This window comes from Vicugna pacos, chromosome 11 (genome assembly GCF_048564905.1).
Source record: "Vicugna pacos chromosome 11, VicPac4, whole genome shotgun sequence".
NCBI classification, from domain to species: Eukaryota; Metazoa; Chordata; class Mammalia; order Artiodactyla; family Camelidae; genus Vicugna; species Vicugna pacos.
This window is the reverse complement of record NC_132997.1, coordinates 33,062,271-33,198,048: the sequence shown is the minus strand read 5'-3', so window position 1 is coordinate 33,198,048 and position 135,778 is coordinate 33,062,271. Positions and strand designations below refer to the sequence as shown.

At 40.0% G+C, this 135,778-nt stretch overlaps 2 long non-coding RNA genes across 2 annotated transcripts; one reads left to right on the top strand and one right to left on the bottom strand.

Moving 5' to 3' along the window:
- Positions 1-26,097: 26,097 nt before the first annotated feature.
- On the bottom strand, positions 26,098-88,461 carry LOC140699740 (uncharacterized). Its single transcript, XR_012077989.1, has 3 exons — positions 88,331-88,461; positions 87,581-87,670; positions 26,098-26,742 (listed from the first exon to the last, which is right to left on the bottom strand). It is a non-coding gene; the product is annotated as an uncharacterized lncRNA (long non-coding RNA).
- A 28,391-nt stretch (positions 88,462-116,852) lies between these two features.
- Positions 116,853-135,115, top strand: LOC140699741 (uncharacterized). Its single transcript, XR_012077990.1, has 3 exons — positions 116,853-116,998; positions 132,711-132,766; positions 133,935-135,115. It is a non-coding gene; the product is annotated as an uncharacterized lncRNA (long non-coding RNA).
- The last annotated feature ends 663 nt before the right edge of the window (positions 135,116-135,778 follow it).

Below are 135,778 nucleotides of genomic sequence, written 5' to 3'. Positions count from 1 at the left end.
AAAAGTTGCTCAGCATCACTCACATCAGGGAAATGGAAATCCAAATCACCATGAGATATCATCACACACCTATCAGAATGGCCATTCCCCAAAAGAACACCAAAAACAAATGCTGGAAAGTATGTGGAGAAAAGGGAACCCTCATACACTGTGTGTGGGAAAGCAAATTGGTGCAGCTGCTTTGGAAACCAATATGGAGGTTTCTCAAAAACCTAAGCATTCAACCACCAGATGGCCCAGCAATTCCACTCCTGGGCATGTACTGAAGGAAAAGAAAAACATGAATTCAAAAAGATACATACACCCTACTGTTAACAGCAGCATTCTTTCTCATTCATTTTAATCTAAGATTCCTAATGTCAGCATTTGTTAAAAGATGAGACAGATTTGGGGAATGATATCCAAGCACACGTTTGGCTTGTTTTGTTTGATTTATGAAGGGGTGGTAATTGGGTTTAGTCCTTTGTTTCTATTTGGAGTAGGTGCTGGGGATTGAATCTGGCACCTCATGCGTGTCAAGCATGCACTCTTACCACTCGAGCTGTACCCTCTCCCCACTGCACATCTTGCTTCTCAACTATCTAAACCAGCCCTCTCCAGTACTAGCCATTAAAAAAATAATAAAATCCATTTGCCCAGGGTGCTCTTGGTGGCGCGAGTCATCAGGTCAACGAGGCACAGGCTCCCCGAACCGTTCTGATGCTACGAGCATTTCCTGGGCTCCCAGGAGACCCAGGCACCCAGGACAGCTGCTGGGGCAGAGGTGGCTGAAGCTGCAGCGGCATCTGTGTCCCCTCACTCAGCGGGCCTGTCACAAGGACCGGTCTAGGCCAGGGGCTCCGCTGTCCGGGATCTGGCAGCCAGGCCGAGTCCTCGACAAGGAAGCCAGACCCCGGTGGGCCCACCCCTCTGCCGCCACCATGGATGGTCCAAGCCAATGGCCAGGGTTGACCTGGCCCCACTGCTGCCGTCCTTCCCGAATTCTTCATCCTCTTCTTTAAGCATCATGTAGTTCCCGGCCCCCATATCTTTGAAGTCATCCTCAACTTTCCTCTTTCTCTAAAATGGTCCATAACCAAACTGTCAGGACATCTTTTTGACTTTACCTTCAAAATACATAATCATAATCAAAATACAAAATCCATAATCAATTCACTCTTCATTACTTCCACTGCTACCACTTTGGTCCAAGCCATCATATACCTACTCAACGATTACAAAGCCTCTGGGCTCCCTATTTCTGGCCTCATCCTCTTCATTCCATTTTCAATGTAACAATCATATTGACTGTTCAAATATGTCAGATAATTACACTTTTGTGCTCAGAGCACTCCAATGGCTTCCCATTTCATTGTGATAAAAATCCAAAAACATAACCAAATGGAAGTCTCCAATGTTCTTCCCATCCCCACCTCCTGCATCCCCTCTCACTCACCCCATCCTGAACGCTCCTTATCCCGCCAGCCATCGTCAGGTTTTAGGGCATCTACCATGGCTTTTCTCTTGCCCAAGACACCCATATAGTTTGTGCCTATGTCATCTTTAGCTCTTTAAATAAATATTTTACCTAAAATTATAGAACCATCTACCTTCCACCACTCTTCCTATTCCTTTCTGTGCTTTATTCTTCTCCTTCACTGGCTAACATAACGCATTCTGTGTACTTACCTAATCGATTTTCTCTTTTCTAACTACAAATAAGCTGCAGGAGGGGAGGGCTTTTCTTTGTCGTATTCACTAATCAGAGACTCGAAATTTCCTGATAAATGAATGCATACATCAGTTATCCAATGGTCATTTGCAATGATGAATCTCTGAAGTGTCTATTTTGAGCATTAAACCCAAATAATGGTATAACTAAGAGCAATAGAAGAATAGTAGGTAACCACCAGGAGAATGAGGGCCATGGTTAGAAAGATGTTAATTATGCATGAGAGAGAGTTTTCATCTATCCCATAATTTTTTGTTGTTTGGTGGGAGTGGATTTACTGCACTACTCAGTTACTTAGAGCAAGGGTCTCCAGAACTGATTTTACAGTTTTATCAATAAAAATGCTTTCTTAGGGTACATATACACATATATTATGAGAATACATATACACATACATATGGACATGTATACATGTATCTGTACACTCTCTTTTTTATATTTACTTACATACTGCATAATATGCTATGACACTCATTGTTGTAAATTTATTTAAAAGCAAAGACAAAGATTTTAAAGTATGAAAAATAAACACTATTTTTAAATGTTTAATTATTGATATAAAACTCCTCTTCACTCAAAAATACAATGCTCTTATTTTAGAAAGAACAATGTAATTAAATATTTTCCTGTTCTTAAAAATCTTGGAAAATGTGATTAGATGTGAACTATTTCCATCTTGGATCAGCTACAGTGGGGACTTGCTCTCCACCATCGATTCCTGAGCAACATGATGGCGATCTTCCGGGGGACGTACCACAGCCCCACCCCTGGGAATGTGCAGGTGGGCACCCATGAGGGTGGTCCTCCACCCCAGTCTTAGACTGAGCCCTGACCCTATTCTCACTCTGACCCCTGATTCTGGTGCCTTATTCTCGGCCCACTAGCCTTTCCTCTTCTTTTCTGAACTTTGTCCAGATCATCAGTGGCCTGCTGCCGGAGGAGAACCGGGACAAGTGGAAGAAGGCCCAGCTGGTCTGGACCCCATTCTGAGGCCCTTGTCATCAGAGTAGCAGGAAGAGCACAGGCCTCTCCAGTGTTTCCCTGAGCCCCAGGCCGGACCAGGGTGGGATCTTGGGTTCAAATCCCAGCACGGCCTCTGCCAGTCGTGTGACTTTGAAAAAGTTGCTTGTCCTTCTGAGCCCCAATGTCCCCATCAGTCTGAGGACAGTGGCTCCCTGCGTGGGGCTCAGGGCGGGGTACGAGCAAACATGTTGGCTGGGCGGCGCTAATTGGGGTGACTGGGACATGGCGGTTCTTTCTCCTCTGGAGAGAGCTGCCCACCTCCTTTCCTCCCAGACTGACCGGGAAGTGGACACTACGCCGGTGCCCAGGGCAGCATCCAGCGCGGGGGCGTGGGGCCCAAGGCCCTCCACTCTCCTCCCCTCTGCGCTCTGTGTTCTCCTCTGCAAAATGCCTATGGAGTCCCAGAGGTCCCGACTCTGCTCCCTGAGTCAGGTCCAAAGCCCCACGGTGCTAGGGAAGGAGGGACAGGAACCTGACAGAGGGACCAGATGAGGGGAGGAGGCGGGAGGAGGCCGAGGAACAAGAGCATGTGTCCCCGCTGGGATGCGGGCATCTCTGGTGACACTCAACTCTGGTGGCTGGCACTCTCGGCTGGGCTCCCCACTGTCTCCGAGGCTCCCTGAGCCCCTCCCCTCCCCAGATGGGCCCCAACACTGAGGAGCTGTTCTGGCTGGTGAAGGACTTCATGGACGTCATCGATTTCCGCATGAAGGACTTGCGGGACATGTACCAGGTGACAACCTGGGTAAGCCCACCCCTTGCTCTGCCAACACCCACGCCCCTGCTCCGCAGCCCTGGGCAGGGCCCTTGGGCCTCAATTTCTTCATCTTTAAACAAGCAGCAGCCAGACACCCTCTGTGGGGCCCCCAGACCCAGTTCTAAGATGATCTCTATGTTCTTAGGTGCACAGACCTGAGTCTCCTCACAGTGGTCCCATGTGACCCTGGGAGGGGGTCAGCATGGGGGCTCTTCGACCCAGACAAGGTCCTGGAGACCTCAAATCATGGCGCACACCAGGACCCCCAGGCCACACCAGCCCCTTGCCTGCACCTCCTGGGGCTGCACCCCACTTCCACGTGTCACCCCCAGTGCCCTCTCTGTGCTGGGCTGGCCTTGGAGATTTGAAGGCAGGACTGTGTAGCCCTCCAGGCCCAGGGTGCCTTGTCAGAGAGGCTGGTCTCTACCCAGCTCTGGGGCACTGACCGTGTCTCTCAGACAGGAAGGCGGCAGTGTGGGCCTCGTGGAGGGTAGAGAGCAGGGCACGGGCCTGGGACCTGGGAGGGGACCGGGGCGCGCAAGCACTGCAAAAACTGTATTTCATGGTGACCACCAGTGTCCCCTCCAGCAGCTCTCTTGGGCCACATTGGTCAAATCCTCCCTGTGTCAGGCACCTCCCCAGACTCTGTCCCTTGTCAGGGACCCTCCTCATAGTGGGGAAGCCAGGAGTGGGCCCTGGACCCGGCTGTGGTCCAAATAGCACTCAAGAGGGAGATGGTCACCTCCCTTGTAGAGAGACTTGGACCTTTAGTGACACGCCCTGGGTCAGCTGTGCTGCACTAACACACACTTGGGGATGGGCCTTGGGCTGTCATGGATGTTTGCTAAGCTGGAGGTTCCCAGAGCACCAGCACTGCCTTTCTGCCTTAGAGCTCAGGACCAAAGAGCTGGGTGAGAGCTGGGGAGACCTCTGAGGCCAGGGGAGCGGGGACTGCCATCACCTCACAGGTGGGGAGACTCGGGGCTGGGGGTCCAGTGCTGTTGGAGGTCACCTGGCAAGTGGGGTCAGTGGTGGCTCCAGGCTGGCTGGGTGGGACCTGCCGTTCCTTCCCTTCCTGGCTGGGCTGCCCGGGCCCTTTTTCCAGGTGAGGTGGGAGTAGCCCAGAGAGGGGACAGCTTTTGTGCGGCTGCACGGGAGTGGCTACTGCAGGCTCCCACTGTGGAGGTCAGCTCCCAAGGTGCCTGGCAGTGCCCATGGCCCCTGGGGGTGCCGCTCAGGCCTGGGCTGCTGTCCCCCGACCTCCTACCTCCAGGGGGCCTGTCCACAACCGGTAGACATTCCGGGCCGTCTCTTTGTCACCAAAGGAAGCCCTGGACTCCACCCCATCACCCCTCATGACCCATCCCTGTGCACCCCACACACCCCATAGACCCCAAACACCCACATGTTCCCTATGTCCTGCTGCTGGAACACTTACCCCAGGAATCAAAGCAGCCTGACCTCCTCCAGGTCTTCATCCAGAGGCCACCTCCTCAGGGAGGACTTCCTGACCACCTATTTGGGAGAACACCTCCCCAGGGTCCATAACTGCCCTGCAGACCACAGATCTCCTATTTTCTTCTCTGCTCAGCTCGCTGTCTGTCTTCCCTGCTGCACGTCAGCTCCGGGAGAGGGTCTGTCTCCCTCTCCTGTGTCCGCAGCATGAGAACCATCCTGGGCATGCAGTCAGTGCTCAGAGACATGGGGCATGATGGATTTGCCCACCTGTTCTGTCATTGGTGAGGCACTCAGCGCCAGAGGGCCAGCCTCGTGCTGGGCTGGGCACCCGGAGAGGGAGTCCATCCCTGTTCCCAGGGCCTCTTGCAGGGAAGACACCCTGGGCCCCAAGCTGAGCACACAGGTACAGGGAGGCTGTGGCCTGTGGGGGAGGGAGGGCATGGCCGGGATGCCAGGCCTGGAGGGGGAAGAGTGTGCAGGCCAGGCACTGCCTGAGCAAAGGCATGAGGTGGGAATGGGCTGAGGGGTGGGGTTTTGTTGGGGGAAGGCCTCAGCGATGGAGGAAGGCCAGGTGACAGCCGAGCAGGTGGGGCTGTTGTTTCCCGTGGTCCTCCCCCTTCACCGCACACCTGAGGCCCCCCACCCTGTGCAGACCTGGACCCAGGCTGCGGGTGCTGGGTGAAGCGAGCAGCGTCTGCCTGGAGTGGGTGGGCCTGGAATGAAGGGGCTCAGAGACGTTGGGACCCTGTCCGGTCCTCCCAGGCCAGTCTGCCACTCGGGACTCCTCGGTCAGGGCCAGACATAGCCCACTGGGGTTTTCAGGAGCAGCTTGGCTGGGGCCTAGCGGGGCTGAGGGTCTTCAGGAGGTTGGCCGGGCCCCTCCCTGCAATGGGAGGGTGGGAGGAAGGACTGCAGATGCCACCAGCTGTCTCTGCTCTGGCTTCTCCCCAAACGCGCTGTGTCCCCATCTGCCCCTTCCCCGCACTCAGCACTTTCCTTCCCGAGTCCCCTTCATGCCTCTGTCCATCTGTTGTCCCCTTATAGCCCCCAGCGCTGTGAGGGGGATCTGTATCTGTCCCTTTTACAGAACAGAGATGGGGGAAGGGCTTGGGCTCCATCGTCCCGGGCAGGGGCACCAAGGTGGGCACCACTCCCCTTGGCCACAGCCCTGATTGCAGAACCCACCTCTGGCACCTTTTAGGGCTGGGTCTAGGCCTGGAGTCTCACAGGGGCTGGGGGACTCCTGCTGGGGTGGCAGGTGTCATTTGAGGGCTTGGAAGGAACCAGGAAGTTGTCCAGGCCCTGGGCCTCATGGGCAGGTTGGCGTCGGGGAGCCAAATGACCTGGTGGCCCCAGATGTCCTGTACCTGCTCCAAGACACAAGCACCCCCATGCTTTTGGGCCCAATCTCAGGCTCCTTGTCACAAAAGCTCTCTCTGTCTGTGTCTCCCTCTCTCTGTCTCTGTTATCTGTCATCCACCACCACCCTCCCCAGTCCTCGGCATCCATAAGCTCTTGGTCAACAGAGCCACAGACATAAGCTTCTCCGTGAGGGCTGGTGGACCACAGGCGACTGGGCCAATGTGCCAGAGGACAGGGTCACTGTGTCCAAGAGCATCTTCTCCAGGAGGCTGGCAGGTGAGGGGCTGGCCTGCTGCTTTAAGGGCTAGGGCAGCATCCATTTCTTCTCAGTGTTCCTGAGGTTGCCGCCTCCTCCAAGGAGCCTCCCCAGCTCTCCCTGTGTTGAGAGGCTCCCAGCCAACCTTGGCTGAATGGACCAGTGGACCGCCTTATTGCAGGGAGGGCAAGGGTCTAGCCTGGAGTCACACAACATGTGACTCTGGTTCCCAGGAAGAGAAACTATCCCCTCAAGGGTCACTCAGGGCAACCCCCCCAGGTCCAATGCAGACTGCATCCATGGTGGGGGTGGATGTGACCACAGAGCTGGGGCCTCCTTCAGGGGACACGTGCTGCCCTCCCTGGAGCAGGGTCCTGGCCTGGGGGTGGGCCAGGAGGAGGGCGACCGGCAGTGCTCTCTTCTAGAGGCTGACGACTCATCTGTGCTTGCGGTGGGCACCAAGCCCTACAGAAACCTGGGCAGCTCCCCGGCCCTGCAGAGGTGGACGCAGCGGGCACGTGGGGTGGGGGAAGGTCAGGCCATGGGAGGTGGGGGTCTCGTGCAGGAGGGCTCCAGACCTTGACACAGCCCACTGGCTCTGCCCAGGAACACGACGCCTTGAACTCCAAGGTCATCTCCATGACTGTGAAGCCCCCGCTGCACTCCTGTTCACGCCCTCGGAGATTGAGTTCACTCACACGGACAGCATGAGTGCCCTCCGGACGCATGCACGTGTGCATGTGTCCCCTCCACCTGACCCCACGTGTGGTGAGCGTGCTCGGCCATCTCGGCCTCACGTCAGCCTCCAGACAGGGCTGCTTTTACCCTTGGGTGATGGGTGGGGGGCCACTGAGGCTGGCAGAGGACTTGCTCAGGGTCACATAGCAGGGCCGTGTTGGGGCCAACACACAATCCACATCTGACGCCACAGCACCCCGGCCCCGTCGGCCTGGCCGTTCCCTTGGGGAAGAGAGAACATCCTCTGCTGAGAAATGAGTCAGCCCCCATTCCAGGCCCTCTATGCCCTGCTCCTCGGGGCAGCGGGCGCCAGGATGCCCTTTGGACCAGCTGAAGACAGGAGCTGCCCACTTACCCAGCTGGGACAGGGCAGCGGCAGGCCTCGATCCACAGGACAGGTTGTGGGAAGAACCGGGCCTGCCGTCTCCCTGTGTGTGGCCTTGGGCCTTGCTCAGCCTCCCTGTGCCTTGGCTCCCTCCCTTAGCAAGTGGGAACCCCTGCTGTTGTCACACCACGGCCTGCAGGACAAAGGCATTTGCTGAGGCCCTCCCCACAGATGCTTTCCAGAGGCTGAACCTCTCTGTCCCCACTTACTGCCTGCCTGAAACGCTGCAATGAGGCCTTGGATAAACACCTCAGAGGCCCCTCCAAGGCTTGGGCCAGGGGATACCCATGTCAGCCCCAGGCCACAAAGCTGTGGCGGAGGTTGACAAGTCGAGTGCATCCCAGGCCTGGGCGATCAGAGCTAGGATGGGGTGAGGGCGTGCGAGGGGGCCCTTGCTCCCACCTGACCCCTTGGGCAGGACTCTAGGATGAGGGGTCAGGACCTGGTCTTCACTGAGGGGATCCCTCTGACTCAGGGGAGGCAGGTGCAATCAGGGGGAGCTGGGAGGAGGCCTGTGTGATGTCTGGGCCAAGATGGGGTCAGAGGAGAGACAGGGTCATGGAGATCCCTGGGCCTCCAGCTTGGGCAAGTAGGTGATGGGTGGCGAGGACACTTGCTGAGCAGTGGGGACCAGATGTGTGCACGTATGTGTGTGCAAGCACATGTCTGTAGGTGCATGTGTCTCTGTGTATGCACGTGCTATGTCTGCACATGTGCACACGTGCACCACGCCTGCACAAGTCTCAGGGCAGGAGGAGACCTGGGCTCAGCGTGTGCTCCCTGGGACATACGGGGCAGTGGGACAGGGACAGGGACCAGGAGAGGAGGGCTTGCCTGCCGAGGACCATTTAGGGAGAGGCCAATGGCCAGGACAGAGCCCCACGGAGCCTAAGGCAGGGCCTCAGGGAAGGAGGGCCAGGCCAGCGGATGGCTGGGTCCGCACCTGGCACGGGGGACCTCTGGCAGCTCCCACAGCATCTGAATTGCGGCTTCCTCTGTGCTGGGCTCCCTCGAGCTGGCTCGCCCTCTCCCCTCAGCCACACCAAGCACCCTGGGGTCGTACACTGCTGAGACCGTACTCTGCCAGCCTGCTGACCAAAGGTGAGGGCTGGAAGAGGTTCGCGGGCTCTGACTCTGGGGCCGGGGCTCAGCGTGGTCACTGGGCTCTCCTCTCCAGAGGTGCTCCCTGGGTGACTGTCTCCCCCAAGCCGCAGGGCCCCTGACTGGCCCTTGGTTTCCCATACACCAGCCTGGGTCACTGCAGGGCCCATCACCCACTGCCCCCCTTGGGTTCCCAAGGACAGTGATCAATGAACACCCAAGCCCTCCCACTCAGGTCCCTGCCTCTCCCATCACATCCTCAGGATCAAAATGCCCTGCTGCCAGGAGGCTCTCCAGGGGTCCAGCCCCCATCGCTTTGGTCAAATTCTTCCCCAAACCGGCCACACAGCCTCCCAGAGCCTGCAGGTTTTCCTCGGGATGAGGGGTGGGGGACCTCAGAGAGATGGCCACGCCAGGCAGGGACAAGGAGCTGGAGCCACAGCGACGAGGGAGGGAGATGATGACTAGTTTATTTACTGCACACCAGGACCGGTCTCTGATCTCACGTGACTCCCATGGGGTAGGAACCATATAGGCCCCACATTGCAGCTGGCAGGGTCCCCATCAGAAGAGGGACCCCACACCCACCTCCCACCATCCTGGATGTAGCCATGAACGTGTGAACCATCCATGTCCCCTGCCTGTGATCAGAAGCCCCAGTGCCTTGGTTTCCCCGCTGGACAACAAGGGCATGGGCTGGACACTGGTACCTCAGGCTTCAGGATTTTCCAGCCTCACCTCAGCCTTCTGCACCCTCCCAGGCCTAGCCCATCACACAGATAGGACCAGGCCCTGCCTCCGTACCCTCCCCACCCACCCCAGGCCACCAATGGCATCCCCAGACACCAGTACAAAAGGCACTCTGCTGTCCTGCCGGCCCTTAGAACAGTGCCCACCTGTGTGTCAGGAGAAGGCTGCACTGGAGAGAGAGGGGCAGGTGGGCACCCGCGGCACTGAGGGATGCCCCAGGGGGCTGGCAGTGTGCAGGGCTGGGAGAGCCAGCAGGAGGGGGCCCCTGACCACCCTGCCCACTGAAGCCTGCCCTCCCTGCTTGGGGGGCCCCATGGGCCCCCACATATGCCCCCTGGGGCATAGCAGGTGAGTCAGCTCATCACTCGGAGGCGGAGGCAGCCCTGGCAGGAGACCCCCATCATAGAGCCAGGACAACCTGTCTGCACCATCTAAGGGGCTTGGGGTGGCGAGGAGGGACTGAGGAGCCCAGGCAGGCTTCCCTTTATGAGCACAGAGCAGGGTGGGGTGCTAGACTAGCCTTCCCCGCAGACCCACGGCCACCATCTGCCCCCACTTCCAGCCTGTGCAAGCCAACCAGGTCCCTAGTCCCCTGGCTGACTGTGGGGCATCCCAGGCCTGCCGTAAGGAGGACCCTGGCCATATTCCACTCACAGCATAGAAGTTGGGGCAGACCAGTGAGGTATCCCCACTGGGCAGTAGGGGCCTGGTCCCCGGTACTAAGAGGCACCAAGGCTCCCGGATCTGGGCCTCCCCAACACCTGTGGGGCACCATCTCCCCTCTCCCTGGGACAGCTAGGGTGATGGAGGTTGACAGAGAGTGTGGACCGGGCAGAGCTGAGGGCCACCATCAGCTGCATCCCAAGTGCCAGGCTGGGCTGGGTGGAGATAGGACAAGCCAGACCTGCAGCCCAGGCTGAGATCCGCTGACTCAGCAACCAGGAACAGGGCTGTGGGGCCCTTGGCTGGGACAGGCCGGGACTGAAGGACAGGCCTTCGTGACTTGGGGTACGTCTATATATGTGTGTGTGTGTGTGTGTGTGTGTGTGTGTGTGTGTGTGTGTGTGTGTGTGTGTAGGCATGGGAGTGAGGGTGTGCACAGGCAGCAAAGTGAGTTGGGGTATGTGTGTGTGTGTGTGTGCGCATGCACATGTGCACGTGCTGCTGTTGAGAGGAAACCTTTCTAAAGTTGCCCCAGGTGAGGGGGGACCAGAAAATCAGGGCTCGGGTGGGGAGCAGGGGCAGCAGGTGGTGGAGGGTGCTCTCATGTCCTGAAATCACTGGCACTACTCCAGGAGAACTGGGCCTCACCGACACCCGCCCTGGGTGGCCCCTGACAGCTCCCAGTGCTGCACTCAGGTGGGGCTGCACACAAGGCAGGGCTGCAAGGCTTCCTACCCGGTGTGCGTCTCTGGGCAGTGAGAAGCGCTGTCCGAAGTCCCCAAGCCAAACAAGAGGGGGGCACCTGCTCCGGGGGGTGGGCCCCCTCCACCCATAGCCAGGTCTGGGTCAGTGACACAGCCAGAGCACCGATGACCCCGTTCACCAGCACATCAGGTGCTCTGACTGCAGCTCTTCCTCAGCCCAGTCTCAGCTCAGTCGGCAGGCCCAGAACTGGCCACAGCTGGGAGGGGATGGGGACAGCTGGGGTCTCATCGCATTGTCCACCTCAGCCTCTGAGCCTCTGGAAACCACCAGCCCTGGAGGCTTCTCTGGGACCCACAGTCACCCGGCAGGCCCTGAGGATGAGCCCTCGAGGATGCCCACAAACCCCATGGGCAGGAGGTAGGATCAGCAGGAGAGCCAAAGGGGGGTGGGGGCCCCTCGGGAGATGGGGGGTGAGGGAGCCCCACCTCTGGGCTCCTGCAGGCCACAGTCTTCTACCTCCAGGGCCCATTCTCTGAGCCAATCAGGGTCTCTTTCCTCCTGTATTCCCACCAGCCTTCACTCTGGGTGGGGTCTCGCCCTCTGCCTCTCCCAGGCTGCATCTCAGGCAGTGTATGCACGGGCACCCGCAGGCTCAGTCTGTGTGTGCACGCTGGCTGTGCACAAGGGTATTGGGCTGTGTGTTTACCCAGAAAACACAGCTGTCTGATGGCGCAGCTGCAGCCATGGAGGCTGGAGGCCAGAGGGTTCCGGAGGACAATGGCAAAGAGGGATCTGCTGACAGCTGGGGTTAACAAAACCCTCCAGGCTTAGGGTCTTGCTGGGGGAAGGTTAGAGTTTTGCTCCTAGGTCTTCACCTCTTGCACATAGCCAGAAACCGACCTGCCACAGGTAAAACGTGGTTGGACTAAATACTGTCTTCAAGGGCGCACATTCACACAAACCCTGCTCCACGCCATGCAGACACATGTGGCAGTTTGCATGCCTGCCCACACATGCTGGCAGCCTGCTGGCCGGACACGTACGTACATGTGGGGCACACCTGTACACAAACGCGCTAGCTCTGGCCTGTGCGTGGGGCCCAGAAGCCAGGGAGTTGGCGAGTGGGGGGAGACACGGGTGACAGTGCTCCGGTCCTGGCGGGGGAAGTGCAGGGACCTGCGAGAGGGTGGGGGCCCGGGGCCTGGCGCCCAGGCCGCGGAGGAGACAGAAGGGGCGGGCAGGCGGCCGGGCGCGGAAGCCCCCTCTCTCCGCGGAACGAGGGGACGCCACCCACCGCTGCCGCCACCGCAGCCCCGGGCCGCAGCAGGCGCAGGAGCTGGGGGCGTCCCTAGGAGGCGGGCTCGGGCCCCAGGACCTGCTCCGGAGTCGGAGCCCGGCCAGCCCACTGGCCAGGGGCGAGGACACCATGGAAGGCCGCCCACCCCGCGCCGTTCTTCTGGCCCTGCCACCGCCGCCTGGTGCCGGGCCCAGCTGCCTCCGGGCCGGCTGGCCGGGACGCTGCAGACCAAGCACGCTGAGGGCCCAGCACGTTGGATGTCTGGTTGAGGAAAACCACCGCAGCCTACAACCCATCATTAGCTGAGAGCCCACATGGGCCCCTCTTGCTCCAGCACTCCTCCTCTCTGGGGCCAGGGTACCAGTGTTAGGAGAGGGGAGAGCACACACTTGAAGGGAACAGAGCCAGCCTAGAACCAACCATGAGGGCTTCTGCTCCATCAGCTTGAGATCCAGCCGCACCTCCAGTAGGGCATACTGAGCAGAGGGGGAAGTCCTGCCTTACCCCTGGCTCTGGCCCAAGCCCCTCCATCTCCAGCTCCACTTCCTACCCAGGTGGTAGCTGCCAGCACACCCTGAGGAAACACGAGACTTCTGTTTAATTTAAATCTAGCTCTCCGAAGGGCAATGGGCACACACAAACTGTATGGGGACACTCCCACACAAGGGCACCCCTTTAAGACTGCAGTAGGGTAGCCGGGTCACTTACATTTATAGAGACAGAGAAAGTTGAGCCAAATGAAAATAGAAGAGAACTGGTCTCAATTGAAAGAGCAAGAGAAAATCCCTGAAAAATTAATGAAACAGAAATAAACAATTATCCAGAAAAATAATTCAAAGCATTAGTAATAATGCTAAATGAATTAGGAAAAAGAATAGATGAACACAGTGAGAATTTTATCAAGGAACTAGAAAATATAAATAGAACCAATCAGAACTGAAGAATATAATAACTGAAATGAAAAATACACTAGAAACAATGAATAGCAGACTGATACAGAAAAATGCATAAATGATGTAGAAGATAGAATAATGGAAATTACTCAATGAGGAAAGCAAAGTGAAAAATAAATTTTAAAAATGAGAGCAGTTCAGGAGATCTTTGGGGTAATATAAAGTGTACCAAAATTTGCATTATAAGCATTGCAGAAGGCGGAGAGAGAGAGAAGGGGGTTGAAAATGTATTTGATGAAATTATGGCTGAAAACTTCCCAAACCTGAAGAAGGAAACAGATATACAGGTACAGAAAGTACAGAGGTCCCAAACAAGATGAATCTAAACAGACCCACACCAAGAAATATCATAATTAAAATGGAAAAAGTGAAAGATAGGAGAGAATTATAAAGGCAACAAGAGAAAAACAAAAGAGTATACAACAGAATCCCTATAAGGCTATCAGCTGATATTTCTGCAGAAACTTTTCAGGCCAGAAGGAAGCATGTGGCATGTTATATTCGAAGTACTGAAGTGAAAAAACTGCAGCCTCGGATGCTCTACCCAGCAAGATTATCATTTAGAATTGAAGGAGAGAGAAATAATTTCTCGGACAAGCAAAAATTAAAAGAGTTCCTCAGTATTAAACCAATCGTAAAAGAAATGTTAAAAGGTGTTCTCTAAGTGGAAAAGAAATGGCTCTAACAAGAAGTAATGTGAGGAAGGGGAATAAAAAAGGTAAATCTTTCAGAATGCATTTGAACTTAAATGACTACCAGTTTAAAACAAATAGATATAGGTATAAGTCAACATATATGAACCTCATGGTAACCACAAATCAAAAACCTACAATAGATACACAAAGACTAGAAAGAAAAGAACACAAACATACCACTAAAGAAAATCATCAAATTACAAGGGAAGACACAAAAGGAGGAAAAACAGAAGAACTACAAAAACAACTGGAAAACAAGTAATAAAATGGCAGTAAGGATATACCTTTCAATAAGTATTTTAAGTATCAATGAACTAAATGTTCCAACTAAAAGACACAAGGTGGCTGACTGGACAAAAAAGAAAAGATCCATCTGTATGTTGCTTATAAAAGGCTCATTTCAAATACTGACACACACAGAAAACTATAAAACTGATATTTGCAAGTGATATGATGAATAACGGGTTAATATCCAAAGTACATAAACAGCTTATACAACTTAATAGCAAAACAAAACCAAAACCAAAAACAAAAGACCTGAATAGCCATTTTTCAAAAGAAAACATACAGATGGCTATCAGGCACATGAAAAAATGCTCAGCATTGCTAATTATTAGAGAAATGCAAATCAAAACCACGATGAGGTATCACTTGACATCTGTCAGAATGGCTAACATCAAAATGTCTACAAGCAACAAACGTTGGTGAGAATGTGAAGAGTATCCTTGTAAACTGTTGATCGGAATTTAAATTGGTTCAGCCACTATGGAAAACAGCATGGGGGTTACTCAAAAACTAAAAATAGAGGTACCATACGATCCATCAATTCCACCACTGGGTATTTATCACATAGTAGTTTGTATCTCTTAATCCTATACCTCTATCTTGCCCCCCTCAACCCTCTTGCTACTGGCATCTACTTGTTTTTTTCTATATTTGTGAATCTGTTTCTGTTTTGTATATATGTTCATTTGGTTATTTTTTTAGATTCCACAGGTAAGTGATAACATACAGTATTTGTCTTTCTCTGTCTAACTTATTTAACTAAGTATATTACTCTCTAGATCCATCACATGGTTGCAAATGGCAGAATTTCATTATTTTTATGGCCGAGTAATATTCCATTATATATATACATACATACATACATATACATATACATGTGTATATGTATATTATGTTTGGAGATGCATTGTATTTGGAGATGGGGCCTTTGAGGAAGTAATTAAGGTTAAGTGGGGTCATAAGGGTGGGATCATGGTCCAATGGGAAGATGTCCTTACAAGAAGATACACAAGGGAGATTTTTCTTGTTTTCTCCACCGTGTGAAAGGACAGCCAGGAAGAGAGTCCTCACCAGAAAATAACCATGCTGGAGCTTGATCTGGGACATCCAGCAACCACATTGTGAGAACACAGAACAAACAAACAAACAAAAAACTTCTGTTGTCTAAGCTTTCAGTATTTTATAGTATTTTGTTCTATGGTATTTGGTATCTGGTTTATGGTATTTTGTATGGCAACCTAAGCAGACTAACACACATATTTACTTTATAATTCATAAAAACCTAGTTAAAGCCCTAGAATTTTACTTCAAATATATACATATACATATATATATATATGTAATTGAAGACTTAAATGCAAAAATAGGCTTTTTAAAAAAATTAAATTTCAACTGTATAAACTAATGAGACATTATACTAAACTTACATATTGGTTCAACACTAATATTAGGAAACTAGATTAACTGATTACTTTCCTCAATGCCCCCTACACACCAAGAGCAAGACCATATTAGCTTGAAGAGTCTGGATATATTTTCCAGAATCAGTACTTGTTCTTTAGCAGAGACACAGTAGCAGACAATTGCGTAATGAAGCTGTCTGTCTTTTTTTACGCAATGTATTTTTGTATTCACTAGGCCAGAAAGAATAGTTCTGTGTAGCAGCTGTCATTGTATTTTTTGCTTATCTCAGTCCTGTCCGCCAGTGTTATAGTTCACCAGCTGACACCCGCCTTGGCAGAAACGGAGGGCAGTGATTTCATGCCAAAGTAACAACGGAGCTCTGAACTCTGACACAATTCATCTTAGTTCTAGTTAGTAAAGGTGGACTCTTTGAGTTTCCTCTCCCTTCTGTTGAAGTATTTCCCCATTGGAAGGGGAGAGGGAGAGGGAGGGGTGGAGGCAGGGGTGGTGGCACTATGGAAATGAACACCGAGGAACAGTTCTGGCTCTGTCTGGTGCAGTGGAATAGGGTCACAGGAAGACAGGGCCAGTTGTGAGGGATAAAGGCTGAACACCCAGATAATGAAATTCCTGCTTGTTTGATTTTGCAGAGTTGGAAGGATATGAGAGCACATTTGATATCCAAAAATACACTTCTGTTCCACTCACACTATTTGGAGGTTCAAAGTGTAATTTCTGGCACTTTCTGATTTAGGAAGTTTACACTTGGGCATGAAGGCAATTGATCATAGTCATCAAAAATAGCCCTGTTTTGGTTGTGAATGTTAAATCAAATAGAAAATATACTTGCTCAAGTTGATTTTTACATATTAATGTTCACAGTGTATATAAGTCTTATTCTGCAGGCAGAATAATGAAGGCAGTGTCAAACCTGAGGAAAAGTATTGCACAGATAATCATAATTTTTTAAAAGTCTTTCTTTGTATAGTTAAAAAAGTGCATGTACCCAACCTAAGAATCCCCTAGACTTCCTACCATATGCCTAGAACAAGAACAGTACTTTCTGTCCTATTTCCTGATACAGACTGTATCATAATGGTCAAACTAAAATGCAGAAATGAGAAAATAAACTAGAAAATGGAGGCCTTTGAATATCACCGTGGCATCAAGTATCTTAATATTACCAGCCAAAAACAAGTTTAAAGCTAAAAATATTAAGTTAGGTGCCTCAGTTTTCCCCTTTCCTTTCTATATGCAGATATGTTCTGATTAAGGAAGTTAGTAGCAAGAGGATTGCCTTCAAAGTAACCTGATTTCCTGTTGTATAAAAGGCTGACGCTTCTTAGCAAGCTAGAGGCCAGTTCTGATAAGCCCCTGTATTAGCAGAGAATATGTTTGAATTGTTTCTAGTTGTGATCTTGGTATTGTGTTATTGGCACAACTCCAAATGTGGAGAGAAACCTTATGTCCCAATATTGCAACTTACTAGGAATAACAAAAACACAGAGAATAATTCATCAAAATCTTTTAAATAAAATTACAACATTGGGTCATGTAGCAACAGACCAATAATGGGTCAACACTCACTGAACACAAAAAAGAATATTGGTTCCACATGTTCTGCCAACTGCGCCATCAACTTCTCAGCCTCAGACATTTCTGATGAGGAACAATTTACAGGAAATGTTTTGGCTATGTGTTCTCTTGGAAAGATAATCCTCATTTGAGGGAAGATATTTGCAGACATTAGATTTTACTTGAAAGCTTATAAAATGAGTTCACAGTATCACTGACAGACCACACCTAGTCCAAAGGAGAATCACCTCACTCCCATCAGATTGTTAAGGAAAATAAGGCAGAGAAGAGAGTCTAATAAGATGTTGGCAAGACTATTTAGGATTTGACTTACAAACTGACAGACATGTTTGAGCAGAGATGGCAAAATGTGAAGAAGAGTGACTGGGACACCCAAGGTAACCAAACAGCAGCACAGGGAGTAGGCCAAGCATCGGTGCTGACTCAACAGTAGCATCTCTGGATCCCTGTCAGAAACTGGGCTCTGGACACAGCTGGAGGCTCTGGGGGTCATCTGAGCAGTGAGAGGTCAGGAAGATGAATGGATCGACTCTCTCCCCAAGCCTCACAGTAGGCCCTCATAGCAAACTTGGAAAATGGTCAACCTGAGCTATTCCTGGCCCTCCAACCAAATCCAGTCTCTGGACATGTGCAGTTGGCCCACAAAAAGTAGGGAAACAAAAACTGAATAGTTTGTCCACATTTAAAAATCAAGAGATTATACTTAGAAATATTGATTTAGGATTCTTCTTTAAAAAATTGGCCAGTGTGACAAAACTAAGTGTGTATTCTCACAAGTTCACAATGACATGTTTATTATGCATACCCTCCTGTTTGCCATGGTCCCTACACTCTCTGATCCCCCCCACCTGCTTTATTTTATCCACCTGCTAGCTTGCAAACATTTGAATTGTTCACTATGGGCTACTAAGTAGCTCTGCGTGTATGTTTAGTAAGGAGACTGAAGTGGCTTTTTTAAAATGCTGTCCCAGTCTAGAGTGCATGTTAAGGCTACTTAAGATTAATTTGACAGCATTTTCTCTTTTTCTTGGAAGCAAATTTTATAGCAAAGGAATTGTCTGCTCCTTTTAAGTCTGATAAAATGTCTTTAAAATGATTTACCACTAGTTTATTGTGGAATCAATAATTTTTGACTAATGAAATAATTTTTCTTTATTCAGTATTACTTCTTTATATTTTCTAAAATTGTTTATTTAATATTAATTTACTAACTTATTGGTGCAATTATCTTGATTTTTAAAATGTATCTTACAATGTTTTAAAATGTCCACTCTATAGTTGTCCCTCTTTAATCTTTTTCATGTTAATCTTACTATAGCTTTGTCTGTTTTGTTCATCTTTTCAAAGACAGAGGTTTTTCCTTTAAATGTTTTCATTGGTTCTGTTACTGTTGAGATTTGTTTCTAGTTCAGTCATTTATATTTTTGTTTGTATTATTTTTTGTGTTCTAATTCTTGAGTTGATTCTAGTTCTCGAATGTTTAAATACATTATTTTCTTATTTTCTTAATTTTTAAAAATAATATAGTTAAAGTTATAATCTTTTTCTAAGATCTGGAGTTAGGGCACAAATAAAATCTCTGGTCTACAAGTGTATTGCACAATATTTTATAGAATATTTTAAGTTCCTTTTAGTTCTTGGTACTTCCTAACTTCCAGTCAAATATTTTAATCCATAAATTATTTATTTTCTTCTTTTTTTATAAGCATTGGGTAAAGAAACTGGCCATTTGGTTTGCTAATTTCTGGTTCAATTAAATTGTGGTCAGAGAAAATAATCGGTATGTCATGTGTTCTTTGAAAATTTTTGAGTTTGTGGCCTTATAGAGGGTCAATGTTTAAGTCCATCTCAGCTTGAAAAATATTATATATAACTTTTATATATATATATATCCCATTTACTAATTTTATTGTTCAAATCTTCTATAGATTTACTAAATTTTTGTCAGTTAAACTTATTGGTTTCTAAATCATGTGTTAAAATCCATACTGTAATTATTGTATGTCAGTTTACCCTTGAAATACCCATTTTACAGTCGATAATTTAAAGTCATGTTGTTATATGCAAAAAGTAAATGATTTCTCTATTTTGCAAGAAGTTTAAGTATTTATTAGCCCTAGCTATGTCTATTAGTATTTTTTCTCTAAGTCAGATATTAATAATGCTCTATCCACTCAACTTGGGTTAAAATTTTATGCTATATCTTTTTGCATCTCCTATTTTCAGCAATTCTGAGTCATTTGGCTTAGGTGTATATCTTGCCAGTAATATGTGATAGTCTTTTCATTTATTTGCTTCGATATTTCAATAGATTTTTCTTTAGTAGCAAGTGTAGTTGATTTATATTTATTGAAATTATTTATACATTTAGATTTATTTCTACAGCTTTTTTTTTCTATTTTATCATCCCCTTCACCTAAAGTCTGGCTACTGTTTCTACTATATATTAAAAGAAAGAGCTACCCAAGGCTACCAATGACCACCTTGATGCTAAATCTTGATAATTCCTCTTAATTTTTCTGTTGCCTAATTCCTCTGTAAATCTGAAGCCAGTGACTAATTTCTCTCTCTTATATCTGAAATCAGCTGATCTCTTGGTTTTTAGAGCTCGAATATTCTGGATTTGTATCTAACTTTTTATCTGCAGTCTCCACTGACACTGCCTACTCTTTAAATGTTAATGTTTCCCAGATATATAATTTTTACCTCATCTTCTATATATTTTTCTGGTTTATCTCATCCACCTTTATAGTTTCAACTAAGAGCTGGTCAATCTCAGATCTTCCTCTTTTACCCACTTCTGAACCAAGCCCTCACTCAACTACCCAAGATACATCTGATCATAGATAAACCACAGATATTTGCAATAGATATGTCCAAAATTAAACTCATCATCTTCCATGTAAAATCTCATCCTCTTCCTGAATTTTCTATGTGGTTTTTGGCACCATTATCCGTCCAGCTATCAAAGCCAGAAAAATGGACTCTCCTCCCCTACTCTTCACATCCAAAATTCACTGAGTTATGTCCACCATTTTTATCTTTAAATAGTCCTCGAATCTGCCCCTTCCATCTCTGTTGCCATTGTCTTGTTCAGGCCTCTTCTCGTATTACAACAAACCCTCATAGTTGGCCTCCCCATTTGCACTCTTGCCTGTTTCCAGTGCAATCTCTAAACTGTAGCTAGAGAGTGTTTTCCACTATGATAATCTGGACAAATATTCCACTGGTTAAACTCCTCCTAAGGTTCCACACTGCAGTAACATCTAAAAGCCTTACCATAAACTATGAGGTCTTTCACACCTGGCCTCCCTGTCAACCTTCTCCTGCACTATTCTCCATATTGCACCTTAAGTCTTGGTCATACTGATATTCTTCTAAGTACATAGCTCTTCTAATTTAGCATGTATTGCTCTTCACCTCCACTTGCTCTGGCTGATGATCACCTATTCATGGGGGCTGAACAAAAGGCTCATCTCTCCTCAGGAGCCTTGTCTCGCTTTTTCTTATGATCTGTCGGGTAACCTGCTTACATCTATTACATATAACAGTGTATTATAACCATAGTTATACATCCTGATTCCCCAGTCTACTGTGACCTCTCTTATTTATCTCTTTATTATGTCAAATAACTTAGCATATAGTGTCTGCCATAAGAGATGCTTATTAATTTGAGTAATTGAATAAGTATACATATTTTATTGCAATGTAGCCTGTGAAAGTTCTTGATACCTATCAGGTATACGCATAATTTATTATCATATGAAACAAGTAACTGTAAGATGAGTAGTGTGGAAGCTAAAGGGGTGATAATGTTGAATGTTAGCAGGGAATCTATAAGTGGTGAGAATAACCAAAGGCAGGATCACTTAAAACTAAGATATTTTATCTTCTTAGCCATCATGCAAAGTTTCCTGAAGGCATCAGCACTTTCCTCAAGTTTCATTTATTCATTTTTTAAAAACTCCTTGTGCATTAAGGCAAAAACACCTAAGATGGTTTTTCTTGCAGGTAGAAGAAATCTGTGCGATGACTTTGATACAGCAACTGAGGTGAGAATTTAATTGAATTCTTTTCTGAAACTGACAAGAATTTATAAACAGTAGAATCAAATAAACCTATGTTTTTCTTCTTTATCATGTAGGGAGATTTCTAGTGAGCTGTCTGAAAAATAATAGGTTTAAAAGTTCCCTCTTTTGGAAAAAAAATGTGGCTTCTTCTCTATGAGATCTCAGCCCTGATATGGTAGTAAAATCACCCAGACTTCATTAATCATTGGTTTAAGCACTTGATAGCTTGTAATACTCTTAATAGTAGATTATGCTTAAAGTTAGGCAATATGCTTCCAATACATTTTCAAATGTATCTGTCCTGTCTTCTACCTTAGGAGCAGAAAGAAGGGCACACAACTGAAGACTGTCTACAGTCCCCACATCCTATGAAGGAGCTCAAAGGGAAACGTATAGAGAAAACGCATCTGTTTAAGTAAATTTCTATTTCTATTTTGAATATGTGATTTTCTTTTATAGGCCAAAAAGATTGCTATGCCAGATTTGTAAATTAATACAAATAAAAATAAATATACAAGTAAAAAGCTATTCTGCTTTAAACACACATATGTGGAAGGATAACATTTTTTGAAACGTTAACTTATTTTTTATCTTGATGTTTAGAATTCTTCCTCTTCTCCATTTAAGCAGCCTATTCAGTATGTTCACTGCTTCAGAAATGAATGTGACAGAATGAAAAGTTGAGAAAAGGAGAATCTTCTGGAATTTATTTCCAAAATCCTAAGGCCTTAGGGATATGGAGAAGACTTAGGTTGTGGACAAATTTGGGATAGAAACATCTGGTGTGAGAGAACGATGTCTCTTCTCACCAGAAAGGACTATGGTGAGAGCAGAGATGTTGAGAGGTGGTGTGGAGGGAGAGGTCTGAAGGAAGACAGGGATAGGGATGCAGAGGTGAGGACTGTTTCCACGAAGGGCCTTACTTTCAGCTTTTTGGCAATGTGGGAGCTGAATCTGCATCAGCAGAATAGGCAGTGTTTATGGTCACAGGTGCTCTGGGGCTGCCTAGGAGCTGAGTGGTCCTCTGTAAACTGTCCAGTCCTCGCTTGTCCCCTCTGCATTGAGGCCAGCCAGGCTGAGAACCATTCTTTTCAATTTCCTGCTATTGTCTAGTGGAGAGTTCTCCCCTCTGCCATCACTTCCCTCAGTATGTGCCCAGCATGAATGATGACGTCCATAATCTGAAAATGTCCTCTTGTCACCTTTTAGATTCTCCTAACACTCCAGGACATCCACAAACCAAAAAGGATATTTCCCTGGACAGCAAGCAAAAAGATGGGCATTGAGGAAATGGAAAGCCACTGCACCCACATTGGTTGGAGTCAGGGTGAGGAAACGGGTGGGACTGAATGGAACTGGTCCCTGGAACCAGCAGACCCTTCCGTGGCAGGAGTAGGGAGAAGGTCTTCTTTTACACAAGGTATGTCCCCCAAACGTGGTACCTAGGTGTGCATTTTACATTTACATTCCTTTTACAGACATTTTCTGTTGCTGTTAATGAAGTCAGTAAGTCTTATGGTATAGTATTTTCTTTCTAGATATGATACAACCCCTGTTTTACAGAAGAATTTGCGTATTAGGCACTCCCAGATTTATTTGCATGGTTCGCATAGTGTATGAATTAGAATCAGTTACTAGAATTTACATACTTGGAGATTTCAAATGAAAATCCAGGTTTCTGACTACTCTTGGAAACCTGGCTGATTCCACAACACTGGGACTGTTCTTGCACAGCAGCCATCAGCTACAGCTGAGCAGACGCTGGTGCCTTAAGGAAAGGCAAGGGCTCTTCAGCCACTGTGCCCACAACCATTTCATTCATTTCCTTTCTTCTCTGGGACCTCGAAGCATTTGAGTCTAAGAATGCTTGCGTGAGTAAGTTTAATATCCCTTCTAAGAATTATCTAGCCTTTCAACCTCAAGATGAAATATTGTACACTAATAAATGCTTGCTACACACACATACATGCTTAAATAAAAATGCAAACGACACATAAAGGCATAAGTCAAGTCATCCTTGAGTCTGAATTATTAAAAGTGAGACATGTTTCCTGTAATGAAAGAAAGCCCTCTAGGATTTAAAACACAAGGAATACAGAGGGATTGTGGACGGCATATGTGCAGCTGGAATATAACGGGTCAATTAAAGAAGAAATTTTGCACAGAGATTCTAGAAGAACAGCCAGCTTTCCCTTTAGAAAAACTAGGGTTTCTTATGTAGAACATAAAGAAAGTTCTGAGATACAGAATAAGGACAAGAGTCCGTCTTTAGATTAGCAGAAGTGGGATAACTTGTTAACACTTCACTTAAAAATTCAGCTCTCAACTTTCCAAGAGAAGAGAAAAAAAAGATTCTTTCCTGAGAAGAACCTCTCCTTGCTAATTAATAAGATTTCTAGTCATTTGAGCAATAATGATTTATAGGCACCACTTCCCATCATTCCTTAAATAAACATAAAAGAATTCAGGACATTTCTTTGGCCCTGATAAATCAGAATTTAGGGAATTACATAAATACACTCAGAAATCAATGGTACGCCTTTATCTTATCTCCTGTCTTCATCATACATTTGCAATATACTGTAAAAACTTATAGCTGGCACATAGCAAGGAAAATGTGCTGGAATAGGGAATTTTAATTGATATAACTTTAAAATACTGCAAATACTTGATGAATGGCAAATTGTCAGACTTCTTTCTTTACTGTTTTGCTAAAACCCTTTGCCTTTAAAGAGAACGTGAAACGTTAAGGCATCAAAAAGTTTTTCTGTATCTTATTTCTGTTAAAGGCTTTTAAAATTTATTTATTTATTTTTGCTCTGAGTCAATATGCTCAACAAAAAGCTCTCATCACTCTAACTTTAAAAAAATTTTTTTGAGAAGATGAGCTATTGAGGTATTGTGTTAAGATTCTTCTATTTTATTTCTTATTGACAGCTGTTTATATTGAATGTTACTAAGATTTTCAAAGTGCTTCGTAAGTATTGACTAAATCTGAAGATTAAGATGGTTTATACGTTTGAACATATGCGATGTGACCTTAATCTGCTCAAATCTAAAAAAACATATTTTATAAATACCCATTAGCTACTTGGACATGATCCCTTATTTTCTGGAATACCTATTTGGCTTATGGATCAGAAATTTAAAATGCAGCAGCAAAAAAAAAAAAGCCTTGAAAAAAAAGCATTTGTAGCATGATGGAAATGTTCTATAGTGCTTTGAGGGAAGTCCATTCAATTTCACTGACATTCATAAATGATGACTAATGCATTCAAATAGAATGAGTAATTTACCAAATTACAGACATTTGGATGGGCTCAGAATGAAGATCTTGTTTGTTTGGGTATGTCCTGAAGTGAATCTCAATGAGGTTTACTTCATTATGCCTGACTGTACAAACAGGCTTCAGCCACAGTCTGAACAAAAGCCCTGATATGTAAATAAATGTGCAAATGATGGTCAGCTACATTACTCTTTTCGTCCCTAGCTCACTCAGGAATAGTCAATGCCATCAAAAATATCAGTCACAAATAGATGGCACCATTGTACTTATCACATAGGTGCCATGAAGGCTTCTCTTGGCATGGTGTTGCTGTCAAATCCACCCTCCTCTTGACCACAAGGGCTAGGCACATGAACCACAGGTTTCCTCTTCTAGCATCTGCGCTTCCTCCACATTTGCAGGCTAGTGAGTCCCACCTGATTAGCAGCTCCCACAGTACACTACAAGAAAAAGCTCTGAAACTCAAAGTGCTTCTTTTAAAGGGTTTCCACCCTCTGGTACAAACCAGAAATGAAGAGCAGCAGCAAACCCAATTTCCAGTGACAGTCACATGTGCGTCACTATGTGCCCTATGATGGTGGCCACATTTTGAACACATTTTCACTGTTTCTGTAAAAATAAGAAATTCCAGGTGAAAAATAAGAATCTGGTCCTTCACAGAACTGTTTCCATTATATCCCAAAATAAATAAGACCTGTGCATGTCCAGTCCAACAAATTCTGGACATTCGATAAGTTTGAGAAAATAAAAAATCACTTTGGCCTCTGATATGCTGAATTGAATTAGTAACGCACATTTTTCTACAGGCAATTACATCGCTATTTCAACTTTGGTAACTAATACCTACCTAACTGAATTTTGATAATAACAAAATCTTATTAATGCCATGTCCAAAGCAATACTCCATTGCCTATATTTCTGCCAGAAGTTCTGATCCTGTCTGTTTTTAGCCTGTTTGTTCTGCTATTTCATTCAAATACAGATAGAGTACAGACACATGGCACACAGGTTGCAGACAGAGCAGTGAGCAAGGAAGAAATGATTCCTGTCCCTGGAGGTGACAGCCTTTTGGAGAAGACATATTCTGACAAAATGATTGCGAGTGACAGGAGCTATAGAGTAGAAGTAACTACTTCTATGGAAGATTACCACAGAGGGACCTAACCTAGTCTTAGGGAACCAGGATGGTTTCTCTAAGGAGTGATACTTAAGTTGGGACTTAAAGATGAGGGTGCTGACTAGGTGAATGAGTGGCGTGAGCAAGTAGGAACGTTCCAAGTACTCGAAATGGTACATCCACAAGTTTCGGAAAAAAAGGAAGATAACAGCAGATTCAATGAACTGCTCAAAAGCTGATGTGGCTGGAGTGCAGAGAGGGGCAGAGAGTGGGCAAGGAGGAGGTGGGAGAGGTAAGCATGAGCCAGACCATCCTGGGTCTTAGAAACTCCTTGAGAGCATGTGGACTTTCTCCTAGAGATGACTGAGATTCGCTGGGAGGTGATGGGTTTGCTAAGGCTGCCATCATGAAGGGCCACGGAGACTGGGGGGCTTAACCAAGGGATTTATTTTCTTCCAGTTCTGGAGGCTTGAAGTCCAAGGTCGGAGTGTTGGCAGACTTGGTTCCCGCTGAGGCCTCGCTCCTTGGCTTGTAGTTGGCTGTCTTCTTCTTGTGTAATCATGAGGTCTTTATGTGAGTCTGTGTCCTACTCTGCTCTTCATTTGAGGACACCAATCCTATTGGATTGGAGGCCACCCTAATGACCTCATTTTAACTTAAGTATCTCTTCAAAAACTCCATCTCCAAATACAGTCACATTCTGAGGCACTAGGCTTCAGAGCTTCAACATACGAATTTTGCGGGGGTGGGACACAATTCAGACCATAGCAGAAAGCTTAGCACAAGGCAAGGACATGACCCTGGCTGTGAGGTACATGTTCACTCTGGTTACAATGTGGACGGAGTGGGTGGGCTAGAGGAGACAGGAGCGCGGTGGATGAAGCCCGGCTCTAACCCAGGAAAGAGGCCGGCTGGGTGTGGCCCAGCTTTCTGTTCTGAGAAGGACTGTGGCCTTGAGGAGTCCATCAAGAGGAGAGGTAACTTGGAGAAGGCATACTTTTGACTTTGTGACAGGAGGGGAGGGGAAAAGGAAAGGGGGCAAACTGAGGTGGATTGGTAGATATGACGGCAGGAAGTTGAAGTGGTTCTCCTTCGTGTTTCCTATTTTAATTTTCTGTCAAGTAAGACGTCTGCTAGGAACAAGAAGAAAGCAAATTGCAGATGTGAGTTGAGTGGAAAATGTTTCAAATTGCCATTCCAGAGAGTAGGGAAGCAAGCAAACAAAAAAATCTCATAAGCATCTCCATGGAGTGCTAAGGGCCCCGTGAGGATGGGTAACCACGGATGTCAAATGGCACAGATCTTGCCAGTTTTGTGTGTTTTCTATCCGTGCTCCCAAAGTGGAGGGCAGAGCTGGATTCTTCCAGGACTGAGCTTTCTCAGGCCAGAGAGCAAGCTCCCTGGGATTATTCTGGAGGAATTCTGGGTCCTAACTGTCCCAGCTGAACTCCTGGGAGTTTCCAGGTGCTTGGAGCGTGAAATTAGAATTTAGCAAAGGCTGGGGTAGTAGGTGTTTGCTTACAGTACTGCTGAAATGAAAACCTCCTGGAAGCGTTTTACTTTGTGGTGCAGCCCTGGGAACCGTCACCTTGTTCATCTTGAAGCACACACACTATATATAAAGCCGTAACTCCACATGTATCTGGCCAAGATAGATACACTTAATCTTCTTATATTTTTATACTTCAGCAATTTAAAAATGTCTGCTTGGCTGCACATTTCTCTGAATGGGAAACATGCTTAGATTTTAATAAAACAAGTATTATGTTCAGGCCACGTAGCATATAACAAAACACAAGATATGATGAAGGGCTTCTGACTAGACGCCCTCTTCCTGCTCTACCGGCTCAAGTTCCACTGGGCTTTTGCATCATTCTGGCTATGGTGGAAATTGAAAAAAAATTTTTTTTCCTCTGAAAAATTCTGGTAATCTGCAGGAGTTTGCAGGCAGAGGGAAGGTGTCTCAGAGTGCCCGGAAATTTAATGCTTCACCTCCATTAGCCCATGTGTCATGAGAATCCTTCCATTCCAAACTATTCCACTGCCTTCCTGGCACCCTCCTCCCTAGTGTACATGCACACACGTGCACACACACACACACAGGCACAAATAATCTGTCACAGTACTGAGCTCCTCGGAACCACAGGAGCTCAGGTTTCACGTATCTCAAAGGGAAGGAATTTTAGGATATAAATTTCACAACACAAATTGTTTTCACATACACTCCTACTTACCGTGTTTTGTAGCAGGATATGGGCTCTTGGTGTGAAATAATAACAATGACAAGGGATTTGCCAATAAACAGAAGCTGGATACCAAAAACTATTGTCCAAAGTCTCACCCTAAGATAATGCCTAGACATTCTGGAGCATAGTAGGATTTGCTGAAACTTACAGTTGAAACAGGCATTGCATTTTCTGAGTAACTGCATGATTTCTGTGTCAAAATTCATGATTCAAGCTACAACATCATAAATGGGAACTTTAGAGAGTATCTCCTGTGTTTTCATCAAAGAATATAAAAACGTGGTATCATCTTTCTTTTAAAATAGAAGCTATAAAGATATCTTAAAAATCACGTTGAAAGGATGCACCGGCTATTTGCTATAATATTATGTCAATTCCGTGGACTTGTCCAGTCTTTAGCTGTGATACCATGAAATTATTTTTAGATTTCCGAATATAATCTTCATCATTTAATTTGTGATTGCAAACAGGAAAAAGTAGATGCTACCAGCTTCAAGTATACTCTTGAACTTAGTTTCTGTTAATAATTAGAGACCTGAATTGGTAAGGAAGGAAGAGGCAGAAATAACAGAACTTGTCTGGATGGTATTCTTACTAAGTGGTATCCTGGGAGAACCACGTATTATGTGGCATTCCAAAGAAAATGAACAGGACCCCCCAAATTAAAGACCCTACTGAGCTAGAACTATGACAGCTGGCGCCCCTGCAGTGATGGTAACTAAACTTCTATTTCCAAGGCCCTTCATTAATTTAGACATTTGTTTCCACAATCTATTGCATTTCTAGTTTCAGGCCATTAAAATATGTGTGTATAGAGAAAGTGATGTTCTATAATTTTTTTCACTCTGTGTAGAATTCTTGAAAGAGAAAAAGGTGAGAAATGTAATCCATGTAACAGCTAGGAATATCCACCCCAGACTCACATGGTCTATGAGAGCCAGTCCTCCTTCACATATCTCGCCATCAGATATTTCACAGCCTCCTAAAGACTAGAGAGAAATTCTTTATATTTTGTAGAAAAGAAGCAGATTTACCTATAGAAATAAAATAGTAATAATCCTTTTAAATTTGGGAAAAAGCCTTCCTTGGCTCTTTCATTGCTTTCTTTCTTTTTCACTATAGAAACAATTTAGATGTTTGAAAGATGTCCTACTGACATACCAAGATCTTATTTTATTTGTGAAAATTAGTGGTTTAAAAGAAGCAAAAAAAGAAAAACACAAAAGAAAGATAGCTCCACAAAACTATTTCACCAAAATTAAATGACTATTAAAAAAAAAAACATGGCAAAAAGACCTAAGAGTTTGTTCGAAATTGGAAACGTTACACCTTCCAACCCTCAGTTGGAGACTAGAATCACTTCCTTCTGCCTGAGGTCTAAAGAAAATCACGTTGAAAGGGTGCACTGCCTGTTTGTTATAATATTATTTCAGTTCCAAGCAGACCCCTTTAGAGACCCCTAAATAAATACAATCTTCAGCTGTGATAGTGTGAAATTAGGTTTAGATTTTCCAATATATTTTCCTTTCTTTCCTATTCCCTTCCTCCTACACAGGAGCTTAGAGCTATGCATATCTAAAAACCAATGAACATCTTATCCATCCCACAGGACCACATCTTTGCCTCCCAGGCCAGTTTTGATGAATACAGTATTGGCTATTGCTCAAAATATCAGGAACTGAGTATCCTTGGGATACTACTAGCCCAGACAGTGTGCTCTTCCCAGGCAATTTCTTCCACATGCATAGCCACTTGTACCCTGGAGCCAGCATTCAGCTTGCAGGAGCAGGGGTAACACTTTCTCCAAGACCTAAGATTCTCTGTATTGCTCTAGACTGCTCTGATTGAAATTATCAGTATGATAGGCTATAGGTAAACTCTCAGAATGGACAATTTCTTTCTACAATTGTTCATGATTTTCTGGTGCTGTCTTCTTCTCACATTCCTACTTCTCTCCTAATACCCTCCTCTCAAAACCTACTCTCTGGAGAGAGTATGCAGAACCTTCACACAGATATGCAAACACTTTAATATGATGGAGTGATTCCAGTCCTAGGGGAATTAAACTTTAACAGCAAACACAGATGCTTCAAGCAAGGAATTATATCTCCATTTGCAGAATTTCAGGCTTGAGCAAGTATGCAGAAACACTCATCTAAAGTGGTACCACAGAGATTATCTCAGGCAGTCAATCACCTCTCTGCCTTCATTTTTTCCTTCTATAAGCACTGAATGCCTACAAGTTATCAGAAAGCATTTATAGTCTGGTGGAGAAAGAGAGACCCCTAAATAAAGAAGTTCATTTAAGTATTAAAGGGGGAGACAGAGAAAAGGGAGTAAATTACCCTTAGGGTTCAGAGAAGAGATGATGCTCTGGGTCTGAAAGGGGTGCAGATATTTTCTAGGTAAACAAAGCAATGAAAGGTTTTCTGGCACCTAAGAAGTGGTGTGAGCTAGGCCTCTAAAATAGGTTGAATTGGGGAAATATGAATTATTCAAGAAAGCTAAGCAATGGGATGTGAAGTATGATTCAGAAAGAGATGAAGCCAGAGAGAAATCAGGGCCAGATCACTGAGCCTTTGTGTGCCTTGTTCACGTGGACCTTCTTCTGTGTGTCCACACTCCCTGAAATGTGAGATGTGGACCTTCAGTGGAACATGAACTAACCCAAATATTTTGAGAATGTACCTAAACAGAGGTTCTTCAGTGTAGGCCATGAGATACTGGTTTTACATCTGCAGAAATAAATGTACACAAAATGTAATATTACTATTGCTAATAAAGGTATTAAATATTTGATGACATAAATAAAAGGACAGATTAAATGACAAGTGATACAAGTGGTACACAGACATGGCACAAATCCTAACAGTGGCAACACAAATAACTTGAGATGGAGAAGCATTGAGGCAGCTGATAGGAGGCGGCCGGGAAGGGCCACCGGGGAAGAAGACCACCAGCATGCACACCCACGCAGGTCCCTGCATGCTCGCCACTGGTGCGCAGTCAGCCCCTTTCTGAGTTCCTACCCAAGTGGCACTTTCCTTAGGCTACATTTTGCCTCAGGGAAACCCCAAGTGTTAGTTCATCAGGTGTGTGAAGTGAAGGAAGAGATTTGAGGGGTTTTGGTGAATGACATTGGAATTCATTTAAATTCAATAACAAGTTAAGCATTGGAGTTGAGCACAAATCAGTGATCTTACTTCCCCTTTGTGCCTTGTATATGTGTGTATATGTGTGTGTACATGCATGCGTGTACACACATGCACAGAACAAGGTAGGGACATCTATTTCTGGAATTCAGTCAAAAATGACTCCTTTCCACTCCAGTGGAGATCACATTCCAAAAATCATCCAAGGAGACAAAAGTTAGAGAAATTATGTGTCTATGCATTTAAAAATAATTTGCAGGGTCAGTGACCTGAGCTATCGTGTGTTTATTAATTACATGGGCATTTTAGTTTCTACTCATTTTCTGTCCCTTCCAATAAAAGCAAATAATGAAATGCTCTTGATTAATCTATTGAGAAGACTATTTCTAAACTCCCTAAAGTAAAAGGGACATTGTGGGCGACTTCACATGAGGTCATTATTTAACCACTCAGGGCTTATTCAACATATTGACTTACATTGCTCAGTAATTATTTTATTAGTAATAGTCTTGTCAATCCAATAGCATTGTAGCTTCTGGAAGGAGAAAGTCATTTATTTCATCTATGTATCAGAGCCCCTTGCCCAGGATTAGAAATATAGTATGTGCTACATAAATATGTGTCCATTCATGATACAACATGTAGTCTATTTCTTACTAGGGTCTGGAGAAATACAGGATAGGGATGGGGGAAATTGTGAGGATGTCTAAGGGACTTCGAAAATTTGAATTAAACAAAACTAAATTATCCTTGCACATAGGCTGCACCTAGCAGGAGAGAGACAGACTGAGAGAGAAAGTAACAATCCCTTAACAGTTACTATGTGCCAGAAACTATTATACCTGTTAACACACTGAAGCTTCACAACAAAGTAGGGGGACAATTGTTAAACTTTTCCCCATTTTACAAATAGGAAACTGAGATTGACAAGGCATTTTAAAAAAATATTTTATCTTTCATCCAAGTTTTCCTTCATTTCTACTTACTTTGTTAAAATTATTTTAAGAGGCTTACCAAAAATTTATATAGTAACTATTTTAAACTGAGTAAGAATACACAATAAAGACCCTTAAATATAAAACATATGTAAGGAAACAAATCAAATGAAGCTGCAAACAGATCAGCCTCAAAGTCAAACTTTACATGGTTATCAGAGTAGAGTTTTATGGCGATAGAAAGTAGGAGACCACTAATTCATCATCAGAAAGCAGCAGCACTCTCATTTCCTCTGTTTTCCTACTATACTAGAACGGATCCAAATCACCTACCTAGTAATTGTGGGACCTCAGAAAGAGTCCCAAGTCTGTCTGACTACCATCGTTTCTCATGGTGTGCACTCATATGGAAGTTCTTTGGCACAAAATGACTGATTTCATCTCAGAGACAATTTGTCCAAAGGTTTCTTTTAGCAGGGTACGTTTTTCTGAGGTAGAAATTAAAATTAAAAATAAAAATTATAGGGAGAAGGTATAGCACAGTGGTAGAAGTGCATGCCTAGCATGCATGAGGGCCTGGGTTCAATCCCCAGTCCCTCCATTAAAATACATACATACATACACATATACGTACATAAATACATAAACAAACCTAATTATCCTACAAAAATTTTTTTAAATAAAAATAAAAGTTACAATACAGCAACAAAAATTTCTGATAGAGTACTTTCGGACTCTGAGAATACCCAAGAGTTTGCACTCTCACATTTGAGATAACCTGGATTAATCAGTGATGACATTCTCTCATGATACCTACTGCAATCTGCTTAACTAACAAGTTGGAATCTGGACAACTATGTTTAGAAGAACATAGCATGGTGATGTCCATAGTGAGACCAAAGAATCAGGAGTATATGCTGAATTGTAATTTTAATATTTTTAAAAATCCATATTCTAACTTAAAAAATATCTTACATTCAATGAAAATGAAAACATAACTTATCAAAGTTTGTTAATGCAGTGAAAGCAGTGTTTTGAAGATTTATAACATTAAATGCACACATTAAAAAGAAGAAAGATATAAAATCCATAACCTACATTCTACCTTAGACAACTAAAGAAAGAAGAGTAATTTCAGCCTAAAACAGGTAGAAGGAAAGAAATAATTAAAATTATAGCAGAAACTAATGAAATTGAACACTGAGAAATAGTAGATAAAAACAAAAATAAAAGCTAGTTCTTTCAAATGGCCAAGAAGAGGGATAAATGCCAGCAAGATGAACACAGTAAAAGGGGAGAAGTCATGGATTACTAGTATAGGAAAGAAAACAGGAAGATATTCACTTAGACCCTGTAAACATCAAAAGAATAATAAACAAAAACTGCAAACAGCTCTATGAACATAAATATGATAATTTAGAGGAAAGGGAGCAATTCCTAAAAACAAACTACTACAATGCCTACAAAGAAAACAGCCTGAAAAGCTCTGGTCTGACTAACCAAGTCAAAAAGAGAGAAAACACAGATTACCAACATTAGAAATGAAAGCTGTGTCATCATGCACAGGCATTAAAAGGATCAGAAAGGAAACTGTACTGTAGGCCCACAAATTTCATAACTTAGGTGAAATGGACCAATTCCTTGAACAATACAAACTGCCAAAACTCACACAAGGAGAAACAGATAATATAGCCTAAACAAACTGAATCAATAACTAATAAGCTTCCACATAGTTTTAACCACATACAATCAAATGTAACTGAAAATATGCTAAGTGATTACATTCAGCAAAGAGTAAAACACGGAACATCTAGTCTTTCTCATATGAGGAAGGTGCTTACTCTCACTGCTCTAGGTCAGAGCAGTTCTCCACTGCTCTACTGTGGAGAATTTGAATTCTCTACAATCTTTTCCAAAAAGTAAAAATAGAGAGACTATTTCCTAAGTTGCAACTCATTTTCTGAGAACCAGCATTACACCAATACCAAAGTCAGATAAAGACATTACAAGAAAGGAAACCTACAGACCAATATCTCTCATGAATATAATCACAAATCTCCTTCAGAGAATGTTACAAGTTCAATACAACAATGTATAAGAAGATTTATACACCATAACCAAGTAGGATTTATTCTAGGTATGCAAGGCTGGTTCAACATTTGAAATTCAATCAATATAATCTACATATTAACCAACTAAAGAATAAAAATGATATGCTTATATCAACTGATGTATAAAAACAACTGACAAAATCTAATACCAAGTCATGATAAAAACTCTCAGCAAATTAGGAATAAGGGGGCTCTTACTCATCTTGATCAATTATATCTACAAAAAATAAATATACAAGTAACAATGTAATTAATGGTGATAGACTGGGTACTTTTCTGCTAGGATATGGAATGTGGGACCACTCCTACTCAAAATAGTATTGAAAGTCCTAGTTAGTGTAATAAGAAAATAAAAAGAAATAAAAACTATGCAAATTTGGAAAAAAACTACATATATATATATATACACACACACACATAATATGTATATATATATACACACACTTTTTTTTTTGAGAATGGTACTAAAAACTACAATCTGGGGAAAGTCAAAGTCTGGTCAAGAAGGAGGCTCAGAGGATCCTGACTAAAATTTGGTAAAGTTTGGCCAATATGCAGGAAAATGAACCTAGGCACAAACCTTCCAAAATAATTAACTCAAAATGGATCATATGCCAAATGTAAAAATCAGAATTATAGGATTTCTAGAAGAAAACACAGGAGACAATCTACATGATTTTAAATTTGTTTATGAGTTATAGCTACAACACCAAAAGCACAATTCATGAAAGAAAAAGTTTATTAAAATTATTCTACAAAAGATATTGTGGAATGATTATACAAGCCACAGCTTTGGGGGAAATATGTGCAAAAAAGGTCTCTCATAAAGGACTTGAATTTTAAAAATACAAACTCTTAAAACGCAACAATAAGAAGACAAACAACCTAATTTAATAAATGGGAAAATGATCAGAACAGATCTCTCACCAGAGACAAAGGCAAATAAACATATGAAAAAATGTTCAACATCATTTGTCTTTAGTTGTGTTTGTTTCCTATTATTGCTGTAATAAATTATCACAAACTTAGAGACCCAACCCAACACAAATGTATTCTTTCACACTTTTGGAGGCCAGAAGTCCAAAACAGATCTTATGGAGTGAAAATTAAGGTGTCATTAGAACTGCGTTCCTTCTGGAGGCTCTAGGGAAAAATCAATTCCACGCTTTTAAATGTATATGTGCACAAATTAACATAGACACACACATTTCCTTGCTTTTTCAGCTAAGAAGGCCCAGAATTAATGGCACCTGAGTAACCATGAGCACATGTAAGGCCCAGAGAGTGGTTTTTAATACCATTCTCTAATAAAAGGAACTCCAGGGTCCTTGGAGAAATGACTACTTCTAAGACTGGAGAAGCAAATATACAAGACTAGCCTGGAGCACCTGTAGTGCCAGAAAGTAAGAAAATGCTAAAATAAGCCAACACAATGGTGGGAGAATGTCAAAGGGATACCAGAAACGACTGAAGAAGCTCACACTGGCCAAAGCTGGAACAATTCAAAAAACAAACTAAGTAGCATACATATGAGATTATAACCCAAAGTGTAAAATAAATATCCATGAGTCCATACTAAGATAAATAAATGACTGAATAAATAAATACATGGAGAAGAAAGAAATCTCTTGTACAGAAGGATTCCCAGTAATTTATGTTCAGGGAGGTAGAGCATAACTCCCCACTCCTTAAGTGTGGGCTGCACATAGTGACTCCCTTCCAAGGAGTGACATATAAAAAGGAAGATCAGAGTTACTTCACAGTGGAAAAGTCTGACATCACCTCAGTCACATGGCCAAGGTCAACATCAACAGTAATAAGTCATCTTGATAGTATGTACCCTTCATATAATGTGATGGGAATGGCACTTTACCTTTGTGATCTTCCTCACAAAATCTCATAATCCCAGTCTAATCGTGAGAAAAACATCAAATTCCAGTGGAGCGACATTCTACATAATACGTGATCAGTACTCCTTAAAACTCTCAAGGTCGTCAAAACAAGGACAGTGTTTGAAGCTGCTACAGCCAAGAGGAGCCTAATGAGACATGACGACAAAATGTCATGCAGGATCCTGGATTGGGTGCTGGAGCAAAAAGAACATGCCAGGTAAAACTAGGAAAAATCTGAATAAACTAAGGACTTCAATCAATAGCAATCAGTACTGGTTCATTCATTGCACAAGTGCACCACACCAATATAGACTATTAATAACAGGGGAAACTGGGTGTGGTGTGTGTGGGAACTCTCTGTCCTATTGTCCCAATTCTTCCATAAATTTTAAACTATCCTCAAATTAAAAGTTTATTTTAAAAATTCTTTATTGTGACTTATCAGAATCACCATCTCATTATCAAGTTACTACAGGATTCTGGTGTACACATTTCTGTACTAATTCAAAAGCATGTTTGTGACAAGTGATCATGGGCACAATTAATTTTTGGTGAACATATCTGGGAGCCAATAGCAGGCCTGATCTAAGTTACTGTTCTCATGCGAAATCATTTCATGAGAAATAAATATAAAATGTCTCTTCTACATAAATAATTCATATTTGACAGTTCCACAATAAAATAATTTCTTACTTTTTTTTAATAAACCAAGACTTTGGTTCTACATGGCAAAAATGACATTTTGTGGTAGTCCAATACACTGCCTTTATTCTTTTAGACTAAAAAGAAAAGAACAGTGGTTTAATCCTAAAATCAAATTTAGCCAAGTGAAGGCTAAATGCCAAATAATAGCTTCATAAGGGTTTGAATGTTCCTAGTCCAAAACAATGGAGGATCCATTTCTAAGAAAATTTAGTGATGCCTTTAACAGCCCAATGATGTGCTTCATTGAATTTTTCCTTATCATCTGAAGAGCTGAAACCAACTTCAGATACTATTTTCCAGTTTCTGATTCCAGAAATAATTGGATTACACACCCATTTAATACAAATTTTAATAGGATCATATGTTAATTTTTTTCTTCAAATGAAGACAGTTTTATAGACTGAACAAGCACTCCTTCATTAAAACATTAGAGTATTGCTTTCTGATAAATACCAGATTATCCTGAACTTGAATTTATTACTACCTCTTTGTAAACTATTGTAATGCTACCATACATATTATGAATTTGTTTAACTGAATGGATAGCAATAAAGACAAAAATGGATCCAGAGAAATAAATTTCTACATTAAAATTTTGAAGTTCATGCATTTATTTATTATTTTGTATTTAATTTGTAGATTATTTTTTGGTTGTATAGCAATCATAAGCATGGTAAATTTATGTCAAATTTATGTGGTATATGTGTAGATCACAATATAATAAAAATAACTAAATATAATACAATAAAAATAACTAAACACAACACTCTATAGTGTTGGAAGATTGTTTCTTTCTGAGAGAAATCAATACATTACTCATATTTCAGAAGACTGCATACAGGGCTCATAAAATTCCCCAAATAGCAAGCCAACATTGAGAAGGTCAAATCATTATTTTAAAGCAAACCAATACCAGATTTCCCTGTTTCTCCCTTACTTTGATCACTAACACTAAGAGGCAATAATCTTCTACATTGTGCATTATTCCCGGAGTCAGCATCTCTAGGAGAAAAGTCATCAGCTACAATCAAATCTATTGTCAACAATGAGATTTAATGAACTGCCAAGTTCAAAGGATATGGAGTATATGGACGCAGACTGAAGAGAAAAAAGAAACAGGCCAGGAGAAAGAAAATAGGTGAAAGTAATGAGGTTAAATTGTAAAAGAAATAGCAGAAGGAAAAAGAAAGGAAGGGAGGGAGGAAAGGAGGAAGGGAGGGAGGGAAGGAGGGAGAGAGAGAAAGAGAGAGAGAAAGAGAGAAAGAGAAAGAAAGAGAAAATGGAGACAGAAGTAGTGCCCCGATGTAGCTTCATTAATCTGCTTTTCTGTCTCTTCATCTTGGGATATCTCCTCTTACCAAGTCAGAGAAAAAACAGTGTCTTTTCACAGGGACTGGAAAATAAAGGGAAACTGAGTCTGCATATCAAAGAAGAAAACAGATTGAAGAGCAATCAAATGGTTCATTGATCTTTACTTCACAAAGTAACATATTCGGCTACTTTGTTCAGTGTATAATTCATATTTCTCTCACTAAACTGAACTGTTGTGACAGAAGCCAGTCTATCCAGAAAGATGAACTGTCACTTTCCACTTCTATGATTTCCTTTCCAGGTTTTGGCAGGAATGTGAATGTAAAGTGAACATACTGCCAAACACATGACCCAGTCATTGTGACCACTGTGATCATTCTTTGGGACTGGTGTTGATTGAGTAGCAGCTCTAAGTACAGATCATGAACACACACAATGCGACTGGATCAGACAAAGTGCCACCTAGCTCAGCAGTCATAAAAGCAACAGGGATTTGAAGGACTTATCTCAATAATCAGACAGAAAACACTGTAGTTTCCGTTCATTAAACATCATTTGATATTGGTACAACAAGTTCTTAAAAGATGCTTGAAGTAGTTATACTAGAAATAGTTAAATTTCTAGAATCTTTAAATTCTTGTTAGTCTAATATGAGATCATATCAATTTATGTTTCTAGGAATTCATGACAGATATCTTAAATTCATCAGATAAATAACTACATGCATATAAAATGTCAAATGAAAATGTACATTAGAAGTATATTTATATTTACATTGAGATAAAATATTCTTATCCCACAATATTAGACTTGTGTGTGTGTGTATTTTAAGTAATTAACTTTGAGTCCATTTTTAAAACTGGAAAACTTTCATTAAACAAACATTTTTGTATTTTTATATTACATGAAATACTAAATATTATGTTAAAAATTTTGTGATAGAACAGAATCTAGACATGGAAAGCGTATTTCCTTCATATTTAAAAATTCTGGTCTATTTTAGCAGTCTTATGTTGGTCACATCCAGAACACCTAGATATTTTTCCACAAAACCCACAGCACCTAGATATCTTTCCAAATCTGACAACAATATTTATATCTCTCAAATCTATAATGTTATATGAAAGAAATAGTATAAATTTTTATTTAATATTATGGGTAAAAAATTATTTAACTTAATATACAAAACTAGGGGAAATGCATCTTACCCATCTACGTGTGTCTCTCTACAATTCAGTTGACACTGCCGTTTTGATGAAATGCAGCTACTACTCTTTAGCAAGAATCGACCAGTCACCAGTTTCTTCCAGTTTTTAGGCTCTCTGCAGTAACTCATCTTTTGTATTGCATCCAGATTTATTTTCTTCTAAAACACCAAAGTAATTCTTAAAAGGTAAACAACAGCTGCCCTGTTCAAATCTGCCTTCATCATTCTTGACATTTTGGAAGATTTAAAGCTGTTACTACTCTCCTTTTTGAAACACATGCTTCTCCTGGCTTCCAAGGAGTAACACTCTCCTTCCTCCCTGCTGCTCTGGCTGTTTCATCTTTGCCCTTGTTTTCAGAACAGTAACTGGCTGAACATCCTCAAGGCACTGGTATGCAACCCAGATCCCCTTCTGAGAGGTTCTCATCTTTACTTTAATTATCATATCAATCCGAATGATTCATACACTTATATTCCCATCCTAGACTTCTCTGAACTCCAGACCAGGATATCCAACCACCTCTCTTAGATGACTCAAAGGCAACTTAAAATTAGAAAGTTCCAAATTGCACTTAGGTGGTTTTACAACATGGCTGTGAATTCTTTGAAATTCTTCCCACTGAGTGGTGGGGTTTTTGTCCCTTATCTCTGAATCTGTGTAAACCTGTGACTGTTTCAACTAACAGAGTATAGTGGAAGGGAGGGAATATGATTTCTGAGACTAAAATATAAAAGTCATGCAGCCTCCACCTTAGCTGATGGAATGCTAATAGAAAGCTACCATTTAAGAATTTCAGCAACCTCAAGGCTGCCATGATATGAGGAAGCCCAAGCTATATAGAGAGGACATGTTAGTCATTCTGGTAGACAGAGCTAGCTGAGACTAAATCATTGATTCATCCCAGTCCAGGCTGCAGAGGGAGAAAGAAGAACTTCCAAATGGTTCCATTCATCACTTCTGGTCATTTGAGGTTCCCCAGCTGAGACTCCAGACACCATGGAACAATGACAAGCCATCCCCACTGAGCCCTATCTAAATTCTTGACCCAACGGTAATGCAGCAGTAGATAGCAACTCTGGTCCTCTTTCAATGTCTTCCTCTGTATCAACTCCATCATCAACTCCTGTGGATTCTGTCTTTTAAATCTCTCTTGAATTCATGAACTCCTATCTTCTATCAACAAAACCCTTGTCCAAATTACCATTATCCTCAGCCTAAATTACATCAATTGCATTTTGATGGGTCGACCCTCTTCTCCTTGCCTCTAGCTCAGCCCCAGGTCATTCTCCACTGCTAGCCGAGTGATCTCTTCAACTCAAATCTATTAATGTTACCCGATGCTTAGCACTCCTTAGTATTCCACCGACCTTGACAAAAGTCTCCATGAAGTTTAGAAGGTCTGTATGATCTGGCCGTGGTCTTATACTCTCCCATTTCATACTGTCCAACAGAGTAGCCCCAGTTTCACTTGTGATTATTGAGCATTTGAAATGTAACCAAGGTGACCAAGGAACTGAGTTCTTAATTTTATTGAATTTTAATTAATTTACATTTACAACTAGACACTTGATTCAACTATTGGAAAACATTTATATGTTTGGAACAACTTGATATGAGCAGTAATTTTTTTCAACTATAAATTTTATGAAATTTAAATACAGAACAAGTCTTCCCAATGAAAATTTAGCATCTAAACTGAGATGTGCTATACATTTAAAATGCACACTGGTTCTCAAACACATAGTACAAGAAAAAGAAGGTTAAATATTAGATTAATAATTTTTATGTGGACTATATTTTGTAATGATAATATTTGGGATATAGTGGGTTAAAATAACTTTAATAAAATTAATTTTACCTGCTTCTTTTTACTTTTTTTTAATGTGTCTACTAGAAAATTTCCATTACATGTCTAGGTCTGATTATATTTTTATCAGACAGTGCTGCTTCAGATACGTTTCCCCCAGACACTCCAGTCCCCTCTTGGCCCCTTGTGCTCACAGTGCTTGCTCTCCTCATGTGCTGTCCCTGTCCCTTTCCACCCTTCACCCCACTAACCCCTACTCATCTTTCAGCTCTCTGTTCAAGCCTCATTTCCTCAAGAAAAACATTTCTTGTTACAGTAGCAATTTTACCATTTGTCCTTATTAGATACACACACCCACCCTCCAACCCTAAGCTGTCAGTTTCATGATAGCAGAGGCCACATTCGCTTTTGCTGTTTTCTACTCAGTGTTTAGCACAGGGTTTGGCTTATAGTAGCCTGGAGTGCAAAGGTTAATAAAACACAAGTCAGGGCACAAAAATATCAGACCATAGCAAGTAAGAGAACTTTGTCTTCAAAAAGCAAAATAGTACCATATGCATTTTACTAATTGAGTTCAATTAGCTGTTCAGTGAATGAATGAATAAGTGATACTGTCAATTCTCAAAGAAGAATATTTCATAATTTTCTACTGTTGAGGGCAGAAAACCCAAACTCTTTATCTGATCATTGAAGTGTTTTACCATGTGAGCCCCAGACTAGTTCTAGTTACCTCCTATCACTGTTCTCTGGAGGAGACACAATGGCCAGCCTCCAGAGTCAGGCAAATCTGAGTGTGGTCCTGCTTTTCTCCGTGACCTTCTTAAGGTGCTTCCTCAACTATAGGAAGAGATAGTAACAGTAACCATGTCAAAGGGCTACTGTGAAGATTAAATGGAACTATGTACGCTTAGCACAGTGTCTATCACAGAGTAAGCTCAGTAACATTCAGCTATTAACACTATCTCTAGGCAAAATACAAAGTAATAATAAGTACCATTTATTAAATATTTACTATATACCAGTCATTGTGAAGTAAATTATGTCAATGACTTCACTGCAGTTACTATCAGAAAAAGAAAGTGAGGTTCAGAACGATTAAGTCATTTGCACAAAACCATACAGCTAGTAAATGGAAGAACTGAGATTCACAGCCGGGCAACCTGATGCCTAAGTACACCTTTTTACCACTGTATCTCCGCATCTGGCAACAAGCATACAGGTATCTTTATTTCCATGTATGCTATTCTCCTATCATTTAAATAACCATTCCTACTTTCACAGCTCCATTTTCCTGTTCACTCTGCTAACTCCCTTACCTAAACCACCTTCCCCCTCCTTTCTCCAAAGGGCAAAATTCTAGTCAAGTTTTCAGGCTGTCTTGCACATAATCATCACCTTCCTCCATTGTCTATCCTTCCTCTGAATGTATAATTCCATCCTTTCAGCTAACTAAGCACTCTGTTCATTGAATTAGTAAAAGATGCCTTCCATTGCTTGATTGGTCTTTGTATGCAAAGTCATCTCTCCTGTTTCATTCTGAAATTCTCAAGGTCCAGAACAGGATCACACTCATTTTTGTATCTCATGCATTTAACAAAATGCTAGAGATGTAAGTATGTGTGCAGTGAATTTATGTTGACTTGAAAATTCACTTAATATGTGGTCTGCACAAGCTGCTTCTATTTATATACACACATATTCACACACATGCAGGTGTGCAAACCCACATGCACACACACATGCTCACATGAACACAAATACACATGCCTACACCAGCACACAAATACAAACAATCCTGCACACACAAAAACACTCACAATAGCTTGTGCACATGCAAAAACAGACAGGCACACATGCACACAGGCATGCTCACACACATATTCATGCATACAAGCAATTGTACACACACAGAGAGCATCTCAGTTTTTTGTTTTGTTTATGGCTAAACAAATAAAATATTGAGAAAAGAATTTCATTTAAAAGGACTTTGTAAGAACTAAGCTAGACTCTTCGACTTTGTCATTTAAAACAATGAAAGCCATTTGTATATTTAATTTTAATAAGAAATTAAATAGCCAAAGGAGTTTGTTGTTGCTTTATTTTCCCACTTTTTATTATAAAAATGCATTTCAAGATAAAGATGATCTTAATACTTGGTACTGAGATCACACTCCTCTCTCTCTCACATACACATTCCTTAGGATAATGTTCACTCATACATCTTTAGTAAAAGAACAGCAGTGCAAAGAAAATTCAGACCCAGATCATCTTTAAAAGATCACACTAAAGATTTCATATCAATGTTTTTATTCAAACTCTTTGGGTTTTGGATTTTATACTCTATTAAGAAGTCATAAGCTTTGAGGATATTTTATTTTATGATCTGAACTTTTAAGGCAGTAAAGCTACCAGTAAAAGATGTTCTAAAGAATTAAACAGATACTTTCACCTTTTAAAGCAAATTAAAAAATACCACTGAAGCAGGAAAGTGATGCTGCATTACCATTAAAATTTTAACAAAGCAGACAATAAACAGTCAAGTGTACAACTGCATATATAGAGATAATCCCGCCGCAGCTTGCTGGTGGCATTACTAAATCATGGGACCTTCACTTGCAGGTTAGGATGTTCTGCGAGCCCATGAGGGAATTATAGCCCTATTTCATACAGCCAAGTGCACATTACTATCTGCTGGGAGAAGGCACGGGGGTTATAATCATCTCATATGGTCTGCACTCCATTAGATAAGGATATTAAAGCCTCAGATCAATAAGACACCATGAAGCTATTATGGTCATTGGCAGTTAAAATAGCCCAAAAACACTCACTTGTGTCCACAAAGAAAGAAAGCATATTTTAATCTCTTTGAGCACCAGATGTGGCTGCAGTCTAACTCTTTCTGTCTGAGGAGTCACCCCCTCCGTCACTAGGAAGCAACACTCACATTGGCATATTCTGCCTGGTGCTTGCAACCTGAGTGCTGGAAGTGGTGTTGTCAAATGGGCCTGACTGATGTCAGGTTAAGACAGCCTCCTCATTTCAGGTCTCGTAATGGAGTTTTCATTCTTCCAGGTCCATAACGCATGCAAACATCATCCTGATGCCTTTTCAAAAGTTGTCCCGATGCATGGGAAGAACCAAATGTATTATAGGTTTGCCTCCTGTAGACTACACAGCAGTCGGAAGAGTGGCTCAGAGAGATTTCCACTGTGTATAATTATAAGGAGCTCTCCAGCTGAACAGTTATTGTAACGCCCACAGTGCATGGCGTCTGGAAAAGAATACAGGGCAATGGGCAGCACAGCACTGTTGCCTAAAGTATTAAACATATATTCATACCCTCCGCATGGTAGCATCACTCCCCTCCCCCTGCCGTCATCCTGCATATGAGGAAAGAGCTGTAGCAGTTTATCCAAGTTCCCACCTCCCTGGGGCTCCCTCCACGGCTTGCCTACCCGCTACAAGAGGGGAAAAGGAGGGTAGAGGCCCACATTTCTCTTTGCTGGTCTGGTTCACAGCTTTCCATCTGCTCTTAACAGTGACATTTGATTGAGCGGAACTATAAATCTGTCAGAAAACAATTATCCCTCACAGGCCTCTTCTGTGTTTTTACAGTGGGCCGCGCTGAGACGCACGGCTCTGGGGAAACCAGCCCACTCCTGTGTGAGGCCACTCAGAATTACTTCAGTGCGACGCAGGTCAGGGCACTGCCAGGGGGACTCGCACACACTGGCGTTTCCTGACTTCCCCAAAGCCTGTTGAGATGTGAAGGAGGAAGCCCAGCCCCTCTGTCCCTGCCTCCCTTAGCTGTATTCCCCTGGCACTAGATACTTGGTGGACTCCCAGCCTGGAGGAAATAAAAGCCACCTGGGGGATATACACGTCCATACATTAAATAATCAGACACACAATAAGTGAAACAAATAAACTGCTAACTGAAAGACTATCAGGGACTAGCCTATAATAGAGAGAAATACCATGAGATAGGAGGGAAAATGATCAAACTGCCTGGTTTTGTCAAAAATGTATAAAGAAAATGAAATTTGAGATATGATACCAAAAGGAGGGCAGATGAAATAATGCAGGCCAAGGCCCAAAGGCCAGCTGCTGGTGGCAACCCCTTCCTCACAGAGTAGCGAAGAGGGACCTGAGGGGTGTTGTGAAAGGATAGACTCACACATTGTCCAGGGCTCTGTCATCTGGCTGTAAAAAGAACTGGGGAGCTGTTCTCAGCTCCTGAGCAGAGACTGTCTTACCAGAACCTCCTGCACCCGGGCCAGCTCCATGGTCGTGCATGCAAAGTTACACAGGGCCCTGTGTTCAAAGAGCTGCACTTGGTTTAAAACTGCTATCACTGTCTTGAAATTCTTAATACTTTTTGAACATGGAGCCCAGCAAATTAGGAAACTAGGCCTGACGGCAGTCACTGTTCCTCACACACGTTCATTAGCTGGATAAAAGTTCTGTTCTCACAGGCCTCACAGCTGACATGCACCAGATGCTGGAGTCGAAGTCACTTGTCTTCCCTTTGCGCCCTGACAGCAGTGCTAGAGCCTCCTCCACACACCTTCCCTCTGTGCCTGTGACTACTGAGGGGAAGGGTGGGGGGCGAGGCTTGAGTTCATTCAGCTTCCCCTAATATCTTTTCATAAGTCTCCCAAGAATTACATAACCTTTGAAAATTGTTGGCAAAGACCAGTTTTGGACGGCGTACTCTGACGAACAGCTACTTCCTGACCCTATTCCTCCTCCTCTTGCCTTTGGTCCCATTGTCTGTGACCTTAAAAAAATTTCTTAATTTCTCTAAGTCTTTCTTTCCTCATCTGTTAAACAGAGATAATCATAACCACCTTAGGAATCTGCAAAGACTCAAAGAAGTTAATGTACGGAAAGATCGCTGGCTCAGCGGTCAGGACAATGGACCTGTCCTTACATGATTGTTCGGTCTCCCTCTCTCCCTCCTTCTTTTCTTTCTTCCTCTCATCCTTCTTTTCGTTTTTCCTCAGTGGAAATATGCTAGGACTAGGGCATTTTTGATGGTTAGTTTTCCTCAAACCCTTTTTCCTCAAACAGTGGGATGGGTGTAAAGATAGGTAATACTAAGGAAACTAAGAGACCTCAGACTCAGAATGGGAACTAAGACTCTCATTTCAATTACTTCACTGAAGGATGGCAGGGTGTGAGGGCTCTCCTGCCAGAGGCTGGTAGTCACCACACCCAAGTTCTTGAAGACATCAAGATTACATGATCTCTATTCTGTTTTCTTCTTAAACAGAGTTCAGCCTAAGACCTTCAACACACATAGCCTCATGGTTAGCAGAGAATTGGAGATGCATCTCAAGATGCTCAGGAAGTAAGAGGAGACCAGGGCCCTGATGAGGGCAGAGGAGCTCACCAGCAGATGTCAGAAGCGCTAGCTCTAAGTGGGTGCAGATGATGTACATTTGAAAGACATCATGCTGTTTATCTTGGGAAACATTAATAATTATTTTCTTGCATGTCTTTATCATTGCATGTCATATCATTGAGAGACAGATTTCTTCATCCATAGATAGGATGATACATAGACAGACAGATCCGTCCTTGGCTCTAGTTCTTCCCCCCTAACCTCTTGGATTTGGAAAACCTGCTTGCTTTCTCTGTCTAGTCATCCTTTCCCAACTCAGATTTGCTCTTCTTGGGAAATTCTGTCTATGCCTTGAATTCCACCAGTTCAAATTCTCAATCTGGTCCCAAACCTAGAAGCAAAGGTTCCAGGGTCTCTCTTTTTTTCTAGTCCCTAAGTCACTTGTTTGCTTCTGATCCTAAAGCAAGGGTGGATGTGATACAATTCTGAATCTGGAACACTGCAGGTGCTCAAGACTGAAAAGAGGGAGGTCTAAAGGATCCCTGATTTTGGTTTTAAGTGAGAGCAGGGCAGGAGACTGACAGGAGGAGCTTAGGAGAGCAAAGATGTTGCATTCCTGTAGAGGAGTCAGGAACAATTCTTACCTTTTACGTGGATCATTACCTTCCCCAGAAATTAATGAAGGGTCAAAAGGAAGTCAAGGAGAAACAGGGAGCTCCATGTGTAACTTGGGTGGGGCTGAGTGGAAAGGCGGATGGGGCACAAAGGGAAACTGATGAAGAAGCCTAAGAATTGGTACTCCTGATGGACTTAAAGACTTTCCTGCATAGTCAGAATTTATTTCACTGTTGCTTATGGAGACTGCAGCAGGACTGACAAATTGACCATCCACCCCCATTCCTTACTTCTTCATCTGAAATGATTCACAAGCAGTTTTATTGGGCCTGAATCTTCCATCACTCACTGCATCATAGCAAACATAGAGCTTCGTTTCAGCTCATCACATCAAAATGCCCCACATGCTGCTTTCAAAATTAATTGCTAAGAAACCTGACAGCAAACTGCGGACACGAGACTTGGGTGGTACTGCATATTACAACCCCGCCTGAGATTCTGCCTACACGATGAGCTCAGTAGAATGTCCCTCCAGAGAGGCTTCTTTCTGGAGGAAGGAGTTCAAGGCTACTCATGAACAGACAACAACGGAATATGTGACCGGGAGACGCAAACCATAACTTACCTTGCGTTTGAGATTACAAATCTCTCCTGTCGGAAGTTTCATTCAAAAATCAACACCGATAAAGTTCATCGAAATTTTCTCCCCATCTTCCAGGAATACTATTGTTTCATTCACAAGGGACAAAATAGAGGGATACTACAAACAAACTTTGAATTTCCTCAAGCTCTTAATGTGTGTTTACTAAGATTTAAAAAGGAGCATTAAGGGCCTGCTTACTAGGTGGGGAGTAACAAGAAAAAAGCCAATCTTCCCGTAATTTCAAAAGAAATAAAAATACCAGCTGGACTATTTTCCTGCTTGAATTAAGTTGACTTCGACAGGCAATGCCATTTTTGGCTTAGAGAAATCTGTGGTGAATTCCTACCTGTCCCTTTCAATGCTACCCTTGGGACTAGATTCTGATTGGCTTAGATATTTAGTCCACCCATTAGTGCCAGTCCTGTTGAGTTATAGCCTCAGCCTTGCTTTCAGAAGGCCCCTTACCTTTTAAATTTTCCTTGCCTGGAAGTTCTTACTTTATTAGATTTTGTCAGTGTGCCCACTATCCAAGGTATTACACCCCATCCTATTAGGGAAAATCTCCATTACTCAGTTTCACCTTCACTACTACATGGAAAATGATCTAAATTAAATGTCATTCCCAACAAATAAAACAACTAATCCTATCTAATATAGGAGTTTTACTGTCAGAAGGCATATTACTTCCCAAGCAAATCTGGTAAGATTCTTTCCTCTTTGCAGAAGTGCTCTGTTAAGTTTCAAAAGAATTACATTAACCAGAAATCGAGGATAATTCAACAACAAACAGGAAAGAGAGAGAGAGTCTTCTGGTGACAAGAGGTATCAAAAAGGATGGAATTCAAAGCCACCCACGTGTCAAGACCTCACCATCTCACAAGCAAGGCAGTGTGACTTATGAAACCTAAATAAAGTGGCTGTCTAAATCAGTGCTATCAACCCACCTGAATGGAACATTTATTCAGTTAACCCACAGCACATACCAGACTGAAAGTAAATAATGAACCTCATGAATCTAGTTTGGTGACCAAATCTGTCGACCTGATATGTGTCTCCCTCCCTGTGTGTGTGTGTTCCTTAGTTTTTATTTCATATGTGGAATACTTAGAACGCTTGGGCAGAAGTTTCAAAGGAAAAAGTATATTTGTAAGACACCACAGTTCTAAAGAAGGATAAAAATAACTTTTAAACAGAAACTTGAGATTGCGTCTCAGTAAGTCAATCATTGAATTTGTACCATGCAGTCCAATGTTAGGGAGTCAAAAATACCGATTGAGGGCTATTATCTTCCATACCAATTCCCCTTCATTGATAATAAATGTTAAATATTTAAAATTAATTTGCTAAAATTTTAATGTTATTTTTAAAAATCAAATGTAATCATGGTATTTTTAATCTTGAAATGAGAAATAAAATATGTATGTATACATATAATTATGTATTTTTTATGAATGCGGTATCTTATTGTCCCCAAGAACAATACATTACACTATCACCAAGCAAACTGACCATCTTGCCTATCACAGTTAAGGCCAGTATCCAAACCAAAGATGTTAGTGTCATTCCTTGATTTGTCCCTGAGCAGAACTTCATAAATTTATGCATTTACTTACCCTCCTTTTTCGTAAATCCCTTGGGTTCCTCCTATAGAGGACTTCTAGGCTCTGCTCCCCAAAGCAGACTGCATCTGGATGATCTCCTCTGTGGCTCTGGCGCCTAAGGAGGAGGCCAAAGCCTTGACCTCAGGGGGCTGCAGCCTTTGAAGGATGACCGAGCATCTGGGCTATCTCAGGGGCCCAGCAGGACTAAGGACTGTGACAATGCCACTTTTCCACTAGCAAACATAAATCCAACCTTCACGTTGTTTCCATTGTGTTAATTATTGTATATTAATGAATATTTGTAATAACGCAAATTGAGAAATGATCTCGCACAAGCCTCAGGAATTTTGAAAGTAAAAGGAGGTGCTGTTAGTTCTTCAATACTTTTGCTTGACCTACTTTTATAGAGGACATCAAAGCAAACAAGAATGTGTGTGCACATATACAATGTGTAAGGGTGTCATGTACACAAACATATATGCTACCTTAAACTCTTCTTAAAGAGATACTAAGTTCCCTGTCTATCTTTCTACATAGCTAAATATACAGATAGATAGGAAAATACTCCTCAACAGTCATGCACAAAACTGTCTGTTTTGTTCACTGCTATAGCCCCAGAATCTAGAAGCTTAGACACTGTCTGGAACACAGTAGATGCTTCATAACTATTTCCTTACTAAATTCTTATTTTATGTAATTTTTTAAAATGCAAATTATTTGGTTTATATTTACAGTTATATATATGCACATGTGTATATGTGTATAAATGTGTGTGTATATATACACAGACCTTCAAATCATGTAAATATGCAAATATTATGTTAAACAAGGAAGGCTCCATTTTGCAGTTGCAAGCAGTTCTATCACATGCAACAGCATTCGTGTTTTTGTTTGTTTTTAGTTACATTAGTATAATTTGCTTGGGTTTTGGTTTTTGTATTCAGCCTTTAAATCTTGGGGATTTCTTTCCATCTGTGAGAAAGCCTGAAGGTGTGAGCCCTTGTCTTGTGGAACAGCGGAAGGACCACAGTTAGATGATTTCATTCACTAAGCAGAGCTGATGGGTTCCAAAGAGGTCTCCTGACCAAAGCTGGGCCTAGCTGGCTTCTTTCAGAGAGAAGGTGAAGGAAAGAGAGGGACGGCAGGAGAGAGGGAGAGAGAGGCTGAGGTCAGCTCCCTCAGGTGACTTGACCTACACACCACAGGCCTGAGGAACTGCGATGACCCTCTTCCATCCAGCGTGGGAACTGAGGAAGCAGAGCAAGCCAGTCACAGTACGAAAGAAAAAGGAAATAGATCTGCTGAGAGGAACATGGGTAACAGATAGTCTGATCCCTCACCAGGTCCCTATTCCCGAGGTCTGTGTTAGCTTTGCCTCCTGCAACCTTAAAAGAAATATCTATGTATTTTGCTGAAGATAGATTTCTACTAATTACAAGGAAAGGAGTTACAAATCAGTAAACTTACACACACACACACACACACACACACACACACACATACACACAGCACTTCCAAAAAGGATTCGAAGTAGCTATATCACAAATAAAATAAAATTATTTGAAACACTAAAACAAATGAATCAAATAACACGATGGCCTGAAAGTGAAGATTTTCATATCATGCCAGAAAAAACAAATTAAGAAAATCCTCCACAGTCACCCCTAAGCTTCCTAGAAGTCAAAGCAAAGAGGAAAACAAGCTACAGAGTACACGCTGTTCTTTGAAGTCAGCACTGCCATTCAGCATCGAAAGACCAAAGTGTGTACCTTGAAGGAAGCCATGCATTTTTACAGATACCACTATACAATTTAATATACATTATTCATGCCACATATGTGTGTCTATATATAGATCTCTAAATAGCTTTCTATTTTATATTAACCCTCAACTAAATCCTATAGCATATAGTTAAGACATATTTCTAAGAGAAAAAAATATCAAAGTCAAATAACCCAAAAACGTAGTTTATTATTTGTCTATGGGACAAGGCTAAACAATTTTGAGGGCTGATAGTTTAACCTCCTTAAAAACCAGAACAAGATTTATAACTCATCTGTAGTAAATAAAGTCTTGCCTATCTCTATGTTATCTTTCCTGATTCCATTTCCCCTATTGTCTGCTTTCCTCAACTACTCACTTCAAATTATATTTTACCTTGTCATGCTTTCTATGTTTAGAAACTGTCTTAAATTCTTCCTGGAACTATGTAAAATCTACATACATGCATACCTATATAAAACATATACACATAGTGCACATACATAGGCCAGCAGAGAATGGGGAACTGTCTAAATGGATCCCCACTTAGCTTACTAGTTAGGTTAAGCAATGTTCTCCTCCTCTTCTGTAAAACATCTGGCTGTTGCCTAGGACACACATACTCCCACGGGAAGGTAACTTTGCATTATGCAGATACATATATTTGGCTTGGGTCATACACAAACTTACATCGGTTGGGTTTGTTCCAAAGCTGGTTTCATACTGTGCTGCTTGTTCTTTTAATAATATAGTTAATTAAACTGTATTTGTGCTTGTGGAATGAGAAAGTGAAAAGAGATACCAAGGCTTCAGAAAGACTTGGTACAAGCATCTTGTTTTTAAAAAAAAAAACTGTCAAATTTTCAAAATATATCCCAAATCTAGTTATTTCTCATCATCTCCACTGGTACGGCCTGGTCAAAGCCAGCATCTTTCATGTGGATTACTGCAATCGCCTCCTCACTGGTAGCCCTGCACCTTCTCTCTTGCCTTTGAACCTATTCCCAGCATAGTTGCCAAAATGCAACTGTGATAGCAAAAGCCAGCAGGCCTTTGCACTGTCTGATCCTCCTGCTGGAAGGCTCTTCACCACGTCACATATTCACTCCTCTCCTTTAAATCTTTGTTCACTGTCATCTATTCAGCCAGGTCTATCCTGAGCTTCCGAATATGACTGCAAGCACTTTCCCACATCCCTAGTCCCCTTTGCCCTGATTTTCTTTTCACTGGCATGTTCCACTTCTATTATAATGCATCATTTACTTATTAATGTTTATTGCTTGTCTATCTGTCCTCATGATGTTACAATTCCAAGGGTTATAGACAGAATACAATTTCCAAGGGAACATTCTGTTATCTGATCCACTGCAAGTGGCTAGTAGAGTGCCTGGTACAAAGTAGACTCTCAATAAATGTTAGCTGCACTAATTAACGCAGCTTGGAAAAGACAGCTGTAAAACGGACAGAGTAAATGAGTTAATGAAAACTAAGTAAACTTACGAAAACCAATAGTATTTTTTTCTCTCTATCAGCAATAACAAATTAGAAAAGTAACTTTTTAAATTTTTTTTTACAATAGGCACCGAATTATGAGGAATTTTCTTAGCCAAGAGTCTAAATGGCTTCCATGAATAAAACTTTAAATTGGAAAATAAAGACAAAAAGGATTATCTGAATAGAGATATTTATATCAGGTTTCCCCTAGATTAATTTGTAAAGTCAATGAAACCCTAATACAGGTTGCATATGAATATTTGAGAAAATCAGTAAACATACTCTCTATGGAGTGCGTGTGCGTGTGTGTGAAAGAGAGTGTGTGTGTGCGTGTGTGTATGGCATAATAAGGGATGATGGATAGCTGTCAGCTTTTAAAAGAGGATTAAATGTTGGGACTTGTCCTCCCAAATATTTAGCCATACATACCACAAAGACATAGATCAGAGTGAAAAAAAAATATACTATTGTGATGTTGCCAGAGAAACACAATAATGGATCAATGGTACAAAATAGAGAACTCAGAGAAGACTCCTAATTTACAGTAAAATTGGCACCACAAATTAATTGAAAAAAGAAAACAGTTTTTAGAAAATTAAGTTTGGAAACTAATTCACTGTGTGAGAAAAATAAAACTGTATTTCTACCTGACACAACAAGTAACGCATACTACAGATGGACTAAATACTGAAAGTAAAGATAAAACTATATTTGTAACAGAAAAAAATTAAAGAATATCTCTATGATCTAAGGGCAGTAAGGGACTTTTAAAAACTTCAAAACCTGCATCATAAGAAAACATTTTAAATGTGATTGCATAGAAAGTAAGGATGTCTGGTCAATGAAGATTTCCACGAATAGACAGGCAAATCAGAGACACTGGCCATGTCTAAAACTGCCAAAGGACGAGCGTCTGTAGTACAGCAAGGTCTATGAGTCAACCACAATCATACAGAATCAACACACCTCCACTGGCCTAGCTGAGCTTGAATTTGTGGTTCCAGAGCTCACAGAAATACAGTCATTAAGTAGGTGATGACTTTAGTGTTCTTTTTTGTTGACTAGAAGGCAGTTCAAGTGGTCTAGAGCAGCCCTATACAAACTTTAACACACACACACACACACACACACACACACACGCACAAATCACCTGGGGATCGTGTTAAAATTCAGATTCTGATCCAGCAGTTCTAAAGTGGAGCCTGCGCTCATGCATTTCTAACAAGCTTTGCATGGCACCAACAGTAATGAACTGCGGAATACAATTTGAGTAGTAGGGGTCTCAAAGTACATGGCGAATTTTGCATAATCACATTCGTAGCTGTTCAAGTGTTTGAAAAAGCTGACAGTTGAGTCCCTGAAATTCTATACTACAGAACTGGAAGTGATACCTAAACTAGTATCATTTTTTATGGATATAATTATCAAGCAAATATTCACTTGTGTTATAAAATATAGTTAAATTATCTTTTATACCTATCTTCAACTTTGTTTCCACTGTGATATGTTAGAAACAAAATGTAGTCCCCCAAAACTACATAAGTTAAATTGTAAAATGAATTTAGTGCTACCCATCTGACTGCTTGAAGTCTGCTCCAAATTAGAAATGCATTTTTGTCTGAATAAGTATTTAGTTCCCCCTAACCCACCCTTAGCAATTGACTAACATTTTATGAAAAATTTAAAGAACAGTCCTAAGATATAAATAATAAGGTCGTGTTCTTAGAATAGAGGAAGATACCATCTTCTTTGCTGATTCTGATAAAAGGACTAGTATCCATTTTAGGCACAAACAGAACCTGTACAAATAATGGCTTTATGAAATTCATGTATTACTATATAAATGCTAACATCTTTTCACTTACCAAAGGCAAAGACATTTTTAATTAAGCAAATGATGCCAGGTTTATTAATGCAAAAGAAACACAATTTGTGAATGTTAGTTTTTCTTCATTGTGTCTTCCAGGAAATAGTCACTATTTAGCTATAACATATATGATAGTTAATTCATCCCCAAGGCACTTATTGCTGTTCCATGGATAGATATAAATTATAAATTTATCTAAACATAATTCTATCAGCATCTTGAAATCAATATCAAAGAAATGCTACTTGAATTTGTTCAAATATTGAAAAGTTAACTGCTATTTTCTTTGACTTAATGAATTTTATGCAGGATCTTAATCAGTGCAATGTTAGGCTTTTCTTTGTTTCTATCACAGGCATATATCATTTTGTTGCACTGAGCTCTATTTTGCTTCATAGATACTGCGATTTTTGATTACAAAAATTATCCCTGCTACACAAGACAAACTTGCTGATTCAGGAAGACTACTCTCTTGACATTTGGAGTAAACTGAACTTCTATGACCAGAGTACAAAACCTGACCACAACTTTACTCTTCTAAATAAAATTGTAAATAAAAGCCTCCAGAGGAAGTAAGTACACATACACCAGTTCTACTTAACCTTCTAGGGAAAGTAATAAAAGATGATATTAGTGTATTTATTCTTTCCAGCATCTCTATTCTTGAGTAATCTACAGTGGCCCAGAAAGTATTCTGGGACAGACATGAATCTAACCACGAGCCACAGTGGTAATGCATCACAGTTGTTATTGTGCATAAGATGCAAAGCAGAGCCAAACCATCTCAAGTTTTAGTGGAAACTGTTAAGCAGGGATCAGGTAATTACCCAGCAGGAGGCAAGTCCAGCTTGGAGAGTCATTGAAACCATCTCTAGCCACTTTTCAAAATGTGTTTTTAAAGTGCAGCCCTTGAGGCTTAATTCTCTTAAACTGGACAAAGTAATTTAGTCCAGTCTACTGAAAGATGAATTATTTTTCCAGTTGTTTAATTTCTGGTATAATTCTTTCAAAAATTTTGTACCAGAAATAGCTGATTCTGTATTCACTGAAGGAAACCTTCCTCCAAACAAAACCATCCTATGTAAGTGCATTTTCTAGTTTTTCTAACATTTGGATGCCATCTGTAGCTTAAAAATACCTCTGCAACATGCTCCTTTCTGATCACGTTCAGAAAAATGACCTCTGTAGACAGACATCATGACTCAGTGAGCGTGTCTAAACACTACATTCTTAGAGGCATTTCACATTGCAACCACTGGTGCTCTCCAATAACACAGCACCAAAACACTGACTTAAGGAAAACAGACTGTAAAACCTATGACTTACACATTTGACTTCCTGTGAAACCAGCAAGTTAAAAGACTAACAAATAAACAGAAACAATAGCCTAAACGGCCCTCTGTTTCAATAGTTACACATGTAATGTTGTTAATCTTTGGTGAAATTGCCAAGCCAAACTTTGCTTTATCAACTCATTTAGGAGTTTGTGTCCAATGTGGCTCCTCTGGGAAGTACAGGGATAATCTTCGTTCAGCAGATTGCTTCTTATCTGGGACAAGTTGGGAGGAGAGAGTATGTAATCTGATAAACTGTCTTTCCAGGTGGTTTTCAGAAATTACTGTTAGCTGCTAGTTTGAAATAAATATATTGGCCTAAATATTCAAGATAAGCCTGCTTCTGCAAGGTAAATCAGTTCTAAGTATTGTACAGAAGGTTTGAATTAAGAAAAAAAATATTTCTAACAAAGAAAAAGGATTCTATCAGGGGCCAAGGTCTACTAGGACAGTGACACTGTGACCTTCTAGAAGTTGCAAATAAAATTTTCTTTCATGATTATCTTTGATTTGACTTCATAACTAGATAGAGACATACATGTGGTAAAAATGAACTAAACAAACTTTTCTCTCTTTAAACACACTGGAGTACAATTTTATCAGGTTTTCTGGTAAGAGGATAACATCTTTGGGAAAACAATTTATTCCAACACCATGTTCCTTGAGGAAAAGGTCCGTGCCTTGTCTTTGTATTCTTTACGATAACCAGTATAGAACCAAGTGTGCAATGCAGTAGGTCATTACTGACTATCTGGTCATTTCAATCAAATCACACTTGAGCACATACTTTATAAGAACTTCAGGTAATACTGAACTACAAAGGGAATATAAGACAGAAGTATTACATTTATAAAGCTTATTGTGTTATTTGGGCAACTAGGCTCACAAATATGAAATTGTTAAATGAAAACAAATCCAAGTGTAACACCCCCCAAAAATACTCTACATAAGCTATCTTCTAACTTCAGTCATTATAGAAGTTAGAAACATATCAGACAGTATGCAATTAGACATATAGATATACTAGAAGGAGAAGAAAAGCGTGAGTCTTAAAGCTAGCAGAGAGCACCAAAAGATTGGAATTGGATAAAGTTGGCCAGTGGGGAAAGTTTTCTACAGAAGATTAGAAAATAGCAATAGAAACTAAGGAGCTTTTTCATGGAGAAATGACATCTGAGGGACCCTCACACCTTCAGGATACAGAGAGGAAGAGAAGGGCTGGGCCAACTGAAGAAGAAGCAGAAGTGAAGAAGTGTGTGAATAAATGAAGTGCAACGGAAGAATGGAAAGAAGACTGAGCTGACTAACCCAGGGTTTATACTAGAAATATTAAAATAGGAGACATGGCAAAATAGATAAGTTGAGGTTGAGTCACAAAGGTTTCCCAGTGGTAGGTAGGGAAACTTGAAACTTACTCTTTGGGCAAAAGGAAATTGCTAGAAAATTTTGATCAGATATGATTTCTAAAAAGTAGCTTTAATTAAATTTGATCCAAACATAAAAATGCAATTAGGTAATTCTGTGTGGTTAGAGGATAGACTCTAGGATAAATGAGTAGAAGTCATAGGGAAAGGAGAAATATACAACAATTTGATTTAACTGAATGCGGCATGGAGTGACTTAAAGGTACAAATACCCCATTATTAGCTCAAAGAATCTTCTACTTACTGGTCTGGTTATGGGGGGAAAAATCATGCATCAAACTGATATTCTGAAACACATTTTAATTTAGACATTTAAGGAATGAGAAGTAGAACATGATTGCAGATTCTGGGTATAGGAAGATCAGCTAGGAGGCCATTGATAGAATCCAAGGTTAGGTGACGTACCCACTGTACCACTATTATTTATTCTACTAATGTCTATATGTTCGTGGTACTAAATGCTTTACGTACATTGTCTCTTTTAGCCTTTTCAAGACCGTATAGAGTATACACTATTTCTCTCCTTATATTGCAGATAAGATGTGGAGTGATGGGAATGAGAGAGGCATTTGAAAGGACAAAAGTGAGGTGATTAGGACGTTACAGGTGATAAAGTAACGGGCTGAGGTTTCTTGATATGACTTGATATGCTCCCTACTCTGCATTGCAGCGCATCCCTATATGATCCACAAGTTGGTATTTACTGGCTGTCAATGAGTACTGAATTTCAAACAACACTTTTATCTAATAATTTGTTTTTTCCTCAAGATCCTTGATAGTGGATTATCAGTATCATCAAAAATATTCATAAAATATCTCTGGGCCACTGGCATCATAAAGTATCTTTTGGTCACAGGTATCAGAGGTGCTGGGTGAGGTTCTCAGAAAAAAAACAAACTAACCAAAAAACCAAAATGTTGAGGTACAAGGCTGAAGCCTTTGGTGTAAGCATTTAGCGCAAATGACTGAAAAAGAAAAGTGTCCGTGAACCTGCTCTTTCATTGTACACTGTTGAGGGACTGATTTACTTAATTCTTTTTAATGAGTTAATACATAATCATCATGTTGTTTGAACTGTTAAGGCTAATGCCAGTTTTTTTTTTTTTTTGCAGCGTCATTATCTTGCTGTTGACTATGATTTTTGGAAGCAGGAAGTAGGCACATCACTTATTTTAAGTACACTCTGCTTTTTCCATCTTCAGCCCTTTTTACCTGCAATCACCTCTATCTAGAAGTTCCCCTTACTTCTTCTCCCTGTGAAAAGAGCTTATTCAACCCACAACCAGAACCACTCCCTCCATAAAGGCTCATTTCCTCCCCTTGGTATCAGGGGCTCGCTCAGAGGCCTTGTCACATGGTACTTTTCATATACCCAGAATTGCTCCATAAGGAAGAAAGTGTATTTTTTCCTTCTTGCTGCTGCTTCTCATTACTTCCCTCCCCACAGCTCTCACAGCTAGACTTGCACTCATGATTTGTTAAAATGAAAATCATAGAGGCAACCAGGTTAAACCATTCAGGTGAGTAAGAAGAGGAAAGAATGGATTAGCTCTCTCCACTTCTGGCCAACCTGACGCTTATTCCTGTAGCTAACATAACACATTATAGTGAATTGTCATACATTGTTTCTCTGTATGTCATGCTCAGCAGATTGTATATAGCATATAGGTTATATTCAACTTATGTTCTTAAATTAATTCAAATCATTGTCTTCTAAACACCTAATATAACTTAATGAGATCAATTTTTATTCTAGTTCTGGAATAGAAATAGGCAAAAAGATGTAGATCAGTGAAGCTAAGAAAGGGTATTAAAGACTAGCATAAATCAAATCTCCTAAAATAAGTGGTAGCAAATTACAAGACAGTGAATAAAAATACAGCCAAACTACAGGTGGTTTGCTTGTCTCAAAATGTTTCTGTAATGCCTAGTGTGGCATGCAAGCTGCCGTCAGCGCCTTGTGCTCCCCACTGATTCACATCTGGCCTTTTAAAACATTTATATTAACCTCAGCTGGGCACTCGTTGGGGACTTTGAATTTGAGGCCCCTCTGCTAGAATTGTCTTGAAGCTATGAACAGGATAATCTACTTTCCCTCAAATATTTTATCAAATTTCTTTAAGTTTCAGTTAATCTACTAAACTTTCAAAAACATAAGTTTTATTCCTAAAACAATGCAATGCCCACACAGATGGAACAGAACATGAAAACTTGTATTAGTAACAAATATAGCACATTTGCCTCTATACAGATATTAAAGTATGACTAATTAGGTTACATTTACAGGAAACACTTCATGTTCTGATTATACTGAACATCATGGACACAGTATTTTTTTCTTATTTAAGTGGCTCGCTAATTCTGTAAGTATCATAGATTCTTGAAGAAAAAGTGGCCTCTCTGATCTGTTCTCCCTGCATGAAGTAATAATCCTAAGATCGTGGCATTAAAGGAGTTCTCAAATAACTAAAGGAACAGGAATGCAAATAGATAATGGAAAAAAGTTCTTGAATTTTAGGAAACAAATGTTATTTCTATGCAAAATCTAAGAATATAAATTTTAAAATGTCACCAATAGAACAGTATTTGGATGATTAAAGCTTTCTCCACACTGTGTTTCAGGAATTTGAGACACAGGCTAGTTGCTGACAAAAATAATAGAGGGTTTGCTCAAAGTGTCAAAATTTCTCTAGATTTTTCTGCAAGAGTTAGAATATGATAGATTTTGAGCAGAACTCAATTTATTCAGAATTTTTTAAAAAGATAAAAATATTCACAACTGTTACAACAGAACTGAATTTATGAATCACAAGTTCTCATGTCATGTTGTGTCACTAAAACACCAAAAAAGCATTTTATCAATTCAACTATGAACATACACTGTACCTCTCAGGGAAATATCTACTCTGCTATAACTTCTAGTTAAATTCATCTTTAAATAACAACTTTGATACTACTGCAGTATTGAAAAGATTAAACAGCTTAAAACCAAAGAGAGATAAGGAACCAAAACAAACAAACAAAAAAGCATATGAAACTGACATGGCCATCTCTTTCAGCTAATTTATGATTGTTTGAATAGGGTAAATTCCTGGTATAAAATAATACTGCTGTAAGAGTTATTGACAGTAATGGTAATATCTAACATTTCTTAATTTCTTATTGGAATAGTTCTTCACAGATAACAAATGCTCATTTTTATCCTGCCATTATTATATATCAGATATTATTCCAAGAAATGTACATGTATTAAGTCAACTATTCTCTTCCAAATTTCTAAAAGGTAGGTACTATTACTATTATTACCCCCATTTTCTAGATGAGGACACTGATAACCTCAAACCAGGATTTGAATCCAGACCTGGGCTCTTAACCACTCTGTCATCATGGCTCCAGGTTTATATTGATGATATATAACAAGACACATCCTCCTTCTTGGTCACCATTCTAGTTAAGTTTATTAATACATCACCGACTTAAAGGTCACTGAGAGATAAAAAGGAAACACTCACTCATCTAAGTATTACATGATCTCCTGATAACAAATGATTCCAATTAAGTTTCTTAAATAAGTACACCAAAAAAGTGATTTTTGCTAAATTTTAATAATTATATCTATCCTCCTCAATGTAATTCCATTTCATTGAAAGTAAAATTTAAAATATTGAATGGTCAAAATTACCTCAAAAGTAAGCATTTTGTCTTATGAGACACATGAAAGCATTTGCAATCTTGCCATCTCCTGTCTAATAATTTCTACTTTAAAAACAAAGTGTACATTCAAGAAGTTTCTTATTAAATGTGTGGCTAATTCTCATAACAGTATTTTCAGCCTGGACTTTTTTTCTGGAATTCAAGATCATTGCTTCTTATTTGCTAATGATTGGTGTGATCAATTGATAAATAAACTGAAGAAACCTTATTTCCTTCTGATTTCCCAGTAGTGTTAATGTTGTACCATCGTTTTATTGTTTAACCAGGAGTAAAACTTCAAAGTCATGGTCTTTTTAGTCTCAGAGCCTTGGTTCAGGCTATTACATCTTCCTAGACTCTCATCCTAACTTATTCCAAACATCTTTATATGTGCAAGTTTATCTCACCATCTTTCAGGCTTAATCCCTTCAGTCAAATATAACATCTTTTCCCTTGGAATCTCCATCATGTTTGTTTCTGTCTCTCTTACAGCAGCATATGTTCAGAGTTCAGAGAATGGAACTTCAGAGAATCCAGACTGCTTGGGTTCATATCGTGACTGTCACCTACTAAGCCGTGTGAACTTGAGCAAATTAATTTATCTTTCTGAGTCTTAGCTACTCATACATAAAATGGGAAAACTATAGTATTTACTTCAGAGGAATGTTAGGAGAACTAGAGAAAATAATTTTTATAAAGTACTTAAGATATTCTATGTGCTCATTGAATGTTATATTTATTCTCCTTACTAGATTTACTATTATCAGCAGCAGCAGCATCATTTTTGAAAGTAAGATATGGCCTATTTTATGCCATTAAATGGTCCTAGCCTACGTAAGAACCTTTCCTTATCTTCTTCAACAAGACCCCACCTTTAAGATAGAACTGTACGAGACATTAAGCAAGTAGATATGACTGAGCAGCTATAAAGTTGGATCAACCCTAGCAATAGACGTGACAATCAAATTATCTTTAGGTATCATTTCCCAAATAATGTTAGTTTTCATGAACTGTGGTACAAAATATTTTTTGCAGACATGACTGTTTAATTCATCTGTCATCCTTATGTTACCAAGCACAGTCTCTCATATGAAGTTGGTCTCAACACATGAGTACTGACTACAGCTATATACGTCAGAATTGTGACATAGCATCTTTTAAAAAGTCATTAACACTGAATATGTTTTCAACAATGACCTGTGTCTCTATTCATTTTCTGTGTCTTTTAATGCAACAAACCATTAACCTCTCCAAATTGTCAACATTTGATTTTTTTTCCTTTCACTCCTTCCTTCAATTAGTATATATTAAGTATAGACTGTGTGTTAGATGTTGTTTATTTAGGATTCTAAAAATATAGATGAAGTCATTGTCTAGAGACTTGCTAACCAAAAGTTATCAGCAGCATTAGCAACTCTTGGAAACTCATTAAAAATATAGACTTGGGCCCTAATGAGGCTCTAACTGAGACCTCTTGAACCAGAGCCTACATTTTAACAAGGTCCCCAGGTGGTTCATGAACACATTCAAGAGAAGCACTGGCTGCACATAAAAATCACTTCTGTTTATAAGAATACAGATGCCCACAATATGAGTGGGGAGCCAACTGAGCATCATTTATATATATATATGTGTGCATACATATATTATATATAACTACTACTGAGAAATAATTGACATTTCTTATAGTATAAGTTCATTTGATTTACATATTGTGAAATAATTACCACAATAATTTCCGCTAACTTCCATCTTCTCATATGTGTACAATAAAAAGCAGAAAGGGAAAAAAAAGTTCTCCTTGTGATGAGAGGTCTTAGAATTTATTGTCTTAACCATTTTCCTGTATATCTTAGAGCAGTGTTAGCTGTAGTCATCATGTTGTCGGAACTGGAAGTTTGTTCCCTTGACCACCTTCCTCTCATTCTCCCTTGGCCCACTCACCACCTTTGGTAACCACAAGTCTAATCTCTTTTTCTGTGAGTTTGATTTTTTTCTTTGTTCATTTTGTTTGTTTTCTTAGATTCTACGCATAAGTGAGATCATAGAGTATTTGTCTTTCTCTAATTTACTTCACTTGGCATAATGCCTTCAAGGTCCATCCATGTTGTTGCAAACAGTAGGATTTTATGGCTAAATAATATTCCAATACATATATATATGTATGTGTGTATACACACACACACACACACACACATACATGTATATCACAACTTCTTTATCCATTCATCTACTAATGGATGCTTCAGTTGTTTCCATGTCTCGGCTATTGTAAATAACACTGCTATGAACATGAGGGTGGGGTGCAGCTATCTTTTCAAGTTAGTGTTTTTGTTACCTTTGAATACATTCCTAGAAGTGGAACTGCTGGATCATATGATAGTTCTATTTTTAACTTTTTGAGGATCCTCCATACTGTTTTCCATAGTATTTGTACCAATCTACAATCTCACCAACAGTGCTCACAAGTTCCCTTTTCTCCTCATTCATGCCCACATTTGTTATCTCTTGTCTTTTTGTTAATGACCATTTTAAACAGGCTTGAGGTGATATTGCAGTTTGAATTTGCATTTCCCTCATGACTAATGATATTAAGCATCTTTTCATGTACCTGTTTGCCTTTCTTATATCTTCTTTGAAGAAATGTCTACTCAGGTTATTTGCCCATTTTCTAACTGCGTTATGTAATTTTTTGTTATTGAGTTGTATGAGTTCTTTATACTTTGGATATTAACCCCTTATCAGACATATGGTTTGCAAATATTTTTTTCCCATTCCATAGATTGTCTCTTCACTTCTTCAGTTTCTTTTAACAATGTTTTTTAGTTTTCAGCAGAAATATCTTTCACCCCTCTTAGTTAAACATATTCCTAAATATTTTATTATTTTTGATGCTATTTTAAATGAGGTTGATTTATTTATTCTTCAGAATCTTTTTGTAGGATATAGAAGTACTATTGATTTTTGTATGTTAATTTTGTATCCTGCAACTTTAATGACTTCATTGATTAGATCTAACAGTGTTTTGAGTGAGTCTTTAGGATTTTCTACACATAAAATCATGTCATCTACAAATAGAGACAACTTTACTTTCTTCCTTTACAATTTTGATGCTTTTTACTTTTTCTTACCCGATTGCTGTAGAAAAGACCTCCAGCACTCTGTTGAGCTGGAGTGCTGAAAGTGGGGACCCTTGCTGTGTTCCTGATCTCAGAGGAAAAGCTTTCATCCTTTCACCATTAAGTATGATGTTAACTGTGTGCTTGTTATACTGAGATATGTTCTTTACTATATTGAGATATGTTCCTTCTATGCCTAATTTGTTAAGAGTTTTTATCATGAATGAATGTTGCATTTTGTCAAATGCTTTTTCTGCATCTATTGAAATTATTGTTTAATTCTGTTCTTTCATTCTATTAATATGATGTACACATGGATTGATTTGTATATGTGGAACCATCTTTGCATCCCAAGGGTAAATCCCAATTGATCATGGTTAAGGATCTCCTTAATGTGCTGTGAACTTTGGTTTGCTAGTATTCTGTTGAGGATTTTTCAGTCTATATTTATTAGTGATACTGGCTTATAAATTTTTTTTTCTAGTAACGTCCTTTTCTGGTTTTGGTATTAGGGTAACGCTGGCTTTGTAAAATGAGTTTAGAGTGTTCTCACCTGTTTAATTGTTTGGAAGAATGAGAAGAATTAGTGTTGATTCCTCTTTAAATGTTTGATAAAATTCACCAGTGAAGCCATCTGTTCCTGTGCTTTTCTCTGTTGGGAGATTTTTGATTACTGATAGAACTGGTAGTTTTTCTGTTTAAATTTTTTATTTCTTTCTGATCAGCCTTGGTAAAGTATATGTTTCCAAAAAAATTTTCTACTTCTTCTAGGCTGTCCAGTTTGTTGGCAGATGGTTTTTCATAGTACCCTCCTACAATCCTTTGAATTTCTAGGGTATTGGTTATAATTTATCCTATTTCATTCATAATTTTGTTGATTTGGATTCTTTCTCTTTTTCCCTTGGTTAATCTAGCAAAGTGTCAACCTTGCTTATCTTTTCAAAGAATCAACTCTTGGTTTGGTTAATATTTTCTATTGTTTTCTTGTCTATTGTTTCATTTATTTCTGCTCTAATCTCTGTTAATTCCTTTCTTCTGCCAACTTTGGGCTCAGTTCTTCCTTTTTTTCTCTAAGGCATGGAGTTAGGTTGCTTATTTGGGATCTTTCTTGCTTCTTAATGTAGCATTTATTGCTGTTTCTCTCTTAGAACTGCTTTTGCTGCATCACGTAAGTTCTGGAATGTTGTGTTTTCATTTTTGTTTATCTCAAGATAAAAAGTTCTTTCCTGTGCCTTTTAAGATTTCATGATTTTCGGAAACAAGTTTTTCAAGATACCTGGAGTACCCAGAGATGAACATTTTTTTTTTTATATTTAACATTTATGATAGGAAAGTTTCCTCAGTGTGGTTCTTATGTGGCATTTCCTGGATTAAAGGCCATGAAATAAAATCACCAATAAATTAGGGAAAACATAAAAACACCACTGGGTACTATGAAAATGGCCTGAGTCCAAGAACAGCATGCAAATGAGCAAACACTTTGCCCTCCTTAAACTCTCCTAAGTTTTCAGCACTTATTTATTTATTTTTTTTCCACTTCTTTTAAGAAAAACCCTTAGTTACACAGTGTGGCGAGGACTTTTTGTCCCTAGGGTCTCCTGGTTTCCTTATTTAAATGTTGATTTAAGAGCTGGCCAAAGCAGGCTAACTATACATGACAGTTAGGACCCCTTTGCAGCAAACTTAATAGGGCACCAACATTGCTACATTCCAACCACACTACTTTCAGATATAAGCCTGTTGCCCACATGAACAGAGGAGGTGTCAACAGCATATAAAAATCTTTCTACAGACCTCATTTTCATGAAAGAACAACTGAAGAATTGTGTATCAGCATTCTACATTGGGAAGATAAACATGGCTATTCCTAAATTTACACCTTCAGCTGAAACAGTCTAGCCAGTCTACGGACTGTCCCCAAAACATGTTTTTCCTCACCCCTTTGTCTTTTTTTTTATGACTTTCCTTCCCCATCCAATTCTGTTTTCTAAGGTCAATGCAAGTTCTTCTTTTTTAAAGTCTTCCCAGACCCCTCCCCCAACTGGAAGTGACTGCTTCCTCTTTCTGTTTACAAAGCCTCATTTACCACCTAAAGATACAAAAAGAAGTACATTTACACCCATTATTTTTTTGTGTGTAAATGTGGTTTACAACCAGCCCACAACCATGTGCTGACAGAATTCCTCCAGTACCACATGATAAGTTATGCAGTTCTACCTATCAGAACCAGCAGGGAGCATACCCCTTCCTACCTTCTCTCCTGCCTCAGGCCACTACTCATGGCCACACTTGGCACTAAACAGACAATCAGTACTGGATAAATAATGAAATATGTGAACAGATGGCTTGTAAATAATGTGCAAGTATAGTGTATGAAAAAGATAAATTAATTCTAAATAAATCAAGACTTATGAATAAATGTGATTTATAGAACTGCATGCTCGGAAGAAACCTTCCATTCTGTTGTTAACGCTATATGAATGCCCTTGGTTCTGTCCCTTAGTAATCAAATCTGGGTGCAAATGAGAATCATCTGAGAGCCCTTCTGCCTTGGAGTCCCAGATCACAGACTTACTGGGTCAGGATCTCTAAGGGAGATAAGAGAGAATGGCAGAGAGTATCTTACCATGATACTAGTGAAGCTAATTATGTCAGTGGGATCTGCTTCTGCCTGGATGGTTGCAGAGTAGCTCCTGGCTTTGTTTTTGTGGTTGTGGCTGCACCAAGCCTCTCATCCTGATAGTCTAAGCCTAGCAGAGAAGAGTCTATGTTCCATCATACCAAGCAAAATATCTGAGGTTCACTTTAATTAGATGAATTTGGTTACCAAATCCCTTCCCCTCCAAACCAATCTTTAGGCCACTGATGGACCTAAGCAAATTATAATAACTAATGGAGGCATTAATCTTACTCAAACTCATCCAGCTGGGAAATTCAGAACCAGGGTAGGAAGGGAGATGGAGAAATGGACACTGAGGAGGCATTCAGATATCATTACACAAGATTATTTTCCCTCCTAGAAGGTAAGCTACTAGAGGGGAGGGATATATTCTTAATCACCCATCCAGCCTCTTTTAACAAATGAGGAAACTAAGGTCTAAAAAGGTTAAATGTTTGCCTAAGTTTATACCTCTGTTTAGCTGGGGTTAGAATCCCAGTCTTCTAACTCCTACTCTAATGATGGTCTCAACTTATCACTCTGACTTTTAACATTTGAATATAATAGTTGTAACAAAACTATTCAACCATATGATGGGATTTTTATATGAACAACTTTCCATAATGGCTAAGGCAAAAGTAGAATTTTATCTAGAGTCTATCTTCCCCTCAGCTTCACGTAACAAAAATTATCCACCTGCCATAAACAAAGTGAACAGCTAGTTTAAAGAATGAAATTTAAAAATGATAATGCTCTGAATTCACACTCCATGTTTTAAACTCTGTGCCTTGTGGTGACATGTGAAAGCAGTGTTGGAGAATTACACAGTGCCTTTAGGATGTCACCCAGAACAGGAGCCTGATTGTTCACAACTGGCCAAAGGAAATCTAGGAGAGGTAGCAAGAAAATCAATGAGTAAAAATCTATCTTATCTTCCCCATCTGACCCTTTACTCTAATCTTTGATATCCAGCTACATTCTCTGGCATATGACGCAGCAGGGCAGTCTGAACTTTGTATTTCCATACACTACCATACCCTGGTAGTGCTCTATGCTTCCCTCCCCCGAAGCCTCCAAGGTCTTGGAAACAATTCATCTCTTGGCCTCATGTTCCTATTACTAACCTGGCATGCCCACCCCCTGAATGTGATATCTGACTAGCCCTGTTGTGCCAGTATCAGGCAAAAGCAATGATTGATGAGTTTTAATTTGGAAAATGAAAATATGCCCTCTCATTCATTTGTTTCAGTCAACAGGCAACCCATGCAGAACTCCTGAGACAAAGAACAAAACCTAATCTGCATGTCTGGGCCCTGGCAAAAATATCTAGGGATAATTTTCTTGATGCTGTCTTCATACCTGGTGAATCTCTAGTGGTGTTATTTGCTTAGAAACAAAAATTTATGTACTCAAAGGCCCAATCCTATGCTCATTTCCAGAGAAGCTTTGCTATTTCATCTGTAATCCAGGATATTAATGAAGCAGCTGGATTGGAGTCATACTTCTGATAGAATTCAGTGATGGAAACACTAAAGTGGAACACAGTTACAACTCCTTTTGCAGAGAGCTAAACAAATGTCAGCTCTCAGATCCACAATGACTCCCCTGCCTGTGGCTTATAAGTCTTCAGAAGCATCCTGAAGCTACCTTGCCAATGTTGCCAGAAGACAATGGAGGCACTACTGGGTGGGTTTCAGTTGTTTCCTTCATCCAAATCCTGTGTGTTTTCAGATGGGATTGGAGTTATCTATTTTCATTATTAATCAACCACTAGAAAGTAACTTAGAGACAGAGAATAATTTGGTTCCTCATGTCTTACAGAATAGTATATCTAAAGCTTCCTTCAAACCACAGTGTGAAAGATGGTAGCTCATCTGATTGAAATCACAAAAATGACTATTTATAAGAATGAGAAAGCTGCAGGGCTAAATGAGCAGATCTGTTCCTTTCATGTTGTAGAACATCAATTAGCAACTGTTCTACCATAGAATTTGTTCAAAGAAATTTTCCAGAAATAGAAAAAATTCTAACTATATTTTGGAAGGTAGTAAATCTTACTGACAGCGCAACTTTAAATTTTATGAAATTTGTTATAGCCAAGATGGCAGAGTAGGAAGATCCTGAACTCACCTCCTCCCACAGACACACCCCAATTCCAACTATTTACAGAGCAATCATCTATAAGAATTATCTGAAGACTACCAGTAAAGATTTTCCACATCCAAAGACTTAAACAAGGGACCAAAGTGAGATAGATAGTGGGGTCAGACACAACTCAGGCTCAGGAAGGAATACCATAATCACAGAGGTCCTTCCCAAGGAGTAAGGGGTCAAAGCCCCATACTGGGCCCAGGGGTCGTGCACTAGGAAGATGTGTCCCAAGAGCCTCTGGCTTTGAAAACCAACAGGGCTTATGTTCAGGTGAGCTGGAGAGCTGTAGGAAACAGAAATTCTGATCTTAAAGGGCATGTGCAAAATCTCATGTGTTCTGAGTCCCAGCTCAGAGACAGTAGTTTGAATGGAGTCTAGGTCAGATTACTTGCTAATCTTGCAGAACCTGAGAGAGAGGAATGAGGCAATTCAGATGCTCCCTGGGGACAGAGATGTGGGCAACAGCTGTTTTGGGGAGCTCATTCTGTTGCGTGGACACTGACACTGGAAAACACTATCTGGAAACCTCCTAGTATATCAGCACTGCAAGCTTAACCACCCACCAACAGGCCAGCACCCTGGCCCACACATCCAGCTGTGCGGGGTCCCAGTCCTACCTACCAGTAGGCCAGTACCAGCCCTGTGGCCCCATGGCCTCTAGGCCCATGCAGCTAGCCATGTGGGTACCTGTCCTCTTCCACCCAGCAGGCCCACAGTCACCACATAAGGTGAGACCTCACAGCCAACAGGGGTGGGAGCCAGCCCCATCTACAGTGCACCCACAGGAGTCAGCACCTTCACAACTAAAGGGGGCATGCAGCCCAATGGGGGGCAGCCCTGGATCATTTAGCTCTGGTGACAAGAGGGGAGGATGCTGCTGGGTCTCATAGAACATTTTCTCCATAAGGCCACTTCTTCTGGATCAAAAAATGTAACTTACCTACCTGAAATGTGGAAATAAACATAGAGAATCAGGCAAAATGAAAAGACAGAGGAATGTGTTCTAAATGAAGGAACAAGACAAAACCCTCAGAAAAAGAATTACAAATGCTGGAGAGGCTGTGGAGAAAAGGGAACCCTCCTACACTGCTGGTGGGAATGCAGTTTGGTACAGCCACTGTGGAAAACAGTACGGAGATTCCTCAAAAGACTAGGAATAGACTTACCATATGACCCAGGAATCCTGCTCCTGGGCTTATATCCAGAAGGGACCCTACTTCAGGATGACACCTGCACCCCAATGTTCATAGCAGCATTATTTACAATAGCCAAGACATGGAAACAGCCTAAATGTCCATCAGCAGGTGACTGGATAAAGAAGTGGTGGTATATTTATACAATGGAATACTACTCAGCCATAAAAACTGACAACATAACACCATTTGCAGAACATGGATGCTCCTGGAGAACATCATTCTAAGTGAAGTAAGCCAGGAAGAGAAAGAAAAATACCGTATGAGATCACTCATATGTGGAATCTAAAACAAACAAACAAAGCATAAATACAGAACAGAAATAGAACTCATAGACATAGAATACAGACTTGTGGTTGCCAAGGAGGTTGGGGGGTGGGAAGAGATAGACTGGGATTTCAAAATTGTGGAATAGATAAACAAGATTATACTGTATAGCACAGGGAAATATATATAAGATCTTATGGTAGCTCACAGAGAAAGGAATGTGACAATGAATATATATATATTCGTGTATAATTGAAAAATTGTGCTCTACACTGGAATTTGACACAACATTGTAAAATGATTATAAATCAATAAAAAATGTTAAAAAAAGAATTAAACGAAGTGAAGATAAGCAATCTTCCTGATGAAGAGTTCAGGGTAATGAACATAAAGAGCTCAATGAATTTGCAAGAAGAATGAATGAACACCATAAGAAATTAAACAAAGAGTTGGAAAGTATAAAGAAAAACCAATCAGAGCTGAAGAATAAAATAACTAAAATAAAAAATACACTGGAGAAAAATCAACAGATTAGGTGATACAGAGGAATGGATAAAAGATCTGGAGGACAGAGTACTGGAAATCATCTAAGCGGAACAGAAAAAAGAAGTTTAAAAATGAGGATACTTTAAGAGGCCCTTGGGATGACATCAAGCATACTAACATTTACAGTAATGATGGGTCCCAGAAGGAGAAGAGATAGAGAAACAAGCAGAGAACTTAGTTGAAAAAACAATAGCTGGAAACCTCCTTAATCTGCAAAAGGAAACAGACATCCAAGTCCAGGAAAAATAGAGAATCCCAAACAAGATGATCTGAAAGAGGTCCACACCAACACACATTATAGTTAAGACGACAAAAATTACAGATAAAGAGATAATCTTAAAACCAGCAAGAGAAAATCATACAAAAGAACTCCCAAAAGGCTATCAGCTGACCTCTCAGCAGAAACACTGAAAATCAGAGCAGGTGGCATGATACAGTCAAAGTGATAAGAAGAAAAATACTACAACCAAGAATACCCAACCAGCAAAGTCATCATTCAGATCTGAAGGAGAGAGAAACAGTTTTATAGACAAGCAAAAGCTAGCAGGCCCCTTGATCATTATATAACATCCTCCTTTGTCTCTTAAAACATTCTTAACTTTAAAGCCTATTTTGTCTGATATAAGTATCACTGACCTGACTTTCTTTTGATTTCCCTTTACATGGAAAACCTTTTTCCATCCCCTCAATTCCAGCTGTGTGTCTTTATATCTGAAGTGAGTCCCTTGTAGGCAACATACATACAGGTCTGGTTTTTGTCACCATTCAGCCACACTATGTCTTTTGATTGGAGCATTTAGTCTGTTTACATTTATGGTAAATACTGATATGTTTGTTCTTATTGCCATCTTAATTGTTTTGGGGTTGTTTTTGTAGGTTTTTTTTGTTCCTGTCTTCCTTTGTCTTTTGTGATTTGATGGCTCCTTTTAGTGTTACGTTTGAATTCCTTTTTCTTTTCTGTGTGTATATCCATTATAGATTTTTGGTTTGTGGTTACCATGAGGTTATTGTATAGCAATTTATATATATGTCATTATATTAATTTGCTGATCTCTTACTTTCAAATACATTTTCACAATCCGGTATTTGTACTCTCCTCCTCTCACAATTACTGGTGCATTTTACATCTAATTGTTTTGTGTATTCCTTCACTACTTATTGTGGATACAGATGATTTTAGTACTTTTGTCTTTTAACCTTCCTACCAGCTTTGTGTGTGGATGATTTCCTGCCTTTACTGTATTTTTTGCCCTTACCAATGAGCTTTTTCATTTTATAATTTTCATGTTTCTAGTTGTGGCCTTTTCATTCTTGTCAAGAGAAGTTCCTTTAACATTTGTTGTAAAGCTTATTTGGTGGTGCTGAATTCTTTTAGTTTTGCTAGTATGTAAAGCTTTTGATCTCTCCATCAAATCTGAATGAGAGCCTCACTGGGTAGAGTATTCTTGGTTGTAGATTTTTCCCTTTCACGACTTTAAATATATCGTGCCACTCCCTTCTGGCCTGAAGAGCTTCTGCTGAGAAGTCAGCTGATAGCCTTAAGGGAGTTCCTTTATATGTTATTTGATACTTTTCCCTTGCTGCTTTAATATTCTTTCCTTAGCTTTTACTTTCGTCATTTTAATTACAGTGTGTTTGGTGTGTTCCTCTTTGAGTTAATCCTGTATGGCACTCTCTGTGCCTCCTAGTCTTGAATGTCTGTTTCCTTTCCCAGATTAGGAAAATTTTCAGCTATTATATCTTCAAATATGTTCTCAGGATGTGGAGAAAAGGGAATCCTCTTACACTTTTGGTGGGAATGTAAACTGGTGCAGCCACTGTGTGAAAGAGTATAGAGATTTCTCAAAACACTAAAAATAGACCTACAATATGACCAACAATTCCCCGAAACCACAAAAACATTAATTAGAGGAGATACATGCATCCCAATGAGTACAGCAGCATAGTTCCAATTGCCAAGATATGGAAGCAACATAAGCATCCATCAACAGATGAATGGATAAAGGGGATGTGATACACACACACACACACACATATATATACGATGGAATACTACTCAGTCATGAAAATAAATAAAATCTTGCCATTTGTTACAACATGGATGGACATGGAGGGTATTATGCTAAGTGAAATAGGATCTGAGAGAGAAATACAAATACTGTATGATATGACTTATACATGGAATCTAAAAAATAAAACTAATGAATATAATGAAAAAGGAAATGGACTCACAGATAGAATGAACTAGTGGTTACCTGTGGTTAGAAGGAAGGGTGAGGGGCAAGACAGGGGTAGATGATTAAGAGGTACAAACTATTGTGTATAAAATAAATAATTTACAATGATATACTGTATAATATGGAGAATATAGCTAATATTTTATAATAACTATATATGGAGTACAACTTTTAAAAATTTTGAATCACTATGCTATACACCTATAACATATAATACTGCACATCAACTATATCTCAAAAAATAAAGAGCTGAGTTGAACATCACTAAGCTGACTTTACCAGAGTGTTAAAGGAACTTCTCTAAATAAAACAAAAAAGAACTACAAATAGAAATATGAAATTTATGAAAGGAAAATCTTATTGATAAAGGTGAACATATAGTAAAAGTAGCGGAAAGGCCACTTATAAAACTAGTCAAAGTTTAGAGGACAAAATATTCCAAAAAATTGAAGAGGAAGGAATGCTTCCAAATTCATTCTACCAGGTCAGCATCACCCTGATACCAAAATCAGACAAAAACACCACCAAAAAAATTATAGACAATATCACTGATGAACATAGCTTCAAAAATCCTCAACAGATTGAATTAGCAAGCCAAATCCAACAATACTCTGGAAAGGATCATACACCATGATTGAGTGGGCTTTATCCCAGTGATACATGGATGGCTAAGTATCCTCAAATCAATGAACATTATACACCACTTTAACAAAACTAAGAATAAAAATCATGTGATCATCTCAATAGATTTGGAGACAGATTTTCACAAAGTTTGATACCCATTTATTACAAAAAGCCTCAATAGTGAGTGTAGAGGAAATATACCTCAACATAATAAAGGCCATAAGTGACAAACACACAGCCAACATCATACTCAGTGGTGAAAAGCTGAAAGCATTTCCTCTAAGATCAGGAAAAAGATGAGGATGCCTGCTCTTGCCACTTTCATCCAAAGTAGTATCAGAAGTCCTAACCACAGTAATCAGTCAAGAAAAATAAAAGAAATCCAAATTAGAGAGAAGTAAAACTGTCACTGTTTGCAGATATGCTACTATGTATAGAAAATCCTCAAGATACCACCAAAAAACTATTAAAGCTAATAAATGTATTCAATAAAGATGCAGAACATAAAATTAAAATACAGAACTCTACTGGAGTTTCTATGCACTAATAACAAAATCTCAGGAAGAGAAATTAAGAAAACAATCACATTTACAATTGCATAAAAAGAATAAAACACCCAACCCAGGAAGTAAAGTCTTGTACTCTGAAAACTATGACATTGATGAAAGAAATTGATGATGACACAAACAAATGGAAATATAAACGGTGCTCATGACTATATTACTCAAGGCAGTCTACAGATTCAATGCAATCCTTATCAAAATACCAATGGCATTTTCCACAGAATTAGAACAAAAATTCTAAAATTTGTAAGGAAACACAAAAGATCCTGAATAGCCAAAATAATCTTGAACAAAAAGAACAAAGCCAGAGGTATTATGCTCCCTGATTTCAAATTACATTACAAAACTGCAGTAATTAAAACAATTTGGACTGGCACAAAACCAAACATACAGATTAACAGAACAGAACAGAGATCCAAGAAATAAACCCAAACTTAAATGGTAAATTAATCTATGACAAAAGAAGCAAGACTACATAATGAAATAAATATAGCTTCTTCAATAAATGATGGTGGGGAAACTCGACAGCTACATGCAAAAGACTCAAGCTGGACTACTTTCCCATAGTACGCACAAAAATAAATTCAAAACAAATTAAAGACTTATATGTAAGACCCAGAAACATTCCTAGTCAGAAACATATGCTGGACACTTTTTTTTTTACATTTTTTTAAAATTGAGTTACAGTCATTTTACAATGTGGACACTTTTTGATACTGATTTTAGCAATATTTGGGGGGATGGTGAAAGAAAAGCAAAATAAACAAACGAGACTATATTAAACACAAAAGCTTTTGCACAGTAAAGGAAACTAGCAACAAAACAAAAAGGCAGCCTACACAATGGGTGAAGATACTTGCAAATCATCTATCTGATAAGAGGTTAATATCCAAAATATTCAAAGAACTCATACAATTCAACATCGAAATATAACCCAATTAAAAAATGGTCAGAAGACTTCAATAAACATGTTTACACACAAGACATACAGATGGCCAATAGGCAAATGAAAAGATTCTCAACGTCACTAATCATCAGGGAAATGCAACTCAAAACCACAGAGAGATACCAGTTCACAACTGTCAGAATGTCTGCTACCAAAGAAGCGACAAATAACAAGTGTTGGGAAGGGTGTGGAGAAAAGGGAACCCTCACACATTGTTGGTGGTAATGTAAATTGGTGTAGCCACTATGGAAAACAGTATAGACAGCCTTCAAAAACTTAAAAATAGAGCTGCCATATGATCCAGTACATTCATCTTTGTGTATTTATCTGAAGAAAAATACTAATTTGGAAAAATATATGCACCCAATACTCATTGCAGCACTATTTACAATAGCTAAGATATGAAAGCAACCTAAGTGTCCATTGATAAATGAATAAAGATGTGGCATATATACATATACACACATAATAAAATAATATTGAACAGCACTGCTCCCCCAAAAAGAACCTCACTATTTGGGACGACATGGAAGGATCTAGAGGGTATTATGTTAAGTAAAAGAAGTCAGAGAGAGAAAAGACAAATACCATACAATCTCACTTACTTATGGAACCTAAAAAACAAAACAAACAAAATATAACAAAATGAAAACAGACTCATAGATACAGAGAACAAATGGCGGTTGCCAGAGGAGAAGAGTGCGTGAAATAGGTAAAGGGAATTAAAATGTGCAAACCTCCAATTATAAAATAAACAGGCCATGTGGATATAATATACAGCATAAGGAATATGGTCAATAATATTGTAATAATTTTATATGGGGACAGATGGTTACTAGATTTATCATGGTAATCATTTTATAATGTATGCAAATGTCACATCACTATGTAGGCACACCTGAAACTAATATAATATTGTATGTCAAGTATATTTCAACAAAAAATTAAAGACAAAAAATTTATGAAATTTGATGACTGTCATTAACAATTTTCTTTCCTCTTTGAAAGATGCAAAGGAGATACCTCTTTCATCTGAAAGCTGATGCTGAAAGTAAATCAAGTGATAATTTCTTTTTAAAGGTCCTGCTCTTTGGGGCTTGATCCTCATTCCCTTTTGGAAGAGAAAGAGCTTGGTTCTGGAATGAATAAGGAAGACCATTTAGGCCTCCTGTGGCATTATATACCTGGGACCCAGAGAGCACAGAAACCTTTTCTCGGTAAATGAATGTGAGAAGTGAGGAACAGACTGATAGTGTAGAAAGAAGGGCAAACAGGGATCAGAGCTGACTACGCATACTCAGACACTGGTACATTTCAGAATTATATGGTGGCTCATTAAAATATATGTGCCATATATATATATATATATATGCATGCCAAGACACACCCCAGAAGTAAGCCTGACTGAATAAGCCTGAGGAGGTCTCGAGAGTCTGTATTTCAGCAAGCTCACAGGTAATTCTGATGCAGACTTAGGTGAAACATAATCTAGGCCCCAATTCCCCAGACCCCCTTAAAGTAATACACTGTATAGTATCCTTTCAAATTGGTTTCCCCTATGGACAGATGTTTTCCTGGAATAATAATGAGAAACTGACTGGAGATGAACAAGCCTCCAGAGAAAAGCTGTCAGATACAAACTCTATGTGAGGTACATTCCACCTTTAATCACTGCAGCAGCAAACAACCTCAAGAAGACAAAGGAGGACAAAGTATTAAACAGAACTCAGAAAATCCAACACAAATACTGGGTTACACTGAACACACCCCTCCATCCTTTAGCCAAAACCAGCAGAAATTTCATTTACTGAGGTTATCCTGGTATTATACTGTTGACTATAGAAATATCAGGTAAGCCTATTTTAGCATTTGCACTGGGAAGAGGCAAAAGTCTATTCCTTGCATTTTTGTCACTCTGAGGGGTCTCATATGCGACCAAAATGGTTGCTATCCTGGATCTAGAAGATTTGTTGCTTTTAACTATGCTGTTGTCAAGATTCCGTGAGAGGAAATCTATTTTAGTTGATTCCTATGGTAACATTATGCTGGTCTATCTGTACTCTAGCCTGTGACCTCGTCAGTCTCTCTACGGAGAGGGGCAGGGGACCTTTGTTACTGTATCCTTTGGTTTCAAATATTAAATTGTCCTGTATTGACTGGTATAAATTTTTAGTTTTCGTTTAACTGGTTGTTTGCCCTGTCCTGATGAAATATATTTGTCAAGTTTTTGGTGTGTAAATAAGATATGTATGTTTCTAGAATACATTAAGTGGAATAGAATAATTCCTATATGACACATGGCCTTTTGAGCCGGAAGAGGTTTCCAGGGTATTAAAAATATGTTGTAAAAGCTCCTTTCAAGTACTTTATGATGTATGCCAGCATTGCTGAGTCAACTTACTAAAACTGGACTTGCTTTAGAGTCTGCCTAAGAGTAGAACATGGCTTTATCAGCTCTGACCACACTAAATCACCACATATTAATCTCCATATTATACAGCATACATTTTGGCAATCAAATGGTTTGTCAATTGATAAATATCTTATGTAACATATATGTTGCTTATTTTGCTGGACAAGAGTAACATGTCTATTGATATTGCATTGTTCACTGTGGCTCATGAATGCTGTCTGAGTCACTGTAACAGAATTAAAATCAAAAATCATTGGCGATGCTTGCAAGGGTAAAGACGATTTTAATTGATGGTAAGTACCCCTCCAGCTTCTTCAAAACCTTTTTCTTTCCATGGGCAAAGTAATAGTAATTTATTCTTTCTTTTTGAAAACCATTGGAACACTCATTTCTCTTAAACACATTTTCTTCTCTGCTTGGCAGCCTTAATCTGTGACTGCTTCTTTTGACTCATGGTATAGCCTTGACATCACCACCATCGTTCCTACTGTAAGTTCCACATCTGGTTTTAAAGAATAAAGAGCCTTTGATCATCTCTAAGTGGGAGTACAGTCAGTTCCTCCAAGCAACCCTCTCTGCTTGCTGGCCTCTTCAGGCAGCCTCTTAGCATTTTTCAGTCATTAAACACAAGTCTACTGTGTCCCTCAAGCTTCGTCGGGAGGAACTCTTAAAGTGAATTTCATTGTTTTATTGTTAATAATAATATTGGAATTTTAATTTTGAAACTATTCAAAACCAAACTGGCTCAAACTGAAGTCTCAAACTGAAGTTCAGCCCCTCATAGCTTCCCTCTGGACACTAAGTTGAAAGTCTCCCATCCTAAAAACTATTTGTAAATGATGCAACCAACAAGGGATTCATTTCCAAAATATATAAACAACTCTTACAGCTCAATATCAAAAAATCAAACAACCCAATCAAAAAATGAGCAGAAGAACTAAACAGATATTTCTCCAAAGAAGATATACAGACAGCCAAGAAGCACACAAAAACATACTCAACATCGCTAATTATAAAAGAAATGTAAATTAAAACTACAACAAGATATCACCTCACACCAGTCAGAATGGCCATCATAAAAAGTCTACAAATAATGAATGCTGGAGAGGATTTGGAAGAAAAGGAACCCTCCTACTCTACTGGTGAGAATGTAAATTGGTGCAGCCACTGTGGAGAACACTATGGAGGTTTCTTAGAAAACGAAACACAGAGTTACCATAGGATCCAGCAGTCCCATTCCTGGGCTTATATCCATACAGAACTCTAATTTGAAAACATACATGCACCCAAACGTTCACAGCAGCACTATGTATAATAGCCAAGACATGGAAACAGCCTAAATGTCCAGCAATAGATGAGTGGATAAAGAAGTGGTAGTATATACATACACTATGGAATATCACCCGTAAAAAAGAATGGAATAATGCCATTTGCAGCAACATGGATGGACCTAGAGATTATCATATTAAGTGAAGTAAGTCAGATAAAGACAAATATCAAATGATATCACTTATATGTGTAATCTAAAAAAATGATACAAATGAACTTATTTACAAAACAGAAGTAGGCTCACAGATACAGAAAATAAATTTACTGTTACCAAAGGGGAAGAGGGAGGGAGGGATAAATTAGGAGTCTGAGATTAACACATACACACTAGTGTATATAAAACAGATAAAAACAAGGACCTACTTATAGCACAGGGAACTATATTCAGTATCATATAATAACCTATAATGAAAAATAATCTGAAAAAGAATATATGTATATGAATCACTTTGCTGTACACTTGAAATTAACACCACATTGTGAATCAACTATACTTCAATTAAAAATAAAATAAAATAAAGGAACAAACAAACAAACAAACAAACAAAAAGGCCCCCACCCTGAGTGCTGGGGCTGGGAGATGGTTTCACTATTCGAGTAAGTTCGCTGGTTCTTTGCCACCCCTATTGTAGCACTTATCATGATGTATAATTGTCTGTTTGTGTGTCTGTCTACCCTACTAAACTGCCAGCACTCTGAGGACAGAAACTTCATCTGCCTTGTTCACCACTGTTTCTGGCAAATAGTGCATGCATTCTCAGTGGGGGTGATACCACTCCTAAGGGGGTGAAAAAAAAATCTTAGTGAATGGCTTAACCACCCCCACCCCCAAGGGTCAAAATCCATAAACAAATACACAGTATATCCAAGGTACTAAAATTTCATGGGAGAGGAGTACAATCGTTGGGGAGTGTTGATAATGAGAAAAGGTTGACAAACATTGATCTAGCACAACATAGACAACAATAAGTATGGGTTAACGACGCACATGAATGAATGAATGACCCTCACCTCTGTAGTTTTCCCTTGTGGTATCCCCTGGCAGTGTTTCATGAGGCCAGTGCTCATTCATTCACTAGCATCACCTCCTACTTCTATACACAACCATGAGTTTGGTGTGTATTCTTTCAATAGCATTAAGCAAACGTGCAACAGCCTTTTTATCTGTTATTCTAGGTAGAGTTAGTTCATAACATCTTTTTTTAAATATCTCCCATTTAGTGTCTTTTTTTCTCAAGAATGTAAAGTCTTTCAACCATGTTGGCTTATGGTTATAATAAAGTTTATTATAGCCTATCTCACCCTCTGAAAACAACCAGTTCGCTAATAGACTTGAAAATTCAGATACAGAGTTGACTCTTTGTTAGCACTGCCGTATAAATTAAATTTTTGAAAACAAAAAGTGCTTAAGCAGTGAATATATGTACATGCGTGTGAGTATATATATCATAGTTCTTATAAATATTTATTTATGTAATCTATAGGTAAAGTTTGGGCTGATATACTCATGGAAATATATAATTGTTAAAAATAAGCAGCAGTCATAAAGTGGTACATCAATAATGTTATGTTTCAAATAGCATTTGGAGAATAAAATTATCAATGATTTGACAAAATATTACATAATTACATATTTCTTAGAAGTTAAATTTCAACAAATAGGGTCCAGTGCAAACCAATTTTTAAACAGATGTTGTTTTGAAAACAGAGAAAGAATGGCAAATGATATCTAAACTACATATAGTATTTTTTTGACATGTGACAGTGCTTTGTATGAATGATCTTATTCATTTTGAAATATCACAATCATCTTGGAAAAATATTATTAGCCTCTATTTTATAAGTTGATAAATTATGAGTCTAAAACATTAAGTGATTTTCCTAAGGTCACACTGTGAATGAGTAGGAAAAGTAGATTAAAATTTAAGCACCTAGGAAGTTCCTTCTATGCTTTCTTACCTCAGAAGTGAATCTTCTGTTGTAGAAAACTGGTATAATTTCTTCCATAAATGTTTGGTAGAATTTATCAGTGTACCTATCTGGACCTGCTACTTTCTGTTTTGGAATAAAACCAGTTCTTGACTTAAATTTTTCAGAAAAAGGCTTTAAAGAATAGAAAATGTGTTTTAGATTTCCCTTTCTTCCTATTAATCATCACCCAACCTAGATTATATAAAGATTATAGAGCTGCACTATCCAAAATGGTAGCCACTAGTCACTGTGGTTATTTAAATTTAAATGAATTAAAATTAATAAAATTTAAATCCTGTTATTTAATCACATTAGTAATATTTCAAATGTTCACTAGACAAATGTGCCTAGTGATTACCATATTGAAGAGCACAGATATTAAACATTTCCATCATCACAGAAAATTCTACTGGACAGCACTTCTCTAGAGACTGAGATGAGGGTGAAAAAGAGAGATTAGAGATTTAATAACAGAGTGAGGACTTAGGATGAGTCCCTGAGAAAATGCTTGAGCCCACCTCCCATGGGAGTGGACAAGTGAACTGAGAACTGAAGGTCCTATATACTTTAATCACAGGTAGTCTTTAGAGATCAGCAAAATTCTAGAACTTTCCATACCTTAGCATGCACAAAAGCAATAGAATGACGATGCAGGGTGTTATCTCGGCAGATAGGCCTGGGACAATCTCATGAATGTGCCATGTGTGTTGGTATGGCCCAGGCAGCACTCAAATGTTATTTCTTCTAGGCCTTAAGGTAGAACAGGTATAATTAAGAGTTTCCTACTATTCCAAGAAATGATCAAATTACTTGAGAGAGGGTAGACCTTGAGAGGTTTGGTGGTTGGGGAAAAAAGATGCAACTGTAGAGATTAATGGCTAACAATTGCTCAGCATCAAATAATTCAACAAATGCCTGCAAAGACAGATGATAGTGACAAAAACCAGGTGCCACCTTTGAATCTAGTGTTAGGACAACTGTAATTTTCATTAGAACAGTGAAGCATGAACATTTTGATATTTCATGTGCAGTCGGTATTTTAATTAAGAATCCTTACCCCAGAAGTGATCAGAAGGCATCATATCAGAAAAATCACTATCCAGAGGTGATTATTATGAGCACTTCAGCTATCGTTATCTCTAATCACACCAGATATTTAGCTAATTAGCAGACTGTCAAAAATGGGTTTTCACTAGTGAAATTAGTGGTTTATTAATAACATGAAGACTGTTAGAAATATACTTTCCTTGGTGACAGTAAATCTATTACAGAATATGGACTGAATGAAATGTTTTAGATACATTCTTAGCCTTGCCTGCTTAGATTCATTTTGGTAAAAGCTTAAAGTAAATGCTCTGCAAGATATCTGAACAAATTTGGTCCCAGCTTCCGTAGGTTAGACTAATCAGAGTTGCTTATAAAGTGGCAAACTCATGGGAAGATTCACCAGAAACCAAGACAGTGTAGAAATAAGGGGTGGATATTATTTGGACATAATTTTCCATGCATCTTTCAGATTTCTGCCTGACTTTGGGCAGAGGCATGCCCATGGACTGTCCTTGTTTTGGACTATCTTTTCAAGGCTTATTGTATTGTGAACATCCCAGGAAATAGAGATGGGTTTCCTCCTTGGGCAGTTAGCAAATCTTTTGTCTTCTATTTTTTAATAGCAGGAGTTGGAAAACAATGGCCAATGGGCTTAATTCAGCCTGCAGCCTATTTTTGAATGTCTTATGAATTAAACTGTTTTTTAAATTGCTATAAAACAAACAAAAAGTTAAGAACATATGCAATAGAGATGATATTTGGCCAAGAAAACCTAAAATACTTACTCTTTGGCCCTTTACTTACTATAGTGTCTCTATAAAAAGTTTGGCAATCCTTGACTTAACAACTTTGAAAGATGAAGACAGGATCTCTTTCCAGAGCATAAAGTGCTCAGGCTTACCATTTAGTATAAAAGATTCAGAGTTATTAAACTCAGGTTTACCCTCCTGCAATGTACCTCACTGAGTAACATGTATTATCTGACCCTGTGCACATTGCCTGTGAGAACCAGGACTCAGAACCAGTGTAAATGCTGATACTCTGGCTATTGCGAGTATTGACTGTCTGTTGCCTCTGATCCAAGAGTCTCATGTCTTCTGCCATTTCACAAAACTATGGTAGATAAACACGTGAGCTCCAAAGTAGGGTAAACCTCAGATCCTTTGCAGTTCTTGGCACCTGTTGTCAATGGAAAAGATCATGGAATCCTGCCCCTGGAAGATTATCACATATGCCTTTAAGGCACATTTTATGTAAGGTGGTGGTTGGGACACATTGAGTAATAAAGAAGAGAAGTGGGACTCCATAGAGATTGCAAAACAGGTTTATGAACTGTTTGTACTGACTAATAAAGATTTGTTTAACAGATCTCTCCCTCTCTCTCTGTGCGTGTGTGTGTGTGCATATGTGTGTGGTGTGTATATATATATATATATATATGTATATATATATGGTAGAAGCTGGTCTGAGATTTACTCTCTTTTAAACCTTGGAGTTAAATTTCTTGGAAGACTATCATCATCCACAGAGAATAACCTGACTCAGATCAACTTGTAATACTGTGACACCTTATAAACCTCCTATGATGGAGGTGCAACTCTGGGAAAAATTTCAAACAGGAAGAGGCTAAAATGAGTGGAAGAACAGTTCTGCAACATTAATTTGCCTGGTTTTACAAGCAGATAAAAATGAGCCCCCTTGCAGGAGGAGTCACAGCCTGACTAAAGAGAAGCCACATCCATGGTGAGGAGGGATGACAAGGGCCAGAAATGGGGAAACAAGATGTGGAGAGGAAGTCAAGCCTTAGAGATACATACACCTGTTTCTAGTACGGTGATGGCTTGGAGTCACTTATAAATGGTAGTGGTAATAGCAGTAGCAGGAGCTGCAGCCACACTAAACAGGAAGCTGCTGGTGACGACTGTTGTTAAGGCTTGAAAATATCTTCCATTGGCTTGTATGTACCAATCACAAGACAGCATGAAGATATGCTCGCCACATTTTCAGTGACAAAAATCAAGTGGAAGATACCAGAGACTTTCATGCTAGTGTGTTTCAATTAGTGAAAACAGATACTGGATACATTGACTTTGGATAAGTGTGCACCATGTCTATGACTCTGATATTGTGAACTAGATGACTTTCCAGGTGCATCATATTGAGTATTTAGGGCTTCATCCTGAAGTGCTGTCCTTTTAAGAAATGGCTGAAGTCTGGAAGAGCATCATGATACAGCCAGTGTATGGACCCCTCTGCTGAGTTACCATGTGGCCAAGACTGTCACATGCTTAGCTGAAGAGAAGTAAAATATCAGTTTCAACATGCAGTAAGGGAAAACATCCATTTGGGGAGAGCCAAATAGTCTTCTAAGGCTAATGTATATTACTTTGTATGTTAATACACAATGTATATTAACTGCCACATTTGTTCATAAAACATAAGACAATATTTTCATTTAATTTCACTTAAATCAAAACATGAAAGTAACATTAAGAAGTTTTTGAAACCAAAAAAAAATATCAATGTGAGAGGTTAAGTGCACTGATATGGTCATGGTTAATAAATAGTTTAGCCTTTCCATTCTCTTATTTTTTTCACAAATCTTAAAAATTATTTCTATCTTCAAGTTGGAGACTCACTGTAAACTTGGGAACACAATGCAACAGTTCCTCTCTCTCCCATCGCCCCTTTATTTCATAGCTACATACATAAATGCACCCCAGGTGCAAAAAGTTAAACACAAGAGGAAAGCTAATTTCTTAGAAAAATTCAGATTCTAAGATTCAGATTTTGGACTGCCTCCAAAGTATATTCATATGAAGATGTGAGATTTTCATTTGCTTTGTTTTTGCTTCTGTATAGGGAACTCTCAGGATATTAATAAATACTGAATGAAACTCACTGTTCTTCAGCTGTGAATCTGATAATGCTAGATTGAGACATCTGAGGGAATTCTGTCTCTCTGCCACCATTAACCCAATGTGCTGAATATTCACTACCCCATCCTAGGCTGCAGTTGAATGAAGAAAGCCTGCAGCCCTGTATCTTCTGTCTTTGGTAATAATAAAACGAGATGAAACGTTTCCCTTGTCAGCTGAGTTCCCTTTACACTCAGCTGCAATTCCTTGCTTCTGAGCTGTGGTTTCCAGATAATGGTTCTAAGTGGAAGGACAGTAAAAGTGGAAATGGGAGGCACTGTTTGAAGGCTTTGTAGTGTCTTTGAGTTTGGAAGGGATGCTACCATGGATACATTGGCTGAGCTGCCTTACTTCACAGGTGAAGTCACTCAAGTTTCAAATGCTTGAGACTTTGCCCAAGGACCTCACAAGTAGTCAATCCAGAGAATCTAGCAAAGAACCCAACTCTTTTGCTTCATAATTTAGAATTCTGCCACTCGTGTCACTATGATGCAAAAAACCAAACTAAAATTTGTCATTATAAAATAATCGAACTCTCTCTTGAAAAACGTTAAGAAAAATACAATAGAAAAGAAAAGCTTTAAAGTGTCAGATACCAGGCATCACGCTTCCAGGGAGCTTCTCTGACCGCCTCTCTGCCCCATAGTCACCCCTACTTCTGGTCTTAGGTGATCTTCCCCTACCTCCCCTCTCCAGGAGTATTTAGTTTTTTATACCCTCACACATAGTGTAATAGCCATTTGTTCACAAGTCTATTCTCCCCACTAGATGTTAAATTCATTGAGAAACAATAATTTTTTTAAAGTTTTGTTAGATGAATAGTGAATACAAAATTATATGTTTATATAATTTTATTTTTCTATTTCAAACAAGGATAAATATGTTTATATAATTTTATTTTTCTATTTCAAACAACAAGGATAATAATGCTAGCCTTGTTAGATGACTGTGAAGTCTAAATATTATGCAATTATATACATGAGGTGTTTCCCATAGGGCACTTAACTTGTCAAGTTACATATCAGTAGCTCAATAACATGTACTGAATGCTTACTCCCTCTTCTCTTGGAACTGTCAGAAAGTGTTATAATCCTTCCACATGCTAGTGGTCGCACTTTTAGTATCCATTGATTGAGAAGAGATAAATGGATGGGTGGATTTTCAGCTGCCTGACTTTGCAAGTCTACAACCTCCTAAGGGTCCCTAAGGCCACAGGTTGGAGAAATGGTGAACTTTAGATTGTTTCAATACCTGCAGTGAGTCTTATAATCTATCATGAGAGTCATTACAATGGAGCAAAATAGCCACAACACAAGTAAAACACAAAGGTCTAAGAGCAAGAGAAGAAAAGATGAGAGAAGAGAAACAGCAGGTCTTCATTGCTTCCTACTTTTAAAAACGCCCACTACTTCCTTCATAGGCTGCTGCCAGCAGGCAGCTATTTGACCGCTGTCAGCCCCTTTCACCACAGAGGTGTCCACTATTCTAAGCAGCATAAGAGAAGACACACACACACACACACACACACACACACACACACACACACACTCACACCCCACAGTAGCTCAAGGAGGCTATATAAAAGAAAAATAGACAACAAAACAACCTTATGTTTCTTAAGAGCTTGAAGAATTCTGGCTAGAATTCTCTCTCTCTCACTCTCTCTCTCTCTTAACCTACTTTATTAGTAAGGACTGTCTTGGTTTCAAGTGATGGAAATCCAATCTGAACGAATTAAACAAACAAGAAAAAAAATGGAGGTAGGTGTAAAGAATTAATTGGTTTACTGAAAAGTCCAAAGGTAGGACAGGTTCAGGCAACTCTGGATCCAGGAACTTGGAAGGAAGGAAGGCAGGAAGGAAAGAAGGAAAGAAGGAAGGCAGGCAGGCAAGAAGGCAGGCAGGCAGGCAGGCAGGCACCAAGATTCAGTTTCTCCCTCTGGGTTTCTCCACAGTAGGAATTACTGTCAACTAGGCTCTCCCCTCATGGTGTAAAGAAGGTTAGCTAGAACTCTAGAGAATAACCACAACAGAAAATGAGGCTCTTTTTCCTAGTGGTTCTCACAAAATTCTGTGATTGGCAATCGGGTTTGTGTATGCTATGTCTGAGACATTCACAGTGGTATGGGTTCCATATGCGATGACCAGCCTTTTTGGTTTGCTCAGGACTGTCCTAGTTTTAGCTTTGCAAGTCCTGTGCCCCAGGGAGCCTCGATCAGTTTGGGATGGTTGGTCACACAGACCATTGAGGAAGGGGTTGTTTCCAAACTACAGGGGCTGAGGGTGGGCCACTAACAGGGGTTAAGTGCTAAGCAGCGGGAACTGTCCCCTGCATCTACATATGGCCTACAGAGCTGTTCTGACCAGTACAGTGGCCTGTGTGCCCATTGATGGCTTGGAGTGTGGTCATCTGCATTGTAGTCCAAAGGCAGGTCTGAATTGAGATGCCCATAAGTGTGAAATATACACCTGACTTCAAAAAACTAGTATGAAAAACGAATGTTAAGTGTCTTAATAATTTTATATTTCTATGTTGAAATAGTAATGTTTTAGATATGTTGTTAAAATATATTGTTCTTTTTACTTTTTTAATGTGGCTTTTAGAAAATTTTACATTATATGAGGCTCACATTGCATTTCTATTGGATAGAAATAAGAAATGGACTGCTATAAGATTTTTAACAACGTAATGATGTGTTTATGTCATGCATAGGTGGGGACATAGTAAAAAGATGCTTTGAATGTACAGGCACCTTAAACAACAAATGATAGATAAATTAGAGATCAGGCCCACAAACAATGGGAGATAAAGAAGTCAAATCAAGACTGAATTCACTCACTCAGTCATCCCTGCCTTCACTTGTGCCAGGCTCACATCAAGTCCTGAGGCTTCAGGCCCAAATAAGAAAAGAGGCTTGTCCTTCAGAAGCCTACAGACCAGGGAGGGAAAGAGGAAAGTATTTGAAAAATTAAAATTAAAAAAAATTTTAAATACAAAATCATGTTGTATGTAATATGATAGACCCCAGCATTCATGGTCTGTATTGATTTAATTGATATTCTCATCCAAGTAATTTTTAGTTTCTTCAACCCATACTCTATATTTTCTCCATGGCATGCCAAGCTCCTTGTGACTAGGAATTTGCACTAATAAACTGATGCGACCAAATGCATTTGTTTCAGTGGTCTCTTCTCACTTACTGATCAAATGTCCCTTCTCTAACTGACTCTCACAGGAAGCAGGTTAGCCCAGTGAAACCTAGTGGGCTTAGGTTCAAATGTTGCCAGTGCTGCTTGTCAACTCCTTTACCTAGGGAAAACTTTTAATCTCTCTGTGCCTCATTTTCCACCAACAACATTGAGGAAAAAAGACCCTGAATGACTCTTTGAAAACACATACACACGCATCTTTGCTTGCAATGTAACTTATTATTGTTAATCATCTGAAAATACAGAATGCTTACAAACACTCCAACTTACTGTAATTGTACTCCCGCGGTACAACTATTTTCAACCACTGGGAGGGTTCTGGAGACTAGCAATTGGATTCCCTCTAAACATCCTTGAGAATGTTTATTTGAAAAGATTACCTTATTTTCCTTCGGGATGAAATCATGGTCACTGCAGACAGAGATGATTTGGAAGGATGGCAAGCAGTTCCTGAAGATTCCTCAGAGACTGCCCTTGTTAAATGAATAGACCCACAAGAAAACAAAATGTATTCTAGCCCACACACGTGAGTGACATTTTTCAAACACCCAGATTAGAGAAGGTAGATAGTACAAATAACATATTTGTTGGAGAGTGTGAAGAAATCACAAACTTGCTCGGCTAAACACTATTAAATGCATACTTAGCCGGCAGATTGCAACAGTTCCCCTCGGGCCTTCACGGACAACCTTGACTCCTGCTGTAAATTAGGTTGCAAAACTTCCTTGTCAGAGAGCTCACCCTGTTAGGAGAGCTCAACCCTGGCTCTGAATCCGCAAGGACAGAAAAATCAATGTGACAGAAAAGCAGTTGCTTGTGTCAGGACTAACTGAGGAGAGAAAGGGCTTTCAATTAATCATGATTTAGGGTTGCTGGCAAAACAGTGCAAAGGCACATTCCTCTGGCATCTCTGAAAAATGACAAAAGGAGCCTGGAGCACTCTGTGCATGCTTCCCGCAGACCCTGCCCTGCCTCTATAAACACGATTCAGTGTTTACCGTTGGAGAAGCCAAGCCTTGCTGATCTTGTGTAAACAGATAAAATGCATCAAAATCTACAAGACTTCAGCTGAGGCAATTATGCACAGTATCTCTCTATGTGTAGTGTGAAGATAAACTAAAGTTTCATCTTCTCTCCTAGAACCTGTGAACTGAGTTCAATAAGCTGGGAGGAGGATTTCAGGCTATAGATGAGTAAATTTTGATTCCCCACAAAAGCAAAAAGCCAGCATGAGCTTCTTAACTGGAAAGAGGTCCAAAACCACGTTCTGGAGATACCTGTTTTCATTCCTCACCTACCTTCAACAATGAGAGCATCTATATGAAGGCAACTAGTTCATGCCTGGCTTTCCTCTGTGGCTTTAAAGCTGTCACAAAAGACCTACTAAGGCTACTGTTAAGCTACTACCATTAGGTAGCACCTGTGAGGCAGCACGCCCCTCACCAGTAGAGGTGAGCCCTGCCTCTGCTATCAATCTCTACTGGCCAAACAAGGCCACTTCCATTAGGAGCTTGTCTGCCTCCATTACCAACTTAGATAGTTGGATCTTTGCATTAGAGACGATGACAACTTGGTCAGCTGACTTCAGACTGCCTTTGCTCTGGTGCCAGGTCCCATACCTTTCTCGTTCAACAGGTATCACCCAACCCTGAACAAAGGAGGAAAAATGCACTCTCTTCTTTAATGTATTGTTAACTACAGAGGTGGGCAAACCTGGGATTCACTGAGGACCAGTGTCCAGGGTGGCGGCATGTCCAGAGATAGAAGAGAACTTGATCTTTAGCCCTTTTGTTGAACCTTAGTCTGGCATTAGAAGCCAAGTCAGTGAGCACAATTCATTTATTTCCACTGTCATCTCCAACTAACAGGACCAGGATTTTGCAGGTCTTTAGAAAATCATTGGCTTCAACTATGTCAGTTGTCTGTCATGAAGACACAACAGTTATTCCTCAGTTCTCTACTCTGTAGATGGAGAGACATCCAGTGAAGATCTAATAACATCAGACCTTATTTTAAAAATGTTCCTTTGGCTTCATTTTTTAGTGTCATCACTATCACCAGAGAACAGTAACAAGGCAAAAGTACTATACAAGAGAATGATGTAGATTCTGTTCTTGCCCACTAGGGCTCATATGGAAATCAGAGAGCACTTCATCTATGCAAATGTGATCAGTACATATAATGAAAGAAAACAAATAATAAATCAGTAGAAATTTGAAATATAAGCATCTATGGAAAACTAAGTTGTAGGGATCAATACTATAAGTAAATATGATGACCATAAGATTTTTTTCAAGTGAATTTTTGAAATTTATTTCAGAATAAGGAGAAGAGGTTTCTATAGCTCTTCTGCTCTACACCTTTAGTGGTCATGAAGCTGCACTAGAAACATGGCCAGGTAACCAACACATGGCTGCTTTTGGAGTAGACTTTTTAGGCATCATTGCATATCAAGCAGCTTTCAAAAACAAAACCATTCCTTTTTTTTTTTTTTTGGAAAGAAGTATGTACAGTCATCAGTGTACTCCTTGAAAAGCAGGAACAGTCTTCATATGTACCAAGGGAAATCACTAAGAAAGCTTGCAAACACTCCCTCTCTGGAGATCTTTATAAAGAGGATAACTTTTCACCTGTTTTGTGTGGCTTTCTCTGAGAGCAGATAATAGGCAAAGAAATCATTTCAAAATCCTTGTTAGTTCTCTTATTCATGGCTTATTTTCCAGTCATTCCATCTTTTTGCCTTTTCTCCATTTTGCACTCAACACCCTTGAGGAAGGACAATCAGAAAGGATGAAGTAAATAGACTTCAGGGTTCCTGATAGGATGGTGACAGTAGAATAATTAATAAATATTTGACCCTTTCTATATTCCAAGACAACTTGGTACTCTACTTGACTTTTCAAAAGGAGACAAAAAAAATGTTGCAGTGTTCCTGTCTAGATGAAATCAAGAGCCAAGTTTATAAAGAAATTTCCAGGTACCAAGTCCTATGCTGAGCATTTTACATGAATGATCTTATTCAGTCTAACAACAACGCTTTGACATAGACATTTTATTATTCTCATTTTACAGATGAAAAGGCAGAATCTTAGAAAGATTGTGTTGCACAAACTAACAGAACTAGGACATGATGAAGCTAAGATTGTATTCATTTCCAATGGTAGTTGTAACAAATTATAACAAACTTGGTAGCTTAAAATAACACAAATGTATTCTTGTACAATTTTGGGGGTCAGAAAGGTAAAATCAGCCTCAGTGGGCTAAAATCAAAAGGTTAGTAAGGCTGGTTCCTTCTGGAGGTTCAAGGGGAAACTCTTTCTTTATCTACTTCCAAATTGTGGCTGTCCTCAATCCTTGGCTCATGGCCCTGAATCCCATTATCTCTTCTCTCCCTGTTTCACAGCACATTGCCTTCTCCTCTTTATCAAATTTTCTTCAGATTCCCTCTTATAAGAACATCTATGATTACGTTTTGATCTTAGCTGGATAATCCAGGCAAATCTCCCCATCTCAAAATCCCTAACTTAATTCCATCTTCAAAATCTCTTTTGCTGTGTAAGACAGCACTCATAGATTCCAAAGATTAGGACCCGGATCACTTTGGGAGCCATATTCAGCCACCATAATTAGCTTTCAAACTATCTCCCACTTTCTTAAGCAGCCTTCTTCCTAGATGAGTAGTTGCAATCAGGAAATTGAATGCTTACCGTTAACTAGACACGCAAGCTTGGATCAAGCTGCATCTCTTGGAATCAAGAAATCTCAATGTGTGTGCCAACTCTGACCAACAGAAGTGGAGAATGACTCCACAAATATCTTCAAGCTTTATGAGAAAGGTTGAACCCAATTACCAGTGCCTGCCCTACTTAGTCTCTAGCCTTCATTTTAATTCTGACTTTAGATGATCATTGACTGTCTTATGAATTGATTCATAAAAGATATTGTAAAATTTAATGGCTTAAAACAAGTATTTATTATCTCAACATGTCTGTGGGTCTGGAATTTGGTGGCTCTGACTCAGAGTCTCTCATTAGGTTGCTGTCAAGATGCCAGCTGGGCTGTAGCCATCTGAAGGCTTGACTGGGGCTGGAGAGTCTGCTTCCAGGATGGCTCACTCACATGGCTATTGGCAACTAATATTCCTTGCCACATTGGGCAATCCACAGGCTTCTTGACTGTCCTTACAACATGGTGACTGGCTTCTCCCAGAGTAAATCATCCAAGGGAGAGAATCAATGCCACAAAGTATTTTATGACCTAGCCTTGGACGTAACAAACCATCACTGCATCTGTGTTCCATTGGTCACACAGACCTGTCCTAATATGGTACAGGAGAGCACTACACCATGGCATGGGTACCAGGAGGTCGGCATGAGGCCACCTTAGAAGGTCAGTGACCTGGTAGACCAGTGCTTCTGCAATAGGATTCTCACTTTCATGTTGGTGCCTTTCTAGAGGTCCCACCAGCATGTGGAAATCCGTATTTCATAATACTGTGTGATGGTTGAGTGGCTTTGTGACTTAAAAAGGGTATTAACATTATAAAACTTACATTTCTAAGAACATAGCTCCGACGGTAAAGCCAAGGGTGAACTAATGTGGGCTGCTTTGCCTCCCAGGGGCCCCAGGCTATAACACAAACCTCTAGATTGACTGGCAAGCCCTCCATGTGTGCCCAGTCTCTGCTGTCTGTGTGCTGTATCTCTGGCTACTGTGACATTTACATCTTTTGCCAAACAACTCTCTCCACACCATGCCTTCAATGGTCTTCCCAGATCAAATGCCATCCTCTCCATGAAGCCTTCCTCAAGTCCTGAGACAGAGCACGTAGCTCCTTCCACTGTTTCATAGCACTTTGTTTCTCTACATGATACAGTATTTATCATGCTTTCCTTTTAGTAATTTGATCATATTTTGCTCCCCAAATATTCTGTGTATTTCTTAATGGCAGAAGCCAAGACCTCACACTATGGCTAGGATATCAGATCAATCAACAGACATTTTTTCAATTAATTGATAGATTTCTTTCAGTAAGTCATATTTCTAACACACTTAGTGAACACCAACTAAGATAAGCATTCTTGGGAGGTCCCAAGTCATACAACAGTGGTCAGAATGGGAAAGCCCCTACCCTGAGGACGCAGAGGGAGGATTCTCAGATGGTGCTTTTGTTATGATTGTCCTTGTTCTCTCTCTTCCCCACCCCACTTTCTATTTCCCTATCCCTTTCTTGCCTCTTCCCAATTTTCCTGCTCCTCCCAACTATTCCCTAAGTATGCCATTGCACACATAAGCATTGCTTAGTCTCTCTGACAAATATTATTGGTCACTCCAGGTCCAAGTCCAGGTTATGATCTCTATGTTGCCTGCAAAGTCACATGTACATGAAAATCTGTTCCCATTTCCCGACTACCACTTAGAAAAAAATAAAAGGAAAAGAAGCATTCCCATGTCTGTATGGCTCAAAAATTTTCTCTTTTCCTGTCTTCACTGTCTCAAATGAGATGAATGTTCAAATATTTTTTTTCTTTTAGAATGTGGTTAGAGTAGCACCTGTTGTGTTAGCACAGGTGATATAAGTATGTAGAGTATAAACTCCACAGCAGAATATTTTGTTTCTTCTTTCCCTCCTATATCCAGAGCTCCTGGAATACTGTCTGGCACATAGTATGTGATCATTGAACACTTGTTAAATGTGTTCCTTGAAGCTATAATTTCTTTTCATGCTAAGTTTAGAAATGACGTATTCTCTTTCTCATTGCAAATAGCTATGTGGCCTCAGTCAAGTCACTTAGGCAGAGTTTTCTTTCCTATAAAACAGGAACATTACTAGTTACCTCTCTTGCACATGGATGTTTGAGTATTAGAGAAAATGCACATAAACATAAAATGCACATTTAGTGTCTTTCCAGAATATAAGCTGAATAAATGATTTGATGCTGAATTCAGAATCTACCTGATAATCTTATTTCTCTGAACATGTAGATTTGAAAAATGCTTACTTCTGATTGTCCATAATACACCAAGTAGACTAACTTTCTTAAAAGTCAGGCTCTTGATAACTTTTTGAAACACAGTATATACTGAATCAATATTGATTAAGTGCTTAGAGTAAACCTGTTATTATACTAGGCACTAGAAGTACAAAGAAAAACTAAAATACATTCCTTTACCTAACAAATTTTATTCTCAGATAATGAAAATAGACAATATAGTGAAAAATTACAGAACAATGTGAGGTGTGCTAAGACTAAGATAGCAAGAGGGGACATTTAGGAAGAGCACCCAACCCAGCCCAGGAGGGAAAGAGAGTGGGGGAGGCTTTCCAGAAGACATTAGTTACAAAAGAGTTAAAGGGAAAACTTAGCCAGAGATGGGAAGGGAGGTGGGAGTTTCTACTGAACAGAAGGAAGAGCTTGAACAAAAGAACAAGGAGTGGAAATGACATAGTCAATTAAGAGAGGGCAGGTGATATGTTTTGATTAGGATATAGAATGAGACACAAAATCCAGTCAAGAGCTGAAGCTGTGTGGTGATGAGCAGAAGTCAAATCTGAGAGGACTTTGTCTATCATGCTATGGATTTTGGTCAATGTCTTTGTGGTTTATGGAGAGCCCATGAATAATTTTAAGCTGATAAGCTGATAAATTTGGCTTCATTAAAATTTAAAACATCTTCACCTCATCAAATTTAAAACCTTTGTACTTCATTTTTGAAAAAAAGAAAAGGCAGGCCACAGGCCAGAAGAAAATATTTGTGAATCATATGTTTGAAGAATTCATCTGATAAAGGACTTGTACCCAGTATATATAAAGAACACTTACAACTCAGTAAAAAGACAAATTTTCCAATTTAAAAATGGGCAAAATATTTTCAGTCATGTCACTAAAGAAGACACACAAATGGTTGGTTAAGTACATGAAAAGATGGTAAACATTATTTGTGTTCTGGAAAATGCAAATTAAGACCACAATGCCTCTCTACATCTACTAGAATCTATAATCAAAAGGACAGACAATATCGAGTGTTGGAGAAACGGGAACCCTCAAATATTGTTGGTGGGAATGTAATATGTCACACTACTTTGGAAAATGATAGTTTCTTAAATATTTAAACATAAGCTTACTATACAAAGAGTCTGTCAGTTCTTAGGGATTTATGTAAGAGAAATAAAAACATATGTCTGTTCAAAGACATGTAGGTGAATGCTCATAGCAGCATTATTCATAATGTCCAAAAACTGGAAAAAAATTAAATGTCCATTAACTAGTAAATGGATTTTTCAAATATGGCATAGTCATCAAATTGAATATTGTTCAACAATCAAAGGATAGCACAGCCGATACATGATACAGCATCAATGAATTCCCATAACAGAAGTCAGACACAAGAGGCATAATTACGGTATAATTCACTTATGTGAAATGTCCAGAAAAAGCAAATTTATAAAGAGAAAATGCAAATCAGTGGTTACCCAGAGCTGGAGGTGGTACCGGGTGAGCTGTCAATAGGCACAAGGAAACTTTCAGGGATGATGAAAATGTCCTAAACTGAACTACAGCAATGGTTGCACTGCTGTATAAATTTACTAAAAATATTGCAATTGTATACTTACAATGGGTGAATATTACAGTACGTAAATTATACTCCCATAAACCTGGGTTTTTTTTTAATTGTGTTCCATTAGAAGGTATCTGGTCATACACTACTTAGTAAGCAAGAGGTTGGCTTATTATAAAAATGTTCTGAGGATTTAAAATCTCTGACCTACTTTTTAGTCTCTTTTCATCTGGTCCCAATCAAGATAATAGAAAGTTAATTTAGTTAGGTTCTCCTAAACATGAACACATCTTAGACAAAAAAATAAAAAAAAAAGTGAGTCAGCTCTCACATGACCCAAACTTGTTAGCCTATCTCTAAACATGAGTCATGAAGGCAATTTTTTCTTTGCTTATGAAAGTGTTTGAGGAAGAACTATGTGCTTGGTTTAGCATAGTTGACCACAGTAATTATAGTGCATGTGGATTCATGTTGTATTTATAAGACTGCTGGATTTTGTAGTGGGGGCTTGGGGAAGTCAATGCCTAAAATATAAGTCTTTAATCCACAAAAAGCCATGCTTTTTTTTTTTTATGATCTGAACTGGCAATTATGGGCTGTAGAAGTATTCATGCTTGTTCAGATGTTCCATAACCACGAATTTGAAGATGTCCATTTTCTGTGTAAATCCAGTACTGAAGAAAAGTGTTGTCAAATCTGAGAGCTGTATCTATTTCTATGATTTGTCACATTTCGAGTAATGGAGTAAAAACAAGCTCATCTTTTAAGAAAGACCAAGTCTGCATGGAAGTTATTTAGGAAGAAGGTATAATTCAGATTTTTGAAGGCAACAAAAAGTTATACTTCTGATTTGAACTCCATCACTAAATCATTAATGATGGTCCCAGAGCAGCTGTTAGACTATATATGGATTGCCAATTTGATTTCAAGCATATAGTAATAGCGTAAAGACCCCATGTGTTCCCCCAGAGCAACAGAGTGATCACATCCCTTAAGCAATTACTGCTTAAACTATTAATTTTGCCATTTGGTCAAAATCAGTAAGGCATAAAAGCCATTATTTCAATCCAGATTAGGATCATAAGATCAAGTCCAGAAAGGCATTTACTCTACTGAGCATTATTTATATAGTCAAGTATCAAAGTTAAATAGAGTAGCTTCCAAGTTTGATATCCTACAGTTATTTTGAGTTAAGATAATTTCAATCAATCTTGTTTGACAGTTTGTTACAGTAAAAGCACATAGTCCTTACATGTGATAACTTCCTACAAGCCAAAAATGTTATTTTCTTTCTGTTCCTCCAAGCAGACAAGAGCATAAAGACAAGAGGAGTGTTGAAACACACTCTGGATCCCCAAGTAGCTTGTGCCTAGTATCAGTGGTAATGTTGGAGAAGGAGAATTTTGCTCTGTTAATAAGTGAGGAGAAGAGCGATGAGAATATTAAGGGCCCCCATTTCTGATCCTTTTCCTCTGATCCAGAACCACAACTAAGCAACTGAAAAAACTTGGCTCCCATTTTAGATGGCAAAACTCCGAACCCACAGAAAGTCTGTCGGAGCCTCAGTTCTGCTACTTCCTCATCCCATCTGCAATCAAGTGAGGTCAGCTCCTATTGGCACTGGAACAGTCAAACCTACTGCATGACCTGGAAGCAGCTATTGCTTAGGCAAGGAGGGGATCAGAGGCCCCAGCTGAGCAAGCTTGGCTTCCCAGGGCTTAACTCATGGCACCATTACCTACTCGTCTGTCCGGGTTCTAGACATTGCACCTACGCTGACCTCTGCGGTGGCTCTTCGACTGACCTGAAGCTCATCTGCTCAACTCTTCACCTCCCAACACTTTTGAAGTCTTCTCACAGCATGCATTTTGAATGCCTTCCTGATGTATTTGGACCTCTCACCTCTCTAGCCTCTCAGAACTCCACATCCCTGTACTAATTCCTAGACTCCTCCTGTCTGATGTTTGCCCAGTGGCCCATATGCTGTGGCTGCCCTGGCCCCAGCCCAGCCATGCCATGTGGAACGGGGACCACTGTCATTGTAGAGTCGCTGAGCTGTTACAATGCATCTCAGTACAGCAAATTGTAGTTTGGCAACACGAAACTTTTAATCTAAATTCCTAAGTCCTTTTCTCGTGATCTAACAAACATTTGTTAAGGACCAACTCTCTGCTATGTATTCTATAAAAATTACTACCCTCACCTGACTCCCCAGATCCACAGCACTCCTCACTGGATCCCAAGTTTTTTGGGTTTCAAACTGGACCCAAGGAAGAGTTAGTGATATGGGAATCAGCTGACCCTGAATGCTTTACTCTCTGAAGCGTGAACCCAAAATTTTCTCTGATTTATGAATCATAGACATGATAGCAACATTCCTTAAAGTTATTTTCCTTGAAATGTTAGTTGCAAGCATTTCCTCTCCTCCTCTCAAGGGTTTTGTGTACATTAATGCTGCTTCTGGAGTACTTCAAAGAAAGTATAAATGCACAAGGTATACAGTGTCTCTCTCCATCACATTTACTTCCAAATCATCAAAATTGGCACTGTCCGATAGGAATAGAGTGTGGGCCATGTGTGTAATTTTTAATTTTCTAGCATCACCATTTAACAAAGTAAAAAGAAACGGGAGATATAAATGTTGCTGATATATTTTTATTTAACCCTTTATGTCCAAAATATTGTTCTTTCAATTAGGTCTTTAAATCTTGTGTGAATTTCACACTTAATATCTCAGTTCGGAGGAGCCATTATTTCAAGTGCTCACAGCCACAGGTGCTAGTGGCTGTCACACTGACCAGGACAGGTCTGGGTGGTCAATTAGCGAAAGCTGTACAGAGCTAAGCTATAGACTCAGAATCATTCTTTCAAATTGTTAATGCTTTTGTGATTGACTGAACCTGGTTAATCACGGTGATATTAGATCTTGCTCAAAGGGAAGCTATAGATCAGAAATCATGTTTCTGAACCGTCAAAGCTCACAAGATTACAAAATTGATGAAGTGGGTCCAATGCCTTGTTTAGCTCTTATCTAAATGTGAAAGGCTTTCTTTTATAGGTCTGGCTGGGAGAATGTAAGACGTCACAGTGAATTAGATAAGATTTTTGATACTGCACCATTTCACCTTTTGAACTGAGCTCTCTCAAATGCACCAAAATGATAAGCCTCTTTATATCAGCATCCAAAAACAAGTTAACAAGGCTATTCGTTAAGCTCTGTCTGGCCTTTGTATATCTTGTGGTATGTCTGGCAGCACTGTGCCCTTGGCAAAGGTCAGGGATGGAGACATGGAGCCTGGAAGACTGGTTTACAGTCTCATGATGATTAGCTTTGCAGACATACAGCTCCTGACCCTGAACGGAGAAGCCGCCCTCCGTTGAGAAAGAGCGTCTACTCGCTTCCTGTGTGAGAACATTTTGCTTCAATGCAAACAAACTAAAGAGCTGAAAAATGAGGTTCAAAAATGCCCCTCTTCGGCATAAACAACCAAACTAGTGAGGCTCTGATTTTCCTGGAATGTGCTGTGAATTCCAAAGGCAGGCACGCACTTGTCAAAGAACAGGCTGTACCTCTGATGGTCATAGCCTGAAGACTTAGTTGAAGACATTCATGCACGACATTCCACAAATCCAAATCTGTGTTTACATTTTTCATAATGTTTGTATAAATGCCCAGATATTTTCTGAATCTCAATTAAGGAAAAAGCAAGGCAAAGCAAGTGTTTGTTTCAAAGAACAATTTGGTTCTGAAGACCGTTAAAACCAACCTTACTTGGTAGCTTCAGTGAGTACTGTAATCACCTTCTAGTATCTCTGACACCTGCCTGGCTTTCTGTTTTTCCTTTTATAACAGTGACCGAACATATTAACTAAAGAAAGAAAAGTTTCCCAGACTACATGAGTATCTTAGCACAACTACAGTAGGATATGGTTCATTAGGCTCCTAAACACCCAACCAGGTAGGAACATATCCCCTGTTCCTGATATATTTTTTTCTTTTTTCTTTTTATTTATTTTTATTATTTTAGGGGGGTAATTAGGTTTTATTTATTTATTTCTTGATGGAGGTACTGGGGATTGAACCCAAGACCTTACGCAAGCTAAGCAGACACTTTACCATGAGCTATGCCCTCCCTTCCCCCAATTCCTGATATTTTTATCTGGAAAGGTCTCCACTCATTGACACTTTGATCTTCAAGAATCCTCATCTGGGAGGGAGGGTAGAGTAATAAATAAATAAACCTAATTATCACCCCCAACCCCCCAAGAATCTTTATCAGACTTCTACTTGGAACTCATTGGTTAGAAATGTGCCACCTTGTCCCCTTTTCAGCAAAAGATTCAGGAAAACAAAGTATTTCTCTGGGCAACTTGACATTCCAAATGAAATTTAAGTTTTGTTAGTAATGAAAAAAGAGAGGGGATGGATTTTGGCAGGCAACTGTACTAGTTTTCTATTGTTACTCTAACAGATTACTGAATTTAGCAGCTCGAAATGATGTACATTTATTCTATCTCAGTTTCCACGAGTCAGGAGTTTGGGTATGGCTTAACTGGATTCTCTGCTTAGGATCTTGCAGTTAAGGTGTCAGATGGGCTGTGTTCCTTTCTGGAGCTCAGGAGCCTCTTCCAGGCTCCCATGCTTGTTGGCAGAATTCACTTCCTTGCTACTGTATCCTTGAGGCCCTTGGGTCCTATGAGATGCCCACAGGCCCTGCTACGTGACCCTCTCAATACCTTTCACATCACAGCGGCTTGCTTCCCCAAGGTCAGCGGGAGAGTCGCCTTATCTGTCTCTGATCTGCGAAGATGGAGTCCCATATAATGAAACTTAGTCACTCTCCATCAGCCACATTCTATGGGTTAGAAGCAAGTCATACTCATGGGAAGGGGGTCATACAAGGGCATGGATCATCGAGGGTTTCACCCTAAAGTGTGTCCACCACAGGGGCCGACAGTGTCATGGAAAAACCAAAAGGGGATTTACTGACACTTAGAAGCCCACTCAAATCATACAGCAAGTAGAGAGGCAGTTCCAGGATTAAATCCAGTTCTGCCTGAGGACTCCATACTTGGCTCACTAGGCTGGCATTTTCTAAAATATCATCTGTAGAACCGCACTTCTACAAGATGACATTTGATGTTATTTACAGGAAGAGGGGGAAGTTTGGGGTTCAAGTAGGTTTAGAGAATGCTGGAATAACTGAACTGGAACAAGTCTTTTAAATGAAGAACTCCTTAGGACTTTCATTGTGAATCTCACAGGAAAGAGACAGAGGTTACAGTCTTTCCAAGTGAATCAATAGTGGGAACATTTTTGTGCATAAAATAATAATAATAATTGCTTACAATCACTGAGCACATTCTATGCTACAGGTATTCTAAACCCCACCCTGAGCCAGTAATGCTGGAGGGGCTGACAGAAATTCTGTGTGTGTGTCTGTGTGTGCACACACGTGTGCCCATATGTGTGGTTAGGGAGCAAAATCTGGGTGATTCAGTTTCTCCCTTTCCCCTGCTCTTCCAAACTTCCATTTTCCCATCAATGCCTCCAGAAAAGGAGCTTAGGAGATACAGTGTGAGTGTAAGAGAGGGTAAAAAGGGTGAGTGAAGCCTAGAGAGAACAGACTATCCTACATGCTTCAGGCATACACACTATTATCTAAACAACTGCTAAATGGCTCGGATCCAGACCTCTTGATTCTGGGTCCAGTGCTTTGCCAGGTGTGATGGGGCATCGTGCGTTAAAGAAAATAAGTGGCTGATCTTGCTAATCATGCCTTCTGTACCAATATCCATATCTGAACATGTATCTGGTAGTAAACAGCACAGATCAGAATCTGCAGATTTCTGGTATTTTTCCTAAAGTTACCAAAGTCGAATTTTTTTCCATTTTGTTACAATCCCTGCCTTTCTTCTTGACTTCCTTTGGCTGATTATCCATTCCCTGAGATTTGCTTTCTTAAAAGAAGGATCAAGGATGTTGTTAGCTGGCAGCCAGAAAGTGGGTGCCACCTCCCCTCAAAGGTCAGTGGAGAATGCAGTCAGCGCCATGGGAAGGGGCCCCTTCACAAGGAAACAAGACCAAGCGTTTCTCCAAGGCCAGGCTACAACCAAGAATCCTCCAGGGCTGGACAAGAGTAAATATTCCAGGAATGGTTGTGTGGTTGGTTGGACTGTTCCCACACAGTCCAAAGGGACTTTTTAAGAAAACTGCCCAAACTCTGCCTGTCTATGTGAAAACTGCTAGTCTAATCCTTTGTCTCCTCATTTTTACACTAGGACCAGTGACCAAACGAGAACACCCCTGGGTGGTCAGGAGAACAGCAGATAGAACAAACTGAGGTTTAACTAAATCTTGAATAAAACTTATCACCTGATAGTAAACATATGTAAAGTTATTTTTAATTTTTGTAAACAAACAAGGAAATTCTCAGAAGATCTCCAGAGAAAACCTTTTATAGATCTGAGGGAGGTCTGCTAACAGTTTCAATATATCCTGACCTTTTTTAAAGTATTATTATTTGTTTCAAAATTGCCTTGCTTTAAATCGTATTTTCTTTAATTACTGCTTTTCCTTTGCATTGGACTGTTAGCCTTTCTTCAAGTAATGGAAGGAACTCTGCATGAAAGAACACAAATGAAGGTCAGCTGTCTGGGGCCAGATTATCCATCCACAGGAGCCCAAGTGCTGGACTATGAGGGGTGACTCCCCACAGGTCACAGGAAAAAAAGACAGAGAGAAAGAGAGAGAAATCGAGAGTGGGTTTTCTGTTTTTCTGCAGGAAGAGGGTTGTGTTTTTCACATGTCTGTTTCCACTTAAGAAAAAAGCAGCAGGAGAAAGGAGCAGTTTACAGTTTCCTGACACACCAGACTGCCCCTGTTCCCCTCCATTCTCAAGGCAAAAGGCTTTTTCTTTTTTCCAACTGGTTAATTCCTGAGCTTCTGTCATATCTTACTTCTTACTACAAAAAAGAATTTTTTTTTTGTAAAATCTGCTTCTTTATTTTGAGGACTAATCAGTATTCCACACTTCAGTGTTCCTGGTTTTGTTTACCACTCACAAATGAGAATGATTTTTGAATAACAGTATGGATTAAGTATGGCTAAAGAACAAGAGTCTACTTAAGATCAGGGTAGATTAATTCCACTTAGCATTAAGGTTAGAGATTGGATTTGAAATATTACTGTAATAAACCATGAAACAATCAGGAGAAGCCACAGGTTTTTCTATGAGTCACAACATATCGTGTTTGGTAACTCAAACTATATTCCACAAACAGGCTGGACAACCAACAGCAGTGAACCCTGGAAAGGATGAGGACATTAATAGGAAGAGAGAACATTAAAAAGGATTTAAAGAAAATATATTGTGTAATCCTTTAGATCAGCAGTCAGCAAACTTTTCCTGCAAAAAGCCAAATAATAAATACTTCAGGTTTTGTGGACCACATCTAGTCTCTAGAATGTTGTCCTTTGTTTGTTGGTTCTTCTTACAACACTTTAAAATGTTAAAGCCATTTTTAATTCTTGGACTGTACACAAACAAACCACATACCAGGTTTGGTCCATAGGGTACAGTTTGCCAACCCCTGTTTTAGACAATTTATACCAAGCAATTAAAATCAACCCTTTCTTTTTTAATACAGGTTCAGAAACCAAGACTCCTAGTTGTTTAAAAATAACTCAATGAAATTTGGTTCAAATGTGCTAAAACCTTTCTGTGGTTAAAATATAATCCAAGGTGTCAAGTCAAAGGGCCTTACTTGTCAGTTTTTATTTTCTTCCTCCACCTCAAAAAGATTTAATTTTAAGAAAATGATTGGAGGGTTAAATTAAAATTGCATAGCTTCAAATGTAGGAAATTTTTATTTAGCTTATCTATTTGTCTACAATCCTTGAATGTATAATTAAAAAAACAATAGTTGCCTAATATAACATTAGATGGCTAATTACACATTTTCCACAAGTGCCAGAAGAATGTTAATTCTGAGTTTGGTTATAAAAAGGGATGAGGAGGAGGAGAAAGAGAAAAAATATACAATGTTATAACCACTAAATTAACAAGCATAAAGACTAGTAACTAATAAAAAATCAGCTAAAAAGCACAACTGAAGGGAAAAAAACCTCTTCTCTTTTTCCTTAGAAAAAATAATCAAACAAAGACTGTTTACTTCCTTAAGATGAGTCTCATGTTAAGTCCAATAAGCTAAGTGTAGTCCTGCATAGGGGAGTGGGATGGCAGCAGAATCAAGGAATACAGAGCTCAATTTCCTCGCATTACCTTAATGTCAGGGAAGAGGAAAGTCTACATTTCACATTATGACTTTTACATTACTCCAGCCTCAAACACCAAATTCCTTTAAAATCTTTATGTGAATTTTGAATTCTGCCCTATAACATGTCTGCATCATTTCCACACCAGAGGATGGACAATCGGTTAAATCTCTATGGTGCTACTAAAATGGGCACCATCTACCCTATAGTTTCATCTGCTCCTCCTGATGCCATGCACATCCCCAGAGTCATACCTTTCCCGTGTTGCCTGGCAGGAATCCAGTAGAAAGGGCCTGAAGAATCCCCAGCCACAAGCTCCCCTCTCTGCCAGTGATCCAGGCTCCTGTGAGGATGGAGGGACTCCCAGCTCTGAGAGGAGGCTTCTTGGTAGACCAAAAGGGATGAGAACAACCCAGACCATGGGAACAGGGCAAATACTTTATACGATTACACATAGGTTTCTAGGATGTGCCAATGTAAGATTTGTGTAAGTCAGAGAATATCTCAAATGTACCAAAAAACAGCTGCTTAAAACACAAACTAGAATTTGGGGAGCAAAAATTATTTTTAACCTAGATTTTCATCTATCTACTTTTACTAAATTACCTACATAAGATTCTACTGTAATAATGAGGGGAAAACTATACTGCCCCTAATTTACAGCAGAGAAAACTGAGTCTCAGAGAGAGCAAGTGAGTAACTTGCCTACAGTCCCAGGGCTGGAAGATGCCAACTTGAACCCAGGCCACTTGACTCCACGGCTGGCTTCATCCCTCTCCTCTTGATGATGTGATTTTGACACAGAACTGTATTCAAATCAAATTATTTCTTAGTAACTTCTTATTCTTAGACTGCTTGATGCTGAAATTGACAGTACTTCTATTTAATCACCCATCACTGATTACCAGAATGCCGGCTGAAATATTACACTATAAAGAGGAAAGGAGACGGGTATTTCTATCTCTTTGCATCCTCTGCCTGGCTTGTGCCTGGTAGAATATAAAGCATCAATCACTCCGCTGGTTGTACTTAACAGCAAATCGTCTGGGCTGCACAGCTCCTAAGCGATCGCACCAGCCACCCTCTGTGAATGTTCACCTGCTCCCTGTCATTCACATGCAAACATGCAGTGATTTCAGCTTATTCCCAAAGCCTTGTCTTGGCATGAAGCCATCTTTTCTCTCCGGGGGCTTCTTTGAGTGTTCATTATCTGAACTTGGAAATGTCCTGTAGCAACATAGGTATCTCTGAGAAACAGAAATACTTCATAGCCCTGACAACAGAAACCAGAGCAGTAACTCCCAAGTAAAATGACAGGACAAGCCCTCCCCTCACACGGGGCCCAGCTGTGGCACAGTCCATCGCACCCTCAAACACAGAAGAGCACGACTCTGTGGGACTCCGCTGGTGGAAAATGTCTGGCTCAGGTGTTTCATGCTATCCTAATTGTTTTCTTTGTATTTAACTCAGGTTGCCCTTGTTAGAGGTGCCCTCAACCAGTCCAGCCACCATTTTTCCTTGCTGCGTAAGCAGGATGAAGTTAACGTGTTGCCCCATTGTGATCTTGCAGCTTTCCTACAGCAGATTCACTCTGCAACTACCAGGATGCAGCAAAAAGGCAGTCTGAGCTTCCTGCTCCTTCATGGTGTGGATATTGACCTTTCCTGTCGAAAGTTCAGGGCAAATCCCGGGTAAAGTTCTGACTCCAGTCTGCATCATTTCTGGTGTGCAGATACCAGGCACAGAGGCAAGCTTTGAACAAGAGGGTGTGTGATTTTTAAGCTTTTAGAAAAATATTCCTATTGACCCTTTTAAGAGTGTGAAAAGCTCTCTGGCATTGGGTGAGCTCAGTCTATCTTTGATTGAGTGTCTATTCTCCTTGTATCGTTATGAAAAAATATTACAGTGTCTAATTCTTCAGTTTCAAAGCATGGTACACACAAGAACATAGTACAGTTTCCAGTCTGTTTATTACTGGAAAGTGATAGTGTAGAATTGGGGCAATTATCCATATGATAGAAGCAGAAGACCCTTAATCACCGTTTTATACATTTATCCAAAGATAAGCTGGTGTTGGCCTGATTTTATGGGTGAGCCACCACTGGTTCTATGTTCACTTTGTATCAGACCTGGAGAAATTTCCATGCCAACCTTATAACCACCACCCTAACACGATCCTTTAATACATCTCTTTAACTTCATACTGTGAACATTTTTTACCTTGAGTCTTAAAAAGTGTTCACATAGTTTTAATGTAGAAAGCCATACTAGATAAACCACAAAGTTGAAAATACAGACAGGCAGCCCAGACACGTACATAGTAGTTGGAGGATCCAAAAGTTATTTACTTCCTACTGGTAAATTGCACTCATTATGAAACTGAGACATCAAGACCATGTTTTGAGAATTAATGAGATCACATTGGTTAAGTGCTCTGAACCCCCTGGAGAGTAAGTTCGTCATTTTACCACCTAGGTGTATGATTTAAAAAAAAAAAGTCCAGTTTTCTTTGTTGCACAAAGTATAGAATCAGCCAGCAGCCTTTATTAATCTTTCTTACATCTCTTTAGTAACTAATGTTAGTAGAGGAGATGGTGTTTTAAACCAAGGCTAAGAGTGAAATAAAGGCAAATAACAAAGAAGGTAAATAAGAATTGATTCCTGTCACTTTTACCCAATATATTAACCTTATAGCCAAATTTCACCAAATTCATCTTAGTCTATATGATAGAACAGAATGAGCATGAAATTTAAGATAAGACCAAACTGGATTCAAGTTCTGATTCTACTGGATAGATGTCTCTCTTTAAACTTCAATTTCTGCATCTAAAAAATGCAATGGCAAGCTTTCTTCCAGTAATTACAATGTAAGTAATTCAGATCTGCACTCCTATTAAGAACAAGCAGAACAGCTGAACAAAATATTTATAATAATAATCAAAGAGATGACAAGATACTGAAGAATGACTGGACCAAAATCTAAAACACAAGATTCCAGAGAGGTAAGGCCAAAACTCGAAGTTACTTTTTGCCCTGAAGTCATCTGCTGATCTAGAAAAAATAAAATAGCAGCAAAACTGAGATGAGCTTTCAGCAGCCTTAGAGACTAAAGAGCAAAAAAGGTAAAGCCCAGATTCTAAGGAAGCTGGGGACTCTGATAAACCCCTCCCTGTCCAACCTGGAACCTCATACCCTTGGGGTGCAGGGACCTGGAAGTCACCCAGTCCTCCCACAGACCTGCAGTGCTCTGGTTATCCCAGAGAACCTCAGACCTTAGACTGGGATTGAGAGATTCCCTAAGGCTCCTGGGAGCACTTCCTGTCTTTGTTAATGACGGCTCAATAAGCAGTCATTCATAATGCAAACTTTTATGTTGAATGCACCTTTCATACGTGTGTTAATAGTACACATATAAAAGGTTTCTTAACACAGTAACACCTGTCTTTCAGGCTTATGATTGGAATTTGATGAGACTGTTGATATCAAGGATTCAGCATAATGCTGAGATAGTCTTATGTATTAGCTGTCTAAGAACATCAAAGTTATTTTAGGACACGTGTTCCAAAGTTTTCCTAAAATAGCAAGTTGGAAGAGTTCACTATTTTATATTTGTGAATCTACTTTAATACCTCCATTCCTGGATGTTGAGCAGATGATGTGTGACCAACAGTAGCCAGATGCTGGAGAGAGTAGAAAAGACATATAAGAATGATGCCTGCCCCTTGAGGGGTGCACTTGAGCTGTAGCTGAAGAAAAGAAATGAAAACACATTGAGGGATTAGAGAAACAGTGAGGACGCAGAGATGATGGTGTGAGGAAAGTAGGACTTCAACTGGGAGTGAAGGGGGAAGGGCACTGGAAATGCCAAAGAAGGAACAGAGATGATGTTGCCCAAGGGGTGAGGGATCTAAAGCAGAGGACAGGAGGAGAGGGAGCACCAGCTGGAAGATAACAGCGTGTACATGAGTTGAATGTCTGCTGTGTGTTGTGCACTATTCCACATGCCTTACAGATTTTAGACGCCACTAAAAGCCATCATTGGTCAGATGATAAATTGAGGCTTAAATGGCCACACCACAGAGCCTGTAATTAAGTGGTGATGCTAGGATTTGAAGCAAGGTCAGGAGGACACCAAAACCTGTGCTCTTAACAGTCAACCCAGAACACATTTCATTTGCTCATTTTCTGGAAGGCCTGGTGAGAAGGCAAATGTGTATTATAGGCAATAGGCAAAGGGGAGCCAACTGCTATGGATTCTTGAGGAAGGAAGTCAAATGCTAAGAGTAATTTTTTAGAGAAATGCCTCCAATCTTGACATGAAAGAACAAACAGAATCTGGTTATGACCAAATAGAAGATTGTGGGCTGTCTCCAAGGTTTGATGTGTTCTGGTCTTCGACCAAAGTGGGTGGTTGTGAGAACAGACAGCTATAGGTGAATCCAGAAACCAATTTAAAAGAAGAAAAGGAGGATATGTTGATATTGGCTTGACAGATGAAGGAGAAAGAAAAGCCAAAAAAAAGAAATCTCAGAGAGAAATAGAAAAAAAAAAGTAACATTGACAAACAGACAATAGACAGGAAAGCAACCTCTATGAGAAGAAAGGGAATTAGGGTTTGAATGCGTTCAGTGTTGGGTGATGGCAGGACACCCAAGGGCAGGCTCATCATACGTGTTGAGAAACCCTTGGATAAGAGACCACAGCAAGAGTCCTGTGCAGCAGCAGAATGTACGAAGCACCAGGGGGGTCAGTAAAATAACTGTTATTATTTTGTAGAGACTCAGAACTTCTTATAGGAAACATACAGCCTAAGTACAAGATGATAAACAATGAAGAAGTTTTCTCCTGTGGCCACTTTGCCTAAATTTCTTGTCATCTCATGCTTTCTTCTCAGTCTGCACCAACTGCTAGGCATGCATGTTGTCGCACCACCTCCACTTCTTAATTCCTGCCCGTGTTTGTTTGCCTAGATATGTCTGTACCTTTAATCCTGTCCTCCTTTTGTTCTGTGTCGATAATAAGGACACTAATGACTAGACTGTATTTTGGCCTGTAGAGCACTGATGGGTGTGATAGCCCTGGACACCATGTTATTTCACAAGAAACGTAAGATTAAACTCAATTACACTGAAGATTAAACCCTTGAAAGTCAGCCTTTCTAATGAAACTGACCTCACAACTCTCTTTGCATCACCTTTGTTACCTTACTTTGGGTAAAGGCTGAGCTACTATTTAAAAAAAAAAGCAACTTCAAAATATAGGGGTTCAAGAGCATGGAATTTTATTTTGCACTTGTGTCATAGTTCAAAAGGAGCAGTTACGATCTGGTGGGGTGGCTCTGACATCCTCAACTCATGGCTCCCATCTTGGAGACTCAGGCGGCTGTGACATACCAGAAAGGGGAAAAGACAGGAAGGAGGGCGACGGCCTTCCTTTTATTTTTTTTTTTTTTTAAGGAATTGACACAGAATGTATGCACATCACTTCTGCTCACACCTTATTGCTCTGGACTTAGTCATACGACTCAGGGCTGGTTCAAGGGAGGCTGGAAAATAAGGCTTTTAGTTGGGTGGTCTTGCATCAGCTTTTTAAAATGGGAGGGTGACTACGGAGATCAGGGTCCCATTACTAAAAAAAGGAGAATGGATTTGTGGGAACAATTAGCAGACTCCACCATGTCTAGGTTCAGATCCCCACTCCTCACCCAGCTGTTCTTTTCATTTAATAAGACCTTCTTCACCAGGTGTCAAACTGATTTTTAAAGCAGCAAATTCATTTTGTAACATGGTTTGCAAATGTAACATATTGCTATTTAAAAGAGCTGAAGGGAGAGTTGCTTTGGTCGTAATTAGGAAGTGAGGGGCTGGAAGGAGCAGCTGTGTCAGCTCAGGTCCCCACCCCACTCACTTCGTGGGAGACCCTCCATTCTAAGCATGCAATTTGGAAACTCCTCTCGCACTGTTTATTAGCACAAAAGAATACATTGTGCTTCCTAAGCAGTTAGGCACAACCAGTGAAAATCACTCTCTCCCATTTAAATAATGAAAAGTCCTCTTCAAGTCTCGATTACATCCATCCTGTCAGCTGAGTGAACACCCATCAACGTGAACACAGAAGCTGTTTCCCTGGCTGTCCTGAGAGCACTTCTGACCTTGCAGGACACACTGCCAAGCATGAATTAACAATCTTGTTGATGCAAAAAGTATAAGGGAAAGGATATTTCTGTGACTCTTCCCCACAAACATAATCTTGACAAATAGAATAATCTTGTTTCATTAGCTAATAAACTGTCTAGATTGGAATAGCATGTAAGGGTAGAAATGAGCTCAAATTATGCCTAATACTCCTGGAAATAATGTTCCATCTTCATTTTAGGAGTATAAGAGAGAAAAAATAAAACAAGTCCCAGTAGAAAAGTCTACAGAACTAAAACAACAACAACAAACAAACAAACAAACAAAAAAAAAACCACCAAAGAAGTTTTCATTACAGCCAGTAATTCCAAGGGTTTCATGACTGAAACCTAAGAAAACATGGCAAACACCTTGATCATGCAATGTAGCGCCATGTCTGATTATTTCAAGTCCTCGGAGCTGAAACTCAGCCATGAAGTTCATCAGGCTTTCTGATTTTATCAACTATTTTTTGTACTATCATCATCTGGAGCTTATAGTCTATGTTAGATAAATTAGGAAATAGAGTAAGTTTTATTATAGACAGTTTTCAAAATACTCTGCTTTTTATTTTTTACATCCATGCCATAGTTTCTCATCTGTTTGTCCATTTCCTGATAAAAGTTCCCAGTGAGAGACTCTCCTTCTTGAAATGTCCATGTTTAAGGTATAAATTGTTTAAGTTTCAGATTTCTGGATGTGGGAATACGTTGTTTTCAGCTACTTGTTAATAATACTCCTAGGATGAATTCAAACTGGGTCATACCAATGCTTGTTAAGGGAAGTTCTTTGCAGAACAATCTCACTCCCTAAATTAACAAAATATAGACACTTTATCACAGTGTGACTTTGTCACGATCCAACAGCTTTTGTTTATAGGTTATTAGTTGTGTTCATAGAATTCAAATAGAAAACTCAAACTATTGATTCCTTATATATTTACAAGAGAAAAGTTTCTCTTTAATTTACAAGAAGACTCTTATTTATGAAGAAATAACTTTCAAGCTATACTAACATTTTTATTCTCCTATTTGTTATTGAGAATTACAGGACACTAATGTTTAAGAGCCACATTACAACAAAACACATAATAGAGTATCTACCATTTAAGTTTTATTTCAGTTTCAATTGTTTTAATTTGCACAGGACCTCATGCCAAAACTTACCCAAGAAAATATTTGGATTTCAAACACTGCTTTATGTGATTTCTATCAAACAATACTTAGATGAACAAAATACTGTTTTGCAAATTCTAGTCCCTGGAGCGTCATGAATACATACTCATATTCAAGAGAGAGAAGCCATGGAAACAATCCTGCCTACAAGAAATCAACATGTTATTTTTCCAACAATTCACATTTTAGGTGCCTGATCAAACCAGCAATTAAACTATCTAAGCACTGCAGAGATAAAATCAGATTAAAATCAAATTATGGCACCTGGTCAAATATTTCCCCAAATGAAAACAAAAAGAGAGTCAGTAATCTCTTTTTAAAGATGCCAGATGCTTCAATTCTTAAGATAAATAGTGTTTAACAAGTTCTAGCCCACAGAGGCAGAGCCTGTTCCAGTGTGACCTGTGGGCTCCAGTCAGCCTCCCTTGGCCTGGGCCTTTCTTGCTTTCTTCAGTCTTCACATGTGTGGGTGCATGTGCACACACACATGTACTGTAAGGGTGTGTTCTAAAGCTAATCCATGCATGAAATCATAGCCCATCATTACAGTAGAACACCCTACACCTGGAGAGGTCAGGCAAAGTCTTTCTTGCTCACCTCAAATCCCCCAATGATTGGTTCAAAGCAGATGCTCCATAAATACTTTTGAATGAATGAGTAAATGAATAAATTGCTGCCAAGATTTTCACCCCCACACTCTATAAAAACTACTTTTGTCAGAGTCTCCAATTACCCCATATTGCTAAATTCAGCTGTCCATTCTCAGTCATCTTTTTGATTCATCTGCTGATTTGACACGATTAGTCACTGCCTCTTCTCTGAAGTCTTCATCCTTCATCATTAGTCTTTTTCCATCTCTTTTGCTGGTTTCTCTTCTTCTCCCTTAGCTCTGAATGTCAGAGAGCCCGGATCCTAGCAGTGGTGTTCTTTTTCTCTGTTCTTCAATGAATTTACCCAATCTCATGACTTTAATTAGCATCATTAACTTCTAAGTTTATATCTATGGCTTAGACCTCATTCTTGAATTCCAGACTCTCCAGTCACTTATTGACAACTCCATGGGGATAGCATCTCAGTCTTCACATATCCACACTTGAAATCCTCTTCACCCACCACGTTTGCCCCACACACGCTCCATTTGCATTCATGTCCATATCAGTTGATGGCCTTTCCATCCTCTAGACAGTTACCCACTGCTCTTACTGCCACCATGACTGGAGGCACCACCAGAAGCAGAAAAAATGGCTTCTCCCTTCCTCCTGTGTTCACTCACCCACCATACTTTCCATTACCAGACACTATGTGGAAACCAGCTGGCAAGGGAGACCAGGAGAAGAGTTTGCGAGCACCCAGACTCATGATCCAGAGAAGTGTTTGGAGGACTGAATGTGGAGCAGAGCATCTGTGGACGTTCCCAGCCACGGCCTCCTCACTAGTCTCCCTGCTTCCATACTTCCCCGATTCTCAACACACCACCTGCAGGCATTTTTTAAAAATGCCAATCAGATTGCATCACCCCTCTGCTAGAATCACATCAAATAGAATAGAAAAATAAAGTAAATAAAATAAACTTGACTTGGTCTCTGTGTCACGGAGTAAAAGACAAAATGCTCACAGATGTGAATGCTCACAAACGGAAAGTGATCTAACTCCTGTGATCCTTCTGACCTTCTCTTTCCACTGGTGGCTCTGCCATAGCCACGCTGGCCTCCATGCTGTTCCCGGGACACAGATACGCTCCATTTTTGCCTTTGGCACTGGTTATTCTGAAAGAGTAAAACACTCTTTCCCTAGGTGGTCACCAGCCCAACTCTCTCACCACTCATCTTTGCTCCGTTGTTACTGTCCTAATGAGTTTTATTTTAAATTGCGATCCTCCCACCCCCAGCATTTCTAGTACCCCCACTCTCCAATTTTGTTGTTGTTGTTGTTGTTGTTGATATTTAGTGTTTTTAACATAACACTTATCACCTTCTAGTCCACAGATTAATTTATGTTGTTTTTCATATTTTTAAAAATGATTTCTCCCTGCACAAAAAGTTAAACACCACAAAAGCAAGAATCTTTGTTTGTTCGATGACATTTCTAGGGCCTAGACTAGTGTTTTAACAGTTATGAAAAATACTTTCCAACATGCTGAAAGTAATGATCATCAGGGCAGGGCTGATGATAACCAGGCAATTGGTCTGTGTGAAGGATAAACATAACCACAGGTAACAATTTATGCCTTTTGTGTATTAAACAGCTTTTCAGAAGGAAAACAGAGAATGGGTATAATGGTGGAAGGGTAAAGTAGCAGCAGGGTAACAGAACCAAGGATTTCAAAAGTATCTCTCTTATCTGCAAGTAAACAAAAGCCCAATCATTTCACCTTAAGCCCGAAGTCAATTTATTAACTATAAGTGAAAAATCCAGGAGTAGATGTGAAGTGATATCACTGGATCCAGACACTCTAGCTGAGCCACCAGGGATCAATCTCAGTTCCCTATATGACTTTTTCTTCTGTGTTGGCTTCATTCTCAGGCATGGTATCCCCAATAGCTCCTAAATCTGGCCAGCAGCAGCAGCAGCAGCAGCTTACCTCCTGCCCATGAGGACCATGATGGAGAGAGTGGCTCTTTCCCAGTGGTTCCAACAAAGTCCCCTACTGACCTTCACTGGCCTGGATGAGTCCCTGTCTTCCTTGGACCAAACACTGTCTTTAATTGTCCTGATTTTGTAATAGAAAAGAACAAATCTGACTTCATATTAGATCTGTTCCTTTGACTTTAACCCTGTGCCCTGTTTTCTAGGCTTAGTCTTGCTAGCTGTACACCTTTTGTAAAAGAATGTTATCTATAGCCTGAAATCTACAGGAGAGCCTGTGCTCAAGGCTCTGACCTTTAAGGATATTAACACTTTTGCACTCATATAAAGATAACAAGTCAAAGAATAGAAAATAACTTGTGTCTTATTGGAGATTTTAAAGGGGCACTATGATCTGACCAATGTGGACAGCTGCAAGAACAAAGGACTCCAAGAACAAAGAATCCCTACACCAAGAAGTTTGCAACAACCAACCATACCCTCTCCCCATTTTTCAGTATAAAAGGAGCCTGAATTCTGACTTGGGGAAGACTGTTCTCCAGGACATTCGTCTGCCATCTTCTCAATCTGCTGGCTTTCCAAATAAAGTCACTGTTCCTTGCCCCAGCACCTCATCTCCTGATTTATCAGCCTATTGTGCAGCAAGCAGAATGAATTTGGAATTGGTAATGGTTTGGATGATATCCCGTTTCTCTAGCCAGGGACTGAGGTGAAAGTATTCAAACCAGCAGACAGTGAAGTGTTTTCACAATGACTAGTCAAGGGCATTTACCAAAAGAAGACAGAAGGAAGGGGCACTGGACTGGCATTACACTGATACCTACTGTACTATGAAATACCCCAGGTTCTGAGGAAGGTAAAAGCATGTCTAGAGTAAAGTGATAGGAAATGAGGCTGGAAAATTAGGTTGAATTCTGAGTATAAAGGGCCTTTCTTTTTCCTTCTAATGAGAAAAGCACTGAATGAGGTCTCAGGAGACCTAAGTGCTAATCCCAAATCTTTCCAGAACTGTCTGTATGACCTTGCCAAGTAACTGAATATCTATATAAATGTGCCCTCAACTGTGAAATGATAAATGACACTAAAATAATCTCCATGTTACCCGCCAACTCTGTCAGATGACAATTCCAGTAGGGCAAACTAGATATTGCAGCCAGCTCATGTCCAAATACCATAGACCAACCTAACATCACATGAAGGAAGGCAGAGAGAAATGCCTGCTCCCTTCTCCCTTCCCACCGGCTAGGGACCCTGTTCAGCGTGCATACCTAGTACAGAGGCATTCTGACAGATGTTACAGTTAATCCCAGGCAGAGAGAATGGGGTTCTTGCCAGTGCTTCTGAAACCTGGCCATGTTTTAGCACTACCTGTAGAGTGCAGAAAAAAATAGTTTTTAATTTGTATTTAATATTTGCCTTGTTTTGACTCCCTCCTACTCTTCATTCAGTCTTGGGTGGGGCAGTTTTCTTTTGGTCAGTATTATTTAATACTAAAAACAATCTTACGTTATCTACACACCACATTCACTAACATATCTGAGTGTTTTATGCAGAAGTGTCTTCCATTTGACAAGAATTGTGGTTTTCATAATATATACAAGACGTATCCTCTTTATTCTGCCAGTTTCGGAGAACTAGTCGTATCTTTGCAATTTTCACATAACATCCAAATCACAATAAGAATGAAAGTATCCTTCACATATCTGCACTCATTGATTTTTTTTTCAATTCATCTTCAGAATTTTAAACAGTGTGATAATGGTAAGTAACCCAAGATCAGTCATATCTAGTACATCTGCTCCCCTTGGTGATGAATTTTTAAATAGATCACTACATTATGGTTGATCAAGTTCTTAAGTTTATGAATCAATCAGCTTTCATCTTAATTTGTCTCAAAATGTTTTTCTTTAATTCATTTAGCCAATATTTTAATTTTTAAATGTCTCTCCATTCAGATGTGATCAAATCAACCACACAAAAATCCTGAGTCCTGAAGAAATGACAGCTCAAGGCAGACATGTTTAGCCTAAGTAGTTTGTTCACAAGGACAAGAAGGAAGTCAGAATGACAAAATGTGCTCTAGATTTGTCAGGAAATAGTTAACATCAACATGATGCCTGTTCCTGGGACAGTAGGGAGTTCTGAGAAAGCTGAAATGAGATGTAAATACAATATTTCCTTTCTACAAACATAAGAAAATAAACAGGCACGCACACACACATGAGCGCACACACACACACACACACACACAAAATACATTTAGGATCCGTATGTGAAGTGCCCTGAGAAGAGTTTAAGCAAAGGACTCAGGTACAATGTGAATAATCCAAATATCAAATAAATTCTGACTTTGCTATAAGAAAAAACTTGAAGTGGGGGAGGGTATAGCTCAGTGGCAGAGTGTATGCTTAGCATGCACAAGGTCCTGGGTTCAATCCCCAGTACCTTCATTAAAAAAACAAACTAAAAAATACTAGTTACCTCCCCCTACCGAAACAAACAAACAAACCAAAAGATCCAAAAAAAGAAAAAGAAGAAGAAAAAACTTGAAGAAATATATTCCTCCTTTTCACTGGAGAACAAAAGTGATGTTTCATTCTTCAACAGGGTTTTCTCCTTGCCAGGGCTGTTTTGAAATGGAAATTATTCATTCATTAATTTACTAAATATTTATTTAGCCTCTACTATGTCTAGACAGAGCACTAAGGAGATTTTTAGTAACTTCCGTATATACGGAGACCAATACAAGGATGTTTTTTGAATAGATTTTCTGAGACCATGAAGTTGCCCCAGCAACACCAGAGGAGGACCCAGAAAGTACCTCAAGGCCCCTCCTGCCCAAATGCATCACCAGTCAGGACCCCCACAGGCAGTGCACCATCCTCCCACATTCACAGAGAGCCTCCTCTGTTTCTAGCACTGCCCTCATCCTAATTCCAGGAACAGAGATGCAAATCAAACTCAGACCCTATTGCCAGGGAACTCCTGTGCTAGTGAGAGAGACAGACACGTAGACACATGTGCAGTAGCAGGTACAGTGATTTCAAGTGCAAACTGCCAAGGCACCAGGGAGGATGGCTAGCTCCATCCCTCGCGGCAGCAGGGGCTCTGAAAGGGAGGAGAAAGGAGGAAAGCCAGATCGCGTGTGCTTGGCACAGGCAGACGCTGCTACAAGGGCGAGAACAAGCACGGCTGGTTTGCGGGGGATAACTGCGGATGGGTCGAGAACCACTGGACCCGAGAAGAGGGGATGAAATGGAAGGGACATGAAGAGAGGTGAGGGGCGTGGTAAGAAAGGAGGCGGGGCCAGATAGGGAGGGGGTTATTTGCTTGGAGAGGGCTTTTCCGCCTGTTACTTGAAAGCTAGAGTGGCCAAGTCAGACTGCATTTAGAAAGATCCCTCCTACGTTTGTGTGGGAGTGAATGAAGGTAAGAAAAATCTGAAGTTAAGGCAAAGTGTGAGAAGACCACTTGTATCTTAGAGAGATAAGATAAAGGCCTAAAAAGGGGAGTTCCAATCAGAAAAGGGAGGGGATGGGGCTGGGACATAAGGTGACTAATCAGAGGTGGGGATGTAGAGGCGCTCGGAACCATGAGTGACAGGCAGGTTTCCAGACCCCACAGGACCCGACCCGTCTGTGTTTCTAAGATCACCTTTTCTCTTTCTCGCCCTCACTCACTACCTTATAGCCACACATGCCTTCTTGCTTCTTCAACGTGTCAAGCTTATCACCTATTTGGAACCTTTGCATTGGCATCCCTTCTGTACAGAATACTCTCCCTGAGTCTTCACAAGGTTGGCTCCCCCTTGCTGTCTAGTCTTAACTAAAAAACATCGTCTCAAATAGCCTTTCCTGTCCGTGAACCTAAAGAAAGCCCATGCCTCACCACCATCACATCGCCCTATTTCACTTTCCTTAAAATATGCATTACTCTTGGAAGTTACTGTGTCCATGGACTGTCTCAGTTTTTGCCTGTCTTCCTTCGCTCAAGTGTGAAGCAGTGGTGCCTTCCTTGTGCATAGCTTGACCTCCAAGAGCTAGAATAGTGCTGGTGTAAGTAAGGCTCAATCAGTCTTTAAAATTAATAAATGCCAAGCCTTCCACTAAACGTGAGGAGCCCATGCAAAACACTTGTTGAAGGACAGGGGAAGAAAACTGCAGCTGTGACAATATAAAAGTCTGCTAGAATCCCCAGATGGAAGATTTGAATCACAGGTAAGTTTAGCAGAAAACCATGAGTCAATACACGGGAGGTCACGGGGACAAAGACAGAGCACATTTTCAGTAACTGTTTTGAAATGTACCTGACCCAACTCAGAGTCCCTGGGTAGAGAACCACTAACTCAGGAGGCACGTGTCTATGTTATGCATTTCATCACTTAATTACACCATGCCTGGTGTGGTAATCTGATGCTTTAACGTGCGTGTGTATACCTTGTCTTGAGAGGTGGTGTGTTGTGATGCAAAGTGCACTGACCTTGGGATCAGAAGACCAGATTCATTCGGTCACTAACTAGCTCTGTGACCTTGGAGGAGACCCACCCATGCCCAATCCCGCTGACCTCAGTTCCCTGCCCTCCAAGCCAGTTAGGACACAAAACCTTGCATCACTCCTTTGAGTTAGGATTTTAAAATGCTACAGTTCCCATTTAGTGACTTGACCTTGGCTGCTCTTAGATTTAACCCCCAGTCAGTTCTTTCCACAATGCTCCTTGTGATTTGTTTATAGTCTTACTTTCTTTTAAGTCTTTTTAATATTTACATCTCATCTTCCAACCCAACTTGTCATCCTTACCTACTCCAAACCTAACCCCACAAGTATTATGCATATGGTAAAAAATTAAAAATGGTTGTTAAAGTGTTTATCAAAAATTTCTGGAAAACAAAAATAGTAATATGCATCAAGTACTTTAAGAAAAAACATTCTTTGACCTAATTATTCTTGTAGAATCCTGGACTTAATATGTAATTCCAAACTCAAACAAGAATATATATGTAAAGATGTTTAATCCAGGGTTGCACTGACTGCAAAACAAAACAGAACAAGAAACAACAGAACAACATTAATAATCATCAAGAGAGGAAGGCTGAGTAATTTATGAAATATCCAATGATAAAAGCTTCATATGTATGATAGAATATATGATAGAAAGATATTAAATATTCTTGAAAATGATGTTTTAATGGTCAGGAAACTAAAACATGCTATTAAGAAATCAAGTATAAAAAAAAACTATGCATTATGATTCCAGTTGTGCAATGTTAGAAACACACACAACACACACACAAAGAAAAAAAGACTTTGGAAGTATAACAAAATGTTAACTATGGATATTCTTGGAATGAGATTATGAATGATTATTTTCTGTCTAAATCCTCTTCTATCTTTTCAGTTTTCTATAATTTCTGTATACTACTGCTTACTTAATAATCAGAAAAAGCCTTAAAATTTGCTAATGAATTAAATGAAGTTTAAAAAATGATTGTACTAATTTATTTAACTATAGAATGGGACTGATAATACTATTTTTGCTCCCATATTCCCATATATGAAGCATAATAGAAACATTATTATACTTTGCATTCAAACTGTTAATATTAGTTTCCTCCATAGGTTAGTAAAATTTTAAAGAAAAATGACAGTGTCTATATTCCTTTCAGATTAATGACCCTCAGGACACATAGTAAGACGTGGCCAACAAATAGTTGTTAAGAAATTATGACTTATGAAGATTAATTTAATCCTATAATTTCTAAACTCTCTGAAATTCACAGTAATGTAAATTGGTGCACATCTGTAGACATCACAGAGGAAGGGGAAAAAAGAGCTAGATTTGTTCAGAGCATTTAATTTACATCTGTTTTCTGAGAACTACTGTTAGTGGCAGGGATCATTGGGCTTGTTTCACAGTTTGAGGAGGTTGAAATTTAGAGAAGTAACCTCACTAAGATCACCAAAGTAGATTATATTCAGACTACTTTCTGCTCCTCCCAAGGAGCCTATTATACAGTCTTACCCCATTGACTTGGGCTTGGCCAATGAGCAGAAAGTGGAATGGACTAGTCATAGGGTACATGTCTCTTTATTAGAAACTTTCAGTTTTACAAAGTGGTACACCATTTTATTTTCCCACTGGTAATGCTGAGAATCCCAGTTGCTCTGTATACAGAAGGATGTGTAGTGGTATTTCATTCTTTCCTGTGAGTTCCTGAAAGTCTTTGAGCACATCTGATCTAGTCCTATGGCAAACGTAACAGAGTTCTTGTGTTCAGGTTAAACAATGATGACTCCTATACACTTACAGACTTCTAAACACTAGAAGCTCAATACAGATTTTCCTCTTCTGAAGTCAAGAAAAAGAATGACAATAAAAGCCTGAAATCTTTCATTTCAATGAAATTTCTCTATATTGGCTGCTACTGTTGTGATGCTTTAAGGCGAAGCTATTAATTTTGTCTTGATGTATTTATTCCCTGATTGCTTGTTTTCAGAATCCCTCACCCTTGCAGGGTACTTTGTGATTTCACAAATTCATTGGCGCTCTCATTGCAGCTTTGATAAGGTAGGGAGATAAAAGCATCAGCATCCTGCCTGGAACACCGTGGTTGACAATGGGTCCTGAACAAAAACAGCAGCCGCGAGAATGGTGTTTCCCAAAGGAGGTGCCCAGACATGAAACTCGCTGTTTTGCCTGAACTGAAACTATGTTCCAGATCGGCAGTAGAATTATAGTGGAAGAGATGTCACACCTGGAGATGTAGTCACTGGAGCTCCCATGCCCCTCACCACATCTCAAATATGCAACAGTGTTGACTATTGGACACTCAGCTGCCATGTGCTATATACTCCTAGGCGAGGTATTTCATAACCAACTTGACTGAGGCCCAAATCAACAGTTAAAAGGTGAAGGAATTTAAGGAGATAATAATTTCTGGAGACTTTGTTTCATTAATTGCACAGACACCTCCCACCCTTCTCCAATGGAATTCTCCACAGGCAGGGAAATACATCTTAGATTTCCTTTTACTCTGCTCTTCGTATCCTGGTTGCATTCAACATTAATTCATGCATGATATGCATGATTTGACCAATATTTTCCCTGGATTATTTCCCTAGATATATTCCACTGGAACAGTGATATATTTTTAAGTTGTTCGGAAGAAGAGGATTAGGTACATGTAAGATAATCATTAGTCAATTTTAAAATGGACCCAAATTAACCAACATCATCTTTAATTTTTATTCTCACTAACTTGAGTTACATATAATGGACATGTGCTGGGATATGTGCAGGTTTGTGCACATGTGCAAGCCTCATAATTCAGTCAGTCAAGAGCCCTAAATCTGCCAAAAGCTATATTCATCCTGCACAATCTTAGACTCTTTAAAAAGAGCTTTGGATAAAAGCCGGGAAGCCACTGGGGGCTGGGTTCTGCAGTGTCTTGCAGTTACCAGGTACTTGCCCGGGCAGCTGGTTGATGTGGCCACAACTGCTGTTGCCACTGCTTTTTTTCTTCTTCCTTAAGTCACTCGCTTTCCAACCCACCTCCTCCTACTTACTGCAAACTAACTATGGAAATTCATTAAGTCTACTTGAGGGAATAGCCTATATGGCTCCCTAAGGGAATATTCATTTAACATACTGGTTCTTGGTTCCCCCCCAACAGACTCGTATGGCCTCCTAGAGCATGAGTTTTCTACTCTGTAAAACAAAATGCACAGTACTTCCTCTTGGGGTAGTTGTGAAAAGTAAACAGATGAGTAAATGTGAACGTCTTCATTCATGGTAAGACATGGCAAAATAGTGTTATTCTTTAAAAACAGGAAAATCAAGGTGAGTGCCTAGAACAGGTTATCACTAAATGTCTGCTTCTGAACATATGAGTAAGATGTGTGGTATTGCTCTCAAAGTGTCTTGTATTTCATTGCAAGAGGGAAAGGTAAGATAAATCATGTCCAAAGGAGAGGGTGCTGACAGAAGGTGGTATTAACACTAATGAGAAGGATTAGCAAAGGAAGGGCAGCTAAAAAAGCTGGAAAGAAAGAAAGAAAGAAAGAAAGAAAGAAAGAAAGAAAGAAAGAAAGAAAGAAAGAAAGAAAGAAAGAAAGAAAGAAAGAAAGAAAGGAAGGAAGGAAGGAAGGAAGGAAGGAAGGAAGGAAGGAAGGAAGGAAGGAAGGAAGGAAGGAAGAAAGAAAGAAAAGAAAGAAAGAGAGAGAGAGAGAGAAAGAAAGGAAGAAAGAAAGAAAGAAAGAAAGAAAGAAAGAAAGAAAGAAAGAAAGAAAGAAAGAAAGAAAGAAAGATAGAAAAAGAGCTGGTACAGAGGTGATAACACAGACAAATGAAATATAATTGTGCTCATAAAATTTAGCAATAAAGCTGTTAAAGTATATGATAACCCACTTCACTAATGCACACATCAAAGGGACATTTAGAGGTAATAAAATCAAAGAACTATATCAGTTCTCCTTTCAGGTATACCTGATGTTTGCAGAACCTGTCTCTCCTTAGTGTTACAGGATCACCTTGAACCTTGACACAAGAGTTGTTCCAAGATTGTGCTTCAGATGGTTCCGTGTGCTACCGCTATTTATCGTCTACATCCAGGCTGAGGCTCATCTGTGCTCCAGGCTACATTTGCCCCAGTTCAGTTCACCTTACAGACATCCCAAGGGACATCCTGCATTCTTCATCCTCCAGTGGCTCAGTGGAATTACACTTGAATGAGGAAGGTCCCCGCCCTGATCTTCAGGACCTATTGCTGCTAATCAGAGCTTGACTCATCGAAGTAAACTCAGAGGTGATTTCTGATTAAAGTTCTCTGATTTTTGTATATGGTAGGACTTTGTCTACTGTAGATGTCTTTCCACCCCCATAGACAAAGCCTGATTCACAAAAATGCCTGCCTCCTCAATAGATCCGTTTAAAAATACCCTTTATGTTTAAGAAAAGATTTGCCATAGGATTTCTTCAAATAGCTCTTTTCCTTCCTTTGAAGAAGATTTTATTTACCAAGTTTCAGGAATACATTGATCACCAGTAAAGTGTGATATTTCTGCATAAGAATATCACAGGAAGAATATCCTTAAAAGCCTACAGGCCTGCCTAGACAGCGTAACAAAAAGTGATGAATATTATTAGACTTGTTCACAAAGAAGAAAATGGCCTCATTTTTTCCTCTGAGTCCTGTTGAGGCTCTGTCTAAATGTGGGCCATGCATTACCCAATGTCCTTTGCATTTAGAGGCTTGGGCTTGACATCTAGATGTGTCTAGAATCACTTTTTTTTAAAGGATAAACTCCCTTTCTTTTATGTAAAGGAAAGGAAAGAAAGTAAACTCCTAGAGGGAGTCATAAGGTTGAACTTTTATTTTAAAAAAAGGGAGAACAGAGTAGAAGCAAGTCGCCCTCAATTATCCATGTTAATTAGGGACAAGATTAATTTACCAAATCCCAAAACTTTTATTTAAACAAGATATTCAGTCTTTTTAATCCATTTATTCATGATAAACATTGCTTGTGGTTTTTCAATTAATGCCTTTCCCCATCCTCCTTCCTAAATCTCCATCAAATTTTTTGTTTCCTAAGACCCCAGAAGCATTCTATAGACATGAAGGAGTTAGATCACACCTCTTCAACTAATTCATTTAATTACCCAACTCACCCCCAAGCAACGTGCTAACCAGAAAGACAGCATATTTTGTTAGTGACTATCTGTGGTTGGCAAAACTGGATCAACTAGATTCTGCTTGATCAAGGCCCTGGTTTCTGTATATCTGCTCTGAGTGAAGCACTGGAGGGTCAGGCAGTATTGCAGAGGCACTGAAGGCTTGGGTTAGTTCCTGGCTTCTTCCTCTTTCAATATTCTTTAAACACGTACAAGACTCTTCCATAGACCTTTTTTAAAAAATCTCTTTTGGTCCCATTCTATCTCCTGGCAAACCGTTCAAACTTTTTACCCCTTCTCCAAATTTCTCAGAAGCACAGCCCACACTCCCATTTGCTAACATCTGTTCCATTACTGGACTGAAACTGTTCTCATTGTTCCTCCTAAGATCACAGTTTCTAAGTTCCCACATCCGAGGGTGATTTTCCAGTCTTTACCTGTGGAACACAACTTGGTCTTTATACCTGCTTTTCAAAGCTCTGCTCCCTTGGACTGTATGCCATCACAGCTTTCTGATTTTCCTTATATTTTTATGAGTCTTCCTTTTGCCTGGTTTGTCTGCACAAACATTCAGTGTTGTCTGGGCCCAGAGCTTTTACTGCATTGTTCTCCATCTGTGGTTTCATCTCTTCATCTCTCCCCACCTCCCTCTGAGGTTTCACGTAGTTTAACAACCATGTGCTTACTTATGGCTTTCAAGTTCAAATCCTTGGTTCGCTTCTCTCGTTCAATCTCATGCTTCATAGTTCAGAAAGCTTGAAATGCATGTAGTTTCTTAATCTAGCAAGACTGAGATTCATGTGCTAAACTGAAGGCTGGATAACACCACCAGAATAAACAACAAATCTTCAACATACCGAAAGCTGAAATCACCCATTTTCCCCTTAAATTTGTTCCTATCCTATATTATCTATTTAGTTTATGATACTGCTGTTCAAACAAATATTTAGAAACCCGGGTGTCATTTTTCACTTTGCCATCCCCCTGAATCTTCGTAGGTAATCAGTGAAATGACAAAATTCTAATGACTTTGTCTCAAAGTACTTTTAAAATCTACCCTTTTTATTACTCCAACTACTATTATAACTAAGGCTCTTGTCTCCATTTAAACTCCGTGGCAACCTCCTCTTTCACCTCATTTACATTGTTTCTATTTTCCACTAGCCCTAGAGTTATGTCTAAAATGTCTATCTTTTTGATGGAGCTCTCACTCCTCAAAACGAAGTCCAAGTTCCTTGACATGGAACACAGCCCCCTGCCCACCACTAAGCCCTCATTTCTTGCCCCTTGATCTCACACCTTTAACTTGTCACCATTCATTCCCACACTTCATAGTTCAGAAAGCTTGAAATATCTGTAGTTTCTCATACCGTGTTCAATTTTGTGCCATCACACTTTGCTCGGGCTGTCTCCATTCCTATCTCTTTTTACCTTCCCCTCACCTCTGCCAACACCACCTACCTGCTTAGCTTCTACTCACCCTTCGAGAATGAGCAAAATATAATTCCCTAAGGCTTTTCTGACAGCAACACTCCCCTCCATGCCCCATGCTGAGTTGAACATCTCCCCTCCAAGACCTTGTAATGTCTTGCATACCTCTCCAGCACACTCATCCTCAGCCTTTAACACAGTACTTGACAAAAGCTGACTCTCATGAATAGTTATTGAATGAGTAAGTGTGGAAGAGCGGGTTAGTTTCCTGCTGACTGTGCTTTTACGTGTATCAGTCTAAGATGTGATGTCATTTCTCCCCAGAGTAGAGGAGACTGAGCAGGGGAGTGTGACAAATGATTTTATCACCATTTCCTTTTAACAGTTCAGCCTCATGATTTTCTTTGAAGTGTTAAAGACTTGTAGAATATCAAACACATCCAGATCTAAATGTGGCCATCAAACTACATTTCAAAATAGTGATTTTAAAATAGCACCCATTGTGGAAAATGGATAACATTTCCTCCAACATAGGACACAGTCAAAGGTTGCCTAGAATTTTCATGTCCCTCCATTCCAAATTTTTCATTGGAGACACCAACGAGTAGGACCAAGTTCACCTGTGTGTCTAGTCTCTATCCAGACTTGGCACAGGGGTGACAATTGATGTAAATGGTTAGAAAGTCACCAAAGAGGAGGAAAATCTAAAAGCAAGGGGACCACCCTCTCAATAATCAAGAGATAACATAGTGCGTTTTTACACTATTTTAGCATTTTCAACTAGGGGGAAAAAGAAAGAACAGTGCTTCCTGTAACTCCTAAGTCAGTGCCTGTGCTTTGTCTCACAGGAATCATCTGGGTGCTGCAGGTCAGAGGTGAGGGAGGTTAAAATGGGCAGGTTTCACAGAGAGTGATTAAGTGCACGGAAACTGGAAGTTTCAGGGAATAGGATGTGAATTCTTTTTAAGACAAGAGCAAAGAATCATAGACAACAGAAGAACCATCTGGAGAGATCTGAAAAAAACCAAAACCAAAACAAGAGGCTCTGAGAGATAAAAACAAAATAAGTCAGATAATTACTAATCACTGCATAAAAACGATAGGGAAAAATTAAGAAAATGAGTTTTTCACTAAAATAAGTGACAGAAGAAATGCAGCAGCATTTGTAGATGACCAGAACTAACTTCCTTTGCTTGAGAAGGGGTGGGGAACAAAGAATACCAGAAGGAGAAAGAACGTTTTTTTATCAGAAAGTTTTCCAGCTTTATAGACAAGAAAGTATTTAACTCTTTATCTGCATAATGCTTGTTTTGTTACATCTTATGTTAAATATCACTCATTTTCATTTAACAGCTTTAAAAATAAAGAATTTAATCACCTTAAATATTTGATTCTAGATAAGATAAAACTCATTGCCTTGTTCTACCTATCTTGGTTTATTTTCTGATTTGTAATATTAGCATTTGGAGGCCTATATTCTACTCTTATCCACTTGGTATCTTCCATTCAAAGTACCCTCATGATCCTTCTCTCTTTTGCCCAAGATCCAGTGCAAAGTACCTTCATGAAACCCAATCCCCAGACTCTCCAAGCACCTGAGTTCCCTCAACTACCAGAAGGACTCAGCTTGCTCTTTACTCCCCAGGCTCTTTCTCCAACAGCTCAGCCACTAAGAGCACCATAGCCATTTTTAAGGACTCAAGGTGTCACAGTGGAATAAAACTTCATACAAGAGAGTTTACTTTTGAAGCATTAGAAAAGTAGATGCCCATATTGTTTTATATTAAATAAAAATGTGTTTGATCTGAGTTTGATCATATTTGGTATTTATTAGTACTTTACAGTAACGCAATACATAGGTATCACTAATGCTAAAGCTATGGCTTCAGAATATTTAGACAAAACTTTAAAGTTTAGGATCACCAAATCATTTTATAGACCGGAAGCCCAAGACCCACATAAAACAATGTATAATCCATAACATTTTAGACCTAGCAGAAAACAAAACTAAACAAACAAAAAAAGCCCACAAAAAACAAACAAACAAAAAACCCACCAGCATGTATTGAGAAGTAAAAGTTATTACTACAGTGTGGAACCCTAAATTTACTTATTAAGCAAAAACTGAGAAATTTTTTTTGTTTCTCAGCTATAAACATACTTGTAAATGTCATAAATATAACATCTTATTGACACCTAAAGCTAACTCAAACTTGAAACCTTTACTCCAGACTGTTCTCTCTTGGACTCAGTGAAGCAGGAGTCAAAGGTAGAAGAAGAAGCATCAGCATTTTATATTTTACCTGATTTAAGCATTTCTTTGTTGTTTGGGGTTGTTCACAGGCAGTAATTCCATTAATTTTCACGTAGGGCATTCCTACTACTCCAGCGAGAAGGCATTCTGTTAGCATTTCTCCATAGCAATTGAAATAAAAATCAAGGTGCCAGGAAAAACAAAATATTCTCTCTCATATAGGGGAGTAGGATCTAGAGAAATCTCCTAAGCAGAGGTATAGAAAATTAGAGCCTCTTCCTTTGCATTTTCCAGCAGCCTTCTGGTCAGGACAGAATGTGGTTTCTTGGTGCAGTATGACATGGTATGGGTATTACTTATCCATTACTGGTTACAGATGACCCCCAAATCACTCTAAGAAATATTTAATGTCTCACACAGTTTCTGGAAATTCAGAAATCTGAGAGCAGCTTAGTTCAATGGCTTTGGCTTGGGAGGTCTCAGGAGGTCGCAATGAAGCTAGGGTGGCCAACCATTCCAGTTTGCCTATAACAGAGGAGTTTCCCTGGATACAGAATACCAGTGCTAAACCCAGGAACATCCCTGGAAAACCTAGACCATCGGCCCCCTATATCAAGTGCCATTTGGGGCTGCAATCTCTAAAAACTTGACTGTGGCTGGAGGATCCACGTCCAAGTTCATCATGTGGCTGTTAGTAGGAGGCTTCATTTCCTTGCTGTGTATACCTCTCTACAGGACAAGCTCATAACATGGCTTCCCTCAGAGAAAAATATATGATGCTACACTACCTTTCATGGCCTAATCTCCGAGTCATACAACCTCACTTCTGCCTTAGTTTATTCATTAAAAGCAAGACACTAAGTCCAGCTCACACTTAGGGTAGGGGATTATAGAAGAACATGAATACCAGGAGACAAGGATCTTTAGCACATCTTGGGGACTGGCCACCACAGTATGGTCTAGGATGGTATGGTATCGTATGGTATGGTATGGATACTGAAGAAATGTGTTGAACATAGCACAGGTAGGTGTCCAGGTGAGGCCCCTTCATGTTTTCAGTCAACAAGCATTTGTTAAGAACCAAATACCATGTGAAACACTTTTCTTTGAGTTTATACCAGGAGCATAATGAGAGCAGAGCAGTCCCCAAGGCACATTAGCAAATCATTCCCCCAGGAGTTTACACAGGAGAAACTGGGTTTAAAAGAATTTCAAGGTTAACCTGGAAAAGGAAAAATAAGTATAAAAAGCCAAAAGTAAGATAAGGAAATCATCACATTTTGTAGCTTCTCTGGAAAGTGAACAGGCCAAACCCTCGGTATAAGGCAATATAATGCATGGGCTGTGGAGGCAGACTGCCAGCTTCCCTATCTTCTAATGCATGACCTGGCCAAGTTAGAGCCATCAAATGGAAATAATAATGGCACTGACCTCATGGAGTCGTTGTGAGGATCAAAGAAGCTAATTGTGTGGTGACTAGAACAGCGCTGGGCATACAACAGGCAACTATGAGCCTGTATTTACCAACCATCACCATTCTTGAAACCAATGTCCCTGATTTCTCAACCACTTTACTGTTAGTTCTCAGTCTCCTTTGGGGATCATTTCTGCTCCAACTCATTTTTGTCTGCCATTCCTCTTCCTGTGTTTCTCAGGTTCCTCGCCTCAAACTACTTTTCTTTACCCTACACATTCTCCCTGGGAATGCCATCTTCACACAGTTTTAACCACCAACCATATGCCGAAGACTTCCATAACCCATTTGCCACTTCACAACTCCTCTCCTGTAAGCGTTAAATATCATATAGACTCATAAGCAGTAGGAACACAGCAGATTTAAAACTGAGACCACTACCATCCCTGCTCTTTCTCTTACCCACTGTTTCCCTTTCTTGGGAACTGCTGTCACTATCCTCCTCCTTGCCCAAACCAGACTTCCACCCCAAGAGTCATCCAGACTTATTCTTAAGTCACTCAGCATTCAATTAGTTCCCCCATCTTATCTCTTAAAAATCTTCCAAGCTATCTCTGTCCCACTGCTTCCATCTAATGCCTCAGCAAGCCCTTCCCACCCTCAGAGGAGTTAACACAGCATGCACAAAGGACAAGGGCTCCAAATCGCAGCTTTGTCACTTCTTGATTATATGAGTTCTTAAAGCCTCAGTATCCTCTCTATTAAAAAGCAAAAACAAAAGCAAAACCTCTCGCCACCACCCGAAGGACATAAGAATCTCCTACTCAAGGCTCCCACAGTAGCCTCGCTCAGAGTGCTGATTTCTGACTCTGCCCACTGGGCTGTGAGCCCCTTGGGAGTCGAGGTTGACCTCAATGGTGTTATATGCCCAGTAAAGTGGGAAGCCTGGCCCAGAGAGTATCAAAAAATGTTTGTGGCGTAAATTGCATGGGGACTGGTGGGCCTTGAGCTTTTCCAGCACCCAGTGTTAGAACCATCACTGCTCCCTTGTCAATCACATCCTTGAGTCCAATAGATGTCCCCTGTATCACCCACATTTGACCACCATGAATGACTTAACTGACTACCTGTTGGCCATGTACATGGAACTGTGTTTTACCAATGATAAGCATATATGCGTTAAGTGGAATATTGTTTCCTCTTTTTTTTAATTGACTAATCAAATCCATGATAAAACCACTTTAATTTGATGAGAATCATACCTTTTCCATAAAATTTTTCTTCAAAGACATGAAATTAGGGAGTAAATAGTATTCATTACATTTTATTTTCCTTTTTTAAAAAAAGTAATAATACCTTGTGTGATTTTTTTTTTTTCACTTCAGGGCCGACAGCTGTGGTAATGATTTGAATCAACTTTGAAAAAGAAATAATTATATTTCCTGGTATAAAGCCCTTGAAGTATAATTGGGTTTCATGCTGGGGAAAAAAAGTAGGAGCCGTTTTCAGGTCTTCTCAAGCCTCAAACCACAAATATAAATTCCAAGGCCTTTGTGGCACTGACAAAGCAGGTGATTCAGGTCTCTAATGTCATGAATAGGTAGGACTATCCCAACTATGGCTAAATACCACAACTATAACATTTTGTCTCCAGAATCCACAACTCTCCCAAGGCTTCCTGAGCCCTGGATATACCCCAACATTCTGACATATCCTGTGAGTCAGGCTGCTGAATTGGTTTACACCTAAGAAAATTTTTTTTAATTCAGGTTGATTTTATGTTCGTGATCTCAGAAGAATCGATGTTTGACATCTCACAGGCAACAGCAAAGATATTTTGTACAAAGGACAACCTCCCATTTGTCACAGATTTGGTTAAGAGTGGAGATCTCGAACACCATTTCATCTTCTGTCTATTTTGGATTTCTCCCCCTCTTCACTCACACCTTATCAGTGACATGGTAAATATTCTTAGAAAGGATATGCCCATCAGTGCTCACATTGACCTGGATACTTAGAGCCAGTGTGAGGTAAAGTGAGGCCAGAATCAAAAAGAATTAAAATAAAACTAAATTTGTAAAACTCTTTATCCAAAGAGAACAAACATGTAATATTTATCTTTGGATCCTGAGGAAGGTTTCTATGATTTTTTTTAAAGAGAATTTCTTTTTTATTTGGGCAACATATGTGTTATTCTTTCTCATTATTTCGCTAGTTCCTTATTTCTAAACTTTGTTTCATCCTTTGTCTTTTTGAAAATTGAAAAGATAGCAGAGTATCATTGATCAAATTAGATGTGACAAGTAACAAAAATAATAATACAACTGATTCATGACATAATATTCAGGTTCTGTAATCATATTAAAAATATGTAAGAAAATATATGAGTTTCAGATTCAAACTCAAACCTGACTTAATCGAAAACCTATATAGTTCTTCCACCATAACACAGGGCCCTTTAAATATTGCTAATATACTGAAGGGAAACTTTGTTGAAAGGACAGCCCTACAACCTACAATAAAGGGACTCACATAAAGATGAGCACTTCGGAACCACGCTCTGACGTGCAATCTCTGTCTTCCCTGTGTTACAGTACAGCTGTTACCATCCATTTGTGTGGTGGCTGTGTCATACTGGCCCTGTTGGGGTCGTTGAAATCACAGACACAGTCACTCAGAAGAAAACGAGTGGGTTTTCTTTTTCTTTTTGAGAAAGCTTTTTATATTAATCCACGTAATCCCATGGCTGGTTTGCCATTGAAATCTGAAGCAGAGTTTCTTTTACTGGGAATTTCCTAACTTTGAAAAAAATTTAAAGTAGCCAATAGGATCTTTTTATCATGCCTTCCTTAACTTTCAAAAATAAAAAAAAAGTATGTGAATGTGTGTGTGGTTGGGAGGGCGGGGGTAGAGGTGGGAGGCAAGGAACAGATGGACTCTTTCAGTAAAATGAATATTATTTTACCTCTGAACAAAATTACAACATATTCTATAAAAGCAAAGGAAAATGTGAAAATTTTTTACTTAGTAATAGCTAAGAATAATTTTTTTAAAAAAGCAGGATTTTAGATACATGTCATTACACATTTGTCAAAACCTATAGAATGCACAATACCAGGAGTGAACCCTAATGTAAACTATGGGCAGTGTGGGTGATAATGACGCGTCAAGGCCGACAGTTACAAACACACCATTCTGGTGGGGGACGTTGATGATGGGGGAGAGTGTGCACGTTGGGGCAGCAGTTTTATGGGAACTCTGTACTTCCCACTCAATTTTGCTGTGAACGTAAAATTGCTCTGAAAAATAGTCTATTATTTTAAAAAAGCAGATTGACATGACACAAATCAATGTACTCCCCCAGATTTTAAAAGAAGTAAAAGATGTTTTTCTTATTCCAGTGGGGTAAAGAGAAATATATATATGTACAAATATATATGTATTTATAACTGGCATTGCAGCTTACTTATTTATATGGGAGGTGATCTTATGGGAGGTGACCCCACAGCCCTAGAATTCTGCCATCATTCCCCCCCAGTCCTGAATGACATCATGACCTCATGTTATTGGGCACAGTCCAGTGCACCATCAGCATCACCTGGGAACTTAAAAGAACTACAGATTTTCAGACACGACTCAGACCCACTGAAATAGAAACTCTGGCGGTAGGGCCAGGCAGTCTGGTTTTTAACAAGCCATCCAGGCAATTGTGATACTAACCAAAGTTTGAGGACCACTGGTTTATAGTAGAACATTACTGCCTTCCCTGGACAGATCATTCTTACCCTCAAAGTTGAAAGGGACCACAGAGATCAATGCTTTTATTTCACAAACATGGAACCCATTTTCAAGGATCAGTTCAGTCATCTGTAAAAACAGGAAAAAAAAAGCCTATTTCACAAGATTTCTGTAATAATTAATGAGTGAGTACATACAAATACTTAGAACAAAGCCTGGCATGTATGTGCCCAATAAATAGCTTCTTGTCATTAGCCCTGGTACCATTATAGTTATTTAGCTTTTTGAATAGTTCAGGAGCAGAATTCAAAAACTATGTTGGGACAATTGAACATCAATTCTGTTAACCGCTCTTAAATTCTTTATTGAGAGGAAGCGTGTTCCTTGCTGCATCGGTAATAACCTCTGGACCCTGAGGCAGGCTCCACACGGGTTTTTTACTGTTTAGCACAACAGGCCACTGATAATGTCCTCTCTCCAGCAGGGGTGAGCGTGAGTGTGGTGGTGAGCCAGCCTCCCTGGACAAGACGTCAAGAGCAGGTGAATACCGTCAGAGCTCTTAAACAAGCATGCAGTTACTGGGAAAGGGGGAGGTGGATGCCAAACAGCTAAGAAAAATGTTGTAAAGATATATTAAAGAAAAACTGTGTAGGAAAGTAAAGTTAAGCAATGGACCCTTGCTGTGGAGACCCAAACAGGAGATTTTTCTAGAGCTGAAGGAGTCATGATAAAATGAAGGAGGGAGGGTGAGGGATGACTGGATGAATGGCAGGGATCAAACATGGACACAATATCTCAGGAGTTTTTTTTTAAAAGGGGGGTGATGTTCAATGAGTGCTCATTAAATTAATGTAGCTTATGCATTGATAATAATAGCTAACACACTGACTGAACCAGGCACTGTTCTCTGAGCTGTAAAGATGATAACCTGTGTCATATTCACAACAACCTTAGTGGGGACTATTACTATTATCAGAGGAAACTGAAGCCCAGAGAAGGTAATAACTTCCCAAGATTAACAGAGCTGGTAACTGTTGGTGCTAAGATCCAAGCCTGGGCACTTTGGTCCCAGAGCCTAAGTTCTTATCCCCTAAATTTTGCTGATATCATCCTGTCCTGCAGGTGCTGTTTCTATTTTGCACCTCGCAGACCCTAAATGGAATAACCTCTTTATTTGATTTACCAAAAAGAAAAAAAGAAAAAAACAGAGAGAGTGAGAGAAAAGAAAAAATGATCACACAAAGCATTTATGTGTGTTGCAGACTTTATTAAAGGTTTAAGAAGACAGAAAGAGGATGTCTGCCTTACAGTTATTAAAACAATTTAATACTGAATTGTAAACATCAGTCTATCTAAAGGGCCTTCCTTTTCTTCTTGTCCTCACCTTCCAGAACAAACCTTCCAAAAGAACCAAGGGCATCTTTTGATCACACTCGATTGGTCCACATAACCCTGTTTATAGAGAAAGGGAAAAAACACAGTTTGTTCCCTAAGAATAATTCTGGCACTCGCCAACGTGATTATTTTTATTTCCCCTTGTTGCCCTGGCATTCAGAAATCAGAGAAAGCTGAGAGCCAGTTTTAAGTAAATGTCCTCTAAAGGGCTAAGAAGCTGGAATTACATTAACAATAGTCTCTAACACGCACCTGGCTTCACCGAATGCAATGTGAAAAGGACTGTTGTTCATGGTTTTTTTTTTTTTTTTAGGTCAAGCACACATGTCAAGGGACACCTCTGTCAGCAGCAACAGCATCTTTGAACAGAGGCCACATGGACCTGAGTGGACACCAGAATGAGCTTCACAGGGATGCCTCCTAGAGCATCTGTCAGTGCAGGCACATGGAGTCTTGCTAAGGTATTAAGTTTAGTAGGAGCAATTTGAGGATCCCAGTCAGACAGCATCACAGACGTGTGACCTTTGCAGTTGAACAGAGCCCTACCATCAGAAGGGCCCTGCAAACTTGACTTAATTCTCTGCCATTGCTGTCTTGGAACTCTTAATAATTTCTGAATAACAAGCCCCATATTTTCATTTTGCACTGAGCCCTGCTCATTCTTCAGCCTGCACTGGCCCTGGTGGCTGCCCTGCACCTTCTTATCTGCTAGGTCAGCATAATACCTTCTAAATGGACAGGAAAGTGAGTTAAAACTGTTGGAAGATATTAAGGCAAAGAGCATCTCTGCTTGATCACACACCAACTAGAATTCAACTTTGAAGGGCATCAGATACCTTGGAACTGGGCTCCCTGCAAGAAGAGCCCAGATGCTAAGTCCATCTACAATCTGTCACCAGTCCTCAAAGGGGCAAACACAAAAACTGAGAGTAAGTATTTAGAAATGTTTTTAACAATTTGACATTGCCACAATCTCCAAACACATGATCATTTTTCTGGTCATACATTGGTTTTTATAAAAATATGAATCCACGATGGATAGGAGGAGGGAGGAAATACCCTGGTCCTTGCCACATATGTTTTGCAAAGCTCTGCCCAAAGTCAAAATCTTCATTCCAACCAAAACTAAGAAACAGTTCAAGAACACCAAGAAGAGAGACCACCAATGAAATGTCAGATTAAGATGCTGCTCTTAGAAATTTGGGGCTCTGGCACACCCTAAAGAGATTTACCAAACAAACAAAACACCTAAAACATTTTGTTGCCTAACAGTTACCATAGAAAACACACTTTTTTTCTTGGTCTTCTCGGTGTTATTAAAGTTAAATTCTTTGGATTCAAATGTCGGGCGTCAGCAGTTTTATATTCCTACTATTTCCAGGTCCAGAATTAGCAGTTAGCAAGTGGTATGGTCTAGGCCGGACCTGGCCTTTCCATGCCCCAGGAAGGCCAGCTAGACTCAGGGAATTGTTTACTGCCCTGGTGTGCTGGTGCTGATTAAAGATTGCACAGGAAAACATGCAAATGCAATTTATCTTCTCTGAAACTCAATTTTCTAGACAGTATTCACTTCCTCTCTGGGTGAAGCCTGACTTTCAGCTGACATTCTATGAAGATGGGAATCTAGGTGTTGGCCTCTGGTCAAACGAGGCTGCCTATGCTGTTTGCCTTCACTTCCCCTCCTGAGCTTTGTAAGTCACTCTCATCTCTGTAGCAGATAAAAAGAGGCAGAGCAGTGACCAGGACTCATCAAATTGTTACCAAACAGAGCTTTGGCAAGATGCTATCTGCAAACAGAGGGTTGCTTGATGAAAGAGCCCCACAAAATTCACTCTTGTGTCTACTGAGAGGTAGTTTGTTGAGTTTTTTGTTTATAAATTTACACCCTCATGAGAAATTCCTGTCTGTCCTAAGCAATAGTTAAGATTTTTTTCTGTCCGATTAGTCTCTTTTTATGTCGTGGACTCTGTAGGTTGTATAAGTGATCAAGCAGTGTTCTTTTCCTTCGTGGCTGCTGGGACGCCAATTAGTCTCAGATTCATGGTGCTTTTGTACTATATACTCTGTTGGCCTTTATGGAATATGTTTTTATAACCAGTTTGTTCTTAGCTCCATATTATCTCATTTGCTTTTTCTTTTTACAACTACTTATGATTT